Source organism: Dinoponera quadriceps, unplaced genomic scaffold, assembly GCF_001313825.1.
Source record: "Dinoponera quadriceps isolate SergipeBrazil2010 unplaced genomic scaffold, ASM131382v1 scaffold453, whole genome shotgun sequence".
NCBI classification, from domain to species: Eukaryota; Metazoa; Arthropoda; class Insecta; order Hymenoptera; family Formicidae; genus Dinoponera; species Dinoponera quadriceps.
The window spans coordinates 1-120,229 of NW_014554678.1; the positions used below are offsets into that span (position 1 = coordinate 1).

Below are 120,229 nucleotides of genomic sequence, written 5' to 3' on the forward strand. Positions count from 1 at the left end.
TTATCATGGTGCAAAAGACAATTTTTGTTCTCCCACAAATCCGGGCGTTTCTGGCGGATTGCTTCGCGCGAATTGCGCATAACTTGCAGGTAATATTCCTTATTGACCGTTCTACCTAAACAAATGAACGTAGTTATTTATCTATTGCGAGTTTACCAACTTTTTTTTCACTCATTTATTCGAAATTGAATAAGGAATCGAAATATGTAAACATTTTTATCGTAACTGATTGAGAAGTACANACATGAATTTGTTTAAACAAATTACATGCTACATAAAACTATGTTTTGTTTTAATAAGATAAAATAATATTATCAAAATTTTCCCATTTTCTTCAAAAAATACACCCAAATGATTTACTAACAGCGCGCCGCGTCCAGTTCGCGCCGCGTCCAGCTCGCGCCGCGTCCAGTTCGCGCCGCGTCCAGCTCGCGCCGCGTCCAGTTCGCGCCGCTGCGCGTCGATGTAAACAAATGAACGTTGTTATTTACCTATTGCGAGTTACCAACTTTTTTTCTCACTCATTTATTCGAAATTGATTAAGGAATCGAAATATGTAAACATTATTGTCTTAACTGATTGAGAAGTACAAGAAAGTTTTGGTATTCCCTAGGCATAGTGATATCGGCAATTTCGAATAAGGCACATTATTTTTGAATATTCGTGCACCATGACTGCTACTTTGGAGCATCTTTACCGGTTTATTAGCAATAATCAGCAATTAGGAGTGTTTAGATATTTCTGCTGTGTGTGAGTCGTTCAATGATTAACTGTTTAATTGTTGGTAGAGAGCAAATAATAGATGCCGTTAACAATTTTTGCATATATCTAATAAATAAATAACTGTTTTATTCTTTTTATGTAATATTGGAGTATATGTTCTACAATATTTACAATATTTACATAGACATTCGTAAGTGCTCTATGAACGGTATTAGAAGTGGTCTTGAACGTATATTAACACTTTGGCGATTGATGACGTAATATTATGTTATAACACTATGTTATAATACTATGTTATAACAGTTATCAATTTTAATTTAGGAAAAGATGTAATCGGTCCCGAAAATGATCATACTTTGATATAATCGTAATTATGTTTACAATGAAGATATAGGGAAAATACTTCGTTGATCGCCATCAAAAATATTATTGGTTCTCTGTTATATGCCGCTTGATATAATTTTGTAAGCAACTATAATAATTGATTATTTACCAAAAATATAGATTTTTATGATATTCTGATATTAATTTCATACGATGTCTGTTATTGTTATTTTATACTAATATTGTTTTAACTGTATGTATAAAAGGACATCACAAAAGACTTGATCAAATTCCGTGATAGCGCGTGTAAGAAAAACATTCGTGAAAGGAACAAAATATAGACTAACTTTCGCGTTGAATGCTTTCTTACGAGAAAGTGCCACAAAATTTTGTAAAAATTCTCGTTTTCTTACTGCAACGATATTGGATCACGACGTAAAAAAAAAAAAAAAACAAGAAATTTTACGCCGATGTAAATCGGTTTCTTCGCGTGCCATCACTGTGGCATTCGACTGTTTTTATCAGTAAAATATACAAACGGAAATCCATGTATGCTAAATTTATAATCCAATTTATTATCTCCCTTCATGAGATGGAGGATCGATTCCTTGATGCATCCTTCATCTATCTCTTTAAGGAATCTTTTATTCAAATTCGTTGAGCTTTTGATTCGACTTAGGGTCGTTCCCATAATATCAGTAGTCCTTTACACGGGATTCCTATGTCTATACACGGATCAGTCGTCTCCCAACCTGGTGATATCATTCGATGCGCTTCTGTTCAGGGATCAATTACTGAGTCTTCGAATTTTGGCAGAAGTGGTGGGTTTCCAGCCCACTGTGCATTGATACGTGGGACCAGGCTCCGAGGAGTGTCTCTCCACCGTGTCGTCGCGATCATCCGGTATGTTTTTCAGCTTATCGCTGGAGAAAGCTGTGTTCGCGACGCCTTCTTGGCTTGTCTCGCCCTGCGACGATACGCTAGGTTGTTGTTCTTCGGGATCTTCCGCCGAGTTTGGACTATTCTGGCTCGAATCGTTAGCCCAAGGATCAGTCTCGACGATGGTCGGTGTGAAAGCCGACGGTTGAGCATGACGTGAAATGCTCGTCGTGCTCGGCCAGGGTCGCATTACCGGTCTAGACGATTTTGTGAGGACAGGGAAGAAGGACTTCTTGAGCTCGGGGCGTGACGTCGGGCCCTTCGCCAACGAGGAAAATTTCTTGACGGCCTCGACTAGAACGCGTCGCTGTTCGCCTTCGGCCGGCTGCTCTTGACCATCCAGCTGCACAACCGTCTCAGAACAATTGCGAGCCATCTTTCTAGTCGTTGAAGGGGACCCGCTGATCTGGCTGAAACAAACGAGTATAATTTAATAGAGTTCTTGTTTCGTGTTGTCCTTGGGAAAATGAAATTTGTTAAATTTGAAGACTCGTTCTGATGTTAGAAAAAGACGACTGACCAAAGGAGAAATCGGAAAAAAATCTGGTAAAATAAAACGTTGAATGTGTTGTAATTTTGTCTTAAAAGTGGAAACGATTTTTGGATTGACCAATAAATTTTAATAAACATACTTCCTGATCGTAAATTGGTGAAGAGGCAAGAAACATTTAAATATTGAAATAAAACTATCAAAACGCGAAGAAATCATAACACCGTTACTGGATAATAATAGTTAGTAAGAATAAAGTGATAATTGCCGTAATTGTAACTTTACCGCTTTTCGATTACTGGACTCTCGTTTAGGTTTGATAAACTCGCAGTGGAAGTACGAGGTGTATTTCCTTTGCCTCCTTCCTCCTCCTCCTCCTCCAAAATATCAGGTAAAAACATCATTTGTTTTTCCTCGGGTACTCTGAAGACGCAATAAAAAAATCGATGTTAGAATTTAGTTGGTGAAGTTTGGAGCGAACTTCGAGCGAAAATTAAAAAAATTGTTTTCTCAAATTTAATCTCAGCAAAATACAAAGATATGCGAAAAAACAATAAAATAGCGCAAAATATGTTAATATTAATATAAATAAACAAGCAAAACAGAAAAGATTGGCTCGAGGCATATTTTTTTAAAATAAAATTGTTTGTAAAATCTGTGTAATTCGTGAAATTTATTTTATAAACGACTTTACCCAGACAGCAAAATGTCCCGATTTTGGATATTGTGCTGCCTGGGTTTACACAGAACTGAATCTTATAAATTATGAAATCTCTAAACGTCTCTTATATGTTATTCTAAGCAACCTGTGAAATATACTCACGTCATGTTCGCCACGCTACCGCGATACGTCTTCTTTTTATAAGCTGCGGCTGCTTCCGTATAAGGTAGATTCAGATTTTCAGAGTCATAATAGATATCTTTAACGAGTGGTGGGCAGCGGTTCATCAGCGTGTCCACTCCGAGATACGAAACCTGGCGTTCATATAACGTGAGCACATATAAATATTGCAGTACATATAAATATTGCACTTTACAGTTCGCTGGGAGATTGTTGGAAAACGTTTTAATTATGTTCCCACCTTGATGTGACGATCGATCATCCAGTTGAGTTCAAAGTCTTCGTCATCGTCGCCGAAAGGATTTATCAGTTGCTCGGCCACCTTCAACAATCCCATGAAAAAAAAGAACTGCAAGATCGTGAAGATGGGCAAGTACTTGTCTATCATCAATTGGAATTCCTTCTCGACACCGTCGATGTGTTGCCGGCCGATCAGAGCGACCGCAAAGAAGCTGTATGTAACGAGCGTCACCACTTGAGTGTATACTAAAGGGATCGACACCCAGTCGTAGCTCCACAAAAGGCCGCACTTCGTCCGAAATTCGTTGAATTCCTGCAATCATTGGAATAGTTCTCATTAATCTTAATAAAGAAGATATTTAAGGTATGACTCTCCGGAATTGGTTAATTGTTTACTTGACAAGCGAGGAGGACATTTAATCATCTATTTAATTATTTCTTATATTACTTAGAAAATAATTTAATTAATCGTGGATGATCGAATGTAAATATTCCCGTCTGTTTCTTTCTTCCTAAATTTGCTCGCGCGTCATACTGCCAAATCATTTATCGCGGGTATTTTACGCGTAAAAGTAGACTCACGCTTGTAATATGTGAAAAGAAAATAATGATTATCTCTAGCAATTTTTATTGGATCATTCATGTGCGCGCATAATGTTATCGGGACATGCGTGCCTAATCGCGACAAATAAAGCTTGTGGCTTGATGGTCCGCGACACGGTTTACAATCTTTTCGGCCCGTCGTATATCGACTCACCGTAACAGTAGTTGCCCGCAAAATATAATCGTTCCTGTGTCCATCGGTGATTATTAAAGCGTACGCGTTACTGTACTAGCGAATATGTTTCTGATCGTAACAGGACCGATATGACAGAAAAGGAGAAAAAATTGAAAGAGGACACAGTCTGATGTAATGATTATGTTTAAAAAAATGTAGCATTATTAATTAAAAGAAAATCAGTTAGGCGCCATTTAATAATTATGCCACGCCAAATTGGGATATTTTTACTTCCCTCCCTCTTCCCTTTGTCCCAAAGTATTTGCTTCGTCCCAATATTACGTAACATGTGGAATTACCGTCCCCCCGCTGACATATAGAATAAAGATGCTTATATTAAAAAAATATATGACTGTCGTCAATGTTTCCAAAATATTAAACAAAGGAAGATAATAAGAAAGTGAAGCGTTTATCGCACCTCCATAATTATCTTTAAGCCTTGTGCGTCGGGCAGTCTGTGGTTCATACGTGCCTCTTTGAGGAGATTAATGAACCATGTGCATGGTATCCAATATGTGTTAAACTCAACACTCGGCACCGACTGGTATAATTCGAGCTCCAATGTAGTCATGAAGCCTGCAACATGCTCGTTAATTTTTAATTGTCACCACGCCGACTATGGCGACGGTCGTTCCGAATCATTTACCGGAATCAACAACATGTTCGAGGGTAGGGAATCGTCTCTTCACTGCCGAACTAATGGAACGTAAGACGAGTATCAAGGAGAGGTTCAAGTAACGCATCAAGGACCGCCGCAACATCCGACTGTACTCGTCATTTCCAGTGATGTAGAGCGCCACAAGATGCATCACTCTGCAAAAGAGAGAAACCAGGGTCATAAAAACGTAAAGACTTCAAGTTTGGAGAGTTAATTGCTTTTCCTTTAATTTTAACAGTTATCTCAATACTATCCGTTTCAATACTTTTTTTTAACAGGTATTGTTAAAGAAGAAATAAAATACTGATGACGGTGAATAGTAAAAGTTTCTTGAATTTTTAGAAACGTTATTCTTTGTTGTTAAAAAATTTAATTGAAAAATTTGAGATATATTTTGTCTTAATGTTTCTGTAACTCACTTGTCGGGCCACGGTATAGCCTTGTATTGCTTCCACCATCTTTGCGCGACGTAGGATACGTAAAATCCGAGCACAAAACTCAACGGAATTGATTTAATCAAAATGTCGCAGTAGAGAACAACTTTCTCGAACTCCCTGTAATATATTACACGTCATTTTAACATTTGAACAGCCATATCAGAAATATTAAATACATCTTATTAATATCGTACATAATGAATTAATTATAATTTTATTACTTTTAGTTTGTCATATAAATTAGTTAGTCTATGACGACATAATGAATGGTAAAATAAGTTTGCTTCTTTGAGTTTGCGCTCGATATTTCTTAAATTGAATTATCAATAACATTAGTTAAAATAATAATAATTTATATATTTTTAATGAGATGCACTCACTTTTTTTGCGAAATAGTAAAAACGTGGCGATAAAGTGCGGACATGGTTCCGAAGAGAATTAGATAGAGCAGCAGTTCCCTGTAGATGAGCTTGTAGAGGGAACCACGCCACATAAAGAGGAGCCTGGTGAATCCACCGCTGGTGGAACTGGCGACCTCGTACTGATAAGAGACCGTCATGTTTTATCCATTCAGGAACACCGTGCCAGTTTCTTCTCGAGAACGACGCGCTCGCGAGCACGTTGTTACTCATACTTCCTAAAGTTTACTCCTATCGAACCTAAAAATAAAATTACGCCGCAATCACTATAATCGTTTATACAATCAATCGTAGTGAGTAAACTAGTTCAGCGATATGTTGAGTTTTTTTAATTATTTTTCTCTTATATTGTTTGATTTAAATAAAAATTGCATAAAGATGTAGTGCATTTCTGTCACGATATCAAAATTAATTTATTTCTAATTCATGCCGATATATGTTACACATTGCTTCATAATCGATAAAAATTAAGTTATGACGTCCTGTTAGATCTTGATTCGAATTATCAGTGGCAATGAGAGAATGTCTCGCAGGTTCACGAATATAACTAGAGAATCGGCAAGTTAACATGAATTAACGACTAAGAGAATCGACTTTACATCATTTGACAATCGATAGTGCGTTTTACAGATTCTTTATTTTAGGTCACTTAATCTGTTGACTTGAAATAAGACTATATGTGATTTTGAGGAGCAAGGAACGAGAATGTAGAGGTACGAGTTTATAGAAAAGTAAAATAGATTATTTGTAAAATATTTCATATTTTATTTCAAAAGATAATTAATTCTAGATTTACAGTAGAAGTTGTTTCGATTATGTTATTTCTATTGTAAGATGAATAATTAGTTTTATGTGTTTGCGATTAATTAATTTAAGGGTGTTAGATTAATTCACCAATCAAAAATTTCAGGAGAGAGACTGTACTATTAATTCAGGTTTTGACAGGAAAATTCATAATATAATGGAAAACAATATTTGTCGTTTCAGAAAATATATATCGAGATATAAAATATTACATTGTAATATTTTAATCTACGCGTATAAACATCTTATTTTCTGCCGGCCAGCTGCCGTAACTATCTCGACACTTTTATGTCTAGCAGTCTTTTGCAGTGCTCGAGACGTTCAGCGAGTGATATTTTGCTGTCGCTGTCGTAGCTTCACTGAGGTTTGTGCCAGTAGACAATTAATTTGTCCCATTGTAAAATGCAATTTCGCAAGTTTTCCACGAACGACGGGGCGTGTAGATATATAACACTTTCTTGTCTAAAACAACCACGCACCATTAAAAGCCGGTTTACGATCACTCGCGGCGCCAAACGATCGTTTGTAGAGCACACCGCCGAGAAAGCATCCATTTAGGAGAGCTTTCGATCCTTTGAGAATTTCCTCGCTATTCAAGATCACCGCGATGACACTTGTGGCAAGCACTCGCGATCGCATCATTTGCCAGAAATACACCGCGAGATGCGAAACGCCGATTAAAAACGGAACGATCTAGGCCTAGATTCGTTGGTTTGTATGGTTAACACTATGGAAACGGTCATAATGTAAGTACTTGTTACAGAAAAAGTGAAGATTAAATGTGCAAAATAGTCACGTCGTGAGTGGGATTTTTGCTATCGATAAATACGTAAATTGACGAACGTCAAATTCCGTTATGAGTACATAACTTCTTATTAAATATCTCTAATTAAACACTATACTGTTCATCTACATCTATGTTTTATATTCATACCACGAGAGAAACCGTTTTTTTTTTAATTTTTCAAATGTGTTAATTTAGTTTTGTCAGAAACACAGTGCTCGAATCTGCATCATTCTCAGCGTTTTGCATTTCGTCACAACTATGAGCTGGACGAAGTCTCAAGTTGCATATGATATGACGCCAAAAACGGTTGCACACGTCACAGGCGAGACGTCACCGAGCCAATGGCGTGTAGCGATTCAAGAATTTTTACGTGCATTTTTTTTCTTTCAGGACACACCGTAAATAATGTCTAATAGTCTCTCGGGAATCGCGCCAATATGCGACAGCGAACGGTAAATATAACTTTGGGCGTCGATGTAATCACTGTGTCTGGGTAAACACACAATTTACACGAGATTTCCGGGCGCGCGACCTTTGCGGCTGCACCTTGGGACGCACTTTGTCGATCGACACCTCGAGGGTGCATTTATCACGGCCAGAACGATGCTCGTTTGCAACGGCGGCGGTTGCCTTCGCGCACTTGGCACTTTCGTTGTTATTGTTCGATCTCTGAAACGCTCCGAATATCTGAGAGATAACTCGACTTCTTTTCCTATTTTCATTCAAATTATTTCCTGATTATAGCGAGAAAAATTATTTGAAGTACATGAAGAAGAAATTCCCATTTTACGCGGCGGACTCTCAGATCAATTCTTTTTTTTTCGTAACTTACGGAGTCGAATTATTCATGAAATTAAAATGCCAATTCATTTGTAAATTATCTTTAATTGTCTTCGCAATTTGTGTTATATATGCAATTGTATTTAATTTTGGATCACTTGATATTTTCCTCCTCTTTGTACGAACTTAAAAGTTACAATTTGTCAGTCATTTTCAGTCAATTAAATTGTCTTAGGCGTTCCAGACTTTCCAATTACAAATTACTACAGTTATAGATACGTTTAAATTGATAAAAATGATGAACAAATTTGAATTTGGCAATTTGACGTTAAAATAAGCAAAGGTTTGGCTTTTAATACCACTAATGTATGAATAAAAGTTAAAAGTTGACGTGATGAATTTGACACCATATGTAATAATTTAACCATTTCACGACGGATGATTTTACGATTAACGCAGACGTATTGCATATTTCTTCAACGTATTTTGCGAAATTAACGGCTCTATCGAAGCGCGTGGCATTCTTGGCGAACGAGCTATTACATAAAATACACGATGATTCGCATCGTGTCGCTTCGCTTTCAATTCGAGCGTATCCTATCTTGGGTGATCGGGATAATTCCTGTTGTAATATCTTCATTCTTAGTCATTCGTATCGTGACCAGGCGTAAGTAGCCCACGCTTGCAATCGCGGGCGCGATGACGTCGTTAATAGCACTGTACGTACGCGATGTCGTCGGCGTGTCTGACGGATCGTCTGATGATCGCACTATATTTCCGTGCGACCTTACCGAAAATACACTCGGCGGAATGCGTCGGTCGTTGGCGAAATGTGGAAATTAAAATTCTTTCGTATAAGAGAGGTGTTTCTCGCGCTACTTAATCGGCTTCCAACTAAGGATCAAACATATCTTACAAACTTACAAGTGTTTTTTTAAGACAATGCGTTGTTGTAGCGTATAATAAATAATCGTTTAAAACGAGTAATTAATCTTTCGAATATGTCAATTGTGTCATGTATTTCGTCTGCTTGTATATAGCACGTTCGAGTTTCAACCTTGAAAATCTGAAATTTCCTCACCGTCTTGTAATTAGGTATAGGAAAGTTCACTTGTAAAATAAATAACGCATAACTAAAATACAAATAAGATCACGTTATGTCGCACCGAGATAAAATGTTCGTAAATTACTTTTGTCGTTCGCGTCTCTGAAACCGATAGAATTACAATGAGTTAATACTTTATATAAAAGTATAATGAGTTAATACTTTATATAAAAGATCATATTTTCAAATTTTTTATAATTTGAAATAACAATATATTAAGTAGAATATTTAAGTAGATTTGCGGATGGTAGCTTTCAATTGGATCTTGTTAACACACTTTACGAGTTGAATAATTTTAATTGTATTAAATCATCTTCGTGAAACCATCGTTAATTTGTGCTGCTAATTAAAACTTGAATCAATCTTAGTCACATGCAGGAAAATAGAATTTTGAATGTTGGCCAAGGACATGTCTACTTAAGGGTCTACATGGGTATTAACGAACATATGGATAAATATATGCTGTCAGTTATAAATTTTTCCTTCGTAGAATAGGTGCACGTGTATAAATGCAGGAGATTATGTTCCTTTCTTTTCCTCCCGTCAACGTGAAAAGCATCAGTGAAATTTCAATGTATTTCGCAAATCAACTGCATCATTCATATGTAAAGTTAATCGTGAGATTCATCATCATCACTTCAATATTCATCGCGTTATATGATGATATTTACCACTTCACGGAAGCGCGTGAATTATCAATCAACAAATTTCCGCTTTCACGTTCACAAGTGCACCTTTATGCGCCTCAGCACGTTCCAACTGGGTTTCATTGTACCACTCAAATTTTGTCACGCTCTAAATTTAATTTGCGCAAATGATCCTCCTAGTTATAGAGTATAGCAGAGTTCTTCGGTATTATGTGTATTATGTGTGTCCTTTTATGTATATTGTATAGTAATTTCCTTTTCAAATGTTAAACAATATGCACAAGATTTATACTGACGATTATAGTATCGACTCACCGTGCAACGTGCAACGTGCAACTTTCAACTTAGTACGTATTTACCTAACACATTTTATACTTAGCACTTTTGTTATCTCTCCTTCACTCACAGAAGTAATTTTTCATCGCACACACCAATGCATCCGTCGAACATATATATTCTCACCGTTTTCACATCCACGCGTCGTCGCGTTGAATCATGAAAACTGATCGACAAGAAGTCGACGTCCCTTCCGGGTTATGCAATTTACAGAACCAGCTGTCTGGAGCGGCGGCCGATTTGAGTATATGCGATGCGAGAGTTAATTTAAAATTTTCGTTAGCCGTTCGCGATCAGTTGACGTCACACAGTCTACTGCCATTATTAATAACTTTCTGATTTACGACGTTCGTTTAATCCTCTGCGAAAGCATTTTCCCCGACAAGTAGATATTCAATCCACACGTTAAAAGAATGGATTAACTAACAATGAATTGTTAGCTCTTCTATTTTAAGTTTTACTTCTTTATGGCAATTCCCACGCAACAGCTTTCAAAATTAACATCGAGCTGCCACTGAATATATACCGCGTTACATTGCAGAACTTAACGAAGGAATTCCTTCTCATAATATATGTTCGATTAATAGCAGAATAAAAAATATATCCGGCATACTAACTCGTTTAATCACAATTCTGATAGAGATTTCATAATTCGGAACGTCTCTCTATTATTCGTCATCCATCGTTAACAACTTGAATCCACGTATTTCATCTTTTTTTCTTTCTTTTTTTTTATTCACAACCAAGAATTCTGTTTACAGCCGGAAAATCTTCATGCACTCCATGATCTATCGCTTCTCAAGGCTATCCCAAGTTTTCAGCGTGTCCTGAGGCGGAAACGCTTCCGCGTTCGAACAGCCGGAATCGCCAAGCGCCCGGATATTGGTAGGTAGGATTAATTTCTAGCCGGTTGCAAGGATCGTGAGATTTCGGGAATCGCGAGTCGAACACCTGTCGCGAGGTGGCAGGAGATCCGATTCAAACGCGGCTCGAGACCGAGAGGAATCGTCGTGGGCTGCGCACTTGGCGCTCGTCGGCGACGAACTGGTTGCATGTGGAGACGCGCGTCGTTGCATAGTCGACGGAATATTAAACATTGCTGCTGGGCGATCCCCGATCTCTGATGGCAGATGCCCAAAATCTAAAAAGGGCCGAATGTCAAGCTCACTCACGTAGATCGCGCGTGCGTCCGCCGAAGGCGTCTCGCCCGTAAGAAGGTGCACCGATCTTCCTTCCTTCAGGAATCATGGTTGTTCATTGCGAAGAGAATGCGAGAAGGTGTATCATGCGTTCTTCCGGTTCTTCAAGACGAGCGAGAAAAATTAATTGTTTCTCGTATGCGCGAAACAGTCGAAATTTTACAATTAAACAATGCGAAAGACGCCTGAAGAACGTCTAATAAAAAGGATTTCCAGAATATTAGAATTCGTTTTCTTAACAAATTGCTTTTCCGTTGATTTTCTCCTTCTGTCTTCAATTTACGTGCAGCTGTTAGATGAAGAAATATAAAAGTATAAATATCTATGTAAAAATTAAATTTTGTTCTTTCTGAAAATTTTGCGTGATAATGATTTAAAATTTTCGAGAATGTCAGACTACAATTTTAAGCCATTATATCGTTAAAATATTTACCGAGTTACTACATCATTAGTATCATTATTATTATTATTAGTTATTATTATTATCTTTTCATATATATTATAAATTGCAATATATGAAACGTTTCTGTGTGTATGTGTGTGTAAAATTAAATTCATATTATAATTATCATCTGCATAGGAGAAATAATTGGGAATATATTAAAATTAATACTTTTTTGTGGGCAAATCCACAGTACCGATGGTTGAAACAATCGGTAATGTCAGTGTTTTCCGATTATCCGCGGCAGTCGTGAAATAGTATCTACGGCCAATAGCTTTAATGCTATCTAATCAGAAGCTAAAGCAAAGCGAATTGTGGTGTCATCTCACAGCATGTTCCTAAGTTTATAATAGCGGAAATACCATCGATAACATATGAAATGGATGACTATATCTTCGGAAGATAATATGGAATTTAGTAAATAATACTAGCGATTCTTTGATTGCATATTTTCTGAAATAAATGGTAAATAGTAAAATAGTTGAGAGAATGTCATTGAAAAGTTAAATCATCAAGTGTAAACATATTATTAGTAAGTATTGGATACTGCCTCAGGATCCATTAATAATGACCGAAAGTATGAAACGGATTACTTGTAAGTTACATGCAACGTTAAAATTTGCAGTAACGTCAGCAAGAAGATATTAAGAAGAAAACCAATACTCATGTTATACGGTCATTAGATAATAAATAGAGAAGCATTATTGGACTAATTCAGTAATGTTGGGAGCAAATGCGTGATTTTAATAAATTAAATGATTTTAGTAGACTAAAATGATCCTTTGTCTAATAATGATTCTGTATTTACGTAACGATCATATAAGTTTTTATCTTCGTACTGATATCTTTTTCCTAACGCGTACAGAAAGCACAAATTTTGAGATGTTCAATATTATATCACTCCACACAGGTGCGTGTCACAAAAACCTTTCTCTCATAACTAAACTTTGAATTAAAATTTTATGAAATTTAAATCTATCTGCAATCAACCGGGGAAAATGAATTTATTTTCTGTTTCTCAAGCTCAGTCACGCGCGTGCACGCAAAACAATTTCCTTTTAAATGTCCATAAATCGTAAGCATCCCGATATGTTCATTAAAGGCAAATTAACTCAAAATTAATTCGAAATTGAGCCATGAAAATTAGGAGTGCAAATTACGGGATACCCCGCGTAACGTTTTCATGTTCTTCTGTACAACATTTCTGACTTTTTATCACATAATGTTTAAATGTTATCGTGAGCGAGAATTCGCGATGGGCGGATGAGTTGGAAGACGAGGGCATGCGGTAGAAGCAAGAACGAAAGAGCGGAAACAGGCGCGGGAGAAAGAGGCAACGAGGGACTGTAGTATGACGAACGCGAGGCAACCGACGACGGCGATGTGCTGCGGGCAGTCTGCGCACGGACATCGATCGAGGCTCACGTTCCATCCACTCCCCGAAATTCTCGATTGTTTCACGAGTCGCGATTACCGATACGTTACGTACGGGAGATATAAAAAGGGAGAGAGAGGGAAGAGAGAGAGAGAGAGAGACGAGCGAGAGAAATAAAAGAGAAAGAGAAACACTGAAACACTGCGGAATCATCTTTGATGGGGCGATCGTGAATCACAAGCATCGTGACAGTGCGATGACACCTGTGCTTTGCCGAGAAGAACTGATCGACGGGACTGCAGCTGCGGGGGTGTTTTTCCGCGGTGCACCATAGGAATTTTATGTAACGACCGGAAGACGTCGGTTTGCTGCCATTGACTTCATTCCCGACAAGGTAAGCTTGGCGATGGAAGGAGGGTGAATTTTCCGAAATTGTCAGTAGTTTTCCCTGACTGAAAGAGAAAACAGTATCTCGTCACATAAATTTACTGCCTAAACGTAACATAAATTGATTGCCTAAACGCAGTAGATTGGCTCAACAAGGGTGTTTTGTATCATCGCCTTCAATTGACACGTTCCTCGAATTACTCCAAATGACTACCGATAAGCTGTAATAAGTTGTTTTCGAATATAGGTCTTTTAATGTATTTTTACCGATAAGATATTTAAACCATCGAATTGCAGCAATGATTATTTTTGGGTGATATAAGGACGAAATGAATTTATGCTGCGGTGTTCTAATATATTACTTTAATATAATTTTAATAATTTCTAAAAATAAATAATATCAACGTTAATGTACACTATGGAATATTTGAAAAGCATGTTTTTACGTCGGATTCTCCTTTTACAGAAAACCCATAAAAGAATATTAAAAATACATTAGTCAGGTCAATCTTCTATATTCTATCCTAGGTAATAAACTGATAAGATACAATCAATATGATTCAGTCAGGAAACTCTGGTGAATATAAAGTCGGTGCAGGAAGTTTGTCATAGAGTTGAGAATAATGTTGATATTTGATAGTAAATCTGCATGCCGTTGCGAAATAATTTTATTTCTTATATCAATTAGTTTTTCAATAAATATCTGTTCTTTATACAAAGGCATTTCTTAACTTTTCTTTAAAAAAATTCTAAATAATTCTAATTTCAATTAATAAAAATTTAATAGAAAAATAACGGACCTCTTGTACTAATTTTGTAAATAATAAATAAAGCTAAACTCTCTATTTTAATAAATACCTCTTTATAGCACCACCACTGATCTCTACTTTATCAGAGTTTTGCCACCGTAATTATAAAAAGTCGAGAAAGAAAATTGAGAGGCTAATTCAAGCTGCTTATAAGTGGAGAAGCGAAACCAATTTGTGCAGTTATGATCAAATATGAATAATGTAACGAGCAAGCACGTTATGTAAAAAGCATGCTAATGTTGAAAATGTTTATATCGTATAAAAAAGCGCACGTTAACGTTCACGTTCACGCTTCTTTGTGATTCTAAAGCTCGCCAATGCAGTTTCTTTCGAGAATTCCCTCGATCCTCTCGCTTCAAATTAATTTCGAGGAAGGAATTTCAGTTCGCGCGGTTTCTTGTACAGTTCCTAAGTTGCTGTCGAGCGTTCATGTTACAATATCGTATTGTTACCGCGCTAGATATTTGTCACGATTAGATGGAACACGTGCTTAATAAATCACACGTCTCGCGTTAAACTAGGAACGAAGCTGGAATTATAGAAAGATCGATAGCGACGCGTTCGTTTCACCGGACTATAAATGCCCGCATATAAACTGCAAAGCACGTGAAAGCGGTCGATTCGCTTTTACTTATCGTAACGCTATTTCATACGCCCGGCATCCATGGCCACGCGAACGTCGTACAACATTCCAGAATACGTAATTTTAATTTATCGATGTTTTCTTCTTTTACCATGTTTATACTCTTCGTAGCATATTTCATTAGAACATTCCTTAGTGCAACACAATAAGCAATACATATTAGCGATAGTCATCGCATCGATGCACGACAATGTTCGGATGGTTTCCGTTAAATAAAGAAGCTATTAGTAGCGCGCGGATGCGGATCTAAAATGGGATGAAAAAATTAAAGAGAAAGAGAGAGAGAGAGAGGAAGAGAAAATAAACGGATAAAGGTGCGACGAATCGGAATGCCTGTGCGTGAAATTGTTAGACGAAATGCTCCTTGTTCGGATGCGAGCATAACTCCCGATATCGAAATTATGGTGATGTATCACTTAATGTCTATTGGTCAATTTTGTACTGTGCGATGATTTTACAGGACAATATATACCCAAGCATATATATTGTTCAGGCTAGAATTTTATTTTTCGATTCACACACACGCATTCGTATATAAATTTTATTGAACTTTTATTATCTTTATTTTGATGTCTGTTGATACTTAGGAGTAAACGTTAACTCACAAAGCGATATCGATATGGAAATATTTTTTTTTTTTAAGATAATTTTCCTTTAATTACATATATTCCAAAGAAGCTCTTTAATTGAATGTAAAAGGGAAACATTGAGGAAACTGTGAAATTTGAAGATGTCGGGAACAATATTTAGAGAGCCGTCATATTTAAAAAAATAAGAACAAATCAAATGGACTCAAACAGAATAGCCAAGTTAATGTATACACTATAACGCTAGAGATATATATAACTTTTAATTTGCGGAAATAAGGCGAACGGCCCCGTTTAAATTGCGACTAGTCGTTTCAAATCGCGAGAATCAACGATTAGCGTCGCTGTCTAAGAACTATGCGCACTTCCTCCAAGCTGCGCGCCATAGTCATGCTGTATCTGCCGACGTTTTTGTAAACGTTGATTTCCTCGTGGAAATCTCTGGTGGCCATCTGTCAGAGGCACTTCGCTCTCATACGTGCGTTCCAATGTGTTCCTCCTCGCTAGGTCGCGATAAACCTCATAAACTCGCTCGACGCGTCCTCTCATAGTTTTTAATTACGATATATCACCCGTGAAAGAACGCGGGCAAATACAAGTCGATGCGCCAATGTGCAAATAAAAGTGTCCGCGAATATCTTTCGACATATTTTGATGTAATCTAACACACAATTGTTAAAAAGCAAAGTCTAATTTTTTTTTGAGGTTCACGAAAATCGATGAATCTTTAGTTTACATATAATTATATATATGAAAAAATATTCCAGTGCAACTTTAAATTATATAAAGATGGTTAGGTGTAAAAAAATGTATCCGTATGTTAAAGAAGATACGAAATAATGTAATAAGCAATATATAAATAATTGGATTAACAACGTGAAACTCTGCATTTTAAACTTAATTTACTTAAAATTACTACTTAGCAGCTTGATTCACTGTGGCGTAACAGTATCCAGTTATGTAACGAATTCTGCATTTATCCATTCTTATAGCTTCCGTATATAGTAATTCAGCGTGGATCCATTGGAATTGGCAAAGCTGAGTGCGTTGAACTCAGGAAAGTAAGCGCGCCGATAGGTGGCTTGTGTTACGTGTGAGGTGCATTATGGATTTTTACGGACGACGATTACTTTCCTGTAAACGATTTATGACTTTATACGCTTCATTGCGGATTTCTAATTTTACAATTTTATGTTGCGTCGTACATGATTTTATGACTAACTCCGTATCGTTGCAAAGTAGAAGCATGTAAATGACACATTCGTTTCTCTGATTTCGAAAGTAGAGAAAACATTTAAAAAGTGTAGATCGTGAGAATGAAATGATGAATTTCTTTCAAACGAAATCAGTTATTTTTACTTTTCACAACATCCGGCTTTCACGATAAGCAATTAACATAAATCGGATGAGCCACGCGACCTACATATTGATTTATGACAGCTCGCCGATGAAGACGATGTGGTTCAGTAAGAGATACATATATCGATTTTTTTTACATATCACGCGTAGAAAAGAAAATGCGTAAACGATCGTCAGATCGATACTTTGAGGTCGTACAGTCGATGACATCCTACCGGCGCATCTGGGCGCATCGCTACGACGTCGAGCGCGGTGGGTTGTCGAGTGAGGAAAAAAAAAGAATTAGAAAGAAACACAAACCGTGCGTTCGTTCCTATCGTAAATCATCGTCGAAAATACAATAATACAAAGGAGAGAAAGAGAGAGGGAAGAGGGAAGAGGCACGAGCTCGCGCCATAAACCAAATCGCATCAGTTGACTTCTCTTGACCTTTGAGTTCGGTTGACCTTCTTTACGGGCTTTTGTGAGATACATTTTGGTCGCTTTATATGCTCTTTTGACAGATCCTATCGCACTAAGGTCACTGCGCTTTGCAATTTTAAATAGATACGCGTTCGCAGAAATATTCTTCAAGGTTTCACAGATATGAAAGATGATAGGCCAGATATGCAGACGTCATAGCTTCGTCATAAACCGAGCCCGAGAGGGCAGCAGCGGTGGAATTTCGGTTTACAAGATTCAGGTATTGATAGAAATCAGTCAGGGAATTATTCGTGCACGGAATATTAATTAATTAATGCGTCAATTTATCTGGAAATATTGGATGATATGATCCATCACCGAGATAATCCGAAATAATTCGTGTGGTTCGTATGAATTTATCATAAAAAAGTTAACGTAAAATATCACAAGCGTTATCGATAATATGATAATGTGTTAGTAGCGAAAATTGCTACCTGATACTTTGTTATTACAGCGTCATTACGGAGTTAATGTAGAAATTCTAACTCAGTGCTTTACGTCTCAGATGCCACAATTGTGACCACTATAAACGTAATTGTACAGTATAAAGTGATTATACAGTGTAATTCCAGGCTGATGTTGCAAAATTTACACATGTATTCCATGTATCTCGAATCGACGAGAAAAGAAGACCTAATAAGCATGAATCCGCAGACATCTCTCATCGAACAGCTTTCGCTTTTGTTCTCTCTCGAAAGAGTCACGCCTGATGCCGAATCGCACGCGCGTGATCATAAATTGATACCATCAGAGCGAATTAGCCAGCGCGGCCGAGTTAGTTTGCATAGCGCGCAGCCTTCGCGTGCGTGCATAATTGTAGAACCCGATCACCTTACGTCAAGCTTGTTTTTCGGTTTGTCCTAAGACGGTTGTATATTTTAACAGTTTCTTTTTCACAACTTTTTTATGATCATAAATTTAGTAATAACATATTATAAATTTAGTAATTATATTATTATATAAATTTAGTAATAACATATTATATATGCAAATTATATGAAAATATAACATTATCGTTATTTTACACTTAGTACTTTACACCGGTGCGATAATTGCGATAACGCGCACGCAAAATGAAGGATATTTTGTTTCACATATCTCTTTTCGAGAAACGTCATTATTATATTATACGCAGCTTTGCGCGATAATTTTGGTTTCGATAAAATTCATATTTCGCAATCCACACGGAATACGCACAATAGCATTTAAAAGGATCCGCGAGCGTAAAAATCACGAGCGATTCCTCACTTTTATCTTACTTACATAACGCGATCGTTACGGTAAGAAAGGGATATTACAATAATTATTAATATTACGTAAACACATTGCCGTAATAATTCTAATGGAGGACATTATAATGCGGCGTAATCGACGGCACACATTCCGAACATGACTTGTTAGAATGACGCCTCCGAGTTCGTTCGCGTGACACCTGTCCGCGAGCGATGCTGGACGGAACGACGTGGAATGCATCTATGTAGTTACGAACTTTTGCGTACGTGGGCACGCGCGCGCGTAACATAGACCGCTATAAGTGCGCAAGTTGGAAATTTTATTTCCGCCACCTTTCCTCTGCCCTTTTCGCCGGTTAGCCTTTTTCGTTGCAGTTATCAGATCCTGCTGCACATATCGGGCTACTTTCTCGGCCCGTCTCGCGCTGCACCGTGCTGCACCGCGCGCGCGCCAGCATCGAGTGAAAGTATTCGGAATTCTTGCGGTCAGTTTGACTCGTGGGCTCGCCACCGAGGAGACTTACGCAACGCATAGAGTAACAGGTGTATTGCATGCGCAATAACGTGTCTGAAGGATCCAGGGGTCGTTTGTATTAACGATGCAGAACGGACATACTACTGCCGCGCAGAATGGGACACCTCGGAAGCGAGAGTTTCCATCTAGTAGATATCGGTAGATACTGCGATAACCGCGTCTAGACGTAGTTCATTGCTTCAGCAGAAATGCCCACTTCTTCCATTATCCGTCATGTCTCAGAATCGATTTCGAAATGATACATCTCGCGCTTGGCTGCATCGAACATTTCAGTGAATAAAAAATAGAAATTTAAGACTAATTAATCTAAGGTGATTAATATAGAGAAGAAGAAATTGAGGTCATGTGTCGTAATAGTGGTCAAATTTTGTTTCATGCATCTGTCAATAGTTAAAAAAAATTCCTCGCGCCTCGAGAGTTGATGATAACAATTAGAAACTTATAACAAGTGATGATTCACCGCAAATTTCTTTTTCGAGAAATATTATACCCATTTTGATTTCTATTCGTGTGTAAAACGTGCAAGTAAAATCCAATTGCTGCCGGATATTTTATGCGAAATATGAATTAACATATCTCGACCACGATAAACTATGTTGCTTGGAAAGAGCAACACGTGTATCTTTAGAGCGCTAAGTGATTCCATCGACAAGCGTGCTGTGTTCTGAAGAAATTGCTCGATGCGAATATAACGTCGACTTACATCGCATTACTGATAAGAGAACGTACGTCCGAGTATTGAATGTGGTCTATCTGATACTAAGCTTCATTTGAATCGCATGAAAGTAACTGTGTTATTTCATTTGAAGTGTCAGACAACTGCATTTAGCGCTCGTACGGTCGTGATACGGACGATGGGGATACGAAAAAGGGCCGTTTTTTTTTCAACAAGGTTCAGGAAACCGACAAGGTTAATGTGGCGCGATCCGAGGATACTCCGCCGATCCACCGGATACACGCGATCTTGACGGTACACCGAACATACGCTCGGTTCGATTTTCGCAACGGCTCGCCAGAGCAAGAAAGCGTTTTCAAGTGAAACAAGAGTGCAAGGTTAATCCAGTCGCTCGTTCGACGTTAATCGCGTTTGCTCCCTTTAATCGTTCGAAAGTCACGACGTATCGATCGCAAGAGCGGACGAGAGAAATCTTAAGATTTTCTTAAAAGTAATTTTTGTTTCCTCTCAGACGTGTTATATCTTATGTCGAATTCACCCATTCTAATCGTCTATTTTATTTATCGATGCCACATTTCATGTATGTATTGCACGGTGTGCAATATATACGGCAACTTTATCTGAAGCCAAAGAAATGTCGGCCAATCTTATTGGCGCTCCAGCAGAATTCTCTGGTAAATAAATAATAGGATTTAGCCAACAAAGTAAGTCAGCGTGGTGGAACGGTAGCGTACATTGATCCCTTGTTAGTACTCAATTGTCGCAAACATAAATAAAATGTAATCAAAAATTGTGCTGAAAAATAGTATACTCTAAACTGGATACGGGACAGCTTAGAATTATGTGTAATAACTCGTGTATGTGATTACATGCAAGTCTGTATTAAAGCGAAGTAGAGCGCTGACTAAAAAATCGCAAAGTAAAACACGGATATTAAACTGCTATTTTCTCGCTAATAACATACAATATACCATTAAATCGCGGTTAGTTATTGTTATCGCTTAAATTTGCGCTAATTTTTTACGATTTGCTTGTGAACGATGTGTTGGCTATATTCTACACGGAGAAAATGTTATGGTAAAAATGTCCGTAAAATTTTGCAATATTGAACCATACTAGAATTATAACTGAGATTATTATGTGTATTATAATCTTTAGTGATTTCACTGTATACATTATTAAAGAATACAACACACATCATAATTTCAGTCATGATTCCGGTGTGGTCCAGCACTGAAAAATTTTGTGATAATTTTTATCACATTTTCTCTCGTTATGATTTAATTTTTCGATCATTGTTAAATTTGCTGCGCTATATAACTTATTTTTTATTCATTTATACTATACTTTATAACTTAATTTTTTCATTTATCGTAACTTCATAACTTATTCTATGAAATATTCTATGAGCTGTATGAATAATCATAAGAATATCATAGTGACCGTGTGCGGAAGCGTGAAATGAATTGTTCGTAAGTTATGCTGCGATAAAACTCGTGATGGGAGTGATGTCAGGAAGGAAGTGAGGAACTACCTTTCAGAATTTATGAATACTTCGAAATGAAAAAAATTTCTCGAACTTGGCTATAAATTCCATACTGTCCGTTAAGATGTCAGATTAATTAGATGATGTAATACACGATACTTTGCTATTTTCACCGAGTTCATACGACTTCCGCAACTGAGCATCGAGGAGATGCACATTTTTCCCCGGTGGTGCAATATCCGACGATTCGATGTGTTTACGCTGCATATCGAGACGGATCGATTTATATTTACGTGGGGTCGCGTTCTCATACACGCCTGTGTTGTCGCATTTTAGAGCAGGTGCCGGCGTCGGTGTAGCGACGTCGGCCGGATCTTTCCCGGGATAGGGGTCAGGATTCGGCGGTGCGACAACGCGCGCGGGTACCTCGAAATAGCAGTGGCGGGTAGAAACTTCGAGTTATAGTTAGCTCCTCTTATAGTTAGCCGCTGACTAGCGCGCTGCAGAATGCGAAACGGGTATGTTTCTCTCTCCTTCCTCGTACTAAGCTCATTTGAACGCACGTTCCTACCTCCTTCCTCCTCCTCTTCTTCTTCCTCCTCCTCCACCTTTTCCTCCTTCTCCTTCGTCTCTTAATTCTCGCTTCTAGACCTTGCCGCGTTTTCTTTCTTTCTTCCGCTCACCGCGAATATTCATCTTTCTCTTACTCCCGTACGACGAACTTGTACGCCGCAGTAACGGAATCTCAGAGCAGAGGAAATGAAAAGGAAGCAAAGGAAAAGAGGGAAAAGCAGACTTACGCGTCGTGGATGAACTCTCGCGACGGACATTTATTCGAGATTACGGCTGTGTCGGATGTTGGAAAGTGGATCGCGCATCCTGTCGTCGTGTAGCCGCGGGCAGTAGCTGTCGTTTATTTACATAAATATATATATATATTCTTTCACCCGCCTACCGCCTACTAAATATCCTATTTATTCATCAAGAGAGAGAGAGAGAGAGAGAGAGAGAGATGTTCTCCGTCAATCTGACGCGAAGGACATTCTTTCCTTGCATCGACTAATGTTACGAACGTTGCCCAATCTGAGTTTATTGATTTTGCAAAAATCGATAATTTTACAAAACTCAAACAAGCTCTGTGCGATATACCAATTAAATATTAATTATTCGTTATAAAAGTAACCGCACTGTACAATTTTTCGACGCGGTCCACATTGTTTGCGATCAAAGCGGTGATCATGTTTTCGCGCTTGGCTGACGAGAGGCAACCAAGCGACCAACATCTGGCATTGTCTTCACATTGTCACTGTCGCGTTTTTCGCACCTTTCCTACCGGCGGCTCGGCTCGCCAATTAGCCGCGTTTGTTTCTCTCGATCCCGCGTCGTTCCCAGCGAGAGTTCAGTTTTCATCACGCTCGTTCGCTGGTGTTTCTTACTGTCAATCGACCTGTACGCCTTGATAGAGCACCTTTACGCACGATCCTGCGACGCGACAGCGCCGGGAGCGCGCGAGCATCTCAAAGTAAAACCGGCTGCTGTAAGCGCGGCAGCTTCGTGTTGCACCTACACGATATCGCAGCTAAGCGCGACTAAATGAATTCAGACGGTTATAGCTACTGGATACGTAGATTACGCCGAAGGTAATCCTGATCGTATTCTGCAGGAAAAGCCAGCCTTCGACTCTAACCTTCCTTTTTTCCCTCCTGATTTCCTCTCCTTCCCTTCGTTATCGTCGCGCTAACCCTCCGGGCTCGTCATTCCTTCCCCTCATTCTCTTTCTCTATCCCTCTGTCTCTCGCATTTCTGTTGCAACCGTAACAGCGAACGGAGGAAGCGACCGATTAAGTTTTTGTTCGCCCGAGAATTAGAGGTCGAGCGAAGCTGATGTCGAGAGACGAGGAGAGAAAGAGAGAAGCGAAAGAATGAGGAAACGAGCGAGAGAAGGAGAGAGGCGATCAGCAGCCGAAGAAGAGGAACGTACGTACGAACCGTGGAGCTATCGAATAGACACGATTCGAATCGCGTCGCTCTCGCTCTTGATTTTCTCTTCTCCTCCACTCTCTTTCTCTATAATGTTAAGCGTGATCGTCACGGAGAGTCCTCCTCGCTTCGCAAGACACGAACCTTTGTCTTCTTTCCCACGGCGGATCTTCTTTTCGCTTTCCGTCAGTTTACGATGCATCGAAAAAGGGATCTCGTTGATGCACCGTTACATCTAAATCACGTAGTCGTTAGTACGACAAGATGGACGAACTAAATCGAGTAATCATCTTCTACGAAGTCAGCGAGGCTGATTGGTCTCGTGATATCACACGGGCTGACGATTGCGAACAACCGCCCTCTCTTCGGATTTCCGAGAAAAGAACAAGTTTTTTTTTTAATAAAAATTTATCATTCATTTATTAAGTAAAAATTCACTGAAAGTATTGATCGTTAAAATGCACAAATTTTGCGAAACATTTAGCATGCAAATCAGCATTACAGATTATATCTTGAATTTCTTTCCTTTCGTTTCTTTCGTCTTACTATATTTGTGCAAGCGTTACATCTTCTTCAGATCAATTGCTCAGATGCAGCAAAATATACCGTGCTAGGAAAATGTTTTCCTAGAAAACGTATAGGTGTTTCAAGGCTAGGACGGCCGACTTCCATAAATCTATGAGTAGGACTCTATTTCTGCACGCAGATCTGTTTTGTTGCGTCTGCCTGCATTTTTCAGATATCAGCTCTGCTGCAACGTATTATTGTTACTTATTTTCCTTGCTTTGTATAATATAAATTGTTGTGTTTATAATACGATATAAATATAGAAACAAGCACAAGTAGTTTTACTAATGATAATTAATAATAATTAATTATCATTAATTATAATTAATAAATAATCAATAAGCTGTATCGCCGAGTCATTGTAACAGTGAAATTAAGCTCGGAAATTCTGTGGCAGATTTGCGTCTCCGGTCAGAATCGTAAATAATTCCATAATGATTTCCTTGAAGGGGTCAGCATCACATGGGCACGATCCAGTTTCAAACTGCATAACTTACATCGCTTACAGGACGACTTGCGAAATAATAATACGTTCTTACGCGGATTACTTTCCTTGACATGATTTTACGGTACAGCCACCGTTTGTGAAAGGCCTAATTTATTCATTGATATCGGTGATTATATGTATTTCTTAACGAAATAAAAATTGTACTCTTGGTGCTAACGAGAGGACTAAATTTATCCGGAAACTTTACACGCAAGACTAATGTTTATAATCTTTTGTTCTTTAGTATACGCAACACTCTTCATAGTCAATCGATAGGTCAGCATTAATCGCATTACGTGTTCGCAGCGTAACTATATTAACAAAAAACGTGTTTTTAGATGTCAGCATACATTTAGTAAATATCAAGGATCTGACTAATAAACTTTATCAATATTCAAGGCGATTAAGAGAGCGTGTGCGAAAAATGCGCGCTCATGCCTCGTTTTGCTATTACATACAACACAACAACGTGGATCTACATCGTGGTATAAAGAAAAAAGTCGGACTTATTTACGCAAAAACCGGACATATACGCATATGCTTCTCCTAGTTTTTCCGCACGCGGTATGCATACACCCTATCCAAATGGATGATGCAGCGCGTTCCTCGCACTGCCGCACAAAGGATTCGGTCTGTGCTGTCTTGATTCACCTGATTTTGCATCCTTCGCAATCGCACATCCACGTGTAAGGCTGTAAGAAGCTTCCTTGAAGCTTTTGCGGCATGATGCAGCTATAACACTGGAAGATTAGAGGGAACAGTTACACCGGCTGTTGTGAACTAATGTGCCTCGATAAGCATCAATAATAGCGACGTTTAGATGAGGAAAGCCGTCGTGTCATCGTCATTTTCTCCGAGTTTCTCTTTCATAATATTGTTTACATCGACGCCTCGGTGCTCTGATGCATCAAGCCGGCAAAAATTGATATGAACGCGCAATTGAAGATTTCAAGGCAATTTGTGAGGCTAATGGGGAGTTTTTCATCGGGGGACCTTTTGAAACCGGTCTGTATAAGGAGCAACGTACAGTGTCGTTCTACGTAACAGACATTTCGTTCTTGCGCTTGGGGATTTTTATAGACAACGTGTCCGACGTGTCGGACGTTACGTAAAATCAGGGAAACGCGAAAACAACGAAAAAAGTAGCCGAAACTGGATTCGTAATGCTAACGGTTTAATCCGACGCGTGTGCACACGATGTATCGTCGGAGGGTACAGGTGGCCGCTGTCTCGCGGGATGATGCAGCTATATGCGGTGTGTGTTTGCGCGATTAGGTATGATATATTTTGTAAGCGTTCCTTTTTTAAAGAACCCTGTCGGCTTACTAATCTTTCATGCAAAATAACGAGATGTGTAGTCGACTTACGTAAAGAAAATTATGTTAAATATGGTTCTACGTAAAAAAAGAAATAAAGAAAAATAGAAAGAAGAAAAAAAGCAAAGGTCATATCGCGTGATTATCGGGCGTAGATCGCACGTGCGCTTTCAGGCGAGATACGAATTGCGGATTTTCATGCGGGCGTATCGCGAAAGGTCCCGGATGGTATCGCGCACACGCGTTGCGGGAACGGACATGCGGCACGACGAGTGAATGCATAATGGTGAATCATATCTTCGTCGAAGAAACTAGATCATTAAGCCGTGCAACCTTGGATTTCTTGCCAAGTTCAGTGCACTGTCCGGTCGACTACGCTGAATATACCTATCCCGGCAGTATTTGCTTCTCCCGCGTCTCTCCTTCCAAGGCTTAGCCACGTCTCTCTCTCTCTCTCTCTCTCGCGCGCTTCTCTCTTCTCCAGCTTCTTTCTTCAGTAACGTCGTGCGTGCGTATACGCGCTTGTAGTGATGGGCTCAAGCACATCGAATCACCTCGAATATATGACGAGCGTCTCAAGTTTTCCCGAATATTGTTTGGAGCACATGTACCCCCACACACGCACAGAAATTTTTATAGATCACGAGGGGGTCTCAAATATTTAAAAAATCTTGAATGTGTCGAAAATCTTGATAATCAGAATGTGGTTAACTATCGCTCAACTCATATGTATTTATATGTTCCTCTTTTATTATCCTCTACATATCTATAGCCATAAGTAAATGATTATTTATTTTTTTATAAAATAAGCAGATATATCTGGTATAAAATACATTTTAATGAAAATTCAAAATCAAACTTTACGTATGACACAAAAAGTGAATTGAATTATCTGCAAAACTTGTCTTTGAATTTCTTTAAAAATAAAAAGACCTCTTGACCGATCTAATATATTTATTGAGTCCACTTTTGCGTTCACCTATATTATCTCGTCCGTTTAATTGTATAAACATAGCCTTGTAAGATATCGCGCATACATCTGTCTACTGTCAAAGCATTCGGAATTTTTTTCAAAATTCTGTGAAACTTTCAGTTTCAAATAATCATCGAAGCGACACGAATCTTCGTAGGTAACAAACTGTTTGAAAATTCTCCAGACGGTGATTCGAACGCTCATCACATTAGGAAAGTGTACGTGCGTACATGCGTAGGTACGTACACGTAGGGCCTCGTCTCTCCTCCCTACGCCACGTAACCGCTGCTGCGTTTTTCTCCATGGCCGTCGTTGGCCATCTCAGCCGAGCTACGAAGAGCCATCTAGGCCTATCCTAGTTTTTGCCTAGACGGGCCAAGTTGCACTCACCGAGTGAGTCTGGCTTGCTGCCGCTGCCGCTGTATTTGAAACCATCTAAGGCGTCGACTACCCTCTACCTTATACGATTATATCCACCGCGGTGCACCGCACGCACTGACGTTACGCTGAGCGCATCCAGATGCGCCGTAAAAAGCGGAAGCTGAAGAGACGGAAGACATTCGCCCGTGGACGGTGATAATGACGCGAAATATACCCCTTATCTTCTGTCATAAATATTTCACGCTTAGTGCTCACGTGTGTCCCCTAAGTCCACTTCAGACGATCCATGACTCGTGGCGGGACTTGAGAACGAGATTCCTGCGAATAATTCGACACGTCCTGGTAATTTACGAAACACTCTCGAAGATGATTAAAATTGCGTTTACATAATTGAAACACACACGATTTTTTTTTTCTACGGCGCACGTGCGCACCGGAGCCAGGTGCAATAAATTGACAGACTTAATGCAGCAGTAATCCAGAACTTGGGACTTTAATCACGTATACGCTAGTACATAATTGAAACTCGGCTTTACGATTAGTGCAACATAAAACGTTTTTTAAGGTAGATGTCATAAACGCTTTTTACACGTGTATATATGAATACCAGCGCCAGGTGTCCGTAAACCTTGGAATAACTTTCCGATCGCAGATGCTACGATAACTTTAAAGTTATAAATTTCTATCTCCCTTTCTCTCTTGCGCTCATTTTATCTCCCTGAATCCTACGAGAAATCATTATTCGCTCCTCTTCGACGTTAAATATCTCGCCAATTAAGCTCGAGTCTGGTTGGGAAAATTTATTGGAAAACGAGGCTCCGTTATATCTTTACGCTCTTGAAATCTTGGCTTCTTATCTGCAATTGCGGGACTTTCGTATCGTAGATGCGATAATAAAACGGCAATTCACTCGTAACGATTCACTTTCGTGCTTATATTGGGACAATAAACAATTTCTGCCGCTTTTTCATTTTATCAGCGCAACAGTCGTATCGACGAGAGAGAGAGGAAGAAAGAGAGGGGGAGATATTCGAGTTAAGATAGTCGATATTCATCGAGGGCCGCGCCCTTCCGAAAAAACGAGAACTACCCCTTCGGCCAACGTTGCCCTTATGCCACGCAACATTCGATACCTTTCCCTTGGCCTCTCGTTACTCGCTTGTGCGTATACAACGTAACACAATATCCGCGATGCAACAAGGGTAAGTGAAGCGGTAGGTTGGCGATCAGCGCGCGTTATGACGCACACACGCGCACGTACGCGCAGTCAGATCAGTTCACGGACAAGACGCAAAATGTCCTTCGAATTAAACGGCCTTTTACCCAGTTAACTCTTGCCAGAGACTTTGACACTCGAGCAAATCTACGTAGAGATGGTCGCGTTGTGGAGCTTCACTCCTTCTGGAACGAATTGATACGTTATTGTCAGTGCGAGCTGTCTTTCGGAGTAAAATAAAATTATGATTTTACGATTTTGCTACGTAGTTAGCTACTCGCATTGCGTCAAGGGTAGGACACATCTTGCGGTAGAAACGATCGGTATTTCCCAGTTATTCACGAAGATCGAAGATAGCATAATTTGCAGTTAATATCGCTGACTGAGAACCAGTTCGACCTGACACTCGGGATTTTCAACTGACCAAACGGTTCACACAGTCTAAGATCTTCAAGTTCAACTTTAATTTTTAAACTGTTCGGATCTTCTTACCCAGAAGATACGCTTGGACAGTTCCGGTTGTGCGAAGTTAAACGATGCAATGTGAAAAGGAAAGACATATTCTTTATTTTCTGCTTCGCAACAATGTTGAAATTACCCGAACAATCGGAGTTTCTGTTGTGTGATGTGTGATGAATTGACTAAATAGATTGATTCCGCTGGTTCCATTCGAACTTGAAGCTTTCTGCTTCCAACTGTTTGAACAGCTCAGTCACACAATTCATTCGAATCCTTTGCGCGAGCCCTAGTTTGTTTTATGTCTAATACTGTTTTAATGTTATTTTCTGTTTCTTCCGGTCGCCAGGTCGTTGAACCTCTACTGCCATTGTCTGTGATGTTTTACGAACAAAAATATCCGGCTTTGTTTAACAAAAGGAAAAAAACATCAATTTGAGAGAATTCGCGCTTCTTAGTTTCCGATGTCGTCTGCTGCGCGTGGGTTTCTTTCTTTCCGCTTCACCGTATAATCGCATTGAAAATTTAATCGCGCGTGCACGCACCGGAAATACCCTTGAGCTCTCCTAATGCATCTACATGACACAGGGCTCGTCGCGAAGGTGTAGTTTATGAAATGCAAATCCCTCTTGATTCAATATTTTCCGACGAACGTGACCATTGATGAATAGAAAGAAACGTATGTATGATTATATCGTAACTGCGAAAGGCATGTAAAGTTACACCAAGAGAGAAGGTAAATGATAAAGCATTCCCTGGGGATCGTGAGCAGGTAACTCAATTGTTAGTGGAAAATTGCACTTAATATATATTTGAAAGTGCTTCCTCGAGATGTTACTGTTAAAGAAAACAAAAATTCAAACATGCTGTAAGGAAAAGGTGAAGAAGAAAATGTCGGATAGTGGCGACTAATCAACGATAAGTGAAATGGGATAAAAACGGTGCACTTGACATAGAAGTTGCAACACGAGGAAGTTGCAATCTCAGATTAATACGTATCTTGCCGCAATGACGTCCGCGCCAGGTTCTGGGACAGCTTCGATAGAAAGCGCTTGCTGTCAATAGCGGAGAAATCAAGAATGTCGGTCGATCTTTCTTCTTCCGCGATAATACGAACCGTGCGCCTCCGATGACGATGCTGCGCCGGCGTGAGCATTACGAACGTGCGCCGTGGTATACGCATTATGTGAAATCGTGCAATATTCGACGACTGCAAAAATGCATGCGCGAGCATGCAGTTCCTGCATACGCAACGAGACTTTCTCTAATATCGTGTAGTCTAACAACGGTGTGTATAAGATGTGTTCCACTTCTACCGCATTATTTTTCAACGATGGAGTATTCAACGACTAATTTGGTGCCGGTCTTTCATTAGCCGACACATCGTTGCACCATTAATGGTTTACGAATTATGAATAATTAAAAAGGGAGAAATCTTTCGCGAAATTTCAGAAGGAGCGCGAAAACAACATTCTTTCGATAACTTCATTACAATTTCCTTTGAAATCTTAATGCGATGCTTTTCTTTAAAGATTAGAATATTAAAAATTAGAGGTTTGCTAAGAACGGTGATCTTTTTCAATATTATCACTGAAGAAAGATGGGCTCAGAAAGACTGACCTAAAACAAAAACGATCTAAATGAAATTAATATTAAAAAACGTATTTCTTCCTTTCAAAATACAACACTTTCATTATACAAAATATACGTATATTTCCCACTTTAGATTTTCATTCTGCATGACCGATAACAACTGTAATTTTCGTACATTAAGTTATAACGGCGCCATTGGTTATCAAGAATGATAACGTGACGAGAATACAAGAAGGTCTAAAGAGAGATACGAGATAAGAGAGTAAAGGATAGAAGGTAGAATGCAACAACGTCTCATCCCACGAAAGCCGTTTTTACCTGCCTTCTTCTTTCTTAACTCGCGTGTGTAAATCACCACGTCACCGTATGAGTATGAGACTGAAATCCGGGAACCTTGACGAGGAAAAAAATAAATAATAGCAAGCGGCCTTCACGGCCGATCGCAAGAAAAGTTAATTCTGTTCTCTCTTTCTCTCTCTTTCTTTCTCTCTCTCTACCTCTCTCTTTCCCTTTACTTCCTTCCTTTCTTTCTCTTTTCAATAGCTTAATTATCTGTAAATTTCATTACAATTTCGCTTTTGTTTCCAGCCAGACGATGTTTAAACGTTTGTCAAAATCGAGGCGTCACAGTGTCGACGATGTTGCTCTATCCACGTCGAATTCTGTGGTCCTGGACGAGCCGTTGGGGACTTCAATGTCACGGGACAACAGTCAGGATCCGAGCAGCACCACCTTGCTGAGGATCTCCAGAAGCAAGTATGTCCGGAGGAGCTGTGGCGATGTAACGATGCAGTCGTTGCTCGGACCGAAACAAAACGACGAGCAAGATGTCATCGAAGCTGATTACCAAACGGTTACCGCTATGCCAGCCTTCATCGTCGAGCATGATCCGGGAAAACAACGAGGTAAATATATATTGTCTGCGATTTAATAAATTACTCTCTAATCTTTATCGTACCTTGACAGTGATATTTTTCAATCAATTTTATGTTTTATCATTTAAATTCTTTCATTCAATCATAATTGCTCTTTCATTTAAGTCTGTATGAAGAAATGCAATTTAAATACTTTAAAAATTCTTCGTATTTCTTCCCGGAAAACGTGTGCGTCTATTTATTAAGCTTTGATTAATTTTTAAATATTAATTTATATTCAATGAATTAATAATTTATCTAATTAATTATTAATATTTACATATCTTTACGCATTAGTGTTGATCTCAATTGCTTCTCAATCGTCTATTTATATTTATCAAATTAATTTAGTAAACAACTTATTTATTTACTGCTTGGATTGTTGAGTATTAAATGTATGCATAAAATTTCGCGGCATATTCACTTCTCGACGTTTTTGATTTCAACATGCATGTTGCGAACGAGAAAGTGCGCAATCATGAAAAGATCGCGAACTGTCGTTTTGAACAATACAATACGCAGATGTCATCATGTAGCGGGTGTAATGTCTCTGAACTGTAATGTCTCTGAACTCCATGCTCTGATGATTTCAATGTCCCCCTGCTCGGCGACAACGGTGCACGAAGCACGGCCGCTTTGTTGCCGGCATTGCTGAACTTGCTTCTGTTTCGAACGACTGCGAATTACCGCTAATCCAGGAAAACCTAGCATCCTTTCACTAATCACTCGCTTAGCGCACTTGCCTCGTTAGAGCTTCATGTGCACTTGCAAATGCACCGACTTGCGTTTCCTACTTGTTATAACGATGTCGTAAACAAGATAGCAGTAATTTTTGCTTCCTCGCTGCATTTTGACAGAAATCGGACGTGAAAAATTCAACTGAATGAAATATACACAAGCGAAGCGGCAGCTGAGAGTTATTTGAGTAAATATTTTTATCCAAAAGAATGCAATTTTTCCCCACAGATTTATTCATTATATGGAGGGTTATATTCTTTATGAATAATGAATAATTCTCTCTTAGAGCTGCAAGATAATCAACGATACATGATATTTTCCTTTGATCTGAGTATATGAGGCGAATCTGCGGATACATGCATTTAACTCCGTGTAAATACCGTCGGATTTCAATGAAACGACACCCAGCTATTGAATCGGCCGATATTTATGAGCATACATCGAACTTGGTTCCATCGCTGCGAGTATTATTTCGCATAACCGTAATACACAGTTAATCGAAGCTTACTTACAATCAGGCTGTTACAACACGACACAATACAGCGCTTTCTGCTCGCGCATCGTACCGTACCGCGCTCGATCGCAAAACACGTGTGCCCGATACTCGAGCAGCCTTTTAATCGTTTCTCGTTATGTAGAACTGATGTGTCGGTGGCTCAGGCCCGTTAGCCGGGATGACACCTCGAAAAAGTAGTCCCAAACTACGCGGAACCGCGGCCTCGAGCTCGTATATGGTGGCAGATAGCCGCGACGTCCCTCCTGAGAACGACCATATGTCGAACGCGGGAGTGGTTATTCATCGAGTAGGTTTTTAGTTCCACGTGCTGGCACGCTACCGTTTCAATGTCTTACTCCTTACTTCTTGCATCTTTCGCCCGTTCCCATTGAGGACCGGGATACGATTCGAGCGGCTCCCCATTTCCTTTTTGTATCTCAATAATTATTGAATAACGGCTTTTTACTTGTCAGCGAATATAATAGGGACGTTATTATTATTATATAAACGAAAAGGAGCCAAACGTTATTGATAGTGTTTATATTTTTAAGTCGATAATTATAAAGTTGGAAGGACAATGAAAGTCAAATTCGAGAACGTCTTCGAATAATTTGAAACAAATAATAGCGATAATTATACTTGGTAACAATCGGTGATCAGTTATATAAATATATTATTTATATTATATTGCATTATATCATATTGTATCATATTAATATTTATCGTGTAATATTATATCATTTATATATTAAAGCGCCATAAATCATGATTCTAATTTTGATGATAGACTCTTTGATCAATACGTTTTTTATAATATGTATGTTAGGTAATCCTGATAATCCCATTAATACATGATTTTTTTATCATTCTTTTTTCGCAGCGTCAGGTCTAGGAATTTGGGGTCGTCGGATGAGCAAAAAGATCGATTCGTTTCGGCAGGGCAGATCTCGCGAGACCGTTTGCTTCGTCACGGAAAGACCCGAGAAAGTTGACCGCAGTGGCGCCAATAATAACAATAAAAACACTAATATCAACAACAACGACAGCAACACCAATAATAATAATAACAACGACATCAACGTCCAGCAATTGAGCAAGCTGCATCTGGACGAGAAATTAAGTAGAAAATTGCCGGGTGCTTGTCAGCGATCTCCGTCGCCTTTCAAGTCGTTCTTCATTCGAATGGGTTCCACCGGGATGCTCAATTCGGCCAAAACCAACAGAAGATCCCAAAATATCGAGGAAAGACTGAAGATACTGGATAAGGAGAGCTTGTTCAGGAGCTGTAGTACCAGCCAGCTGAACAACAGTCCGACCTACGTGAAGGGCGATGATCCCTCCGAAGGAATAGACCTGCAGATATCAGCGCGAAAGGACAAGACAGTTTCCTGCGACAACCTGGCATCCGGACACCGAGGCAACGAGCAAGAAATCTTCGAGGCTCGCGCGAGACGCGATTCCGCCGGCTCCAACTCCCTGGGAAGTCCTTCGGTGAGTTTCAGCACTTACGACCTCGGGCGATCAGAGGACGACGAGCCGTCGTCGTGCATGAGGAAGAGCAGCAGCTGCGACTTGAAGGAGGCGAGGAAGTCCAGCTTCCCGTACGCTTTCCTGCGATCGAAGCTCTCCGTGTTGCCCGAGGAACGTCACGGATCATTAGTAGCCAAGGATGAGAGGCTCTTCAAGACGGCCTCGGAGGAGCACTTCCCGACGCTGAAGATCGAGGACCCCTACACCGGTACCACCACTCTCGGCCGAAGGAGATCGAGAATCGGAAACGGGACCGGCCATGCTAATCCCGCGAGGGATCAGGAGAGCGCCTCGGGGCTGAGGCGCGCTTCCTACACGGACTTCCGGCGTAATTCCAGCGGATACGAGACCGACAGGTACGCCGGTCGGCTCGAACGATTGGAGTCGAACGGCTTTCAGCAGAAGAACACCGCGGCAGGCTGTTACAGCCTGTTTGATAACAGTCTGCTGTCGCTTCGAGAGAATACCGAGTTCCAGATCGCCGGCGAGTCCGTTCAGGAGAAGATGAACTTCGCCTCATCGAGGATCGAGCCCGGGACGCCGGACAATTACGGCGCGACCGATCTCGACGTGATGACCGCTATCAGGAACAATCGACGGAATTCCGCATCGTCCAGCTGCGAGCAGCGGCTGTCGTCGCACTACGTGAGCTCGAACGAGTCCGGCTACGACAGCGACGGGCCTCGCGGCGAATTCGTCGCCGTCTCGGAGAACGAGGGCTCGAGTCTGAAGTGCAGTTCCGACACCAGCAGCGTCATCGACTCGGAAGCGGAGAAACCCATAAGGAGCTCGACGCCCAGCGAGTGTCAGGACGCTCGAGATGTTCGGGACGTCGGCAAGACGATCCGGCGGAGTTCCGACGCGATCGACGACAATCGAACGGACGCGGTGTCCTTGATGAACATCGACGGAATCGACGGCCTCGGGTGGTACCGGAGCGGCTCCGGCAGAATGTTGCCCAGCATCCACGGGACCTTCGACGAGGACCTGACTGTCGCCGAGTTGGAGAACCCTCGGTTACCCGGTTGCGATGATAAGTTGCATTTCCTGTCAGGCGCCTCGAAGATACTGGACGTGTCGCCTCATCGCATGAGGCTACAGCAGGATAAAACGAGGTTCCTAAGCGACATCATTCAGCCGTTGAAGAGGGTGCGTCGATGTTGTGTGATACAGTTACACAAGAGAGAGCCCAAGGAGAGCCTGGGGATCCGACTGGCGCAGCAGAGACTGGGAGACCCGCGGTATATCATCGTGCAATTGGAAAGCGACGGCATCGCTCACAGGTGAGACGTTTAATCGGGAATGAGGCCAATTTCGTTTTCCTTTCCTTCTTCCCGTCTCATCGCTCTTCATTTCACTTAGCTTTTACTATTTAATTTTAGTTGCAATTTCGTTTTCTGTTACTTTTAGAAAGTGACGTTTAGAAAGTGACTTTTAGAAAAAAGAACCTGGAAGAGATGTTTCCGTTGCAGGGACGGCAGACTGAGGTTGGGAGATGAGATCGTCGAGGTCGAGGGTAAGGAGCTAAAGACGCTGGAGAGCCTTGAGGAGGTTCAGGAGTTTCTGAAATCCTTCAGCGGTAATACCATACGTTTGACCACGGCTTACGAGGAGACGGTGCCGCAGATGTACGAGGACAATCCGCCGCTCACCTTATCCAGTGAATATGAATATATAGAAAACGCGAAAAATCTCTCCAATATGTCGCTGATCGACGTCGAAATGAGTCACGCTTCGTCCATTGAGAGGAAGCCCGCCGACAGCGGAGAGCGAGTCGAGTCCGTTCAGCTGAGAAAAAGGCCTAACTACCTGCCGCTCTCACGTTTATCTCAAAATCAAAAAGATAGCAATCCCGAGGAGGCCACAACGGAATCGCAGCATTACCTGACGAAACACGTGGCTAGGTTCGAAAAGGGTTACGGCAAGCCTAGTCTGGGCTTCAGTGTCGTAGGTGGCCGGGACAGCCCGAGAGGTGACATGGGAATCTTCGTCCGAAGAGTCTTTCCCGGTGGCCAGGCTGATATTTCTAGATCGTTGTTCCAAGGTAAACTTTATTTTTCAATCTTTTTCTCATCGAGGTGTACACATTACAGGAAGTCGGGGTTTTTTTTTTCTAATCGATACATTGAATTTGTGTATTTAGTTGTATTTATTGGATTGCTTCTCGTACCGTAATCCGGATAAAAAGATCAAAGAAGTGCCTATTAGCTTAATTGGCGCTCGTTTAAATGTCATTCAAAATCATTTCATTGAATCGATCGAAAAGCCTTCGATTGGATTCAAGTGGATTTGAATTTACTTCCAAAAGGATGCTGGCTTTGATGAGCTAATTATGATCTTAAGACACATCGGGTCGATTAGCATTTATGAAGATTGCTTCAAACCGTTTCGAATATTGCTCCAACTCAGGAATTCTTGACAATTTCGAAGGTTGCGAGTATTCTGGGTATCTTGAATATATCGAGAGTTTTGAAAGTCTTAAATGTTCCGGAAATCTTAAGAATATTTTCAAATTTTTGAATAATATTCATGTTTCGATTAATATTCGCAATTTTTATAAAATTGTGATGCTTGAGCTTCCGGGACAATGAGTCGAACGCTCATCAACCACTTCGATGGATTCAAATATTTTTCGCTCCGAAACTATCAATCGCAGAGTAAGAAAACTGGCGAAACGATGCGTTGAATGCACGTTCGATGGACGACCTCGCCAGGCCTTCACCAGTCCTCGCGTATTCACAACGGCGAGGCGAGGATCCCGCCAGACAGCTGTCGAATCTTTAATCCGACAGCTAACGCCGCTTGCATATCTAAACAATCGTGGTGCGTTCTACCGTTTTTCTCCTGTGTTTCTCCCCTTCTTTTCATCGAACGACGGTGATGTATCGTGTCGTCATCGGTGACAACGGTGTTCGCATAAATGAACCGTTTCCTGGAGTCTTTCTCGTAACACTTGAAGAATTTAGTTGTTCAACTTTTCCGATGCAGATTCTCATAGGCGCTGTGACTAAATGTTTGCCGAACATTGTAATGGGATACGAGATTTTCTTTCTTGACAAAGTATATATAGAAGATAACGGTAGATTTGACGATATCATATTAAATCATCATATTAAAAGTGTTATAGTTTTTACGAAATTTAACGTGTAGACAGAGTTTCTTCGAGTTGCTTGTAACTTAATAATATAAAGTTAATATTATTCAAAATTTTGTATTAAAAGCTAAATTTTCCTTTCAATTTCAAATTATTATATTCGATTTAATTATATATATACATAGACACCGAGAATAAATATAATATATAATTTTTATTTCCTCATTATCTTTAAGCTAATGATAATTATGGTATAAATCTACTTGTGTATGGTTAATATTGCCGTTCCTTCACTTAGTTACATGGTATAGATCAATTATGTATGCTAATTAACTACATAGTTTTTCTTATATAACGAATAGATTCGTTGGAATTTGTTATGAAAGTATTTTAATTTGCAGGATAAAGGAAAAAATTCAATCTAGAGTGGAGAAACTTTCTCTATTTCTCCAAACTTTCTTTCATTCAAGACATTCGAAACATTATTTATTACAATCCATATAACACGTTTTTATCACAGATATTAGAATTCGCTGAGCGATCAAATATACTATCTGTTGACATGGAAAATCAACATGCCGATATACCGGTTGGTCCTTCGACTGTACGTTTCGCGCTCTCACGTCTCGAATTTCAACCAAGCACGTCAGTTTTTACGAAATGCCCGGATCGCACGGTTTCCTCGTTGACGTTCGCTCCCTTACCGCATACTTGAGTAACGGTCTGGTAGTTACTCGACTTGTGTAAGCGCAGGAGCACAGACAGCGTCCGAAGAACATCTTCGTTGGAAAATCTTCTCGTGATTGATTTATTTCAATCTCGTGAATGATCTTCTCATTTATATTTATTACCATGGAACTTGGGAAGTTTATTTTAAATTTGTGTTTACTCGAAGCCTGACCGCGATGTGTGAACGAAGTTTAGATAAAATTTTATATCGCATGAAATAATATAATAAGCACTTGCGTATCCCTTTGTTAATTATCCTGTGAAATAATTCTGCATTAGGAAAAAAAATCTTGCCATGCATTTATTTGCCGGATACACCACAAATGAGAAATCCTGTGACAGAATGTTTCATTATCATATATATCCTTGTATCATGCTTCCTTTTATGTAAAATTATCCCATTAGAAGCAGGATATGAGAGAAAATATTCTCTTTGTTCATTATAAATCGTGATTTCTCTTATTCAATGTCATAGAATAAAATTCCGCTAAATTTATGTCTCGATTCATTTGCAGTGTACTCAAAGGTTTTGTAGTAAAATAATACTTTTTTTTTTACTTTCAGGTGACGAAATCTTAAGTTTAAATGGAAAAATCTTGAAGGGACGCACGCATCAGGAAGTCATTGAATTGTTTAAGACGGTGAGGGAAGGCATCGTCGAGTTAGAAATTATGAGGAGACATAGGTAAAATTAATAATTCATAAACGCTCATTTGTAGAATGGCGAAATTAATGAGGAATTATTGTTATAGATATCCTAGAAGTACCTTGAAGAGTGCGCCGTACTAGAGAGTATTAACGAGGAGGAAACTACCCACCGGAAGTGCTCCTTAGATGTAGATCTAATTATCGGTCACGGCAAACGGCGTTTTAGGATTCTAGTCTGTCAGAAGAAATCAGTGACTCTCGACATGTATTTCTTTTTTTCTTTCTCTCTCGTAATTTATTTCGCGCGGTATCGCAACTGCCTAGTTAATTAAGCTCGTATTGGTTATTATTATTGTAATACAGAGATAATGGCGCACGCGAAAAATAGCTTTGCCTCTTATTAGGTGTTGCGTAAACAGCGCCCGTGTATGTGCAGCATTTCGTTGCTACTCTTTTATTACTAATGAAACACTTTATCCGGGTCCGGGTTATTTTCTCGCGTGCCACTCTGCAGTATTTATAATTGGTATTGTAACTCTTATTATTACCACGTATCTTTAAATTAAGATTTCATACGAATAATATGTTACGAAGTGGAATCCATTGTATGCATTTTCTCAATTGTAACGGATAATAAGGAGGATGTATTATATTTCGAGGGTACGGAATAGTACCATATATCACATTAATATTAATTAGGTAATTGTTATTAAATAATTGTTTTATTTCTAGCGAGTTTCGACAATGTACACTATATACATGATTCATATTTATACATGATTTGTTGTAACGCATTCTATTTGTCTTCAACAAATGACACTTTCACGTGTCTATGAGCAAAAGATCTGCACACGACTTGGCTTTCGGTGCTCTAAAACAAAAAAAAAAAAGGCAGAAAACAAAACAGTTTTAGAAGGAACATATAAGCGAATTCAAATAAACAATATGCGAATATATAATTTATGTCTTTTTCCTTTGAGTGTCATTTCTAACCTTTTTTTTATCCTTTCTAAAAATTCATCTATATTATTAAATGTTGAATGAAATAAATGAACTTACTGTGTTTCACGGTTTTTCACGCGTCTGCACAGATGTAAAGCAATTGGCCCATTTTTGATGTTGCGGAAAAGTTGTACGGCTTCTCGGTGCGTCAAGTCGTGGCAAACGTGGCCATTCAGAGCCAAGATTTCATCCCCTGCGCGCAAACGGCCATCTTCGGCGGCCTGTCCACCAGGCAGTACCGACTTTATGAAGATACCTGCGACAGATTGGAAGATACGGAAAATAGAATCGAAAAATACACCGAATATCTGCGATGCAGCCGAAATGTATAACCCGATAATATCGAAAATTACCGATGCTTCCTTTCGGACTGTCCCTTCCTCCAACAATGGTAAATCCCAAGGACTTTTTGCCGGCACCCTTCTCGAAGACCACTGTGAGGAACGTGGACACGGTGTTCCTCGGTCTTCTGGGAAGAGTGCAGAACTTGGAGACGCTGCGCGCCAGCCCGCAGTCGATGCTCGTCGCGAATTTCTCCGACGAGGTCGACCTGTTCGATTCGTCTTTCCTGTCCCGCTGGCTCTTCGCCGTCTGACGCTTCCTGAAGTGCGAGCCGGGTGAAGTCTCGACGATAGTCCCATGACCGTCCTCCATGTTGACGTTCTCGTAATCCACGCTGCTCTCCTTCAACCGTTTCGCACGTTGCTCGACGTCCGAAAATCTGGAGACTACAATGTCGACATCACCGGGCCCGCTACCGTTACCCAGGATCCTCCTGGCCTCCGCCATGCACAGGCCTCGCAGTCTCTTCCCATTGACGATGAGGATCTCGTCGCCGATCCTCAAGGTGCCTTCCTTGTCGGCCAGTCCGTTCGGCACCACGTGAGCCACTAAGTAACCCGGACTGGATTCCGCGGTTTTCGCTATGAAGATCCCCAGACACTGGTCGGACGTCTCCTTGGGTAACTTCACGACCATCGTTTCCGTCACGCAGGTCTTGCTTTTGATCGCCTGCAAGCCAACGCCACTTCGCATCCGGTTAGAATCGTCGTCCCTGTTTCTCTCTTTTCTCCCTGGATCCGCGTTGTTCTTTTCCGCGGAGCTGACCTGACGTTGATCTATCAGCGTGCCGTTCGCCGCTTGGCAGATGCTCGGGTACTCGTCGATGAGGCTCGTTTCGGTGACGAAGTCTTTCACCTCGTCGTGATACATGTCCAAACTGGAGAAGAGTCGCGCGGCTCGGTCGACGTCCACCACAGCGGCCGAGAAGGGTCTTCTGGGCGGGAGCTGAGGAGGCGAGCCTAGACAAGAGTCGTTGTGGTGGCTACCGCTGCCATTGAGCGGTCCGGAAGCACCACTGCTGCATCTGTCGTCGAGGAGCGAGCTGGTGGCGGAATCGTTGTCCAGGATGCCGGAGTCGTTGTCGTCCTGCTCCAGGTGATTCTCGTAGAGCGGGTTCGTCCGCAGCTCCTCGAGACCCGGCAGCGTGCCGTACGAGAAGCTACGCAGTCTTCGTCTCTCTCGTTGGTCCTTGCAGTCTTTCCTGTAGATCTTGGCGATCAGCTTGCTCGTCGAGCTCTTCAGGTATCTGTCCTGCATCGCGCGGAATTTCGCCGCCAGGCAGCTGGACGGCGTGATACTGTCGAACTGCGTGTCTTTCTTCAGGATCGTGTCAGCTGTCTGCGGTGTCTCCTCTATTTGGTGATCGACGGACCGATGATGCTCGTGACTACGGCTGTCTTGGAGGAAGTACTTGCTGCCCCTCTCCCACCGATAGTCATAAGGCATCGCGTCCTCCTGATGAACCGAGTCCTCCTTCGACCATTCAGAAGGCCGCGCCTTTCGAGGCGTCGAGGTACGAAAGCCTAAAAAGGAGAACCGCTCTTCCTGATGCTTTTTGTACGGCAACCTGCTCTGCGACTTGGCGCGTCGTTTCCTCTTCGCGTGACTCTTCTTGCTCTCCTCCGTGATATTATCCTGCAGGAGGTCGGACTCGCAGATGGATCGCCGGAACTCATTTCTGATTAGACCGCGATGCCTCAGCTCGCACATCGAACGGATTTGAACGCGCTCCGCCTCGTCGTTCTCGCCCTCTTCGTTCTCGTCCTCGTCCTCCGAGTCCCGGTCCTTGAAGAAGCTCAATCTGGTGCTCTTCACACGGTCCAGCAGAGGGTTTCGCTTCTCGCACACTCTCCGTCGCTTGTCCTGGATTTTCTTCTTGTCTTTCTTGTTGGTCGTCCGCTCGGTTGTCACTTGGGAGGTCTGCACGTTGTAACAGTTCCTCTCGGACTCGGAACTCGAGGATTTCCTACGGACCCATCGCACCGGCGACGTGTCTGTAGGTCGAGAAAAGTGTTAATGAATTTCGTTTTCACATATATAAAATATTTTATACGGTGAAGTCTAATCTAATTAAAAACTATGAATTTTGCATCTGTTGGAAGTCCACTCACAGAATTTTAAACGAATAGCGGAATAAATGAAATCGGTTAATTTCATTCCTGTTCACTTTCTACAAGTGTGCAACACAAGTCAGATCTGAACTCTACGACTCTTAAATCGAAAGTGATGCTTGCCTTTCAGTGCCGCTCGTGACGGCCCCCACTAAACTGACGAATCTGTCGGTTAACAATTCGGCGACTAACACTTCGTCGAATTGATAATTACGCAAAGAATGATGCTATGCTTGACGTCTCAGGCAGGACGTGTGAAACAGGATGTCCTTATGACTAATTTATGTCACTTATAGTTTGTAGCATTCTCTAGATAATGAAAACGCCACATAGTGACGTAAAATCTCTCGAGCGAGAAATGGAGTAAATGATAATGCTTTGCGTGTTAAGTTGAGAATTGGAAAGATTTATGATGAATTTCTTAAATGAATTGAAGAAATGATGAAATTATGCAGTTTTTCATAGTAACATCAATTAATCAAACTAGTCTTTGTTGGTCAAGAAGGAAAGAATAATAAAAGAACGGGATTTGTAACTGTTGGGTGAGGAATGTAAGAGCACATATAGTTTTGTTGTTATAAAACGTATAGAGAAATATGTCGGAAGTTACGCAGGTACTGATCTTTTATTCTTCGGTGCTATAAACTATAATTTAAATTAAAAGAAACTTTGACAGCAATCGAAATAATGTAACCCTTAATAACATCCACCGTCTAGCCACTAACTCTACCTCTTTTCAATTTGCAACGTGAGTATGCGAGATTTCCTCATCTTAAATTAGTTCGTCATCACGCACCGTGATCCGTCTAATCATTCACTTAGCCATTAATAAGTAAGATTAAGAAAAACATGACACGGTTCTATGACACGAAATTACAAAAAAAGAAGACGAGCCAGTTAGAGTCGAAACACAGTTATGACTGCGTATTTGCATACACGATAAAACTATGAATTTCAAATAAACTCCTAGAAAACAACACAAACGGGATACATAGGAATATTACAAAATGATAGAGATAAATGAAAATATTAAATGAATAAAAATTTTCCGAGCCATTGACTTTTACAATTGAAAATTAAAGAAATGAATATCAGCTTATATTTTCAAAATGCGTAGGACTATAAAGTGTAAGACAGGTGGCACATAAATTTCGCGCGTACATTTTTTTATAGAATGTTTAACCGAGTACCGTAAACATAGATGGGATGCTTGCGTTGTGTAACTATCGTTCTTTAAACTGTGTCTGACGTTAAAACCGCGCGATTACGTTATCTTATGCACATATAGTACTTTCCTCAGAAGTCTGCTGACTAACATACAACGTCAATTCTTACCGCGACAATTGTGCGGTTAGATAGAACAATCGTGCAGATAAAAGCATATTAATTAACGGTCTAACATCCAGAAATAAAATTTGAGATTCTAACGCAGATTATTTAGTCAAAAGGAAACGTCGTAAACTGAGTGAGTGAGTGAGAGAGAGAGAGAGAGAGAGAGAGAGCTATGTACTTTATTCTACTATATTAATATTAATATAACTTCAAGTACGTCGCCTTTGACATTTTGATGCTAAAGAGAGAAAGGACCCATAAACTCGTCGGCCGGCTACTGTTTCGATTAGCAGTTACTATAAGATTAGCAAGAGCTGATTCGTCGTGTCATTACTGTCGCAGTCGCTGTCAATTACATTATCGTATCTTCTAGCGTACTGTCATATTGGCAAGCTACGAATCGCCTTCAATGCCAACAATGATCCCTTACATTAACGCGTAGGCCGATGGTGTCAATTTACTTCTATTCTCTTTCTTTTTAGTGAGTCACTCGGGACTCGAGTTTGACGGAACATTGAGTCGTAATCCTTGCATTGCGTTTTCATGAGGATTAAATTCTTCGTATTTTCTTCGGCCAAGATTTCATCTATTTACAATTTTTGGAGCGTTAAAGCTGTGTGCACAGCAGAACGGAGCATCATTCGAATAAACGTTTATCGAAATACAAAATCGAATAAATTTATTCGATTAAACTTTGCTCAAATTGCACTTTGCTCGAATAAAATAGAAAGAGAAAAACGACCGAATCTTAAAGTAAATCAAATTGTATATCCAGGATTTAATGTGTAATTTTTTGATAACTTCGAATTGGAAAATTGGAATTATAAAATGAACAATAAAATGCTATCGGATGTCACAAATAATTTTAAACAAATAACGGTAAATTCTATTTTTAGTGCAAACATGCGTAATCTTTACGAGCGAAGTGATTCTTACCTCTACCTCGAGACGCCGTGCGAAATTGATAAGATGCTTCGTTAACATCTTCATCAGCTCGAAGAGGACTCAGGCGCAAAAGTCTCGGTGCCTCAGCGTGGCCGCGAAACCAGCGCATATCTATAAAAAATTGCGCAAAAGTCAGTATATTGATAATTAGAATTAATTTAATTGATGTCGGATGATAATTTATTTGCCGTCTTTCCTAAGAAATAAAAATGAAAAACAAATTTATCAGTGAGTCAATCGTTTCGATAATAATATTTGTATTATAATTATACTGGATTTCGTATATGTCCGAGTAATAAATATTACTTTGATATATTTCCTGCGCGTTCAGAAAAGCATCATCGTGTAGAATTTAAAGATGAAATAACTGCAATACCATGATTTATCCAGTTATAAAAGTGAAACGGTAAATCTTGACGAGTGAATGGACTTTGTGGGAATCTATAACGACGACTACCGTTGACTCGAGGTCATTTCTTTTCACTTTGCAGTGCACCTGATTCTAACACGATCTAATAACTTGATAAGGAATAATAGACATAACTACGTGTAATAAGATTGCGCACATGTTTTATAGATGCGTAAGATATAAACGCACGTTAATTAAAAGAATATACCAATCGGATGCAAAAATTCACTAACTACAATTGTTACTAGCTAGATTAACGTTGCAAATGTAGTCTACGTAGTGAATTACTAATTGCAAATATATTTTAAATTACATTCTATATTGTGAAATAATTTATGTGGAATTAAATTTAAAGAAAAAGGAAGGAATTAATTTAGTATCTTGCAATTTGCGTGTAGACTTCTAGAGTTCAGACGTTCAAAATATTTGTCCCACTTAATACCATCTAATATACATTAATTAAATAAGATAATAACTATGCATCATATTCAATATCGACATCGCTGGATTTATGTATTCGTACGTTCGAACGAGGCGGTACGAGGTATCCAGCATCACCGTCGTTCGTCGCAACGGTACTTCTAGGATAGGAGGCCGCACGTCATCCACATCGTCTAACTCACGGTTTTCCGTACCGATGACACTGACACGTAGTGATGGGCTCGAGATACATTGAGTAGTACCAGGTAAGCGAATCATTCTGAACATTATCTCGATCATGCGCTTCGATAATCAATTTCCATTTCGCGCGATACACCGAAAGAGCCGAGTATTGTCCTAGTAAATTTTCAGAATAAGATTTTGTTCAACTACCCAGTATATCGACGCGCACAAACACGGATTAAATCGATCCGTTGCTTCCGTGGCATTCAAAAGAATATTAGCCGCGTGTTGGCCCCGCTAAATACACCGTAATCTTCGCGTCATACTTTACGAAACAGAATGACCCGAAAATTATTCAATAGAAATTCCGTCAATATATATATATATATATATATAAACGTTGTTTTCTCCTTTACCGCCCACCGCGTTTTAAGATATCTCGAGAAATGACAGTTACTCCTTTGATACGTCTTAAAGATGCCGTAGTATCGAACTCTTTAAGGTACAAGTGATTCGAAAGCAGATATGAAAGGAGATTAAACGGCATTAAGGAATTCAAAATATCTCCATTCAATCGCCGGCTGCTTACTAACTCTCTTATACGGTTTTATCCATCGAGGAAATTATTTTTCCTCAAAATCAGGCGCTAAGTTCACATCGGTTTCTTAAGCCTGTATAATAGCCCGTCATATGTTTAATAAAGCTGCAGCAAGCATTACGTAAGACGTTAATGCATGGTAATGATTATACGTACCTATGTAAGTGCGCATAACTAACTAGAGGGTGAGAGGGGCAACGACGAGAAAAAGGAAGGGAAAAAAGGTAGGGGGAGGAGTACGTGCGACTTTCTCCGATGCGAAATATGTGTGCCGCCACCTCTTAACTCCTTTCCAACACGGCTACGCCTTTCTGCCGTCGCTTTTCACTTTTCGTGGATCCAACCCACGTAAATCGAATATCCGGACTTAATCAGGTGCGTGGCCAAGAATAGGACTCGATGAGAGTTCAGAGAGGAAAATTATCGGGCCTACGTGAAAGACTGCACGTATTTGCCGAGTAGACTTGAAAGCTTGCACCGAATTGATTCTTAATAATCGAATTAGAATCATACGTCGAAAATTTTGAAGTATTTTAGTTGATTTAAAATGGAACAGAGAAACGTGTATATGTGCGTGACAATTCTCTTCTGTGCATATCTAATAACCTGAATCTGGAACTGCAACTATACGAACCATTCAAAGTCTCTTTCGCAACGCTTGGCAAACGTTTCCCTTCCAATTACAAATAATTCAGTTGCAAAATAGTGTGTTGAGCGTATCTCGCAAGAAACAATAAAGACAAAACGCTCGTAGCGACTTCGTTTCTCCTTAAAACTTGTACTTCTGCAGTAATTGCGCAATTAAGCGCACGAAGGTGCAGACTGGTAGTGCACTTTGCGCAAATTATATCAAGACGGTAGGTGTATTTTCAGTCAATTACTATTGCACAAGAGAACCATTGTTTGGGTCAAATAATCACTAAAAAATTTAAGTTTGTTAATATCTGTTATGAAGAGAGAAAGAGAGAGAGAGAGAGACGATTAATCTATATAAAATAACGACTAAAAATTGTAGAAATCAATTATTTGTTACTTCTTGACGGGAAATTTTGCTTCCGGAAAAACAAAATTTGCAGATTGGAAAATTCGCTATACTTATTCTCTATAAGCTCGCATAACTCTCAGTGAAACTGCGAAATGACAAGTCGATTGAGGCTGGCGATTTCGTGTAGACGCGAATGAGAAACAAAATATTCCGCTTGAAATATAAAACCAAACATGTAATGAAACAATTTGTTCAATTGCGGACTTTCTCTCAATTTTTGAGCAGAGCACTCGGCGTCTTGATTTTTCGCTTCATTTCTTCTTTTGCCTCAAGACGGTATTTTCATTTTATAGAACGGAGGTTTTCCGATTCGGCGAGAATCGACATGTACGTCGGTACAGTGAATGCAATTTGAGACAAAGTGTGACGCGTACACGTAAAGCGTGACGCGCCCCGGATGCTCGTAAAACATTCTCGCGCTCCGTGGCTACCGAGTCGTAACTCGCTCCGCTTCCTAGGTATTGTTAACGTGTACCGAGAGGATTCTGGGCTCCGCGACCATTACGCATGTGGACGATCCGATGCGGGTCTAGAGCGTGCGATCAACATATCCTACCTTGAATTTCTACGATTTTTGCAGTATGCAGATGAGTAAAGTAAGATTTATAAATAAAAGCGAGCGAACTCTCGAGAATCGTCGAGGAACCAAGCTGATCGGCCGATCAGCGATCCATCGTGAAACGGAGATCTCACCGAGAGGTCGGCGAACGTACTGTCACGCAGCGGCGGACCTGAGATGAGACTTACGTAACTTCAGTTTTGAACCGCAAAGATGTGAGGAGTTCCGGAAGGGTCGCCTGAGGAAAGGTTACACATTCTTGACACGCAAAATAATTGAAGAGAATGATCTTCAAAAAGTGTAAGTAAATAAAATTAGCAAATGTCATAACATACCAATTACAGGATTTGTAAATGACGTGGACCCTACAAATAATGGTACCTTCGATATAGTTACGTTGAATTTTTGTCTATTGTAATAATCATATTTTGTACAATTATCGCAAACTATATATAAAGACAAACGTATAATTGTTAATAACTTTATTTTCAGTGTTCCAACAACTGATCTAAATGGGAGAAAGTCTCGAGATAAGTGTTAGTTTCAGTCTCAGGAAGTTTAGATCCGCCGGTGTTGCACGCGATGACAATGTCTCACTCGGTGAGTGTCCGACTCTCTACGGTAGTCCGGCGCTGCTGCTCGCCGTTTTTGAACCCGCCGGCATAGGCTCGAGTAGGCTGGCCGTCAGAGACGGTAACTTCCGAGCCTTGATCACGATCGCAGTAATGTCCTAACGTACGCAATTAGCGCAACTAATTGCATTATAGTCATAACGTAATGACATGTAACGCCGGGGGCGCGTTTAACGATGCCGCTTGACGAACGGATGCTGTCGTACGCGGCCCGAGAGTCCGATGACATTAAGAAATACAGGAGTTCATGCTCGTAATATGGAGAATTGGGTGGTGATAAAAAATGCTTCGAGGACCGGTCCGGTGTGTAACGTTACTTCGATAGCCTAAATTGGCCGGCGACATTGTCGGATTTTAACGGCGGGTATTCCTTAATGCCGCTTTATGGCGGGATAAAAAACTGGACGTCAGATTCGCGAATTAAACGTCTTATTCGCCGTTGAAATATACACAGGGAGTCGGGAAGTCTCTAAAGTGCACTCGCAGCGACCAAGGCACACGCGCAATTGTGTGCAATTAGTTGTCGACCTTTGACGAGATTCGGGAAATTCGACCGATTAAAACCGGCCGTTCTCCTCTACACTCTATTAATCTATGAGCTGAATTAGAGAAACCCCTCGTACATCACGATGTAAAGTGAGATGCACGGGACAAACTCGTTCTTCCATCATCTGCGATTTCGGCTACTTCCACAAGTAAGCAGCGTCGCAATTAATCCTCCGGGATGACTTTCGAATGATAACTCACGGATAACCGGCGAGAGGATCTTGTGTCCACACACTAGGAGAGTTTTATCAAGGCCGCGGGGCGAGGTAGTCCTTTTATTTTCTGGCCATTTGACGAGAGCGACATGCCGAGCATTCCTCGCTGGAATAGCCGTGTAACTATGCCCTCGGTATTGCCTGTGTGCTCAAGCGTCCGCGCGCGCGCTGGTGTGCTTCACGGCGTGCTCTACACGTGCATTCGGAGGCATAGGTGTAGGTGCATAGCGCACGCACGACTTAGGCGCACGTGTGTACGTACGTGCATATAAATAAGACACGCGACACACGCGCGGCGCGTACACGTAAAGGACGGAGCCCCCAAGGTCGATCTACTGGCCAACCCTTCCTCCACCATCGCTTCAAGAACTCGTCGAGAGGGAAAGAGACAGAGACGGGGAGAGAGAGAGAGAGAGAATGTGCCGGAGAAATCTGGCGTACGGTTTTCAGACGGCTTTCGAACAACAATCGAAACTACTCGATCCTTTATTCGGCGAGCAATCGGACATGCAGCCGGTGAAAAGAAATACATTTGTGTAGTGCAGTTCGCTTTTGTGTGCCGAGGTGATTCCGTTGTAAAAAGGAAAACGCCGCCGCAAATCAACGCGTACAGATCATGCGTTGTTGTCGATGGTAAAAATTTGATGAAAGATCGAATGCAATTTATTCCTCGTGAATTTCCAGCACCGTCGGTTTGCAGCAACGAGATGGATGAAGCGAGCTCAGCTCGCGGATTCCGTTCTTGGCTTTCCTGTATCGTTGGAAGACTAATGAATTGTCCGCGTTTGTATCCGTAGGACAGGAAATAAATTTTCCTCCCGCCACTCTTGAAGCTTGAGCGACCTCCTTTCCCCAATAAGAGATGCCAATAAGAGATGCCTTCGTGATTAACGAATCGTTAAGTGGTTATTACGCCTGTTCTTATTCGAAGAAAAATGCCGAGAGGGCTGTCCCGTATGTTTCGTCGGAAATACGCCGTCATTTTGACAATTTCCGCTTAGATCCAACGTCGTCGTCGTCGTCAAGTTGACAAATGGCCGGAAATACTCTCGCGAAAGGAAGTATTCTTCAGGCTCCATGTTGGCTTGGTCGCAGATCTCATTCTCGGTAACGTCAAGTGTCACTTGAAATACGCGCAACTTGAGGCCGCGTAGCAGGCTGCACAGTTTGTATTGCTCCTCGGTGAGCGTAGAAACACACGGCAATCTTCGCCGGGGCAGCCTCGAGAAGCGGGACGAACACGCGGACGACAATTACCTGGCGTGCAATTAATCGCGGGTACTCGTAGAATTGACTTGCAGAAGTGGCGTATCTGCCAAGATGCACAATACGACGTAGCAGTTTCACTTCGGCGACCCCCTTCAGCCACGCTCGACTTTCCGGTTTAACCGCTCCTTCTTCTAATCGTTCCTCTTCCTGTCGGTCAATCCCTTCGTCCTTGGTTCTTCCCTACGCACCTGGAGACGTAGCCAGCAGCAAGATGCTTCTCGGGTATCTTTTCTCACGTGCCGACTCCGTTTCGCGAGAACCAACGAGGAAGACCGTTCTCTTTCATATTCCGCGTCCAGAATCCTTTCCATTGTCCCGTGTCGCCGCGTAATTCCCTCAAATTTAGCGAGACGTTGAGTTCATTCTCGCTACTTGCAGCGATACTCGCTTGCTTGATTAGCAATCGAATTTTTAATGCACTGCGGTTCACCCCGTTTCTGCAAATTTTCTGCTATCAAGGAGGATCTGAAGTGTTCGAAAAAACAGATATATTTGCTATTTACTTGCGTATCACAGATATTCATTTTGTTATCAATATGTTTATACAGGTGTTGGTCCACTATTCGACCCGATTAGCGAGCGAAGCTTAGCAGAATGATGCAAAATATCCGCATGCATGACTACAGAGAATATTTTTATCCCGTTAGAAAGTAGCTACCGCACCTCTCAACGTATTACCTGTATCTTAAGACATTCCGATGTATATGTCGAATTTCAATCTTCCCCGAACCTTTCGCTCCCCAGACAAGTACAGGGATTTTTATATTTCCGTTTGATTTACGCCGAATATCGTGTAGCTCTTCAGCTCCATCTCGCCTTGGTGTTACCAAGCGGCTCGACCTCATCCCTACGATTCTACGATCCGTGTTCGTTGTTTGAACAGTTAAAAATTGCGGCCGCGTGTTACCATCAACGCGGAATACCGAATGAGATTTTCCGACGGCGCGACGTGTCGCTGACACTGAATTTAACCGAGGCGAATGTCCGCTATAAACGACGGAACGGAATGGCCATGCATGCAGGTACGCGCTGATAGCGATTGAGGTCGCACGCGAGACGCGGAGACGAGATCATGAAAGCTCGCTTGTTACCGGGTTAAGCCCCACCCTGGGCTATGCGTGTGTGCACGATACAATTTAGTTTCCAACTTGTTGGACAATTCGAGTAGTTTCGCACCTTAACCCAACCTTTCGTTAGATGCAATATTTCTCACCCATCAATAGTCGCAGTATATCTCACAGATACATTATTACCATTATTTTCCTCTATTTCTTGAAGCCATTTTTCTTGCATTAGCACTTGACCGATACATCAGTCATAAAGTACATAAATAACAGTGAAGAACAAAGAAAACAAGAAGACCTGTGGAGACCTTCTTTATTTTCAAGTATATAAAATATATATCATTTCTATTAATGAAATTTTTTAATTCCGCGAGTATCTCACTTGCATTACTTGACGACATAAATTTATTATTATCGTTTTACCTGGTATTATATTAAGAAATTGTTAATCGTCTAAAACGAATTTAAACGGAATGTTTATTACGTATGCCTCAGATACGTTCTAAATTTCCGCGTTTAACTCCCGACAGAAGCTTTGTGAACTGTGCCGATTGGAATGTCGAATATTGCACTCGCGTGAAATACGCCAGCACCAGGTGGTAACTGGAATAAATTCTCGACAAAAATCTTATTTAACCCCGTATGTAGCGAACCGGATTAGTTCTCTTGTATCATTCGATTCGATCCTGCTCTGAGGTGCGTTACGGTAGAACGCACATATAAACTCGCGTATCACGTTATCTCGATATAGACGACGGTCGCATTAACGATGCCCGTGCAGCTATAATCGATGATCCAATATCTCCGTAATATTTAGGAAGTATACATGGTTCTCGCTTACGTAGTTAACAGCATGATTCGACCGCTTTATTCCCCGATAGGACGAAAGGCGCGTAAGGAGATCTGCTTGCGAGCGCACCGGAACCATTAACGTACCTACCTACCTATCTGTATTTCACACCGGTTCGTACGAGGTTCATACACGCGCTCATGCAACACACGATATTCCTTTTATGCTCTGAACTATTCGACTCGGAGTGGATAGTTCGGTCTTCCAGCCTGAGACTGAATCGACAACCGAGAAGGCCGCCACCGATACGGCAGACGCTGACAGGACACTTCGTGTCTTGACGTACTTCTTTCACGCCCGGCTCGCATTATCCGTATAGCCGTCAGCAAGGAATGAAGCCCTTCCTCTGCCCGCGGCATCGAACCGACGAAATTATGTATTGTGTGATATATATTGAGATATTTTCATATTAACCTTCATCTGCATGAGCTAATATTATTGAAAACGATCATTCGATATTGATCAATAAATATTCAAACAAAATGTTCGAGCAGTTCGAAGTAGAAGCATTCGAATTTGAAGTTCGAACAGATTGATCGCAACGACTGATTTTCCCGATCGATTCGCGAAAATTCGACTATTCGAATAATTTGAGTGCCGAGAAAAATTCGAGCGAAAATAATGATTCTACATTAAAAAAAAAATAGAATAAATATCACTTTATGTCATCCAACTTTATAATTCGAATATATTTCCAGTACTGAAATATTTAAATAATTCAAGGTTCGGTATGGAAATTCGAATTATGCGAATTTGGTGTGTGTATATGTGTGTGTATGTGTGTATGCGTGTGTATACGAACACCTGAATATTTCGAGCACTGTAAAAAAGTTACACGCAATTCGCCCGCTCGCTCGCCACGGTCGCTTACGCGCGTTTAAAAGAAAAGAAGAAAAGATAATATCGTTCAAGCAGCGTGTAGAGTGAAAGTTTCGAACGTTACGAGTGCGCGAGTCTCGCCTCTCGATACCTGTTTTGCGTTCCAGACAATTAATGTCGTTTCGCGTACATATATGATGTATCGTACTTTGATTTGTTCTATATACATTATTTGATCGATATTTCGTCTCGAATAAGTTTCGTACGTATTTACGTTGCGTGATTGCGTCTACAAATTTTGTAATTAACGAAAACTTAACATGATTATCAAATAATGGCGCACAACGGAATTTTACTTGTACAATTAATTTCTTAGATACATGAGTATTTCCGCTCTCTTTCATTCCTTTTTTTAATACAAGGTCAAGACAGGTATCATGAAACTATTTGAAACAGTTTCCGGTCGGAATCGTTCAGTTACTCCTTAGATTTCTGTAGTGTTTTCTAGGGAAAACGGAATTATTCCGATGGAAAACCTTTTCGGATAGTTCCATCAATCCTTCCCAGGGCTAAGAGGGAAATTAAGTTTATCCGTGCATTGAAATTTTTTTTTAAGCAAAGTGAAAATTGAAATGCTTCGGTTTCTCCTTCTACTGTCATTAAATTCCTCAGCACGCTAAGCGGTTGGAAAGTGGTCGGTGGTCCGTGATGAAATGATATTAAATTACATCTTTTTCAGTGGACATCGCGTTGCACTTTCGCTCAGAAACTCTTCCTCGATTTATGGAGCGTGCGATACCAAATTCGATGCGCGCTCCAACGCCGCGCAAAAGTATTATTTTTTTCTATGTTACGCTCAAGCCAGCTCAGAAAAGAAAGCAATTACACTCCATACGTACTTCGTTACTATTTCGAATGTGAATGAAAAACGCGCTATATATAGTTCATGCTCTTACAAGCACGAAAAGGAGGAGGATTTATCTCGGCGAATCTTTTCCCGAGGCGTATCGAAGGGCATTGCGTTAAAGTGGAACGAGCGAGTGGCGGATTAAATCGCAATTTTGCACTTGGCAAAGTGGTTTTGTAAGTCAATGTATCATCGTAGAAAGTTGAAAATGCGAATTGGATCGGATAAATCTCGATAATGATTGGAATTCTCGTAGATACCAGTTTGGAAAGATACAGACCGTAGAAACTTATGAAATATCCGTAGGCATTCGTGTCGCATTTCGCAGTTTTACGAGTGGGTTTTCGCAATCCTATATTTACAGGTGACTCGGAATGAATGATGCAAAAAATGACATAAAATTATAAGCAATTGCGACAGCTGTATTAAGATGTATCGCAAAGCGCTTCATTCAATATACTTATGTAAAACAGTTTATTCCGATTCAGACACACTTAGAGACGATATTTTCCTCCTAAAGAAGTGTGCCGTCGTGTATCGTCGAAATTACTACTAGATTCCGTATCTTAATTGATTACGATAACGTTCCACGCAACATTTATTTCAGGCGCGCGGTATTTAGGTGAGGATATTTAAAGATACCGTTCACTTTTTCATTGCCTGACGTTATTATCGCACCGCTTGAAATTTGCGTGTAACCCACGTATAATATGGTGTAATTTCTTTACGACTGGAAGCGCGTTTATCGACGCGGTGGTTTACGAGACGTCGTTAAAAATGCCGTCGAAATCCGCTTCCTGGTCGCGAGTAAGTCTACCCTAAAATGCGCACATAAACCGCTCTTTTCGATGGAAATAAGTTCGCGAGATATACGTAAGCATCTACGAACAATTGTCGGTGATAACACATTCATCGTGAAAACAAATGCAGCGGTATTTATAGACGTTAATTATCTCCAGAGTGAATCAACGATATTTAAATAAACTCTGCTTGTTATTATGTGTATACAGATGGCAATAAATTTACAAACGTGCAAAAGAATAATAAGATTCCGAGAATAACTTTTCCTCAAAAATATCGAAGTCCTCGAAATTTCAATTAAATCAAGATGGATGTGCGTGGATTGATTTCCAATAAATTTTGCACATAATGCTTGACAAGAGTGTATTTGAACATCATATGTTCTTTAAAATAATTTTCAACAAAAAAATATTGCTGAAAAGTATTTTATTTAATATACTAATGCAAATAATAAATACGTATAAAATACTTCGCGATAATATTATTTGTGATAATATTGTTGCCTTTCCAATGACAGAAGTATGTACCGAGATTCTAGTAGTACATAGATAGAAAAGAAAGAAACACAGCAAAAGTAGAGTCTACCACCATATTCGTTGAAAAAAAATTATCGCAATTAATGAGAGAATTTTATTACATGGAGAATGCACTCTAATCTTGGTAATTCTATATAGTTCAAGAATGATGTTATAAATTGTACGTCGGTCATAACGAATATGTGTCGCGATTCGTACAAATATGAGAGAACGCATGTATTTTCATCTTCAGAACCGTACATCTCGAATCCGTTAACCAAATCGTGTCCATTGAAGCAAACGACTGCACAGGTGCGTTATCTGTTTCACTTTACTGCTACTTCAACCGTCGACAGACAAATACCGCTGTAACGTAAATATTAAAGTTTGAACGAACGATTCGAACGAATGTATATGACCGAAGTGAGAGAATTCGAGCTCAGACGATTCGAATAAAACCAACGATCAATCGATCTGCAATATCCTAAAATCCGATTATTTGGACAAATCGCGCGAGAAAAGGAAAATTTAAATATACGGAAATAATATTTATTACACGGATAGAGAATAAATAGCTTTTTATACAACGTAAATAAAAACCTGAATCAATGACGGTTTAAATGTTGGTGACAAAACACGATTTTTACATCTAATGGGAAGATCATAAAATAATGTCGTATTAATGACGTGTTTCATATTGTAATAAGATATTAATATACATCATTTAGCACCATTAATATATCATTTAACGTCACTAATATGTCATTACGTTTGTTGGGAATTTTAAACTAACATTATGGAAATATTTCAAGATTTCTTTCATTTCATTAAAAAAAAAAACGTCAGTTATAATAATAATAAAATATACATTAATCAACTCGAAATTTTCAGAAAATTGCACGCATTCAATATTTTCTGGTGGATTACGTTGAGATATTTTTGCACGTAAATTTAGTTTTAAAAGAGGATAGGACGCGCAAATACTTCTTTTTAATTTGCATTGTTCTCGCGAAAAAAATGAGCTCAAAGTATATCCTGATTTTTTATACCGCGGAGCAGCATACATTCGGATAACTGTGATAATTCATTGTTCGCATCGTTAGGACCACGTTGAGCCGCGCCGTTCCGTGCGGTCCCGGTTAATTATGAATAATATAATTAGACGAAATTCCCATGGTTTCCCTTTTGTGAGATCGACGATGAGAGGTGGAAAGAGCGAACAACCGGCCGGCGAAGCAACGACTCACTGTAGCTGCGAGAGAATTGAATGTCGACTACGAGCAATGCGATTGAAATAATGGCTCGTGTGAAATTTAAAATCGTGTCAGCCGTAGATGTAATCGTGATGTAATTGCTAAGTATATTATTGCATTGCTGTTACTGTACGCATCTATTTAGGACATTTGAAATCATTTTTATCATTTGTATGTATGATTTTTTCACTTATGACTTTATTTTGTCATTGTACATCGAGTCCGTTTACGAAACATTTAAACATTTAGGAAATTTAAATTTAAGTGTTTAGAAACTGTAAATTAATATTTTCCCGATCATCTCTTAAATAATTTTAAATATTATTTAGCAATCACTAATTTCCTTCTAATTAAATTGCATGCAATATTAGTTTTTATTAATTATTGTTTTTTGACATATACACGTATAAATATACCCCAGCGAGAAATGAACATCGAAGTGACATTAAATTGACATCAAATCGATGTCGAAACCATCGAAGTTATATTAAATCGTGTCAATTTGATGTCGATTCGATAAGTCATTTCTCACTGAGTGTGTACATATGTATATCGAGAATGAATAAACTAATGAAATAATATTTTCCTTGTATAATGTAAGATCTATTAATTTTTATATTATTATTATTATTATTTTGACCTGATATACCGAAATATTTTGATCTAGTAAATTTCAGTATTGTTGAATATGTTTGATCATAACTCAAAAATGATCTATGTCTTGACTTCCTCGGTCGCGAAAAATCAGTTCCTAATTAGTTAAAGAATCTGTCATTAAAAAATAATATATGTATCTAAAACTCGATATTTGAAATTATCTTGGTAATGAATTTAAGCAGTCATTTGTCATATTTTCTTAACGAACAATCGAATAGCATAATAATTTTCAGACATTTTGAACGAAGATCATACAATTTTCTGCATATAGCTACTTGGCATTGGAAAATCTGTCTTTCTTTAGAGCAAAAATTGCACAAACAGATCCATATGTCACCAAGTTTCAAAAATAGTTTAAAAGTAATATTACTCGGACAATTTCGACATCTACGATACCAAAGATCAACTAATCGGAATAACTATATGCGTCAGAACAGAGTATACATTCTTGAGCAACGGTAGTAATGTTGGGAATTCCTTTCGCTAGTCTCTTACCTGATGGCCAATCCAACAAAAATGATCTATTCAATAAAGAATCCGCTGAATCATCCTCATCGATTTATCTCGTTTCAGTGGATACTCCTTATTTTTTTAGTTACACTATATCGGTTCACGATATCACGATATCTGGTAATATATTACTTTTTCTACTGGCCGAGCACGATCGAACGACTCGACGAATGACCACCTGGATCCTTTTCGATCGAGCGATCACGAAGAACTGAGTGCTGAATATATCTCACCGGTCGCGGCGACGTTCACGTCGCTGATGCGCTTCTAGTCGTAGCAAGTCCATTTGGAGCCCCTGGTTTAGTCAATTTTACATTCACAGAGATTTCGATGTAAATAAAAATTATGGTAATATATAGTAAATTTTTAACAGTTTACTAATCAGTGAAATGCTTTGATTTAATGCAAGCCAAAAAATACATTATTAACTTTGTATACTTTTGTATGTTGCTTTAAAAAACAATTATATATATAAACAAGTACGAATGTCACTGACGCCATCTGGTGGTTCGTGGTCATTGGCCGGTATTCATAGTCGGATCTTATATTTGAGACCGTCTTAAGTTCATCTTCAGATGCTTCGTAACCAATGAAATCAGTTATCCAATATTGGAAGATAAACTTAAAACGGTCTTGTATGTAAGATTCGACTATGAATACCGGTCATTAAGTATCCTCGAATAACATAAAATAAGTGTTAGGGGGCTGGTCTATGTCTTTACTGAATTATTCTGTGGTTATATGTCAAACTCGAGTTGATCGATAAACAAAACAGAAAACAGCTGTTTTAACAACTATTAAGAGGTTGTTTAGTTGGTCTTGGTTTAGTAATTTATAGTTTAGTTCGTATTGCTGTGCTTGTTGGGGACTTGTGTTTCTCTTGAAGTGCAGACGTGTTTTCGCGCATGGTCGCTGCTTCTGGATTTGAAAGTTTCTAGTCGCAACCGTCGTACAGTATTTCTTGAATATTTCCAATTAAAATTGTTGGCCTATCCATCTCTGCCTCGAATAAGTATTGCGGTGGGTCGAAAGCTGCTTTTGATCATGGAAAAGGATAAGGAAATGGACTTGGACTTTAATTACAGGAATCCCTGAAGGGGCGGTCTTCCTTGGTAAAAACATTTACTTTTTACCTTATGTCCAATAAATCCAAAGATGGACTTATTGTCAAAGATTTCGCCACTTCAAACGGCTCTGCAAAAGCAATTTCGAAAAATCTATATGTGAATTTTGCGGACGTGGCGAACATTCCGTGAGAAGCTACGCTGCTGATGTTCCTTAATATGTTAGGGAGGGCCATTATGAAGTGGTTCACCGGGCGTCTAGCAGGAATTGTCCAGTTTTTTTATTTCACAAGAGTGTTAAATGGCCATGGCTATTATGACCCTTAGTCTAAGCGATGTTACATCCTACAGCAAGCTAAATGGAATATAAAACACCACCAGCGTTACCAAGAAATTTCCTTTGCCCATCTTCGGTGAATTCATATCTTCTTTTTCTAAACCTTTTAGCTATTCTCAGGCTGTTTCTAATGTTCTAATGTTGAAAGTTTTCGATTATAATTATGATAGTGATCACTATCCTATTTTTATCTCTTTTTCTAATGATTCTTCTTTTAATGTTTCTTGTAGACTATCACTAGTCGTTGGTAAATTTGATTGGTCGAAATTTAGAATTTCTTTGGAGGTATCTAATTCTCTTGTCTTTAATTGTTCTTCTTCAGATATTCAAAATTACTATTCGTTCATTAATAACATTTTACATACGATTTTTGACTGTGACTTCATTCATAAAAATAATTTCTTTAAAAATCAAAATTCCACTTACTGGTGGAATAACAAATGTTCATCTCTAATAGCCAAAAAAAAGAGAATATTTTCATAAATTCAAAAATTCTCCTAGTTTGGATAATTGTAACGAATTTCAACTCATCTCAAAATCTGTTAAAAAGGAACTTAATATTATCAAACGTGATAGCTTTCGTCATTTTTGCCATACGCTCTCTTCACAGATGAATCCTTCTCATATCTGGAGAATTCTGGAGGCATTCAAAAAGAAAGCAGTCGCAGTCTCCGCTATCTCTCTCTTCAGTCTTATTGCCTGTATATCATACATGGTGACCTTTCTCTCATATGTCTTGTGGTGCGCACGCTGGTTTTTATTACATTGAAGATGTCGGGTTTTATACCAAAACAAGAGCGGTTACCGGAAGCATTACTTTTCTGCTTTCATCTCAAGAAATTTCCTGCTGAAAGTCATCGTTTGCTAGTGGAGGTTTGTTAGTATCTATCATTTTTGGTTTTACCTTATTTTTTATTTCTTTTGGTGAATGTCCTTTATATATATATAATTAACTATGATGTGCTATATATGCTATATTATAGCAAATTATTAGTAAAGCAGAAACGTAAGTCTGCTATATCAACTTTGAAACTATATCAACTCTGTTGACAGCAATTTCTCTTACGTTTCTTCTTAAAGTTTAGAAGATAGTAATTTTAAGTATATACTTAGATTCCTATGTAACTATAGAGAAAAATAAATGTATAAGCATACATTAGCAGAAATACAGCTTTCTTGTAATAAATTCGCCATTTATAGGAGAATAAACATACGTTATAGTTGAATATTAAGCCTTTGGTTAATAATATGTAGGTAGCATGAAAAATTAATACAAGAAAGCGATATATCCTCTCCTCAAATTTAACAATCGCCATGCGAATTTATTTTGATATAATTATACAATATTCGTTACTTGATTCGTATCTTTTCCAAATTGTACTAATAACAAGAGTATTCTTGTTTTTCACAGGATAACATTATAGAAGTGTCTCTTATCAATTCTCAAATATCAAGAAAAATCTTGTATATGATATTTTTTTATATACTTTTTGGTATACTTCAAGGTTCCACAGATATTCGCTAACAAACAAATTTATCGAATTACTTGCGGCAGATTGTTTCAAACATACGAGAAAGTACATAGAAAAAGTTTCTTATTTCTCTATTTCCTAGATTAAATTTCTCTATTTTCAATTATTTTTCAACATATCTAAAACCTATTAAAATTAATGAAAGACACTTTTATATGTTTCCTTGTAAGATAGAGTACATTTATACGTTCCTATATTACGAAATAAGGTCTTACTTCAAAATTGCAGACTTAATCACAGTAACACTTAACTAATCTGGCATGTACTTAAAAGTATCTAATCACAGCACATAATGAATTAAGTTTGTGATATTTATTTTGTGTGACTCAGAGCTTTTTTCTTGAGAAAATGGTGAAAAGTCTTATTTTTTCAGTATATAATATTCAGAGTACTAAAAATGGCAATGATCAAAACTTAATTCATAAGTTATTAAACAATCCGTACATTGATTAGATTTATTTTTTAATAATGTATTTATAATATTGCTGTTTGATTAAAATTCATTAGCGCGCAACGAATGAGAGATTAATAGAGATTAATAGTATATATCAACTAAATGTTTACAATATAATTATGAAAAATAAACTCGTGTAGTACATACATGCCATATTTCATATGGATCCTTCTTCTTCTTCATCATTGGCCTGTATATTCTGTAGCAAATATTTATAATCCCCCTGTATAAATGACATAATTAACATTGACCAATATGAATCTGCGTGAATTTGCGAATTAGAATTCTAGTTTCGACTCTATAAACATACATATGAAATTCAATGTCTTTTTTTCTTTTTGTGCCAACATCATTACTATGTAATGAAGAAAATAGTTATCACTCTTCCAGTCAATCAAGGGTTAAGACACTTCGGTTTAATGGAATATTACGAAACGTATGGCAAACTGCCGGGTAAACATTTCTTACGAAACATAAATCCATTAGTAAAAACGTATGTAATATTATACAGTACTATTAGGTAATTTGTTCTTGCCTCTCAATGTATAGAAAAAATTGTGCTAGTAATTTATTACAATATTCTATAGAATAAGCTGCAAATATTTGTGCACTGTGAACATAATGTAAGGCTTTTCATATTCTACTCCTGCGTTGTAATATGTAGTCGAGTGAAAGTGTATTGGTGTTATCCAAAGATTTATAAAAGACAGCATCGATGTCTCCTGCGTCCGGAATTACCGACTTTGTTACGTTTTTTCTTCTCTTTACCTCTAAGTTCTTTGTCTTTCCGTATTTCTCTGACCTAAAATGTATGGTAGAACATTGTCACTTAGATCTTTTGCAAATGCATTTGAAATATAGCTGTAGAACTTAATATCACATAGTAACTCTCTCTGTCTTAATGCATAGAAATATAGCTATAGAACTTAATATCACATAGTAACTCTCTCTGTTTTAATGCATAGAAAATTACATATTAATGTTATTCTCTATTGTCCTAGGATTTATAACATAATCAAGTTATTGCTATTTATATTTACCAAAGTATAAAAAGCATCATCTACACCCATTCTTGTTTTTGCTGAGGTTTCTACAAATGGCACACCATACTGCCGCGCGACTTCTCTCGCTTGAGTCATGTTTACCGCCCAAGATTGCTGAAGATCGCACTTATTGCCAACTAACACCATTGGTACTTCTTCTGCATCTTTTACTCGTTTTATTTGTTCTCTATATGTACTAATATCCTACAATATTAAGAATATGATATAGGCGTCATATGAAAATATGAATCAAATGGAGATGGTTCATATAACACGATTACCTCAAAACTTTTAGCTGAGTTTACGGCAAATACTAACAAGAATCCTTCTCCTGTTCTCATGTACTGATCTCTCATTGCACTATATTCCTCTTGTCCTGCTGTGTCCAATATATCTAGAAGGCACGTTTCACCATCGATCACCACCTGTTTAACAATGGTATTGGTGCATTTGATGGAGCAAAATGAGATTATGCGACATTAAATCAATTTAATTTTAGATTTTATGCGACATTAAATCAATTTAATTTTAATTTTTATCTATTGTTAAAATGTTAATTTGGATATTTTTATATAAAATTACATTTCATAAATTACTGAAAATTACCATGATAAAAAATAAATTACCGTGAAATTATGATAGAAAATAAATTACTATCTTCTTACTTGTTTTCTATATGAATCTTCTATAGTAGGGTCATATTCATCGACAAAGTGATTCTGTATCAGTTGAATGGTAAGAGCTGACTTTCCAACACCTCCAGCACCAACTACTACAAGCTTATATTCTGTCATGATGCGGTGTCTTAATGCAAACTACAACTTTTGTTGTTCCTCTCAGAAAGTTCTGTTAATTATCTGTAAAAAGGAGAGAAGTGTAAAATTGATGATAATCTTATCGAGGAAACTAATTAATTTTTTTTTTAAACATAATTTGTTGTTAACAAAAAAAGTAATTTATATTTTATGCAAATCAAACAGCTTAATTTGTTATTAGAATCAACTTCATCTGACTTTGCTGTAAAGCACAACTTTTAAAATACAAGATACAATTCATCATACGTTTAGAAGCTCTAATTGGTAATTATTGTATAATCTCTCTCACACACACACACACACACACACTATATTCTCTCTCTTTTTTTCTGAATTAGTCATTCGCAATTATTACATACACTTCTAATGGACTCACTGGGATGATCAATCGTCAGTATACACACAAACCACCTTGATCACTCGCAAATTCGAGGGCAACGCTATCGGGCGCGTATTGACAACTGAAAAAAGTGACATAAATAAGTGGTTGTTGTGTGTACACACACACAAGCACATTCACAATACCAACGACAAGCCCACATACGTACTACGTGGGTAGACACGTAACAGATTGATCGTAATCGCGGGATGACTGAGAGTGCACTTAGCACCCGGACAATTGCTGTCGACAGGCGCCAAGAAGAATTCCTCAACAAAGTATTTTTACGAGGAGCACCCGCGTCATCGATGCGCTATGCGTGTCGTTGTATTTCGAAGTAAACAGTGCATGCTCTCGAGATGCAACGCGGCCGAGAGGAGGAGACGGAGAGAAGCGGCTTAACGACGCGGACGATGCATCACCCGCGGCCGTTCGCACACTTACCGTCACTCAAAGACTCATCTGAACGAATTACACCCGACAATTAAAACACTCCTCTCCTACGTGATCCGCTCCGTCGCGAATTAGTCACTGGAGAAACCATCTGGAAAGGAGCATCGTCAGTGCTGCCAATGGTCGCTCTTGCGAAGTTACGGAGACGGAAATGTCGGAAAGGGTGTTGACCACCGGGTTCGCGACTGACGGATTGCTCTCACAGATGGTGCGGGTGTGGCACAAAAACATGACGTCACGGCCGCGTCGCGATGGATTTTTCAAGCGAATAATTCCGAGATAACAATCGAGATGTGCACCAGAAGTGCACTGTCTTTTAATCAAATAATCAATTGGATTTTGGATCAGACTCGAACGCTTTGTATGCTTTATACTGAACGATTTTCAACGAACAGATAAATTATCGCAATTCGCGCACGCGTGCTGCGTCCGTCATATCGATATATCGCAATTCGCAATTGGTTAGCTACGGGACGAATTATGGCGCTACTTTTGCAAGTTATTTTCGTAATTTCAGCCTGTCCACACGTGAAAAGTCATCGTTAAAAATATGCTTTGTATGTTTACAGAGGCAAATTGTCTCCGAATTGACCACTCGCAACAGTTACTCGGGAGTGACGAGCGAAGTATCTTGCGTATCGCATTTCGAGAAACTCAAGTTCCTTTGCGAGATAAATCGAGACACAGCAGATCGGGTTCGAGTAGCCTTTTCGTATTTCTCGCGATTTCGACAGTGATATTTACGCTCAAGTTATTGCTAGGAAGCCTGAAAATAAGTCCAGCACGTTCGTCGTGATGAAATATTGCTAAATAACCGTCGGGTAAGAACACCTCGCGATACGGATTGTCGGACGCGACGAGCATCCGTTACGAAATGGCGGTTCGAGGTTCAAGTCGCTGTTCTTTATGGTTTCAATCGGTCGAAAAAGTCTCGTGCCCAAGGTATCGTCGCCTGCAGTATTGGAAGTAAACTTTACGTGCTCGTCGAGACAAATGATCGTTAAACGGTCAAAATGAATATCTCGCGAAACGGTTTGTCGGGAGTGCCGAGAAAAACGTCGTGTATTCGTCACGAGATGGCGACTCGAGATTCAAATCGTTCGTTAAGGGCAAGCAGAACGATTTGTCGATTTAGTCCTAACGATCTCGACCTGGTAAAGAAGACGTGCATGCGAAGTATCGTCGTCGGAAGTGCCGAAAATAAGTATCGTGCGTTCGTTATGACAGAGTATCGATGAACAATCGAGAGTGTCTCATAAAACAGAACCTCAAAAATTCCAAACAGTACATCGCTCGTTTACTAAATTACGACAACAAGAAGTTTTATTCGCCATGGCAGTACGATCGAGCATTTCGTCAAAAGAATCATCAAGTAAAAACAGAAGTTGCGATTCATGTTAGAGAACATACGTAGAAGTTGCTTGCGACTTTTATTAGAGCTGTGTTCAATTTTGTAAATCGGAGACATCGGTTTGGTCCTGGTTACTCCAGGAAAATCGTTTCACTGGTTAGATATTAAGATAATCTTAACATAGTTTTGTAAAAGCTCGAAAGAAATCCGTAGTTCTTCCCGTTTTCTTTCCACAAGAAATGTAAACAAGGTTTTTTTTCCATTTTTTCCAAGGAATTTTTTGTTTTTTCTATGGAAGAATTGAAAGAAGCAGTTTTTTTTTTAATTATAAATCTTAAGAGCAAACTGATATCTCTAATTTGCCGAATCGAGCGCAGCTTATATTGACGATGAAATCTTCATTTTCTGCAAGTGTGATTATCGTAGCTAGCGACAACGGCATATTGAGGTACTAAAGATCGCGAAGATAGTCGGTAATGTCAAAGTTTTCCCCGGGCTTCATTAGTAGTCGGTACAGAATTACCTGTCGCCAATATAAGATATCTGAGGAGTAATCTGCATTAACGACGGGCGCGATATGAAGCGTGAGATTCCGCAATATGATGGCAAGTCAGACGCGAATGTTTTGATCGTTTTGACCGTCGTAAAACAGGATTCGTGTCCGGGAAAACTTTCCGTACATGACTATCGTCTTTTGAAACTCTCCCGTTCTCGGCACTGGTGTACGTTCAATTTTTATGTAAACACGCGTTTCATTGATCTTGCGACGTTCGCGTTGGAATCGCTCCATAGCGGGCGAGAATCGAACGAGTCAATTGCATCCAGCGACGTGCATTATCTGACTTCCGGATCGACCGTTTTGAAAACAGGGCGCTCCTCGCGATTTCTGAGCCACGATACGGAGTCGTTGATGCCATCCTCAACAGGCTGAGCGGACTTTATCCGGGATATCATCTCGTGCATCTTATTCTCGTGGGACATCGGTTCGACAAATTTCCCTCTATCTACTCCATAAAAGCCGATAAGAGCATCGCGCATTTTTCCCGGCTATCGTGTCTATACGCGGTGCCCTATAAATTCGTTCAGTGTATGCATATATACAAGACCGTGCGCTTCTCGGATGTCATTGCTTCAAACTTGTCGATAGATAGCGCCGATAGATAGACGAGCGACGCTTTCGTCGGTTAAGCTTGTCCGTACAAGGTATCTCACATTTCTCAAGGTATCATCATCACCGCCTCATCAAACTTCGACGATCGATACTTTCGACATTAGTGTATCCACTTTCCATCGGCAGGAAAAATCGATTTTGCAGGTACCTATCTTTAAATGAATTAAGACTCCGGAATAGTCACCGTGACTGTTCTTGTTTAATGACGTGAGAAGCGAAGAAACGCGTGTTAAAATTTCTTGCGTTAGATCGAATCGTGTCTCTCGCTTTACGCTTGGTTCGGAATAAAATTCTCATTGCCTCTTATATACCCCGAGGAAGCGGTTTATATTCTGAATTTTTTCAATAAACAGTATCCTCGTGTACACCGACGTATATGTGAAGTGACGACGCGAGTGGGGAGATTATACACGCGAGATGAAATCTACGGCGAGCGCAAACTCGGCTAATGAGATTACGCGCCTCGGCGATAAGGAGGGTGGAAGAATACATCGTTAAAATCTGACACGGCAGGCGAGAGAGACCGTCGGAGACACGGCGTATAATTAGCGAAACACTAATACCGTTGACGCGGCACGTCGAAGACAGTTTCAGCGAAATAATGCGGAGGACGGACTGGGCGCGCGACCCGATCGCATTTACATTGCGGTTACTCCATGCGCGCAATTACGCGAACTCCGCCGTTGAATCAATTTGGTTAGCTGTGACGCCGTATTATCGCCCGCTTTAAATCATCTGAATTATATACCGGGTACCCCGTCTGCGCGCTCTACCGCGGTGCGAGCCGGGCGCGCCCCGCTCTCCGCTGTCACTCGCGGTGTATCACAGGCTGACGGGCGGGCGAATTATGAATTATTGAGTGAATGAATAATCGTCGCTGTAAACAGCGGCCTGTGGCGTCGGCCGCGTCCGTCCCCCTCTTCGGGCATGCATACAGCCTCATTACGTGCGCGAGAAACGCCGCATGGCCGTGCCTGCATTTAGGTTCGTCCACCCAGACGGACTCGCGCGAATGCAGAGATACGCGCGGAAAAATCGAACGATCATGTTGCCGACGCACACGCGCATCTCACGATCTATGATCGATATATTCAGAGTTGTGAATTATTTATAATCTTCGATCGAGATTACAGTCGAATTAGAAATTCATATTAATCGACTGTTATTCAACCGTTTGATTCAACAGTTCTTGTATGAAACACGTTGTCGAATGATCAGAGATTCATGAAGCTATGATTATTTGTCAAATAATGACGGAATGTGAATATCAACTTAATATGCTGCTCCAAACAATTAGACATTGGACGAGTAATTTCATCGAATGGTCGGTTCTATGAATTGAATATAGCGTTTGAATATGATTAACATAAAGTATTATGGCGAGAGTATTCGGTGTTGATCTGAATGTATCTAGGCGGTACAGATATTTAAAAGAAATGAACCTTTGATTGGAGAAATATGCTATGGCTTATATTGAACAAGTCACTAAAAAATGGAGTGTTTTCAACTATATAGAAGCAAAGTCTTTATTACGTCCACCGTTTAAGAGTAATGATGATACATATTGAGTCAGAAATTACAAACCGATATGTAAATAAAACATAATGGCGAAAATTTGTAAAAGCATTGCTGCAAAAAACTTGACTCTTTATGCTCTTTTACTATGTACAAAAACCAAAAAAATATTGCCGCATATTAGACGGACAATAAAATTATAGATAATAATATAATAGTAGGGAATATATAGGAAATTAATCGCTATCTAATTATATCGTATATAATATCGTAGTTGTGAGAAAGCTTAACTTTTCGTTGAGAACATTGTAATTAATGAACAGCATAGTTTCGGGCAAGGTCGCGCTCTACTGCAACTACTCTATTAATTTATAATAACTCTCTAACATCTGCTATTGAAAATCTCCTCCTCCCCTGCAAGCAGGTATTGTGTACATTAATTTCAGGCAGTTGATCACAGTTACTTATTTGGATACAAATATATAAAGTGACGAATTTTCATTTATGATTTTTATTGACTACTTTCATGGATCACCATCAAACATTTTTAAGTGCAACTATTACGTACGATATTAGATAGCGACTAATTGTCTATATATTCTGTTCTATTATATTATTATCTATACTTTTACCGTCTGTTTAATTTGCGGCATTATTAACAGATTTAGTGTATACTAAAGGGATATCTCCGGTTAATAAAGATTATTATTATAATATACAAAGAATGTTGCGATACACGATATTTATTACGTCAGACATCTGTCGATTCTCTCCTATATATATATATTAACATATCGCATGATTTCACAAATGTTAAATAGGTCCTCGGAGGATAGACCTTCAGACTCGTAAATACAGCGAATATTCATGCCGACGTGTCAAACGATTTTTAGCCGCACCCTGGCGGCCAAGGGCCGTTGCGCTGTTACGATAATTGAGCAAACCGAATTATGCGTATATCTAATAAACTATCGACCACAAACGTTACTCATATGCACACGTATGTGTCCGCTAATTGATCATTCTCCGCGTTGAACGATAACGCGCTAATGATATACCGGCGGGTGGGAAAATCAAGATCTACCGAGTACGCCGCGTATATAGGACCCACGGGGGTATTTAGTCGGCATGAGCGCGCCCGATTGTATTATTTCCATGTTTTTTTTGTTCCGATGTTTCTCTCGACGCGGGTGTCGTTAATTCTCGCGGAGGGAAAAAGAGCGCCCGAACGATCGCGCAGATCTCTCCCCGTGCGCAATGCGAGGCCGACCGAGGGGGTGGAGCACGTGGAGGAGCGTGCAAGTAATTTGAGGCTTTATTGCGGAAAAGCACGGTAATTTTACGAGTTTTCCACTGAGGCGAATTAAGATTTGCATAACGCGCCGACCCACCGCTCTCTCGCATCTAAGTGTCGAGAAATGCAAATGTGGTTCCGTCGTCTTTAGAATCATCGTTCCTTCTCCCTTTCTCTCTCTCTCTCTTTCTCTTTCTGTTACGGATCGCGTCAGGAGGATATGGCATGCAGCACGAAGGCTGAGTGGTTATGTCTCGCTATGATAGTATATGTGCGAGAAACCTTCTCCTTCTCTATCTCCTCTTCCTCCTCCGTTTCGCTCAACTCGCCTCCGTCAACCAAAACCAAAATCCTGCTAAGATCCGCAGTCTCAAAAGCAAAGAGCCCTCCACTTAGACTTCACAGGTCTCCTTCGTTCACCTTGCCTGGTATCGGAAGTATCGTTCACTTCACTTTACTTCGCGATATCTGGTGTAGAGAGTTCTCAATACGCGCCAAAGCGAGCGATGAAACTTTTCAAACACCTCGAGTTGAAATTTTGGTCCTACATTAACCCTACAAATTTCGTCGAACTTGAACTAGAAGAAATGAAAGAATTTGGAGATATAACATTATATAAACTATTGTCCTCTAATTTGATGCTACAAATGATTATTTAATACCGTTTTTCCATATTAAAAGAAGGAGATATATCTCAGAATTATTTAATATTCAATTATTTCAATATTTCATTTGCATTTAATATTTACCTTTAATATTTATTTTCAATTTTAATGAGTGATATGTTAATTATGTAACTTAACAACACATAGAGTATATGAAATAATCAGATATTAAATATTAAAAATATGGTTAAATAAAATAACAAACTATCTTCGTTTATAATTCTTCTTTTTTTATTTTGGCTATTCCGGATTTTAAGAGATATTTGTGTGTGTGTGTTTGTGTATGTGGGATTTACCGAGAATAAGAAGATATCCGAACAGAAATTTTTCAGCCAGTATTCATCCGTCATTATTATTTAATAAATAATTATAACTTTCTATGAATCTCTGATTATTCGTCAACCTGTGTCTGAACTTATTTCATACAACAAGAAATATTGATCCAGCTGAATAACTGTTCATGAAAACAAAATTGGATAGCGGCTTTAGAATCTAGTATAAATTTCGTAAATGCTGATTAGTGCGTCTAATAATAATTCCTCGAATTGTAAATTCTATCTTAAATTTGTTAACATTTTCTACGAATATTTAAAAATTTATTAGCATGGAGGAAACGGCAATATATAATTATTTGTAACATCAAAGTAAAGCAATAACATATATAATATTATATTCCTATTTTTCGAATTCAACGAAATTTGTGAGATTAATGTAAATAAAGCCAAAATTTCAACTTGGGGCAGCGCAACTGCGAGATTTGAAATTTGAACTTATCAATGATAATTCTATACCGGGGATATTATTATCAGATGTTAATATATCACTCTTATAACTATTTATTTAACTTTTCATTGCATCCTCTCATGTCTACGCAACATTGCAAAGCCGACCGCAAATAATTTCGCGGTTGGTCATTTCAAAGTTCCCGTCGCCAATTAAATACGGTAACATATTAATATTTCATAATAATATATCCGATATATAAAATTATCACTAATGCTTTCGCCAGTAATGAGAAAGGAGAGAGAAAGAGACATGCACGACGTGGAATTAATTCGCGGAACTGAGAAATAGTCACGTTTCATATTTAAATATTTGCAGTATCCCCAAACCTATACATTTCGTATTCAAATATCACTCAAGAATATCCGCTTCGTTTCACGCTCGAGCTCGTTCTCGTTTTCACTTAAGAATATTCGTGATTTTCGCGCATGGATTCGCGCGCATTGTCGAGCCGCCCGAAACGCGCGTTACTCTGCCGCCCGCGTGTTATTCGCGATGCGGCGCGCGAGATGCGAATTAGCGCGGGCCGTTTTTATCCGAGCTCATTATCGGACGCGCGATACTCGCAATCGGCAATCGCAGAAATTATGCGATCGGGCACAACGCGTGTAACGACACGGCGTCCCGTCGCACAGTTCGCGCGCAATCGTTAACGTTAACCGTTCATGTTGAAGCCTAGGTATTCATGCGTGGCTCAGCTGCACCCGATTACGTTAATAACGAACACAATTGGTGCTCACCTGCGTGACTCGGCGAATAATCTGTTTACCAGCGTTCGTCGGTATTATCGCGGTCGTGAGAGTGACGTATGTATTCGCACGTACTTGTTAGATGCGCGAAATCGCGCTGTCTTCGCACGCGAAATCCGCTCGCCGATGCCGACGACGACGACGAGTTCGATCCGTGATGTTGCGTGCAACGAGGAGAAACGACACTACAGAGATCGCGCTTGATGCACCAGGCACTGCGTTTCGCACTACGCGCCGTCACGCGTGTGCCGCTTTTATAGAACGACTGTATCACCCGAATGTATCGCTGTATCACACGAATATGTATCGATCTGGATGTTTTTGAATGGATAAGTGTCCGATTGGAATATATATTTCGGACCGTTTTATCAGTTAAATCAGTTATCTCGCCTATTTTTAACAGACGTAAACGGCGCACTCTCTCGATCTGCGTAGCGATACCCAGCAACCAAGATTTTATCCGATATCCGGCTCGGAGAGCGAGTGTTTAACGTTAACTGTACGCATAACACTACCATCTCTTATTGCATTTGTGGAACGATAAGAAATCGCTTGAAAGCCTTTCGACTATGTAACGCGATATTCGCGACACGATTACTCGGCCTTATCGGCGATACACCCGGCGCGCAAATACCATCGAGAAGCACACACACACGCGCGCCGTGGGTGGCGGAAAATAACGGAAAGGTGCGTGAGAGCGGAAAATAAGATCAATTTCGTTGTGCGTTCGTCGATCGTGTACAGTTCAGCCTCCCTCCCCTCGCTCACTCCCCGTCTCTCACCGTATCGTAGTCGACGTCGTCGGCTCGGTCAACCGTCGACTTTTCCGCCCTTGTCGACTCCTCGTCGAGTATTCCCGGCACGGCGCGGAAACAGCGGCGGGTTTATTCTCCGCGGAAAATCACAACGTGTCCGGATAACGCCGGTTATCGCGCGGCACGCTGAATACAACGCCTCGGGTACGGAAGGATCGAGTCACTTCTGCTTCCTGGCTTCGTCCGCCAAGAACATCGTATAAATGCGCATTCGCTGCGCAAAAGCTTGCATTTCGGTATACAACGGGTATGCTCGGCGGGTGATATCAAAAAATGATGGGGAATGATACGACGATATCTGCGTCGAATTCGGAAGTGGATTTTCCTGCCCGCGAAAAATTCGTGCGAGACAATTAAGCTTTCATTCAATATATATCGTACGTCGATGTCGCCCTGTGAAATGCGTGATTCTTTCGTTCCGCGACTATTTCTTTCACTCCGCTGTAAATAAATAAATAATAATCTTTATTCACAGGGTGACTCTTTAGCATAAATAATTGAGTAAATATCGCAGATGGACAGGCAACCGAATACATTAGAAAGAAGAGTGAAATTGTAAAGAAATAAAATCAATATAAAGTAAGATAAGTATATATCATATATAAGATAAAGTAAAATAGGAGGAGAGGTATGGTGATTAGCAAGGATTAGCATATCGACATATTTAAACGCAAAACAGCTACTATCATTGAATAATAAACTTCTGAAACTGAGAATAAATTAACAGTTATGTATAATTTTATCAGAGAATTCATGCCATATAAAGCTCGGTGATGCTCAACATGAAAAATTAGACATGAAAAATTGGAAATGTCTTAAAAATCTTGTCGAAACAGTCAGTTGCATTGATTCTAATAAGTTAGGGCACTCAATATTACGATTTAAGAGATAAAATATAAAGAGATCAGAAACCATTCTCTTGGTGGACATACATTGTCTCGAAAAATCGGTCTTGAAATTTGAGAAGAAAGACAATTATCCGTAAAATCGTAATCCCGACTGAGTACTGCAATGATCTCCCGAAATACAATTTTGCCGAAATATTGAAAGCATGCAATTTTTATGCAAGACCAACATATACAGTTTTTCAAGAATTTACCGGTAATCAAAACGATGTAAATGTATAAGTCGCACGCAAGGCAATATCGCGTGAAACGAACCGTTGCTAAACGATCGCACGCGCGAGGCGAGTCGGCGATTCGAGTCGATGAATTCAAATTTTATTGAATTATACAATGGACCGGGGAGACCATTTAAACTACATGCGAATGCTCTCACGATCGCATTGCATTGCATTCTGTGTGCTTAAAGCACCACCACCGATTCCGTATACGTAGTTCCGTGCTGCAGAACTTAACGCGACGAACTTGAAACGATTAAACTCGATGCCGCTATAAAGTGCGTATAACTGTACAAATCCTCGCATGTGACGCTTGATCCCACGTTTTTGCAAATGAAAAAGATAACCTGTGTTTTAGATAGTTTAAGAGGCTTCAAGCGAGCCGAGTTGTCAGCAGATTTACTTTTACTCGTTTCTTCTTTTTTTCAAGCTTTTCCATCGCACGTGCGGACTCATGTGCGCACGGATTTGCGCTCGTTATTGGAGCGTGTGCGTGCACCGAATCGCGGAAATCATTTTGCGTACCGATCTCGTATCGGAGTCGCTATCAGATTTCCGAATGCACGTGTTGTCTTTGATATTCGTTAGCGAATAAGCCGCTTATTCGGAATATAAGGATAAAAAGCTCCTACGCCGAAACAGATTACGAAGACTTTTATAATGTTTACAAGCCTATTAGAGGTGCACTTTCATTTAGCTCTTCACTTTGTGTTCGTGGTATGCGTTTCTAAATCTCATTATTCCTTACTTCTTCTAAATAATATTATTGTCACGCTTTTTTTGAAATGAGAACGGCAGGTGTGACAAAGAGTTTTGCTAAAATGTTCTATTTTCTCTCCACTCGATTAAAATATTCACTAACCTGGTTACAAATATACATGTTTTAAGGCCATTTACTGTTCCAGAAAAAAATAGGTTCCAAAAAGTGAATTTCAATCCTGACAAATGAAATAATCGCCATTTGTCAAAATTGAAATTTTTAGAGCCCATTCTCTCTGGAACGGTAAATCGTTACACCTCAGGACATATTTCTAATCAGTTTTGTGAGTGCTTTAATCTAATACCAAAATTGGATATAAAATTGAGTGGGAAAAAAATGGGGAACATTGCGTATGGACGTTTGGTCGCACTTTTTCGCGTTGATATTCAGAACTCGCGTCGAAATACGATAGCCCTCATCGTACAATGTATCTCGTTCTATGTTCGCTTTTAATTTGGACGATAGATTCTTTTGGTCGAACTTTAAAGTCGATTTATTTTCGAAATTCGTTGGGTCTATAGCGTTTGAGACTTTAAATATTGTTGCACACGCAGAGAGATGTGCGATTTTATCCGATATGTGGATAAAAAATATCCGATTACTGTCATATTGTTTTATGATATATTCATGTCATTATCAATAGATGGATTCAGGCATAGTATCGCGATCATCAATTCTGTCTGTAGTAAGACTCCTCCATTAGCCCGACTATAGCACGCTGCGTTAAGGGCAGTACGTGGTGCATGTAAATTGCGGTTCCACCAGCTTTGCCCAACGTCGAATTCGATACTCAGCCAGTCCGTGTTATGGTTAGGCTGGTCTTAAATGCGGCAACGAAATTTCTGCCCCTGGTTGCGCCAGATTACGGGTACGCGTGCATATTACGAGAATACAACACGGGCGTGAGAGAATCCTACGGTAGTGAACGTATGTGTACTCTGCGTGAAAGAGAGGAGGGGGGGGGGGGATATTGTGCTTTACGCGATAACGTTTATATTTCGCAAATGGGATTAATCGCAAACAGTAATTTAATGCATAATGCAGAACGCGTGAAAATATTAACGAATGCGGTAAACATCGCCGGGGAACTCGCGTGCGGTTTAATTTAAAACATGTAAAAATCATCATCACGCATCTCGAAGTTTCATGCGAGTTTTACGCTAATTTTACGTGCGTACGTGCATATATACACATTCGTATATATACATGTAATATATATACATACATATGTATGTATATGGACGCACGTTAATTTTTTTACGCCTACTTGAATGCTGTTTCACACGGCATCGCACGTTACAGTCCAAACTGATGGTCACGTTTAATCGTGATATATCTCCCGGTCGTTTAAGGCCCTAAACGCGGCAATGAATTCTGTAACCAGCGGCCAATTACAGCCGTCCGCTGCACGGGCCAACGTTTGCGCGTGTACTCGCGCGCCTTCGCAACACGCGGATGCATTTGTCGTTGCCAGGCTTTTACGGCTTCGTAACCGCATCGGATGTTCTTCATGTTGAGCGCCGTGAGTATTTCGGGTCTGCGAACAAATGACGCGTTTCATCACTTTATCTCCCTTCTCCTTTCCCACCTCCTCGATTGTGGGATGTATCTTTCGCGCCGCTACCCTCGTCACCGAAGTAGTGCGCTTCCCAAATCTTGGAGTGTAACTACAGTGCCTTTTCCCCAAGGATGATCCGTCACCGGTTACGTCACCGCGACAATGTCACGCACGCGATCTTTTATCGGCTTCCCTCCGCCGTTACCTTTGCTCCTTCTCCCCATTTTTTTTGCTGCAAATCATGTCGCTCGTAAGTACGCCTGATTCATGTGAGAGGGGATGAAAGTCAAAGCTTGAGTCGCGAAGATCTAGAGTCGTGGATATCACGTAGCGGGAATAAGTGGAGCCCAGAGAGGTCTGATTCTTCATTCTTCAAGAGAGTACAAGAAATGTGGACATATAGGACATGTATACATCGGAGAAGGGACATTATTCAATGAGGCTTCATTTCAGCATTAATTTCATTATTTTATGCTAATAAAAGGACACAAAGAGAGAAAATCAGAGCGAGATCTGAAAGTTCTCTAACTACTGTTATCGCAAAGATTCGCGCGCAAGAGACTGCTTTTTCAATTTCGCTTCACCAACCAACGATGAATATTTTACATCGGTCAAAATGTAGCTCTCTGTCATCTCTTTCCCTTCCTCAACGAGTTATCGATCCTCTCGCGGTCTCCGTTGACCTTTTCCTTCCCGTTACCACATCTTCCTTGGCTTCCTGGTTTCCCTCGTTGGACGCAATACGAGAGCCTCGAGTGATACTTTACACCGGCTCTTAGCGTGCGTCGTAATGGAATATTTGCGGAGATCCTTCCTTTTTCAACCCTTTATCGGGGAAGGGACGATACCCTTTGAACGCGCTCAAGTTCGCGTTTCTCTTACCATGCAGGTAAATCGTCGTGATTTATTGGCGAGGGTGGAAACTTAAAGCGCGCGCGGCTTAAAAAGGTCCCCGCCGCCGGCACGGCGCGCGCTCGTCGGGCGACAATGGAACCAAAAACGTTTAATACCGGCGTATCCGTATGCGCGATATGATCTATTGTTTCCCAAGACGAGCAAGAATATAATACCGGTGATTTATCGCCCCGCGTTATTCGACTCCGCGCCTCTTGCCCTCGCCTTTTCGACAAAGTGGCGAACACTTCAGTTTAGCGAGACTCGTAAATCTATAAGACGCTCGTGCCTAACGCCGAACTCGATTTATGCCGGCAGGCGGAAGGTATGAAGGTATCATCTCGATGACTATTATTGTTGTGCCAAATTTTTCTGATAAATTGCAACAGCTCCCGGGAGATTGAATCGATTGATTTCGTTCCGCTTGTTTTCCATATAACACTAGAACCGCAACTGGGTTACTTTTGGACGCATTTATAGGTTCGTTCTTTCCCATTTCTTTGGATTTTCATCATTAGGAAGCCTTCTTTACTATAAAACAATTAAACAATATCATAAAGTTAAAAAAATCTACGGATGATTACAAAGAAGAAGCGAATCAAAAGTTACCCATTCGCAATTCTAGAAAAGAAAAATTGCCACGATTCTACACTGAGAGAAAAATATTTGATATTTGTAATTATAATTATCATAGTGAAAGAATTATAGTTGAGAGAACTATTTTATTATTACTATAATATCACTGCTAATAACTTTATATGCATATTGTTACTACCATTTTTATGGTTAAAACCATAAAAAGGGTAGATCTCGGTTAATGCCGAAAATAACTATAATTTCTCAGTGTAATGTTAAAAGAGTTTATACGTTTAAAAGAGGATGTATACGTTTAAAAAAATTTTTAATATTAATTTTTATTATTAAAACACACACATACCCTGGAAATTAGTGGCGATTAAAAAAAAAAGTTCCTTATTAGCTTCGCTTTTTTTTGTATTAAATAGGCACTTTTCCGTGTTTGTCGTTGCCTCCGCTTCATGCAAATTAAATATTCTTTGAGATGCCTTACTTACACGAATAAAATATTTTTCGCAGATGGTGCTCACAAACTTTGCCCGGATGTTTATCTTTATCGTTTTACTTCTTTTTCGGCTTATCCGGTTTCACGATAATGGTCTCTTTTGGAACGATTATGGGTGGGGATGGCCCAGGTTCTGGTAACGGAATATAATTCCGTGGCGACTTAAATTCCACCTCAATGCTGTGTTTCAAATCGTTGTAGGGAGTAATATGCTGTATTGATTGTAGTATGAGCATTTCTTCTTCCGGTTTTTTCGGAGGAGGTGGTTGATTGTGTATTACCTTGACTTTCGGACAATCTTTCTTGCATTCGTTACCTTATAAAGAGATATGTGTATAGCAGTTATTTATTGCACTAAGTTTCAGAATATTGATATCAATATTTCCGTTGTTCGTTTGCGATATTAACAAATTGAAATTATATATTCGCGTTATTGTTTTTCTCTCTGCTGCTTTTGATAAGATTAATGGCTTTACCATATTTATCCACGCAATTAACAAGAATGGAAGGTTTGACAGGCTTGACTGTGTATTTATCTGTAGTCTCTATGCGATGTTTGTTCTTAGTTAATTTGACGGATAAAATGCTATCGTCGATTTTGTGTAACACTTCGTCATACAAGGATTCCGTGTCGGCGGAACGCGTGGGACGACGACTCTTCGTGCAAGTATGATTCGTGTTCATGATTCTTCGACGCCGCAACAATGAAAAATCAGTATTGCGTTTTGATTTTTATTAAGATGCGGATTAATACGACCTGGAATTTTGTCACATTGGAGGTTATTCGAGATAGTTTATGAAGTTGTATCGTTTTCAAACAACTTCACATACACTTATGCGCCGCCTTACATTAATCCGCGTGGCGACATCTTAGTTATTTTGTTCTCTTACATTTGTTGACAAATGGTTACTTCGGAGGGGAATTAATCGCGCGTTGCAGATCGGAACGGTTAGAAACTTCGCAGTATAGTACGTTAACTTCACTCCGCATCAGGTTAGTGGTTTCCGCGATATTACGTATTTATCTTACAATCTTACAATCCTGCCTCATCTTCCTTTAACCTGTTTATCACGCTCGGATGCACGATAATACAATGGTAGCTACCATCTGAAACTCCGCATACAAACGGCACGAATTATTGTCGTCGTTGAAATTTTTACATGTCAAGTGTACATAAAGAGAAATATCTACACAAGCGAAGTGCTTTTCTTCCTCCGCCGGCGCGCTACATAAAGACGGCGCGGAAATAAGGAGAAGGAAGGTATATAAAGGCGGGCGAAATGCAGATGAGGGAGGAATGTAACGGGGACTCTCGCTCCCCGAGTGGAGAACTGCGCGGACTAGAAGAAGCAGCGGTCGCCGGAATAGCTTCGCTGTTTTCACTCGGAAATTTCTTCTGGACACAAGACGACGACGACGACGTCGGGGGAGTGCTCCTCCTGCGTCCATGAACGTTCTCATTGTTTCACTCTCCCTGACGTTTGCCGGTATTGCGACGAAAGAACTCCACGTCATTCCGCGAAGTGCGTGGAATTGTACTTTGCAAATAAATATGCAAATATCGTCTCAGCTCAACGCACTTTGAAAGCATCCATTTTGGTATATCTTAAATGTAGGTGTATATACACGTACGTACGTACATATATACATACATATATACATATATATATATATTTTTTTTTCTTTTCTCGCCAAGAACGTCGAGGCTTTAATTTTTCTTGTCTTCACATCTCTGGCACTTTTATTTTCCGTTTTTTTCTTCTTCCTTCACTTTTCTTGTTTCCATTTTTTTCGTCCCGAGCGCACGCCGCTAGGAGAACTTAATATTCTTGGCACCTAAACTTCTCCTTTGTTACGTAACTTCATAACGCTCTTAATGTTCGTGCTTTTAAAAGATAATATTTCAGCTTTTTCCGCTGACTTATTCTCGCGCGCGACACGGGTCGTTCCTCAGTTCTGCGCGGCGACAAACGTTTTTCTGAAAACAAAGCTTTCCAAGAATCCGCTAAATGCGCTGTTATATATGTATCTATAACGACTATACCAAACGTGTACTCTTCGTAAATCGGTGTTACGCGCGCGTTCGATGCATCGCGTGCATCGTAGTTCAAGTAATACACGAATATGTGAGGCGTAAGTAACGCGAGAGGTATAAAGTATCACATCCGTTGACGCGATGGATATAGAGAGAACAGAGGAGAAGGTGAGAGAAAGGGAGCGAGAGAGAGAGAGAGAGAGACTGAATATTTGGACGGACTCAAAAATTCCATCAATCTCAACCCCCGCTCATCGTTGGTCGCGCGATATTCGACGTGCTCTATCATGGAGATATGCTTCATGCGGCCGAGAAGGTATGCTAATATTATGCGGTGCTTTCATAACGCGGGGCGAGCGTGTTTTACTTTCATGAAGTTTTTCGTTCGGTTAATACTTTCGGCAAAAGAAAAGACGAAAGACGAACTCTCGAACGGTCCTGTACGTGGCGGCGCGCGCCGCGATGACGCGCCGTGCGCGCGCGAGACCCAGTAACTCGCCCGGGAATCTGTTGAAACGAATCGATGGGGTTGTTACTGATGCATAATCAGCTTTTAAAACATCCCCTTTTAGAGCGCGCGCAACCGGCGCAACCATTCGACTTCGGCCGCTTTGTGCGAAGTCGCTCGGAAAGTTCGGGCTGTTAAACTTTTAATCGGTAATCCAGCGGAAAGTCTCGCACACAGGTCGGAATGCAACGGCAAGTTTAGCCCTTTAACTTTCCCGCCAACTTCTTCCCGCCATTAAATACCGGCTGGAGAAGGATTGAGAGAAAGAGAGAGAGAGAGAGAGAGAGAGAGAGAGAGACGTAAATACCGCACGAATTCACGTGCCCTCACGCAGTTTGTACAGTATTAAAGTCGAGAAATTTTCTCCGGCTAATCCCTTAGATTAAATCGCCGAGATACTTCAGTTGCGCGATATTTATTATTAACCGATAGAGATATTCCTTCGGAACGGCCGTTACGCAGCGCGCATTTTCATCCGTTCGTTCGTAATGTCTCGTAACAAGGAACGATACGCGCATTATTTTACCGCGTTACCATGCTTCTTACAAACTGGCGGGTTTTGAATTACAGGTAACCAGTTAACATTATACGCGCAAGCGGTATGCAGTTGATCAGCCGTTTACAAACCTAATGCTGCGGGCTGAATGCATCGTGGTTCGATGGCTAATGTACATCGAATGTATGATGGCCTCGAATCATTGGCTCGCCGGTTGTTAGCTATGCTGGCGTTCGTACTCTTAACGTCCATTAGAGCGACGTACATTGCTGCGTTAGCTAGATTGGTGTTAAAACGTTGGGGCGAGAACGAGAGTGGGGGAGGTGATGCGTAATTATGCGGATAATACTAAATTCGCATCCGTGAAGAGTAAAATCGAAAATCGCGTTTATGAGAATAACGCAGCCGAAGCGTGACTGTGCAAATTTTGGAAACGCTGACTCATTCTCTTGAATAATCGCGCGCTAATAATTATGGCACGTTAATAATCTCTCGTATCGCCGGGTTGCGTTGCTTAATGCATCGTTTAACTTATTTCGATCAAACATTACACACATGATTTATTAACGAACGTTAAACCAATTGCGCTACAAAGGCATAATTCCGCGACAGTACGTTGCGCGTGATCGAAAACGCGAAAAACACGAAACGATGCGGAACATTATGTATTCGTCGATTTACTGCACCAGCTTCTGTGTGCATTAACACAAACGCAAAGTAGATTATCTCTTCTGGTTTGCAGTAAAATTCCGTTTTCAATGTACCCGTTACGAATGTACTCGTTAATCGCGAATGACAATTGCCGCGAGCCAATCCGAGCGTGAAAAATTCATTCTTGTAAAGTGAGTCGGGGGTGAAAATCGGCGAGATACAAATTATGATCGACCGTTCTTATCGCATAATATATGACGCATACCGCGGAGTTCGCTGCGCCGAATAAATACGATGGATGTCATAATGTTTACCTTTTCGGTGTAAGTAACGCGCGACATATTTAAAAGTGGATTTCAAATTGCATTTTGACGATGGTGTCGCGACGGTGTTCGGTCGAGACATGTAATGTACACGAGATGCCGATATTACCGCACAATACTTGATTATATAACTTATTTAATTGTCGATAGGACACACAAGGTGAGACAATAATTGAATATCTGTGAAATATGAGAATGGGAGGGAAAAATTTAACTAATACTAATTGCATTGATATCAATCATCACTTTGAATATCTTCTGTAAATATACATTTTTTTTTTCATTTTCACCCAGTCGTTAGCAAAATACTTTTGTTTTTCTAAAATATTCAAAGTAGTAATAGCTTACCTCTCCCTGTATACAAAAAGCAAATTTTCATTCTTTCAGCTATTAAAACTCACGGCTCTGATATATTTGTTACCAGTGTCGCACATGCGTGAAACATTATGTAAAATACTCAGTTTGTCTTTTTAATGCATTTTATGTATACTTAAGCGTAAACATGCACTACTACAACATTATGTATGGTCACTAAAAATATAACGTAGGCTACAGCGAGCAACTTTCAATGTAAACGCGGATAGCGAACGTAGTAATTATATTCCGGAAGAATGTTAAAGTAAATTAAAATAATGTATGATAACTTTAGAACATTTTGTGTATGTAGATATCCGTAATGACTATATATTCATGTGTGTTGTTATACTGAAAGACGCGTAACCTTCAAGCGATAAATACTCGCGTTCGACTTAAGCTCATAACATTTCTATAGGTTGCTGAGTGAAGACGCTGCGCAACGTTTTTCATTATTTTCGCTTTTCGTTAGTTTCTGTTATTATGCTAGTGCTGACGTAATAGAAATTTATAATGTTCGCGTCGCGATCAACGCTGCGATCGTCATGAATAATGGGAGCATGGTAAAATTTATAGGGGACTACCTCGTCTGATTTTTATTAAACTTTCAAAAGAATTACAAGTTCCCTTGATTCCCCTTGGGCTGAATGAACTCCAACTCCCGAGTAATTAATCAGGATAACTGTTTTCTGTCCCAGGTTTAGTGGAGCAGGCGGCCACATACGGATGATGTCACGGAGATGCTAGTTACAGCAGTTGCTGAACCGGAGGATCCGGTTTGGGCCAAGTAGAGTCAGCTTGAAGGTAAATTCGTGTACTCGCTATAACTGTTTAACTAATATAATTTCCCTGCAATCATTTAACTATTTGCAATCGAAAGTTGAGACGCGATTGTCAAAATAATTTAAGTTACAACTACAAATGATTAATTCATTTTTACCTGCACTTATTAAAAATTCGTGAACCTAATCAGGAAAATAATATATTTTTGTTTCAGATTTGAATAGCGGAACATGGCCGACTCTGCCTGCAAGTCGTTTCGGTGAGTGAGAAAAATGAGAAAATATTTAATACGTTGAATACCGTGACGGTCATCGATGGCCGTTTAAATATTATTATGATCGTTTATTTTATTATTATACTACCTCGTGTCTTATTAAGTTACATATAAAATAAAATTAATTGCATTTAAAAAAGTCGATTGCAGGGCCAATAAAGCGTTAATAAAACGAGGTAAAAAATTACAATAAAATATTCCGGCGCGTCCCGAATTACATTTATTTATCATATCTTTGGTATAATTTAATTATCAATTAACTTTTGTGTAATTAACAGAAATTAAAGCAGCAATCAACATATTACGGTGGAAGGATAAAAAGGTTTTAGGTAGATTGGTTTTTAAAATTAAGTCAATGCTATTACTTGGTTTGCAGATTTTGCATTTCAATATTTTATATGTTCGTAAAGGCGAGCAATCGAATGAAATATAGTGGTTAGTCAAGTTTTGAAAAGTAGAATTTTCAAAAATATCGGAGATATTAATAATTCAATTGAATTTAGTTAATTTAGAGATATAATTACTACACAAGCTACTATTTCTTTTAGTGTACACAATCGTAAAAATAAAAATTGTTACATATTAATAAAGTATTATTATTTCTAAAATACATTTATTATCACCGATTTATATCACTATTTCTTTCGACGGCTCGATTTTATGTTATTATCTGAATACTGTCAAATATAAAATTCGCAAAATATACGAAGTAATCAAGCACAAAAATTGCGCTACATGTGGTATTCGCGATAATGTCAATCGCATTAATAAATTTTGCGATCTCTGCGATTTTAATTTTTTCATTAACAAAGATATAAATTCCATAGTAGCCGCGTGATCACATATATTGCTTAGTTGCGTATATATCACTTATTTTAATGATCGCCGCGACGTTTTATTTTAGCTTTTTAATATTTGGCATTTTAATATTTCAATATTTCATAATACTTTAATATTTGAATATTTCAAATATTCTCTGGAACTTTGGGAGGTCGAAAATCTTAATACAAAAATATTGATGAGTTTTGACAATACAGACCGATTCGAATTATAATTCGAAAATAATCCAAGTCGAAAGTTAGAATTTTAATTTTAATTCTAATTAAGCTTCAAGATGTACCATTAAACACAATAGTAATAAATAAATAAATATATATATATATATATATCATTATACACAATAGACATTAATATATTCTATTTTTGTTTTCTTGATGCAAATTTTATATCGACAATTCATTACCGTTATGAGAAAGAATCTAATATACTTATAACAACAATTTTTATTTCGTTGAACTCACAGTGAGAAGACGTTTTCCTTCTGGACTTCCGTCTGGAACTTCGTACCTTTTACGTACCGAGTACCCAATGTACGGTGGAGGCTATTCCAAGGAAAACGTTATAGAATTAAGTCCCCGGAAACTTCTATATAAACACTAAGCATCTTATGCTACTATGAAAAGTTTAACTTGGGGGACGCGTACGGTAGAAAAAAGAGCTTTCAAGCTGCTCGCAGATTTTCTTCGGCAGAATACATCTCGCGTGTGCACGTACACTGTGGAAAATAATATGCGAATAAGTAACTTTAAAAATACGGAATATACGTACGTACGAATAATGCTGGCGGATCCCGGTGAAATTTCCACATGGTCAACTTCGGAATTTATAGTACGACTATTCTTCTTTCTACACCCTCGCAAATATTTATCGCGCAAGATATTTCGGTAGGCGAACATATCCGAGAAGACAAAGCCACGAGAAATGCGCGGCGACGTTTCATTCCTCGGTGACTTGTTATTATTTGGCTAGACTTATCGGCGTATCTCACGGAAAAGCCACTGATACGCTGTTTCGCGAATAAGCGAAAAGCCGTCGCAACGGATACCACGTTATCCGAGGGGCGTGCTATCGCTCAACGTAATAGGTTCATCACTTTGCATAGGGGGGAAGGATGCGTGAAAAATATATTTGTCCCGGACTCGTAGCCCCGTGGTAACATTTGTCGTCGCTACGGCACGTAGACAGAAGCTACTTCGGAAAGTTCAGTAGCCCCTCCGTATACCAACGGTTTTTTTCAGCGCGTCGGCGAAACTACTGCTTGTTATGTTTCTCCCGTGTTTCGTATATCCGGGGCATCATAACTTCCGCAAATAGTCCGCAAGTCCGTACTCTCATGATTTCGTGCGGCGTTGAAGTTGTTACAATGAAAATGCCGCGGTCCGTACGAATAAATGAGAAAATATCAAAATAGTACAAACGCATAGCATTTTAAACATTAATTATCCCGCGGCTGTATTTTGATTGTGTTCATTTATCTTTATATTAAAATTAGATTTTTCATGAAATATACAAGAGAACGAAAAGAATTGCGACAAACACTTTACACAAAAGTTCTTTTTAATATTTGTTTCGAAAAAGTTTCGAAAAGTTCTTTTTAATATTTGTTACACCATACATTTCGAAAATGCATCCGTCCATGTTAATTACACGCTCAAAAACTATCGCGAATTCTCGTCCAGATTATGTAAGCGCCGACGAATTTACGAGATCGCATTTGGCTGCTGTTTTAATCGATACGGGGGAGAGGTGGCTCGCGGCTCAATGAATACAAAGTTTAAGGACCCAGCGTCGGTGCTAATCAATTACCGCGCTTAACGCAATATCTTTATTGAGCTACTGCCGCGGAACTTCCCCGGGTAATTGGAATTTTCCCCGGAGTTTAAGAAATTACTTTCGCGTAATTGTTCGTTACGGCTTATTCATTATGATGAAGGAAGAAATCGTTCGACGCTGTTTATGGCGGGAAAACGGGAAAATTTATCGTCGATTCGATGGCGGTGAAGCCGATGCGTTGGCCGCTTATCGAATTAAAAATTATTCGCTCGTCAGTAATGAAGACGCAAATGAACTTGCATTTGCATTCGTTATCAACTATCTAATTATCTTACGCGGATCTTACGATTCTTACATTTCGCTCCGATGCATCCTGTAATTATTTCCAGTCGTTGCTTTTCCTATATATATTTATCATGGGCGGTAATGAAAATATCGCGAAAAATTTAGGCTGCTCATATTAGCAGCCATTTTGCGTGTGGCAGTTCATCAATAATGAACGTCTAGACTCGTGGTCGCCGTGGCCACTTTGACCGCCGCCGCATTTAATGTTCATGTGCCATTATCGTGGAATATAAAAAAAATAGCGACACCGCCAAATGTATTGCAGGATGCATTTTAAAAAAAGGATTAACCGCGAATCAATGGTTTTTGTAGCGTGCCGCTTGTAATTTCTCACGCGGAAAATATCGTTGGTTACATTTGATTCGGGTAGACATCACGGAGCTAACAATTAATTCTGGAAGCATATTAAAAAATAATATTGTTTAAGACAATAATATAGCATATACTTAAGTCAAAATGATACCAGAAAAAAAAGATAATAATAATAATCGAATAACACAGCTGCCTCTATCTCATTTTTATTTTCTCTCTATCTTCTTTTATTCTCAGTTATGGTTTGCATGTATGCTCCACTTTCACTTTAATTAATTCCTAAGACTTTGCAAGCGGCGCCGTTAAAACAGCAGGCGCGACTGCGCCAATTACGTCCTGCTAAAAAGTCGGTCGCTCGTAATTAATCTCGGGCAGGCTTCCCCTTTTTTTTCTTTTTCCTTTATTAAAGCCGGCAAGGCGACAAAGGGAGCGTGAATCAACTGTTTTTCGAGGTACGCGCAAGTATTTCGTGCGGGATGTTTTACGAGGTGAGCCGAGAGAGAAAAGAGAGAAAGAGAAAGAGCGGGTATATCCCTCTAGGTAGGTACGAGTTTTCGCAAGCCCTCTCCGATTTTTATAAAAATTCGCGGAACAACGCAAATAATTCGGACGAGTGTTGCACAACCCTCGGAAAGTTGCGACCACTCACTGCCACATCGAATGTGTCATTGGAAGTAAAAAAAAAAAGGAAAAAGCAAAAAAGAAAACGATTCTGTACAAGTTTTATACAGTTTTAAGCGCGCGGTAAAAAAAGTGCTCGAGCATCCAAAAATAAACGCCATTCCCGATGGTTTCTGATAGGTATCGAGTGTATCGTGACGACACGATATCGCAGGGTTCATTTCTATAGTTCTACAACAAATATCTCGAACAACGACGGCAACGAGGAAGCCGTCGAAATTATTTTCGTTCGCTGTTGGCCACTGTTCGCTGTCGAGTGATTAAGTTACCGAGGTGCTACGTACAATTCGAACGAGAGGCGGTAGAACGTTTCCCAACTCGTTGGATTTTAAACTTGCCGGTACTCGAAGCCACCGAAGATCGCTCGACTACCGGTAGTCGAAGGTGAACGAAAGCAGACAGAATGAATAGGGATAGGTTGGTAGGGAGGTCAGCGCGTGACAAACGAGGCTGTTTGTCTAAGCCTCCTACACATGGATAACGAGCCACCTCGGATCTTTCCGTTTCCCAGCTCTCTCTTCTTCTCTCCCTTTCTTCCCTTCTCTCTTCCTTTCTCTCTCTCTTTCTCTATTTCTCTCTTTCTTTCTCGGAGAAAGCTCGCCCTTCTTTTCCCTCTTTCTTCTCTCCTCCTCATTACTGAGGAGAAAGCGCATTTGTACGTCTCTCCCACCACTAGACGACGAAAATTGCGTACTTTAAATACAGCAGCTGGCCCTTAATCCGCGAGTGTGTCGTCGTATCTAATTGACACGGTAATTAGCCGCGGGACAGACAATTTGGTAATTAGCAAAGGGACGACTCACCGCACGTAGCTCGCGATGAGGAATGCTCATTACTCTCGCACACGTCGACCTACGTACGCGAGTAGTTCCGAGGAATATGACATTCCTACGTCAAGGAAAGCATCGGGTTACCTCGGACGTTCTTCTTATCTCGCTCTCTGCATGATTTATACTTACCCGTCAGACGTGCTTTTCTTTTCTCGCTAAAATATCAGTCGTCGGGGAATTGCGCTAATAAAATCCCGATTAATGTCGTTAGATAACATGTAAATTTTTATAAGTCTCGTTTGAAATTGTTCCTTCACGTAGTACTTTCGGAATAAACGCAGTCATCGGTATTTTGCTCAGTAGCATAGCTCGGCTACATTATTGGGACGGAATAAAGAATCGAACTATGGCAACCCCCGAGGTTATATGAAACATTCGCAAAATATCCAAAGGAATTTTTTCCTTCACGGTATTGCTCGTCCGCGGCTGACTGAGAGTAACGAGGATCAATTTTTTGTACAAAATTTTTTCACAAAGAGTACGCGCGACGAAAGGGGTTAATGCTCGTCGATCATACGAGCGATGGATATCGGTCACCAGAGAGAGAGAGAGCGAGAGGAGGGGGACGAGAGAGAAGGAAGAGGTTCGCGTAATCGACGGCAAATTGAATGGACGGCGGCCTGACACCCAAGCGTCCTTTAAATTTGAATCTTTTTTATCATCCCCTACCCTAGGGGTCCGGCGAATTTTAATATACGTATCGAAGCGACAGCTCTCACGCGGTAGAACGGCAGGATTCGAGGAGGAAGAGGAGGAAAGGCTATGAGAAAGGGAGAAAGAGAGAGGCACTGCGATAATCTGCGAATAAATTCCGCCGCCGCGGGCTCTTCTTGACACGACGGTAATTTATGCGCTAACCCGTCACCGATATCGAGAACGCGACGCGCTCCTTAAATCCCGTTGTTACAATAATCACGATGAATGCGCCGGTGAATGCGCGCCGAATCCATATTTCATCCCCGTAGTCGTCGAGATAACATAATTATATTTTCTCTCGAGTAAATTTAATAAACGATTAAATAATGCTTTCCTCTTTTCGCCCCGAATGAGCCGTGTATTTTTTGTGTTTTTTTAAGTATATACCATATAAATGAAGAAATATGGGAAGTACGAGAGCGCGATAAATTTGAAAATGATAAAGGTAGCGACGATAGGAGAGGCTGAATTATTCGAGGAAAAGATAAAAAGGATTACGCGAAGCAATAATCGATAGAGTGGACCGACCAAAATGGTCGGCTATCGTAACATATGGCGCGGTGCCGCAAACGGAAGTATCTAGTACGGGGTAAATCGTGGAAGGTGCTTTGATTGCCTTTTTGGGTCATCTTCTTCGAACCCGAGGCAGATAAGAAGATGGGCGGCGATAACAACAGCTTTGCAATATCTTAAGTAAGTCTTCTTCCTCTTGTCTACCGTCTCACGCCATTTCCGCTAAATCTTTTGCGATCCTCGCAACGTCGTGATCTTTATTGATTATCGATTACGCTTTACCGTTTCTCTCTCTCTTTCTCTCCCTCTCTCTCTCTTTTTCGGGCTATACGGAATCTAACATTATCGCAGAGCAATAATTCTGCAGCACGGTTAATCGATCTCTCTTCGGAAATTACGAGGTATCGTGGAGCCGATAGTGGAATCCAGTGGGGAGTCGCGAAATTGTCTTTCATTACAAACGAAATCGCAGCGCATCGTGTCGCAGTTTCAATACCAACCGGATAACTTAATAACTACGCGCGACGTAGTTGGCGATATTAATTATTACCTCGACGACAATCGATGCAAATCGCAGTTACATCGTGTGATCCGATGAATAAAACGGGATAAAAAGGGCAGGAATAAAAGCGAACTGCCGCGCGAAATAATTCTCTACGTGCCGTGATTGCGCAAATCCACGAGTTCGAATATGCAAATTCGAATCGCGCTTATCTCACTTGGTCCCAGCGCGTATTTGAGGGTGCCGCTACCGCGCCGACCGGCCGGTTGGCCGGGGGAGAGGGTAAAGGTACAACCGTAGTCGTACAACTCGCGGGCTGGTCGGGAGGAATGTTCCGCGAAAAAGAATTTTTACTGGCACGTCAACGGAGACAGATTCCTACTGAATATCACACGCCGCGGTACTCCGCGAGAATATTAAACCTCCACGTACTCGCCACGCCTTGAAAAATTAACAACACCCCGATCTGTATCGCCGTGGTGATTAATGCCCCGTGTAGGGAAGACCGGTGCTAGGTGGCATACTTTTTATATTTTATCTCTTGTTCTTTTCGACACAGCATTTTGTGCCTATTTTTAGTATAATTCGAAAGTACAGTCGTTCGACAACAGAAAAAAATATATACTCAAAAGTTTAAAAGTAAATTTATAGAAAAAAATCGGTTTTATCTTGGAGGAAGTCAAGCGTGTCAACTTGCCCCGTTAACGGGATATATTGGCACAAGGAGGTGAATTTGCTGCACCAGAAAAATATGATTTAATTCAATTAAATGTCGACGTTATGGTTTACCATAAACATATGAATTATTAACATATAATAATAGGCATATTAATTCAACTTAATTTTCACTGTATTGTGTACTTCGGGCTATGTTAAAACGATGATATTTATTTCCTTAATACTATTATTGTACTATTACTGTACTAACAAAATTCATCCAACTTAGATTAGTGCTGTTAATACATACGTTTTTTTGTGTGTATTAAATAAATGGAAGAATGCATATCAAATATTGCTTGACGCTAATATCTTTATGAAAAATATTAAATGCGATATAGTTTGTATGTTTATATGCATACATATAATATTAGAGTATTATTCAAAATTACTATTTGTAATTCTATAATTCTGTACTTCTATATTTGTTTTCATTAGATAAGTAGAGAAATGGGGAAAGGAAAAGAGTGTGGACACAATACAAAATAAAATAATTTTTACTTCTTATTATGTTCACACTTTTTTCCTTTCCCCCTTTTCCCATTTACCTAATTACTCCTGTAACCAACCAGCGCCGGTCTCCCCTACGATTCGTGCGAAAAATGCGATTCTGTGCACGTGACCCGCGTGTGCATGAGACCGGGTAACCTGAAATATTTAAATACACAGCGGCGCGATGGCCCGTCGTTTAATGTGCGACGAGTGTAACGCGCTTCACGTCACCACCCAATTCCAGGTACACAAAGAGGCAGACACGATACGAGTTAACAACCGGTGAGATACTAAGTAACCTTTAATTGAGGATATGCCAGGAATGTGTTTCACGTAACGATATGTACATACGTGAAACTATATCTCTTGTCGGGAGCGAAACTCAAGGTCGCGAAGCGCGAGGTCGCGTGTGCTGCGCGACAGTTTAATTTAATCGCGCGGGGTGCATGCGCGCGTGCGCGCTCGCGGTAAAATTGATTTACGTGTGTACGCTGCGTACGTAACACGGTTGATCGCGGCGGCCGATCCTCCGCCGGCGTCGAATACCTCGTCGGGCTCGTGAGTAAAAAGTAACATGGGCGCATTGAAAATGGATGAACCCGGGGGGGGGGGGNGCGGAGAGAGGTCTTAAAGGACGCGGGAGAATACCGCTCCGCGCGGCGGATGGTCAAAGCCCGATAAATCATTCGACGCTCGCTCCCTGATGACGTCCGTCATCGATCATCCCCGATATACAAGGAGAGGATCGTTGACCCTGCGGCCGCATTCGAAACCGATCGATGGCCCACCGTTGACTAAAGACCGTGAATTATGGCCAGCAACACTTTGAGAGATATGTCATTATGATGATACGTTGGCGCCCTTTGATGAGACGCGTTTGCGACAGTGTCGCCGCGATGGCGGCCTAACAACTGCCGCTTGTCAATATATGCTTATTTACATTGCGAGCTTCCGGTCTTTGATGGTAATTCGCGCGATGCAGCAAGACAAATACTAATTGTTTGTCCTTGCATGCGAAACAGGTTGACGGACGTCGCAGTATGACTGCATCAGTCTGCGAGGCTAGCGTAAAATTGCCGTTTGTTACTGTACGTAATAAGCGAGCGGCTTGTCCTTTTGGAGAAATATCAGGAGCATTTTTGTTGGCATAAATAAATCGCCTTTACGTTACGTTATGCCCTTTTTAGCGAGCGCGACGCCGCTTCTAAATATTTCATCGTTATTAAAAGATTCTCTCGTTGTTAAAAGTGCCCAGAATGTCTTTATTTCGTATCGACTTTATATAGCTCGAACGATATCGAAGTAATTAACTTTTTCCGTACTCCTTTAATTTTTCTTCGATATATCTTCTCGATATTCCGCGATGAGAAGAAGCGAGGCGCTCTCTAATAAAATGATTTGATCCGGAAAACTGCAGTGCGCGCGTTCGCGCGAAGAAAGAAAGAAAAGTGTAATATCGTAACGCGTCGGCTTAATTAAAAGGCGCTCCGATACCTTCTCCTAATGCGACGCCTTAATTAATCTTCCTTCAAAAATACGCGATAAAATACATCTGTAACACTCGTCGTAACGACGCGATATTTCAAGCCGTAACGATGACACGGCGCCACGCAATATTTCATTTTCTTTGACGTACAAAAATTGCACGCCGCATAAAAGTATTCTTCGCGAAAAACACGATAAACTATTAGGTACGGCGATATGTACGAAAGTTTGCGGTTAAGAAGAATTTCACTCCGCGAGTAACACGGGGGGAACGTTATTGTATGTAATATTTCTTTGCCGCATTCTACAGTATTAAATTCTTTTGCACATGTAAGAACAGGGCGCGCCGGGCGCAATAAATCCCACGGGGAACGAAGTAATATTGGATACAGCAAGTGCTGACAGTCGGACATTATTTATGGAGAATGTTTTATTGTATTTACGAACGCGGCCCCGTGTCCTGCCATCTCTCATATATGAACTGGCAAGATTTCGATGTACCGTCCTTAGTACTGCGCACTGACTCCGTACTCTCGGTGCGTTGATACATCGCTCGTGATAGAAATTTCTTTCTTTATTGCACTCGCGTCCCCTGGCGTCTCGTATCCGTGAAATAGAAACATATTCGGTTCGATGCGTGCATACGCCGACGCGGGATAACGATCAGCAAATCGCGGTACTGTTTGCTCCCAGCTTCCCGAACTTTATTTCCTTCACATTTGTACGTTTATATCCGTGTTTGTTTACGGCAGCGATCGGGCACGCGCGATCTGATTAACGCGATTTAATGCGATGTACAAACGCACCCCGTGCGCTTTTCGTTCACAGGACTTCTGATAAAACGTAATTGAACGCTGAAACTTTCGCAGCGAGCTCGGTAGATTTAATATCGTCCTCATAGACTAACGAGCCGGCCCGGGAAGAGTTAACAAAGGCCGTCAAATTAGCTACTGGAAGCTTAAACTTAATTGACTACTGGCGCCAATCTGGTTACGTTTGCTACCGCTTACGAACGCCCCTGTGAATTAGCTTTGTTCTCTTTGCGCCTCGTCTTTTTCGTCGGTTCCGATTGAACTGGCCTGGCTGGTGAACGATGACGTTATTAGCGCGACTTGTCAGGTAATGCATCGGGTACCTTACCGGCTTTTTAGGAAGAAGAAAGAATTACGAGGAAATACGAACCTTCTACCAACTTCTTTTTCTTATTAGCTTTTCTCTCAAGTACATTTATCATGCGAAATTAGCTCGGTATTCGCGGACGCAAACATTTATCCGACGGAAATAAACTTATAACGAGGATGATACCTCCATTCAGCGCGAAAGGCGAAGGAAAAATCGAATTATGCGGCTAATGCATCCGTCTCCCTGCTACTCGGAGAACCCGATCGGATCCCTCCGGAAAATACGCGTCAAGGCGGGATATTTTAGGGAAATTAACGACGTCCTGTCACACGGCGAACCGCGACACCAGCCGTCTACTTCCCACGAGCGACATTGTTGTGAATTAAAGTACTAGTCGTGTGAGTTCTCGCGCCACGGTGATATCTCGATGCACGTCTCTTCGCACGTCACTCTGTCGTACGACGAACCATACATATATAAGACCAAGCGTTCTATAATCTTCCTTATGATAGAAATTTGACAGAACGAAGAAAGAAATCAAACATCGGGATGTCTGTCTTTTGCTGTGCGCGCATTAGCGACAGCGATGATCGGCGAATATAATTTAAATGTATCTTAGGGTATCGCACATAATTTTTTATATGCACAATTAGTAACTGCAAAGAGAGAGGAAACTCCTCGAAAGAATTGCCTCTCTCTCTGTTTTGCCAAAGACATATATGCTGAGTCTATCTTATATGTTTATGTGACGTACACGAAAAACATGCGTCGACGGATGACGTAAAGCAGCGTTTTCGCGTTTACATTATTCGTCAAACCGGCCGCGGACTCATTATTGCGGCGCATTACCCAAATTGCCGGCATTTCGTAGCGCGGTCCCGCGGTTCCGTCTTCATACGCTCGTTTGTTGGCAACCCCTTTCGCCAGCGGGGGAGAAAATTTATGGGATTCTTGCATGAGATCACTCGCAAACATAATCCTTGCCTTCTAAGACGAATGTCTCTCCGACTACCGGCTGCGCCATTCCTTTCGCCCTCTTGCGCGGCTCGCCTTTCTTCTTCAAAGCCCCCCTCCCCCCGCCCGCACATCCTCCCTCGTTCCTTGCCCCCGTGTTTTATCCGCGCGCTTCCACTCTGTCTGATCGAAACTTGCCGCCGGTTTTACTACGGAATTTGATCTGTACGTTTCCCCTCTAGTTCGCAGCCGCGCATGTACATAGAGCATGGTAGCGACTGGGAAATTTGAGACTCGCGGAATGTTCTAGTCTACGCGCGCGGACAGTGCAAAAACGGTATTAAAATCTCGGTCTTGCCGCGTTTCGACACTGCAACGTTGCTGCATGATATTATAATCGTAATTTGTAATTTTTGCTCGATACACGGTTGTAATTCTCGAGTAACAATTTGGGATAACCTCGTAGCTATCAATGGTTTCGTGTAATTTCAGAGAGAAGCTCACCAAAGGTTTGTTTTCTACTCTTGAATTAGCTTCGCTAGTTTACTAAAGGGCTGCGATCCGATATTCATTGCTAATATTGAAAATGTATAGTTCATGTTACGTATAATCGTAGATTTTCAGTACTGTAGTAAATATCGAAACACAGTCTTTCACATATATATGTATATGTGTGATTTTGACAGTTGTTTGACTATCTACTACGCAGCTTCGTGACAGGTTCGTTTCGTTTTTTATCGTATGAAATATCTAAGAAGTGTTGCAGCCGTCCTATGACCGACTGTACTTCTATATCCCCATATCATATTATAAATGTCAAAAATTTACCGATATTTTTAGTTCCGCTTAGATGAGGGCACTTTCCCGACAAAGTTCGGCCGTCATTTCAGCAGCCTCTTAAGTATACGGAAAAAGCGCGGGAAATTATATAAGCGCGTAAAGAAACGATGAAATTTTGGATTATTCGTTATGTGTCTCTCCGACACAATGCGTGCCATTTGTTCTCTTTATGGAAACATGGCCGGACGTCTTAAATTGATGTATACCGTGGTCAGCCATCGTATAATTGTCGCCGTTTCAAGCGAACGGAACTGACTAACATCGGAAGTTGTGCGACGCTGCGATTTAAGCGACGTCCAAACTATGAAGACTTACGAGCCTGCCCTATATGAACCTCGCAGCGCAGCTAAAGTTACAGCTACGGAAATAAATCCGGTTTAGTCCCGCGGGAAGAGACAGATTTATTTCCAAGCGAGCCTCGGTCCGTTCGGTTGCCCCCTCCGCCCCTTTGATATCGTACACCAGCAATTTACCACGATCCACCCTCTCTATAGGAGAAGAACCGATTACGCGAACATATACCTCGAGCATCGGGTTTATTTTCGCGGACCGACAACGACGATCAGTTCTTATCTCCGTCGATTTTCCGCACTTCCGTTAAACGTCCGCTGCCAAATCTACAACATTCCACAAATATCTCAACGTTACGCAGAGAGACACGGATATAAGTATCTTTTCTTCTATTTTACTAAAATATAGCATTCTCGCATCACATCGTTCTTTACATATCTCTAAGGAGACGCGGAAAAAGTGAAAATACAATTTTCCGTCGTATCTTTTTCAAACGTGCACGTAAACTCCGCTTGCTCAGAATCGGTGTCTGATAAAAGAAAACGTTCGCGACGCGAGTAATACTCAACTTCGTTCATTTGTCTACAAGTCCGTGAAATGTTACCGTAGCTTCGGCTATTCTTCGCATAATCCGTGCGCATAAAACGGCGTTAAGCTTATTCCCCGGTTATACATCGCCCTCTCGATCCGTGCATAAAGTTACGCCAAGAGATATTTTTCGCGGGGATTACATCTCCTCGGATGCGACGATCGACGGTGGTATATGTCGATATCGATAATTGAGATAATCGGATAGCCGGCGTCTATCTAGATTTTCCGCTTACGAACGATTGGGATGATAAAAATCACTTCCGCACCGAAGCACGGCTACATCCTCTGTGCGCGCCGGTGTGTCGCGAGAACGAAAGATTCCAGCCGAGTGTTATCGGCGCGCCGAAATCTCCTTTTACATTCGCCAAAATAACAGATTTGCAACACGGAATCCCCTATGTGGCCTCGAAATGACGCCGGCAACCCTCGAGGATAGAGCGAGCGGATACATATGTACGAATATATCGGTGCGCGCGCGCACACGGAGAGAAACGAAGGTGGTGAAAGCCGGCGGGTCCATGGATGCCCGTCGAATACAGAACCGTGTTCTCGTGAGTGTCGCGAACGAAAGCCCGCCTTTCAGCCACGTCTTCTTCGCGTGAATGCCTCGCTATGTGTGATTAAGGCCAGGGTGAGAGGGATGGAAGGGCGAAGATGGCCGTCGCGGGAGGACGTAAGAGGAGAGAAGAGGACGCGAAGCCTCACCCACTTAAGCCGTCCACAGTCCACAGTCCAAGATAAATCCCCCGACGTGATGCTCCTACTAACTAACGGGATTGCTCGAAATAGTGCGCTTAGTTACGAGCACGTTCGCGACAGCTTTCTCTCTCGTCGTCGTGGCGCGCTTCGTGATCCCTCTGCGTCCTCTTCTCTCCCGTCCTTCTCATTGCCGTCCGCGATCTACGCGCGTCTACTCCGACCTACCACTCTATCTCCTCCTTCCCCCCCCCCCCCTTTTTNCCCCCCCCCTATTTATCTATCTCGACGTCGCGAAACGCCTGCAGCTGCGGAGCCACTACGTAGGGTTTTACGATAGTGGTGATGACGGTATTGTCGCGGCGAGAGTTTCTTGCGAGAACGGACGTGCCTGCTGCCGCGGAGGAGCGATTACTTTTTGTGGGTCACTCGGTTGCGGTTGATGAGGAGGAAACGTTCGTCTTAAGGCCGTCGTGTTCCAATTATTTGGCGGATGCCGATCGAGCGAGCGTACCTCGTCAAACGCGGGGTGATTAAGATTTGTCGATTCCTGCGGCTCGTCCTGCGCGCCTCTGTCGTACGGCGGAGCTTTCCGGTGGGAGACGGAAGGAGGGAAACGCGCGCGTAAGGCGAGAGAGTGTCGGAGCCCGGGCGATGCATCGTAGCGGCGGACTGTCGTAAACGCGGTAAATGCAAGACACGGGGATTAGGATAATGTCGTGGAATCACAGATTACCCCCGGGGGAGAACAGCATTTAGGCAAATCAACCGGGCTATTTGTTCGTCGTTTTTCCTCGGAAATTCAACCGCCACCAGGCCCATTCGCGCGCGCGAGAACGAGAGAGGGAACCTTTCGAAATTCTACCGGGGGTTGTTATTTCAGGGATTATACTGCCGAGAATGATACGCGATGGATACGCGTGTCAGACAAATAATGAATGCCGCGGGTGTACGGAATTCTACCCGGTTACACGGTTTGATCCGGTAAACCATTTTACATCCAACTGCGCACTATTTCATCCCCCGTGACGAGTATGCATTCGGATCTTAACTTCGTTACGGCGTTAGTTCGGTTGATTCGGAGAAACGCGCGCGCGGGTGCTCGCGGGTTTCGATCTCCCGCGCAGTTCGGGCATTTTTTGGTTCTCGTTGTTTGCCGCGCCGCGGTGACGTGCGTGCGGCCGCGCGGGTGGAAAGGAAATAACGAAATTCCATGCTTCATTTTATCTCGCGTCCGTCTCGGCGACTGATTCCCCGGCCGCATGAGCACACGCGTAATTGTTCACTCGTTACTTTGCCTGATAAAGCTGCGAGGTAAACGAACCGACCGGCACTTGGGGGTTTTCGTGCCCGGTTTGAAACCCCCGGTTTTGCGGGCAGCGGCAGCGCGACGCTCGTAAAAATGTAAATTTTATCGGACGATTAAACTTCCATGCCCGCAATTAGTGAGCAAACACGACGGCCGGAATTTATCCGTTTATAATTACGATTTATGCTGCCGCGAGACGAGTCGTCTCCCTTTTTGCCTCCTGCGGCACCCAGCCAGCCGGCGATTGTCGCGCGGCGTCATGCGTCACCGTAATTATGGCCCCTCCGGATTACTTCAAAAACTCCTTCCCCGGCGGTTAAAATTAAACTTTCTTAAGTCGCGGCACTTGTTGGCACGTGTAATCGGGTAGAACCCCCGACCTCGCCGGACTTGCCGTCGGTATTTACAAGGAAGATGATACCGTTCTCTCGCGAATACCGCGACACGTATCCCCCCTCGGCGCGAGTGTGCATACGCATCGGACAAATATTAACCGGCCGTTAAATATTTGTACCGCCCTCGCCGTCCGAAAGTAATTAGAGGAAGCCGAGAAAAGAATTTCTAGTGATGCTCGATATCGATTAAATTTCTTACGCTCGAGGGCAACTCAAATATCTGGCGTGCTTTTACCGTCCCACCGATGCCTCGCCTGCGCTGATTCCGCGGGAATCCATCAACGCAAAGTGGAACTGCATTTGTTTTCTCGCAAACATCCCAAATGCATCCTTCGCGTACCGAATTGCACGTGGCTACGGAGTATACCGCCGATAGCACCGCTGGGACATACAAGCGGCCCGCTGTGCGAATCGAGATAGGGACTGCGAGCTTATACGTCGCGTAAAACACGGTCGTTTCAATCCGACAGTTTTTCTTCGCCGGGGCGAAGTCGCTGCCCGACACGTCGATGTTATTTTCGCCGTGGAAATGCCGCTGATACTGAACGAACGTACGAAACACGTCGAAACTTATTCGCGCGTTTCTTTCCGCATGCAATTACAACCCTCACAATTTATTTCACGTGAAATTTCCGTCTTCTTTCTCTCGCGCAGCCTTTCCCTACGCGTAATTGTATTCCTATTAATCTTATTACCTCCGTGGGAAAATATATCAAAGTGTAAATCGACACTTCCGCCAATAAGGGATCTCTTTTTCATTATTTCTCGCTCGTTGTTAATCTTGCTTCAACTCGGAGGGGATCCGGATTACACGAGCGGCGGAGGAAAAACCGGCGAGTTTAAAAACCGGCGGAATTGCATACGTTATTTGTTAGACGTTAACACACGGATTTTTATTGTAGCGGCAATTAGTCGGAACGATTCATTAATCCTAATTTCGCGCCGCAAGTTGCACCGCAAGTTGCACAGTATTACGCAATTAATATCACGAAATGTAATCCACGAGAATAGTTGGGGAATACGGGGCAGCAGAGGGAAAGAGAAAGAGGAAGAGAGGGCAGCGTATGAAGCGTAGTGGATAAAACCAAATCCACCCACATAAACAATACCTCATAATTAAAAAGAAAGCAGATTGCGCACTCTTGCGAGGAACCGCACTCGCATTATCGTGCACCGCGAACAAACAAGCGAATTCCTTGTCGGCATTTAATCTTCGTATCTGCTTAATGCATGCAAATGCTAAAAAATGCACTAACCGTGCCCACCCGTTATTCAGCGTTATTCGCGTGATTCACGTAGCGACCCTCCTCTTCGCCCTCTTCCGCGACGCATACAGCTATTTTGCCTTTTTTCTGTCTTTCTTTTTTGTCGTACTTGCGGCTTGCGGATAAATCGACGGTGAACCGCCTTCTTTCGTTCCTCCACATCCGCCTGCCCCTCTCCTTCTTCTCCGCGATGTTATTATTTACGCACTGCGCGGTACAGCATAATTTTCTCGTCTATTTTTGCCGACCCTTTATGTCTCGCATGCGCGCGCGCGGGGGAGGCGCGATACGGCTGCGTCAGGAAAACTCCGGGCAGGACGAGCGGGGCCCGTTTCGCTCGGCGCGCATGCAGATGTAACCGCGGCTAAGCATGTTTTAATTATATGCAAGCGCAGGCAGAACCTGGCAGGCAAGCCAGTAGGCAAGCAGGCAGGCAGGTCGAGCGCTTCTGTGCACTTGGTGGTTGCCGCGAGCCCAATCCGCTCGTGTGTGTCACGTTGAATCGCTTAAACTTTTATATTTAATCTCGCGCTCTTGCCGCAGCGCGCTATTCGGAAATTGAAGCACCGGCTGAAACAGCCCTGGAAGTCTCGCTAATTTGCGGGTATCGTTTCGCGTAATACTCCGGATAAATAATTCGCTACCTTTCCGGGTCAATTACACGCATCTTGCGCTTGTTAGAGAAAGCATCATGTTATACTAATTACGTGCGATCGTTTTGCGCGGAACATTGAATTATCAATGCTTGATTATACAATTTATGCGTGGGAAATGACGGAGGCTTCATGGTATATTGAACTTTCGTGTTGAGTTTATTTGCGAGTAACCATTGTAACGGTATTTTAATTCCGAATTGCATAATGAGCGGGATTCGCCCTATCGACAGCGAATTGTTATTCTCGCGGTCTGATATTCGTGCGTATCTATTCATTTTTCTCGTCCCTCCCCTTTTGCGGTTTTCCACCGCGTTCGGGAAGCAAGCGAGGAACTTCAATATGTGTTTGTATCCACGGAGATATTGGATTTAATAACGCGGTCTAGCTGATTTTGAATAACCGCCGACCGCACAAGAAGGCCAGCTCTCGCAGCTGGCCGTTTTTAATTTTATCCATGACGTCTCCCTCGCGTTTCCCCCGCATTTTTCTCGCTCGGCGTTTCATTCTCTCTCCCGCGCGATTCGACCTCTCCCGCTGTTTCTCTCCTCCTCTCTCACTATCTTCCTCTTCTTCTTCTCTCGTTTTCTCTCCAACATTTTCCCCATTTGCCACCGGGTTTCTCCCGGTTCCATCCCACCGCCATCTTCCCCGCTCTCTCGCCCGCTCGCTAGCTTTCCCTATTTCATTTTAGCATCGTCGAGGGAAAAATTATATACCTCTTCGCCGCATTTCTCTCGCCCCTTCTACAGGACGTAGTTATGTGTCGGTGCTACATCGCCCCGTAGCCAACGACGAAGACCTCTTGGCAGCTTTTCGCCGGTGTTTCACAGAAGAGATACGTCTCGTGTCGCGGACCTTACCCGAAAACTCTACGGCTATTGCAGCTTATTTACCTCACGTCTGCGGCGTGTAAACAACGGCGGTGCGTCGAACATTTTTAAACTCGATTTCAAAAATACAGCGCCATGGAGATAGAGCGTCGTTTCGAGGTCGCATACAGCTCCGCTCAATAAAGAGACCGGCGGTCTGCTTCCCGTATATCGCGATTTATTAACTCGTATGTTTTATCTAAAAACATTGAGGAAATTTATATTTAGATCCTATCTCCAATTAAACGTTTTTGAAAAGATATGCGCATCCCTGTCTTATTATTATCCGATAAATTCGCTCGCACTCTTGAAAAAGAGAGAGGTCATTCTCGCAGCATAAAAAATACGTCACGATATGTACGTTTGCTTTCACTTCGTGCATTCTTTACTTCCATGTTTCATTACGACTACGTGCGACGGTACCGAGAGTCTCTTTCTTCTTATCAAAGACGCTAGTTCTAAAGGTTCGAATGTACTCTCTCCGCGAGATAAATCTTTTTACAAATATTGTACGTACAACGTGGCAATTTCCTAAATCACGTCAATTTTCGTGGCTCGGACGAGTGGAATATTAGGGCCTCCTCCTCCTCTCGATCGACGCGGAAGTTTGCGTTCGTATCTCGCGCGCACGTGCGCGATTTACGGAGACGCCGGTTTATTCGCGCTCGTGACGTTGCACACGTATTTTTACTCAACGTGTGGCACGCTGGGAAAATTTTTCCTTCACGAAATCTTAGAGAAGCCGGAATAGCTCCCGGTGCGAAACAGTTTCCGGTGCCTAGAGAGAAAACTCGATCTAAGCCCCGAATAAATTCTCAGACACGTACTCGATCTTTTCCCTTTAAAAAGTGTTAAGATTTTCATCCCCAAAGGTGTATGAAAGTTTCGCGCCGAAAAAGCGGGGACTCTACGATTGCACGCGCGGATTTCCTTTAAAATACGATACTGCTGTGAGAACTCTTTTTCATCGCGTTACGACCGGGGATGGATTTTTCAACATTTATACTGTCCATTCGACATACGAATTGTCGCGATCAATCTCTTAACGCGAAAAAAAGCTTCGACATGCCCGTTTCAAATAAACCCGATATATCGATGTGTAAATGACACGTTATGATATGTCGATTAATTTTTGAATAATCATGCCGTGCTGCGCGCACATATGCGTGTGTGTGCACGCGCGCGCGTGCGATCTGTTGCGCTGTGCGTGAATAAGCCCTGGGGCCAGGTAGAGATCCATCACCGTTACAAAAAGCGACAGTCGATAGGCAAACGAAGAGTATCCGGCTTTTACAATAGCTTTTGAAGTCCAATTGCGCACGTTTATTGCCGACGGACTGTCCCCTTTTTTTAATGGCGCACTGTTATTTATCCACACTTTATTGGCGAATAGGAGTAACTTCCAATTAATAAATACGAATATGCTCAGCATGAATCAAACGTTTGTTACCCGCTTTTGCTTTAATAATTACGTAGGATCGGTTTGTGCGAAACAACACGGTGGAGGCGAGCAAAGCGTTTTTTATTATTTTTATTTATCGCGAAACCGCCTCGAAAAATATGGATATAAATATATATCACGAGATTCGCCGCTAATGCCACCGACGCATTTCGCGTAACGAACGGAACGCCGCAGCGAATGCCGCGGAAATATATGAATAAGTCAATATTATCAAATTACACATTAATATCTCTTCTATTACGAAATACCAACATCGGACGACTCTGAGCGTACACGCGGGTGTGCGTGAGCGCTTTCCGCCCGATGCAAAATTTAATGCGCCGATATTCGTACCAAAATTCGCCCTGTGCACTTTTTTCTCTCTCGTCGTCGTGTTGCGCGAAAAAACGATATTTATTTGCGCGCGCACGCGAGGATGAATATGTAACATCGCAGCGTGCGTTATAAATTTGCGGGCCGGCCTGGTTCCCGTGTAATATACCCTATCGATTATACAGCTAACGGTCTCGAAGAAGCGTTAATAAACTGCGTGGTAGACGCCCTTTCACAAATGGAGCTACATATTATCAACGTCTCGTTGAAGCAGCAGTTACGGTCGAACGAACGGGTTCTCGACTGATCTTGCCCACTCATAAAGGCGAACGCAAAACCATGATTCACGCACTTTGGACAGTGCGTAGCAACCCTGAAGCCCGCGTTATTAAATATTTCGCACGCGGCCGTGATCTTGCGCGAGAGAGATTCACGGCGGCCGAATCGAGCGGAATCGCATTGGTATTTTCCATTATTCTATTTTTTCGCGAGATAATCCGCGGAGAGAGAGAGAGAGAGAGAGGGACGACAAATGTGTGAGAGGAAGACGCGGAAACGTTTCCTCGCTTTGCAAATTGATATTTTCGCAATACACACCGATCCATTCTCGAGGCAACGTGAACGTTAATAGAGTTCGTTACGAGAGTTTCATTCATGCGTGACGCGTAATCTCTCTCATATTTACCCGGAATGTTCAATTCTACTTAAAATGTTTGCTACCAACGTCATATGTATGTGACAACGATAATTTTTTTCTTTATATCCACCGTAAACACACTAAGTTTACTTTTTACAACTATATCAAAACAAATGAAAAGTGGTTTGCGGGGAGAGTTTGCCGAATGAACCGTGAATTTGGGAGATGCTGGAATACGATCGGTGATTACTGACTTTATAGGTCCCTCCATTTTCCGAAATGGTTAAACAAAATTTAAAACCCTTTTATAAGTGTAAAATGCACACACTTACAAAGTGCGGAATGGTAAATTGTAGGGTAAGAATGAAAAAAAAGTTGGAAAAATGTACATAATGTTACACTGTTTGGTGTGTACAGCTAGTTCCATTTTAACTTAGAGGAGGTCGCTTTCCGCTTTCGAGGGTTCGATCCAGCATCCCAAGCGGGGATAACGTTGAGTCGTTAGGTGCTCGCCGCGACGTAATCGCGAGACTTCGACCGCGAATCCGAGCTCGAAGCGACAGTACCAAATCGCGAACGAGACTATTTGTCGCGACTGAGATTTTCGCGGTAGCGCCGGGGATTCTTAGCCGTTGAGAAATGGCGAGACCCCACTCGCGAAAGACTGAGTGAAACCGGCGAAAAGCGCCATTCGTTTTCATCGACGTGCCTTGACAAAACCACTTTGAGAACGTCGGCCAGACGAATAACGTCCCGGTTCCTTTCGTACGGATGATGCACGGCCGCCATTGCTCCTCGTGGATTCTCCGTAGCCATCCTGACAGGGAATTCCCGTGGTGGAACGGGGAGCTACTCTTCGACCTTCTCGTCTCCGCTTCCTCGGCGATGGTGGCGGAGACGGCCGCCGCCTCGCATTCCACCGTCGTATTTCATCCCTTTTCTCAGACCTGTGTGTGCAAACGCGTCGTAGTACTCCTGGCTATAATTCCGTTTAAGAGCGCCACTCGAGGAGCGCAAGCATCACGCTCGAGGAACGACGCGGAACAACTCCGTGCGATGCGGAACGACGGGAGGACGACGGAGGTCCAGTTAGCACGAGTGCAGGTCGGATTCCGTCGAGTGGTCTCGTAAGAAAGGGTGGCGCGGGACGAAGACGTAAAACGTGGAAAAGAGAGATAGACAAACAGAGAGGGAGAAAGGTGAGAAGGGTGAGAAGACGGCGCGCCAAAAGGGATAATTGTTTTTTATGAATTCGAGATAAACCGCGGATCGAGCGAGAGTCGTCCGCGCCGTCTCAAGGAAACTCGGAGGGTCAAGGAGGGCGGGGTAAGAACGACGGCGCAGTAGCGGCGGCGACAGCGGGCGGTACGAAGAGATGCGGCATAACATCAACATAATTTTCAAGAGCCGCGAGAGGTCGCATTTCCATAATGGGATGCATCGAATGCTGGGGTGCTCGGCAGGTCGCTTTCACCCTCCGGCTTCGTCGCCGCCCCCCACCGTCGACCCCGCTCCAGGAACAAAACGTCGAAAAGGGGTTGTGCACGATGTCGACGACGACGACACCGCAGATCGTCGTTCCCGTGTGAGTTCTCGCGTTCCGCCGTTCCGCGTGATGGATGAGACTGGTTCTCTCCGCCGTGGCTTCATTTCGGGGAAGCGGGGTGGTATCGGTATCACGTACATTCGGGACACGTGTCTCCGTTCCGCTCCATTTGCCTCCCCCCCCCCGTCTCGCCCGGCGCGCGGGACATTTCATTAGACGCAACGAGGCGCGATTGCTCTCTCACGGTTTTTTGCCCTCTCCCGGCCGTCCGCCGCGAACGGCGCGTTTGCGTCGAACGGATGTCGTTTGATGCCAGATTCGATATCGAGGGAGGACGACGACCGTCGACTCGCCCCGCACGGACGCTTCCACGTTGTTTCGCTAATTGAAACGATAGGATCTCTCTCTATACGCTTGAATACGCCCGCATACCTGGAATACCGCGCGCGTACCGGAAGTTACGAGACACCGCCGTCCGTAAATCCGTCGCCGTTCCTTGCGAACGATCCGCCCGCGAATTTTCCATGTGCGCTTTGCGTGTCGCGCTCTCTCACCGCGAGAATGGCGGAGAGGTCACATCAAGGGCGCGGGACCGCCCTTTGATCGTGACCATCCGGTTTTGACAAGCATTTAATGTGAAAACGTATACATTATTACGGCGACATTATCGTTAAACGCGAGATACAAATGCACATGGAATAGTCGTAACGAGACGCGGATACGCGGCTGAGTCGCGAGATGCTTTATTAATGGAAACGATAATGGCGCGTTACGGTCGCGTTTCATAGGTAACGGATTATGTATTAAATCCCGACATAAAAGTGGAGTTTGTTCATTGAACGTTACGCGCCCGGCGTTACGATCTATTTAGGCTGTGACGTAACTTACGACGCAATTTGCATCAAATTTGCTCGCCGGCGTCGCGGCAGCCGCCGCGAAATTAGGTCGACGCCGCAGAATCGCGCGTCATGATGTTTTTAATTAAAAATAAACGGCTAATTTGTGCGAAATGAATTTTTGGCGAGAAAGAGAGAGAGAGAGACGTAAGCTGGGGCGCGGACGGTGCAACAATTTTGCCGTGGCCCGCCGCGGCAGAAATTCGCGTCAGCACGGTATATTTTTATCAGCTACGTCCTGCGGGAGTGTCTTCGCGCGCTGCAGCGGTCAGTGAAAATAAAGTTCCATCGAAGAAGCTGGGTACCGATGCGGGACGCGTTTGCTCGGTTTAATGGGGATCGTCACGCAAATGTTCGCGGACGTGCACGTGATGATAGCGCTGTCGATTGCGAGAGGTACTAAGGGACGACCTGGTAATTGATAGATCTCTTTCGATTCGCGGTTAGCGTACCACCGGCCGGATACCCAATTCCGAGAGCATCTCTTTAAAGGGGAACCGTATGGAGCCGACGAGAGCAATCGTCGATCTCGGGTCTCCTGCAGACTCGATATCGCCCGCGAAATCGGAAGCGGATTCTCTCATTGTATTTTTCTCGGCAGAACCGGGCGTGCCTGCCATCACGGAAATGCGGCTGGATTTCTCTCTCTCTCTCTTTCTCTCGCGTGTGTAACAGGAACGATGCTGCATTGAATGGGGAAAAGCGTATCGCGTGCGCTCGCGCCCACTGCACCACCGCAGAGACGACGCCGCTGCAGAGAATGGGGTGGGTGGAGTAGGTAGAAAAGAAAGGGAAGACACGATTTAAGTAGCACTTTCGTTTCTGTTACGACCACGCTCGCGGAGGAGAAACGAGTATATTCGTTCAGCCATCGCCGGCGTACGCCGCTATCGTAGCCACCGCAAACTGTCTTTCGCTCGCATCGTCCGAACTGCGCCCCGCCGTGGAAGGAAACACAACGATGCGTTCACGAGACTTTCAGGAGATGAACGCACGTTATTCGATGCGAACGCTTTTATCGTGAGACATCGGTTTTACGCGAGGACGTTCAGCGTCGGTGACGAGGCTGAAATGCGCGATTATAGAAATAAATAAAGGGCCGTTCAACAATTACGTCACGCTAAATTTGAATATTTTTACCTCCCCTTCTTCTTCGTCATAATTTCGTCGCGAAGTATTTGCCCTCTTCCGGTATTACATAACATGTGGAATTATTCCCTCTCCCACTGCCAATACATAGAATAAAAAAAGCTTATAACCATATATTGTGGGTAATAATTATATTAGACTGCACGCTACTATCCCATTTGAAAATATAAATAATTTTTAGACGTGTAATATCAAATTAACTACTTTATTGTAATTAGTGAAAATTGTGTTTCTAAAGGGATAAATATTTAAAAATTAACATTATTAACATAAAACTATTACCAACACTTCGAGATTTTCATTAAATATAGGATATTTGAAGCAAGTCGTGCCGTTTTGCATGTTGTTTGCAAAGTAGAGAAGATCTTTTACATTCACGTTAATTTAAATTACAGGACGACTGGCACGGCTTGCGTCAGACACTCTGTATAACTAAATGTATCACGAATGCAAACAAAATGAATTATTATATATATTTACAAGTTATGCTATTTCTTAATATGATATTCCATGGCCTTCCCCCTTCCCTACCATCACAGACCGTCATGTAAGCTAACGGACTGCCCTTTCGTAGTGTGAAGTAATTGTTGAACGGCTCCTAACGGACAATCGCGGGGTCGCTCAAGACATGAAGAAGGTGTGCGGAACATCGCAGTGTATCCGGGAAGTATCACACTCGATTCTATCTGTTATCACGTCGAGTTTCGCGAACGGATCAATGAAGAAAGTTCCGCTATATCGTTATCGCAATTTTATTTTATTTTTATTTTTATTCGGCGCGGAATAACGAAGCGCGTTGATGGTGCTTTTGCAACGCGCGGATAACAAGCAAAGTTTCATATACGTCCATAATGAGGACGTCCAAGCATTGTTAGTGGGGGATCATCGCGAGTCGGGTTGAGATTTCATTAAGAAGTGCGTAAGGTAGCGGCGGGAACAGCCGTGAAACCGGATCGGCCCTTAGAGCTGCCCGTAGGCTACTCTCGCAATTTCCTCCCACGAATAGGTTGACCTACTGGCTGACCGCGGCGGCGTTAACGTGAGTTTGCTCAAAGAGACAGATAGAGCGAAGATGAAAGAGAACCGGAGTTTAGACTCGCGGCGAGACTTTAATCTTCGATTCTGGAGTCTCAGTGACGGGGGGAGGGAAGGAGCGACGAAGAAAGGGGAGAGGCGGAAGCATGCGGAGAAAGAATGAGAAAACAAGATGCAACGAGCCACCGTCGCGTCGCCATTTCCGCTTTCTCGCTTTCCGATCTTCTCTTAGAACTTTGCCCATTTTTGCGGCGTCGTTGGTGCGTTGCTGCGCGCTTTGCGTCGGCCTTTCGCGTTCTCTACCCCCTTGCTCATTCCCTCTCTCTCTCTCTCTGTCTTTCTGTCTCTTTTTCTCCTACACCTTTCCTCCTGCACCCTTCCTCTTTTCACCTTTTAAGACCGTATAACGTGCCGCCACCCTCGCGTTTCTCCGTTGGAATGGAAGCGGATCCATTCTTTCTGCTTTTCATTCATGATGCTTGAATCGCGGAAAATTCAGTTTCCAGAGAGAATAATACTTGTATCTCACTCTCTCTCTCTCCGCGGAGTTTCTTTGGTCACGGTAAGCCGCGAGCAAGCAGCAGTGGCGGCCGCCGGGTGCCGCTCTAAATGGGAGTATTTAGTTTCGTCAGCCTTTTGCCACGGCGTCTTTTCGCCGCGATTTATTTCGCAAACATATTAAAGCGGAAAGCTATTAACTTATTTTTGCGCGGTAAACGTTTGTGCTCTCCATTGAACACTTTTTTAATCGGAACAACGCGGAGGAAAATTGCGCTTAACGCGCGCGCTTCCGCGATGCTATCGTCCACCGTTCTCGCCCACCGCGGCGGAGACCGAGAATTTTCTGCGCGTGCTCGAGCTCTTTCAGTTAAACTCGTATCTTAACGGAATAAATGTTGCAGATTTTAATTTCCGTTTGACGGAAACAACGATTTCTCGAGTTCGCTCCGCCATTGACTGTGAGCGCTTCGTGATGTTGTGTGGCTTAACAGATTAAAGTTGTAATTACTCCGCGACGGTGACGTTTACCAAGAATACTCTATTGCAACTGTTGAAATAGTTAGACGTGGAAGGAGGTATGGCCTAGCGGAGTCTGACAAATACATCTGTGTAATTACTGCGAGCCGTGGGCAGTCCGTTACGGTTCTCTAAATAAACTACCCTTACTGTTTACCAAGTTCGTTCTAATGTGATGAAAAGATGGCGCGGAGGAGGAGGAGGAGGAGTTAAAATCTTGGCGCTTCAGTGTTGCTATTTCCATATTGTGATCGAGAAAATGAGTTATCTTAGCGCAATCTCGCTGGCATTAACCCATTTCGTTCCTCTTTAAGAACGGTAAGTTTACCTACCTTCAAAAATATTTTTGTCAATGATAAAGGTAGATTTTAGCCTGGATTTTGTTACTGAAAGGCAGTTTGGACTTTTGCTTTTGCAGAAAATAATTTCATCTGGCTATCAGCCATCACTCCTTTTGGACGGCAGGTGGAAGTGAAAAATAATCTTTCAAACACATATTTTTAATTAATCGATTACGATACGTTATCGGCATTTTAATGGGAAGTCTTACCACATGTTGCGTATTCGCCAGACTGTGCTCCTTCAAATTATTATTTATTTCGATCGATGCAACACGGCCTTGCTGACTAGCGCTTCCAAACATATGATGAAATACAAAAATGGCTCGATGAATGGATTGCTCCGAAAGACGAGCGTTTCTTTTACCGCGAAATCCACTTATTGCCAGAAAAGTGGGAAAAAGTTATAGCTAGTGGTGGAAAATATTTCGGATAAAATGTAATTTAACGTCTCTCTCTAAAATAAACGTGTTTTTTTCTTTTTTTGCAAAAATTCCTCAAAACTAACCGTAACACCTAATATCAACGTTTCCCATTGATCGTTCCCATTTCCTATTAATGCCAACGGTATAACCGACAGTATCGATTCGCGATGAGATTTTGCAATTTCAACGAGAGCGAGAGACTTCGATTTACTAGAAATATAGAGAACCCACGAGATACGATTGCCGAGATATATGCGGATGGGGCGCAAATGCACGGCGGTCCGTAGATAGGAATTTTACGTCGCGTCGCGCTCGGGGTAGAAAATCACGCTAGCGTGAAACGGAGAAAGTTCCGAGTTATTAACCGAACTTCGTAGACAGTGGAAAGGACCACGCAACGTCGGCGTAACGCATGCATCGTGACGCGTCGCGACACGGGTCCCCGTTCTTCGACGTCAGCGCATGATTCGTCGTCTGCGAGCGTAGGCGAAAGAAAAAACAACAACAAAAAGCGACAAAGTGCGGTGGTGATCGGCCGATAATAGGCATTTAAACGCTCGCGACGCGCCGCATAAATCATTGTCGGGTAGCACGCGCATAAATTACACAGTATGAACTATTAACGGAGTGCCCCGGTCTGTATAGAGAGTAGTCCGAGCGTTGATGCTCCATTAACCTCCGTCGATTGAACAATCGAGTGGAAGCTGCTAAAATCCCGCTGTAGAGAATATTATATTAAAATTAGCCCGACGTAGTCTATGCGTCTAAATTTGGCCGGCACAATATCCAATCTGCCGTGCGCCGGGCCGCGCCGAGCCGACCGCTGGTACTCGCCGTTCCAGTCGCCCCGGCGAAAAGCAATTAGTTCCATGGTTTACGTTGGGATATTAACGGCACGTAGTGACTCGATTCGTTAACTTACGCCGGCCGACGCGAAGACCCCGAGATTACACGCTCGTTCGCTCGCAGAAGCCGGAAGAGAGTAGTCCGGTCGCGTCGCGCCGCGCCGGTATGAAAATTAGCCGGAGCTTCTTGGTCAATTTGCGGGCTAAGATACCGTGCCGAAGTTACCCGAGTTTATGACTTACCAGCATGAATTCTCCCTCCCACCCTTCTCTTTCTGTCCCTGCGTCTTTGCCGACGTCACGATACGTAGCATTCACGATAAGGGCGGAAGCACGCGTATCGCGATGGCGTACAGTTTCATTAGCGGCAACGAGCATTATCAAATAATAACTCGAGCTCACGGCATCACGGATCCACCGGCCTAGACACGAAGATCGATAGTGCCCCGCGACTTGTCCCACGTCGCTAGACTCACCCGTGAAACGGGCCGCGTTATCTGCGGGGAAGAGGCGGGTGTGAGCCACTCGCGTTTATGTCTCGCTAAATATGCGACCGGTGCTATTACCGGGGTGTTGCCTGCCGCGTTAAATCGTTGACGTGCATTACCCCGGTATTAGTCTCGCTAAATAACACCCCCGCGTTATTGTTCGCGTGATATCCGCGCGATATTACCCCCGCCTCTCCCTTATCGCTCTCCATCATCGAGATATCACTTTTAATATCCCGCGTTTCTCGCGGAGAACTACTCGGCGGATTTCTCGAGCGCCCGTCGGGAACGCCCGTAAAGGGCCCCAGAAACTGGCAAACTCGAGAGCTGGAGATGCGCTCCCGTGTTCGTTTTACGTCTCGGAAAATATTCCCGCTCACCCCGGGACGAGCCTAAGGAATTTCGCTCGTATTGAGAGTTCGCCGCACCTCGTTCCGCCGACGCGTTTTACGTACATCCCCTTCGCGCCGGCTATGTACGGACGTATAATCGTCAGCGAATCCGCCGCGAGTAGCGAACCCAAATGTAAGTCGCATTCGTTTTAGAGTGGTTTTGAGTGGCCTCATAAGGAACGCCAAAGAAATATCTCCTGGTGGTATTCCTTTTACATCAGTCGTCGTCAAGTCGTGCGAGTACACCCTCTCTCTCGTAGCAGTGTCGTCATGGGGCGCGGTAAATATCCGAATGAAAAGCCTCGCTCGAGAGGAAGGCACGAGAGCGCGGCTAAAGCGCGTCTCGCGCGCGAGTAGCACCGCGCTGGATTTTCATTCGCAATTCGAGCAAAACACCGGCTGTTTACGCGAGAAGTGCGGACACGTGCTATGCTCACGTACGAAAAATTTGCATTTTATTTAAACATCCGGTCGATCCGCTGGATATTAAAACCCGTGTTTTCCCCCTAGCGTGTTTACCTCGAAGATTGAAACGCGGAGCGGCCGGCTGCACTTCGAAATCCGCGCGCTCGTCCATACGGAATGGAGTCCGTAAAGTGCGCGCGGAGTATTCGCCTAAGGGACTTTGAAATGCGGTTAAAAGGAAATATCTCGCAATTTTCGGACAGGATACCGCGCTTCCTCTCTCTCTCTCTCTGTTTCCTCCTCCTCTTTGTTACCGACCTTGTCAAAAATACGGGATAAAAGAGCGCGGAGTGAATCAAAGCGGACAGTACAAGTGTAAGAGCTCTCAGCCTCCGAGAGAGTGGAACGGGGGCTCGCACCAGGGCGAGAGAGAGCCGTTCGTAAGATTTGCCAAGATTTACGTGCCCGGAATTCTCCGCATGGATGCCCCGGATGCGAGGAATTCTTCGTGCCCCTTTCGCTCGCCCCGGTTGCTGCTGTTGCCACCGTTGCTGCAGCAATGTCTGTGAGAACCGTACGATAGCGTTACGTGCCCACGTATGCCGTGCCCATCTTTCGCTCGCGCGTCTGTAAACTATTCTTTGACGGTAAACCCGCCGCGCTATCGCAAACTTCTCGTGTCGGACTGCGCGTGCCTACACCACCGGGCAGTGGTGTATCTATGCGTGCCACCCCGGCGGACGTGTCTTTTCCTTATTCCGCGAGATAGTGCCGGACTTAAAGTAAACGTCGTCCGTCGAAGTTTTCCTCTTCCTTTCCTTTTTTATATTTTCCTTTTCAAAACTCCATCTCTCTCTCTCTCTCTCTCCGGTTATCGCAGTGCGAACTTGTTAGACGTCGTAAATATTTATCTTGCAATTAAGTTGGCAAAGTTGATCGTATTCTGCGACACGCGTGCGTCTTTGTTGCGACCGACAGCGATATTTGAATTTTCAGCCTTCGTTTCAGCGCGCGCACGCGCGCCCGCGTAAATATGCAGCGGGCCGCAAACCACCCTCGCGGTTATTACGTAAATTATTGCGCTATCGTGATAATCACCGAACAATCTATGGAAATTTCAAGTTGCGGGTCGACAGATACGGTGTATTATTTATTAACGTTAATATGCGACATATTGCGCGTAGAAAATAAGCGTGTAATTACAGAGTAATGCATTATGCCGTGTTACGCGGTAATTATTGGTGCTCTATGAAAATGTCAGCATTGACAAATTGTTATTCGGCCGGATAATTCTTGTTCATATTCATTATCGGTCCGATATCATTTGTCACCCGACATCGCGCATATTACCGTGCGTTTTACCGTGCGCTTAAACTAACCGATCGTCTGTGGTGGACACGCGATATCAGCCACGGCTAGCGAAATTACGGCCCGATGCCAAGTCCGCTGCAATTACGTTGCGATTGTCAACAAGTTAACACGGCGCGACGTGTATTCGTGCATTTTGCTAACTACGTAGATTGTCCTATCAGTGCCGGCGTAATATTTCGTGCGCCGACAATGAAGTGTTCGACTACAACGAGTCGCAATGAACGGCATTTACATAAAAGTTAAATGGCTGCGAAGTGTCATGAGCGACGTACCTAGGCGTTAGCATTCTTCCGATTTGAACATTTAACAGGCGAACATATTCGAGCGTTATTTTAGGGATTTATTTATGAGCATTTATTCGAGATTTCAATGTGAGATTTCAATTAAAGCTCAGATTTATTTATTTATTTATTAAATGCCATACTATAGAGGAGATGAGGGAGAATTGGGACTACTTTGACATTTTGTCTTTTTTTAACGTTATGCATTCTTTAACGTTACTCATTGAAACTTATCGACCGATTCTGTTCTGCGCAATTGGCGGATGCCGTACTATGAATGCACACTATCGACCAGCTCTCATTGTCGATGTGTTCACGCAAAATCGGCTTTTCCGAGTTTAAATTATTACGACCGCTTGCGGTTTCCTTACCATGGAGCTCGCCCTCCACAGAGTGCGCGGAAACAATCGATAACACGCAGGTATCGAAAGTGGACATAAATCACAGTACGGGCAACGATAACATCCCCGTTACGACAGCTATTCGCCGTACATTTTCGGGAGTTATAGAATAGTCCGCGCAGTCGAAGGAGTCTCTCGGTATCTTCCGATATCCGTCGTAAACGCGGAGCAGTAATTTTCGGTCGAGAAGGAGAGAAATAGAGAAGGAAAGGGAGAGAAAGAGAGAGGGAATCCGCGAAATGCGGTATTCCGCTGGCTACGAGCAGCGCACTCTTCGGCGACATTCTCTCCGAACGATCGCACTTTCCACGGCCATATCGCGCCCGATGATTTCACCTTAATGCGAGGTATCGTTTTAGCGCGAGCTAATACAAGAAGAGAGAGAGAGTGAGAGAAAGACATGAAACATCGTTTTAGGGATACATGGCAGCGGACCAGCCTGAGATGACAAATTGCCACCGCGGTTGTTAATCTATCGTTTTTGCCGGGCACGGCCGAGGTCAAACGTGTCGTGATGTATTTTCTTTCTAGCGGAGCCGCGATAAATCCTCGTTACGTCCAACCGCCTTCTTGTAACTCCGCGGCTAGCGCGAAGTTGCAGCGCCGGTCGCAGCAAATCTTCGTAACAAATGGATCCGGCGGCGGCCGATAAACGCGATCCTAGGACGGTTGAGCGAAATGAAGAGATAAGTGGGAAGAAATGCACCGTGCGCGATTCCGAGAGTCAGTGCCGCGCAGCCGTACAAAACGCACATCCTCACCGCGAATCCGCCGGCGCGATCTATCTTGTTTTGTCCTGACGCGATATATCGGCCGGCTCGCTCGATCTTCATAATCAAATTCTTATAAGTAAGCAGGCGCGCGCGCGCGAGATGTCGGGAACATTTTTCTTCGGCTCTTGTCTTCGGAAGTACGTGCAACCGTCATCCGTCTTGTTTTATCTCCGACCGGTACTTTCCGCGATTCTCAACGCGCGACGTTGATGAAATGTCAAGCCGCTTGATAGTCTTATGATTAATGCGCGCGTTGATAAATAACTCATTGCGGATGGGTGCGCTTCGAGTATCTCTCGCGCCAATCTCCCGGACGATGTAAGTTTCCAGCCGGCGACGACGGCGTTTCGCCGAATTTCTCGCGCGCCAGCCGGGACACGTCGCATATCCGCACTCGTAAAGGCAGGAACGTAGTACGCCTAACCTCTTTGCATGCGCATGCACGCGTCTCATTTTTATCCATGCGACGGATGATTTATAGAATATATTGTAATTGATCGTTGAAACGGTTACACCTCGTGTATTATTCGTGCGCGAGCTGTGTTATAAATTTTACACGGCCGCACGTACCGAATATCTCTCGTACAATTTTAAATTTTAACGACACACCACGTGCCCCCATTGTTCCGGGGTCGATGCTAAAAAATATTTCAAATTTCATCCACGAGAGGAAACCGTCTTTCAAAATGTCTCACTCGTGTTTCCGGCTCGCTTCGAGATCGCAAAATAGAAGATCCTCTCCTTTTTTTCCTTTTTCTCCCTCTTTTCCTTTTTTTCGTTTCCCTTTCTTCTGTGCAGAGTTTTACGTCCGCTTCGCGCTCCTCCTCGTTAATTCGTGACGCGCTCTCAACGTGATCAATATTCCGTGCGGTTGCACGATTGAAACTAAATTTAGTCCAATGCGCAGATGTGATCTTCCCTTTAGAGTTCTCGCCAGCGGAATCGCTTCGCGTTCTCCCCGCAGCGGTGCGAGAGAAACGGAGCGCGCGGGAAAGCCGCGGAATTGCACGAATCGGTCATCCGTCGGCAGTTCACGACGTGTGAACTGTAAATTGTGGTGGCGTAACCGCTCGGGAGTGACGTTCCGCTCGAGTTCGTAATGCAAACGCAATCTAACTAAGGTCAGCGTACGCTGCTTTGTAGGCATTCGCTGATACGGAATTAATGTCGGTTTAGCAATCCGTCGGCGCCCTAAATTCTCACGTTGTGGAAGTATAGACTGATACCCGCGAGCGCATTCCCCGGAAAGAGTTCTACACGAATCAACAAATAATCAATCATTGGGGAGTTATTCGCAAATTACAAGTAAAAGTCGCGAAATGATCGGATAAGAATGCGAAAGATAGAAAGAAATCGAAGGAATTTTGTGTTAAAACCGGTCTACCAAAATTTTTATGTCGCTTCAACAAGGTGAGCATATTAAACAATAATATATTTGTAACAAAGCGAATATGCATATATTTAACATATATTTATAACACGTTATTTTTATCCTCCGTGTTAAAGCGGCACAAAAAATGAGCGGATTTTTTAAAATTCTTTACTGTGCAAAGCTCCGAACTGGAATTGTGGAGTTTGAAAATTTATGGTTTCATACATCCATAATTTTACAAAACGGTCCTCTGTGAATTCTTTTTTCGAATTCGCCTATTTTTCGCAAGGCCGTGCGATTGAATTTTGAGCTATCGAGAAAAAAGCTTCGTTTTGAAATTTCCATCGTCCTCATGCGCGATAGTTACGAGTCAACGTTGCACCGCCGTCGCAACGTAATATTAATCGTAACCTTCGTGTAAGCTTGTTGTTTCTCCAAGTAGAAGTGCGTAAATAGTCGTGAGAACGATCAAAGGGAGCGCAGAATTATTGTACTCCGTGAGATACGTTTCCTAATTTCGCAAAGGGCGTTAGTTGGCCTCCAGGAAGGAAATTGCGGGATTACTGTGCAACGACCCCTTTGACCTTATCCGATCGAGGCACGTTTATCCCTTTGCCGCGAAAGTTGCCGGATTTCCATCTGGATACAGAGATTCCTAAATGATATGTTCGCGTTTCCATGACAACGCACGGTCCTGTTGATATCTTAATACCACGGATTCCCAACAACTGTTGACAGTTAGTAATGACGATTACCACAATGTTAATTAGCTTCTGGTGACAAACTTCTACGATCCAAGTAGATATTTAGGAAACGTAGCTCTTACAGGCTTCAATATTAATGATATTCACGTTACTGCCGTTAAACATCATTTCTTGCGAAAGTTCTCGCGTTTCGAACTCCGAATTCGATTAAAAGTAACTTTCGCTTTGGAAAAACTCTCGTTTGCCAAGATTACATTTTCCGGCACTTTCCTCCGCTTCTAATTTTCTAATCAAGTTTTACTGTGATTACATTTACAATTGAAGCTACCCTGATTTCTCAATTCCACAAGCCGCATGAGAGCGCGACTTTCTTATCTCAAACTGTGTGTGTATCGTGTATTATTTCCGAGATAACTTGTAGGCGAGTCTCTCTGCAAAGATGGCAAATGGAGCGTCGCATTGCGGTAATATCGCGGCCAAGTGTATTTTTCCACAGGCAAATAGATCGCGATCCTACGACCCTTTGAGAGTTCCGATTCCGAGGTAGAGACAACCGAGATTTCGCGACTGAGAAATTCTAGGCGTGGTATTAATATACGGGCATACCGTAAGCGCCACAGTAAGATGCCTCTCTCGACTTTGTGGTCTCGCGTTTACGGAGAGGCGCGCAGCTCATGCTATTACACCGGGCATGGAATTACCGTAAGCTGGTCGGTGATGTTTATAACTGCTGCGCGGATTTAATCCCGCCAGTTATATGCTGCATCCTTTAAGGTTGCGAGAGAATGAGAGAGAGAGAGAGTTCCGCATGTATGCTTTGATCCTTACCGCGGATTTAAGCAGCCGTATCATCGTTTTGCGTGCCGAATTGTCGTGAATTAAACGGAGACACAGCCGGTCAGTTTCGTTCCGTCGCGGTACCTTATCCTGTGCAGATACTCATTATTCGTTAAACGATATTAAAAAACGCAGACACGCTCGCTCGCTCGTTCTCACACGACGAAATCAATAATCCCACCGGCGGTGCGTTTTCGAAAATGGATAAATTTAGTAAACAGCCGGTTAACCGGCCACGATGGAAAGCCGAACTCTTTGATAATGCGTACCCTCGATAACCTCCCGTTGCTCGTCGGGCTGTTACGACCATATTGGATCATCAGAATCACGAACCGCACATTATACGGCGATCCGGCGATTCGGCAAAAGTGGTTCGAACCTGCCACGAGCGCGACGAGTCGATCTCGCCGGGATCGAGCCAATTTAAATAACCCACGCTTCGCCCCGACCCCCGCACATGCAGACCTAGACGTGTACATACATTCACTACGTGGAGCCGGGGCTATTATATATCGTAGACTCCCGATTTGCCATCGAGTACGACACGGCGCGCGATGCGGCGTCCCGACTTTCATTTCGTCCGGACGTGCACCGTCGAACGCCAACTTTCATTCCAGCCTTTGCCGGCTTTAAATCGAACCCCTAATCGGGCATTGGAATCTTGCACAACCCCCGCATAGACGCGGAGCGTCTGCCTGCCACCGAGAAACGTCACTACCATCCGCCACATCTGTCTCACTCTCTCTCTCTCTTTCTTGCTCGTCCTCTTGCATCTCTTGTCTGGTGCGTGTTCTCTCGCTTCCACACAATCCATCTATCTAGCGGCATCGGGATCCCTCTTCCAACTGTGGCTCTAATTAACAAAATAGTGTACTCCATTAATGAGGTCGCGGTAACCCTTGCAGTAACCGAGCCGATCCTTCGCAATACGGTAATTTCCATCTCTCGGATTTCGATTGAGATAGAGAACGTCGAGGTATATATCCTGCATTTTATCTCAATGTCGTAAATTCTCTTATCGAAGAGCGAGATCTTCCTCTATGAAGGACGCATTCGACCAGCAGCTGTGGTTTCATTGCTGTCTTCAACATGGTACACATCGCGCGCGAAAAAAAGCCGGGAGAGCCTTTTTAACGCTAAAAAAGCGGACATCGTGTTGTAAAAAGGTATAAAATATAAAATGCATCCTGTATATGCGCGTAAAATGAATCTATAATCGTGAGAGATTCGCGAAACAGTGAAAATGATGACGAACACCAAAGTGCATGGAAGATCGCGAAATTTATGAGAAAAGAAAAGACTCTGCCGTCGTAAAGAAGCGCTTAAATAAAAAATAAAACCACACTACTCTCGAGGTGACTTCAGTCAACGATTTGGCGGTCGGTGCGCGCGATAATTGACCGAGTGTTGCATCGCGAACTAACAGTAAGAGGAGCTTATTATGTCAATGTTCGCGGTTAATTCCCTTCGAGGGGGAGCGATGGATTCTCTCCGGTGCGTTTCGCTCTGGTAGACAGCCGGTCGATGCAGTCGGCCGCCAACATCGTGCGGGATGAGCGTCGGGTGAAATTAAACAAAATAGAACTTCCATGCGCGCCGCCCTTCTCCTGGGGGGTCAACCACCCCGCCGCCTGCTGACCTCCGTTTATTTGCTCGTTGCTCGTCTCTGCTCGAGGCTGGTAGCGGTGAACGCGGTCCGCGGTCGTAGCAGCCTCTTTCTCGAATGCGATTTCAATTTCGAAACTTATTATACGAAGAGAGATCGAAGTTACGTTTGAGATAACTCGACGTGCGATTATCTATTACACATTGGCTGAGCCATTGCATTCGTCAGTGTAAATCATGATAACACTAATAATAAGCATTAATAATAACAATAATAAATAATATAATCATGATATGTAATAATAATAATAATAACAACCAGCGCGATTAAATACAATTTGTCATATGTATTTTGCGCGATGACATCAATTCCGCCAAGAATTCCCCGTAGATTCGTAAATTCGAGTTCCTCGGCCGATGAATATGTTAAAGAGAAGCGTGGGTCCAAGTTTTCTCTCGATACTCGGAATTTACGCGCATGTGTGATTCGTGTGATCGCGGAAACTCCACTCACGGTATCGTATTCGCCGCGTTTATCTCCTCCTCGAGTGAGTCGTCCGTTTCGAAGATAGCGACGCTCCGCACACAGACAACCCCCTGCAGCCGTTTGTCTCCAGGACGTTTCTTAACCCGTTCCTCCGAGCGCGCGACTTGTTACCGAGTCGTTCGGTGTTAACGTCGCCGTAACGGCGAGATTATCGGCGCGGCCGCGCTTATTTAGAATACAATCGGAGGATTTCAGGTGAGACTTATCTACTTGGGGATACAATCGGCTAATGGAAGAGAGGCGGGCGAGACGAGACTGCGAAGGAAATGAAAATACGATTGGAAGTGGCCGGAAAAGGGTATTTTCTTTCCGCTCGTTCTCTCTTTCTCTCATCTTCTCGCCTCCCCCCCCCCCCCC

At 41.9% G+C, this 120,229-nt stretch overlaps 5 protein-coding genes and 1 long non-coding RNA gene across 12 annotated transcripts; 2 read left to right on the forward strand and 4 right to left on the reverse strand.

The window, feature by feature from the left end:
• Positions 1–814: 814 nt before the first annotated feature.
• Positions 815–10,905, reverse strand: LOC106740778 (bestrophin-4-like). Of its 2 annotated transcripts, XM_014612156.1 has the most exons (9): positions 10,435–10,905; positions 5,811–6,089; positions 5,413–5,547; positions 4,982–5,148; positions 4,754–4,911; positions 3,559–3,870; positions 3,300–3,451; positions 2,762–2,899; positions 1,835–2,396 (listed from the first exon to the last, which is right to left on the reverse strand). In XM_014612156.1, exons 2-9 carry the CDS (start codon positions 5,987–5,989, stop codon positions 1,835–1,837), a joined length of 1,803 nt encoding a protein of 600 aa, XP_014467642.1. In that variant the 5' UTR covers positions 5,990–6,089; positions 10,435–10,905. The 2 variants fall into 2 exon arrangements, with proteins under 2 accessions (XP_014467643.1, XP_014467642.1); XM_014612157.1 differs by lacking the exon at positions 10,435–10,905 and having other exon boundaries at positions 815–2,396; positions 5,811–5,989.
• Positions 10,906–13,359: 2,454 nt separating this feature from the next.
• On the forward strand, positions 13,360–39,226 carry LOC106740789. The gene is made up of 6 exons (XM_014612170.1): positions 13,360–13,718; positions 31,058–31,374; positions 33,498–35,430; positions 35,620–36,191; positions 38,535–38,655; positions 38,723–39,226. Exons 2-6 carry the CDS (start codon positions 31,065–31,067, stop codon positions 38,757–38,759), a joined length of 2,973 nt encoding a protein of 990 aa, XP_014467656.1. The 5' UTR covers positions 13,360–13,718; positions 31,058–31,064; the 3' UTR covers positions 38,760–39,226.
• Positions 39,227–39,321: 95 nt separating this feature from the next.
• LOC106740790 lies at positions 39,322–57,794 on the reverse strand. Of its 2 annotated transcripts, XM_014612171.1 has the most exons (5): positions 57,588–57,794; positions 44,342–44,461; positions 39,974–41,956; positions 39,678–39,876; positions 39,322–39,489 (listed from the first exon to the last, which is right to left on the reverse strand). In XM_014612171.1, exons 2-5 carry the CDS (start codon positions 44,457–44,459, stop codon positions 39,441–39,443), a joined length of 2,349 nt encoding a protein of 782 aa, XP_014467657.1. In that variant the 5' UTR covers positions 44,460–44,461; positions 57,588–57,794; the 3' UTR covers positions 39,322–39,440. The 2 variants fall into 2 exon arrangements, with proteins under 2 accessions (XP_014467657.1, XP_014467658.1); XM_014612172.1 differs by lacking the exons at positions 44,342–44,461; positions 57,588–57,794 and adding an exon at positions 42,074–42,212.
• A 558-nt stretch (positions 57,795–58,352) lies between these two features.
• Positions 58,353–60,390, forward strand: LOC106740786. 2 transcript variants are annotated; one of them, XR_001374125.1, is made up of 2 exons: positions 58,353–58,714; positions 58,893–60,390. It is a non-coding gene; the product is annotated as an uncharacterized LOC106740786 (long non-coding RNA). The 2 variants fall into 2 exon arrangements; XR_001374124.1 differs by having other exon boundaries at positions 59,614–60,390.
• Positions 60,370–63,876, reverse strand: LOC106740784 (ras-like protein 1). Of its 4 annotated transcripts, none has more exons than XM_014612164.1 (6): positions 63,671–63,876; positions 63,207–63,308; positions 62,698–62,889; positions 62,314–62,457; positions 62,030–62,236; positions 60,415–61,791 (listed from the first exon to the last, which is right to left on the reverse strand). In XM_014612164.1, exons 3-6 carry the CDS (start codon positions 62,824–62,826, stop codon positions 61,687–61,689), a joined length of 585 nt encoding a protein of 194 aa, XP_014467650.1. In that variant the 5' UTR covers positions 62,827–62,889; positions 63,207–63,308; positions 63,671–63,876; the 3' UTR covers positions 60,415–61,686. The 4 variants fall into 4 exon arrangements, with proteins under 4 accessions (XP_014467652.1, XP_014467650.1, XP_014467651.1 ...); XM_014612165.1 differs by having other exon boundaries at positions 63,224–63,308; positions 63,396–63,876; XM_014612163.1 differs by having other exon boundaries at positions 63,396–63,876.
• A 13,615-nt stretch (positions 63,877–77,491) lies between these two features.
• On the reverse strand, positions 77,492–78,119 carry LOC106740743. The gene is made up of 2 exons (XM_014612076.1): positions 77,912–78,119; positions 77,492–77,751 (listed from the first exon to the last, which is right to left on the reverse strand). Exons 1-2 carry the CDS (start codon positions 78,117–78,119, stop codon positions 77,492–77,494), a joined length of 468 nt encoding a protein of 155 aa, XP_014467562.1.
• Between the last annotated feature and the right edge of the window lie 42,110 nt (positions 78,120–120,229).

Excerpts from the sequence above, each read along its gene's own strand:
- LOC106740784 (XM_014612166.1), bottom strand. The coding sequence starts at position 62,826 with ATGACAGAATATAAGCTTGTAGTAGTTGGTGCTGGAGGTGTTGGAAAG. Across the intron at positions 62,237-62,313 it reads ACTCAGCTAAAAGTTTTGAG|GATATTAGTACATATAGAGA; the intron begins GTAATCGTGTTA and ends TTAATATTGTAG. Across the intron at positions 61,792-62,029 it reads ATGATGCTTTTTATACTTTG|GTCAGAGAAATACGGAAAGA; the intron begins GTAAATATAAAT and ends CATACATTTTAG.
- LOC106740778 (XM_014612157.1), bottom strand. The coding sequence starts at position 5,989 with ATGACGGTCTCTTATCAGTACGAGGTCGCCAGTTCCACCAGCGGTGGA. Across the intron at positions 5,548-5,810 it reads TTTACTATTTCGCAAAAAAA|GGAGTTCGAGAAAGTTGTTC; the intron begins GTGAGTGCATCT and ends AATATATTACAG. Across the intron at positions 2,397-2,761 it reads AGTCCAGTAATCGAAAAGCG|CCAGATCAGCGGGTCCCCTT; the intron begins GTAAAGTTACAA and ends CGTTTGTTTCAG.
- LOC106740789 (XM_014612170.1), top strand. The coding sequence starts at position 31,065 with ATGTTTAAACGTTTGTCAAAATCGAGGCGTCACAGTGTCGACGATGTT. Across the intron at positions 35,431-35,619 it reads AGCGACGGCATCGCTCACAG|GGACGGCAGACTGAGGTTGG; the intron begins GTGAGACGTTTA and ends TTTCCGTTGCAG. Across the intron at positions 36,192-38,534 it reads TTCTAGATCGTTGTTCCAAG|GTGACGAAATCTTAAGTTTA; the intron begins GTAAACTTTATT and ends TTTTACTTTCAG.
- LOC106740743 (XM_014612076.1), bottom strand. The coding sequence starts at position 78,119 with ATGAACACGAATCATACTTGCACGAAGAGTCGTCGTCCCACGCGTTCC. Across the intron at positions 77,752-77,911 it reads TAATTGCGTGGATAAATATG|GTAACGAATGCAAGAAAGAT; the intron begins GTAAAGCCATTA and ends TCTCTTTATAAG.
- LOC106740790 (XM_014612171.1), bottom strand. The coding sequence starts at position 44,459 with ATGCGCTGGTTTCGCGGCCACGCTGAGGCACCGAGACTTTTGCGCCTG. Across the intron at positions 41,957-44,341 it reads CACGGCGTCTCGAGGTAGAG|ACACGTCGCCGGTGCGATGG; the intron begins GTAAGAATCACT and ends CTCGACCTACAG. Across the intron at positions 39,877-39,973 it reads CAGTCCGAAAGGAAGCATCG|GTATCTTCATAAAGTCGGTA; the intron begins GTAATTTTCGAT and ends AATCTGTCGCAG.